This window comes from Pogona vitticeps, chromosome 1 (genome assembly GCF_051106095.1).
Source record: "Pogona vitticeps strain Pit_001003342236 chromosome 1, PviZW2.1, whole genome shotgun sequence".
NCBI lineage: Eukaryota > Metazoa > Chordata > Lepidosauria > Squamata > Agamidae > Pogona > Pogona vitticeps.
The window spans coordinates 43520319-43664497 of NC_135783.1; the positions used below are offsets into that span (position 1 = coordinate 43520319).

The window sequence follows — 144179 nt, forward strand, 5'->3', positions numbered from 1 at the left end:
TATTCTATATCTCCAGGAAGCCCATTAATCAGAGAGCACAGCTTGCAACTCAAGTCAGGATGTCTTAACAAAAGAATAGATTTATTTGCGATAGCACAAAGTCTTACCTGAGTCTTCAGTGATAGATCTATAAGTTATATGGCCAGTGTCAAGCAGGTAGAAAGGGTCAGAAGTAGGAAACAGTATTTCTTTCCACTAAAACTCCCAGAATCCCCTCAAAACCATGTCCAGCTGGTGAACTGGGGGTTCTGGGGATTGCAGTCCTCAAGGTAACTTTCAAGCTCTGAAAACAATCATAAGTGGAGAGGACTAGTGTGAAAAAACAATTCCCGGATTTGAAATGTTACACAACTGCACAATGGAACAGAATGAACAAATGGGTCTAAATCCAATAGTTGTTTCCAACTAGATGAAATCCACTAAACCAGACAAACATGTAAATGCTGGCTCTCCATTCAGCAATTAGCCTAGGAGGGCACTGCAATTCGGATTAGCTATTAGATTGAGGCTACCATATCTAAAGTGGCCTCTTTTCTGATGAATATTGACTATATCGAGGCTCCAGCAAATTCTTCTCATAGTATGGCAAGCATGATATGCATTTAAAATTTGGAAACAGCACATAGAACCATAGAAACGCAGAACTGTAACTGTGGAGTTACAAAGGATGCTAAGGATCATCTAGTTCAACCCATCCCAAGGTGGGAATCCATGGATAAAGCATTTCTGACAGATGGTTGCCAAGCCTATGTTTAAAACTCTTGTACCATCAAAGATAGTTTGAATTATTTGCTTCAGATCCTACTCTCTGGCAGCAGGAGACATGCTTACTCCATCTTCTGTTCAAATATTTGAAGATGGTTATCATGTTGCCTCTCAATCTTCTGTTCTCCAGGTTGCATCATTTGTTCAAAAGCTGAGGATCCCATTGGAGAACTCTCTAGCTCAGAAGCAGTGTATAGTTTGTGGACCACATGTGGTCTCTTGCTCATTTTCATGTGCCCTGCTAACCTGGTGTAGCTGCAGCTGAATTTTAATGGCATTATGGCACCAAAAGAGATCACATATTTCCTTTTTTTAAAAAGACACCAATCCAAGTCACATTCTTGGGTGTCATATATCCTCTATGCACCCCTTTTAAGCTTCATCCAGGCAGATGGAACATTTCAGTATCCCAGAGTCATAATTTATTACTGAGTTCATATAGAACTATATCTGCAGGGTAGGTACGTATTTCATTATTTTGTCAACTAAAGAGAGGTAAACAGTATTTCCACAATTTAGCCACTTATTATGTACAGGGTTTTTATTAAAGCAGGTTAAACAAATTGAATTGACACATATATTGCATTTTGCCATTGAGATAGCTCTTTGTTCATACAGCGTAATATATTGGAATCAAAAGTGTCCATGCCATGGATCATGCTAAGAAGCAGAAGCATCAGCCTTTTCTGATGGTTGACCCCATTGAAAGGTGAGTGTTGGAATCTTTAGTGGGTTCAGGAAACGACGACCCACTAATTCTAGCTCCTCCCTAACTCTGACCCAAACCTGAACACTTCTGCAATCATCAGTACACTGGAATTCCTATGACGTTAGAAAATACTGCATAAGTCACTCAATGTGAGATTTTTTTTAAAAAAAAAGAAAAATCTGCATAGATGAGCAGGAAAACAAATTTTACCACTGTAGATGAACAATATGGCACTTTGGCAGCAGAATTGATTTGGGGCAGTTGGTCACATCTCCAGCCAAAGTATGTCAAGGAAAATTACAGGCCTGAGCAGAATGGAGTATATTAATGAGAAGCCATAATGAATAGATGTGTTAAAACTGAGTCATGATGACTCAGCAGTGCTGATGCAACTCAATAATGATGCAACTCAGGGATGACGCAACATGTAATCTGATTGGTTCTGTATATGTATATATGTGTGAGTTGTACAGACAATGTATTCCTTCCTGCTTGAGATGACTGCTACACGTTATGCTGCCAGACTGCTGTAAATACTCTGTAAATATACATTGGTGGAGGAAATGCTGTTGGAGTGTGCGTAAGTTATTTCTGGACTGCGAATTCCTCTGCTAAATCGCGATTTGCACTAAAATAACACTAACAAAGTACCCCCTCCAAAGTTGCTTATGTAACAGAATGCTTATTATGAAGATAATAAAATGAGAGCAATGTATTCATATTAAGAGTTTGTATACTGAAATTAAATATAAGATTATTGGGGCAAGTAAGGAGGTGGAATAGATGAATTATTCATTAGTAGCTTGGCACAACTTTATACTTTGTTTAAAAATATCAGAGAAATCTATGGAATTATGTGTATATTCTGTCAAGACGAATGCCACTTTAGAATTAATAATAATAAATACGTTTTTTGAAAAGCCATCATTTAGTCTAACAATGACTTGTTCAGTCATGATGCTTCTGGCTAATGAGTTGACTTGTATTAAACAGTAAGCTTTACATCTTCATTCCAAGTTTCAAGCGTACTAAGCTTTATTCTTCATTCCCTCCCTCTTTTTAAATGCAGAAACAACCAGCAGTCTAGAAACAATTTAGCTTCAGGGAAAGTCTTTTTTTTAAAAAAAAGTTGTTTAAATTAAAACGTACTCTTTAGGAAAGAAGAGCTGACTTTCCAAATAAGGCTCATGCCATACTCAAGGGAAGCAATTAGATGCAAAACAGGACACCTGGTATGACATTAATGAGTGTCAAGTTTTGTTGTTATTAAACGTCAAGGACTGAACGAGGAAATTAGCCCAGAACTTTAATTAAATCTGTAGGAACATCTAACATCTAAGTTTCACATATTTTTTCTTAATATTATCTTTTAAGAATGCATTTTAATAACGAGCTGAAAGAAACAGTAACTTTACCCTGATTGTTTCAGTCTGATCCATAAATGGTGAGGAAGATGTGGTGCCATATAGTGTCGTGATCAGAGTGATAGACTGGGGTGACCATGTAGTTAACCCAATGACTTGTGTCCAATGACTGCCAACTAGCCCATCTCACAAGATTATCGTGAAAGTAGAATTGAATTGAGGAGTACCTTCTTAAGCTCATAAGAGGGAGGCGAACTATAAATGGAAGAATTAATAACAAGCAAGCAAGCAAGCATTTTCCCACACTTTGGTCTGGGTTGGGGATGGCTGATTTGTTACTTTTCCTGGTGACCGCATGATGTATCAGGCATTGCAAGCCAGCCTATCTCTGATTAATGCCTACCTACACCTTTTTAGGTCCCTGTCAGGTCCCTGGTTTTGTTTTTAATATTTTTATGTGGGTGAGATTTCTGTCTTTTGCCTCAGTTTCAGTGTATGTGACCACTGGTATTGAACCAAAGCAGATGACTTCAATTGTTCCTTTGCTTAAACCACTTAATGACCTTGAGAAATGAAAAGCGTCCTTCACATTTGCCTGTAGGAGGGGAAGAAAAGAAAGTTTTCCATTTCTTTTTAATTGTTGCTAACACATCAGTGATGCTTTTAAAGGGTGGGTTTTTTTTAAAAGCCCTTTCAATTCATTGCTCATTTGGTGTGTCAGTAATCAATAATTAAAAAGAAATGGAAAACTTCCTTTCTCTCCACAGGTAAGTTAGAGGGAAACTTTCCATTTCTCAAAGTCATTAAGCAGCCTAAGCAAAGCACAGTGGAGGAGATGGGAGGGGAATTCCTTTTGTTGTTGTTTGTCTTCTTTCCATTTAAAAATTGAAAGAAGATCAGGCTACATCGTGCTAACAAGAGTCACTTCAGGTGCAGTGTGGTCGATTCTTACATGTGGATGCAATTATAGCCCCAAATGATATACAAGGCCAGGATAATTGGGCATTCCGTTCCCTGATATGTCAAGGCAAAGACCTGAATGCAGGAGGGAGGCCCTTTGTGGTGTCACCAAGGTGAGGCAGGCAAGAATTGGGAGGCAAAACTATTGCTGGACTAGCTGGCTGTAGAAATGGACATGAAGGTAATGCAGGTAAGTGGGAACCAAATCAGATAAGAGCCAGCTAACTACCGGTAAGTAATATGTCAGTCCAGAGTTAACCGAGACATTTGGGTGAGTACAGAGGAAAATGAAGCAACAGAAAATTTTAAAAATCAATCAAGCTATAGGATCTGAAAAATTAAGGGTGTGGCGATCCCCCTTTGTGCCCCTTATTTCTTTGGGACTCACAAAGGAACACATGCCCTTTTCGCTGCCACCAGGTATTCTCTGATACCACTTCAAGTCCCACACAGGAGCTGCCACCCCAAATAGGTCATATACTTTAGGAAGCAGGGTTTATGATTAAGCATTCTTTTATTTTTAACTAAAACAACAGGAAAATCATATATAAGTTCATTCAGGTGTTAATACTTTTTAGATCATGCAGTCAATCACTTTACTATCAATTTTATATATCTCTTGTTCTGCTTATGCATTCATTCCTGCTTGTTACATGTGTTTTATTTTCAATTTTCTCTTCTAAACCTCTTTAACCTGTTCCTAAACCCTACCACTCTCTGTACATCTTCTGGTCCCCGACTATTTTTTCCTCTCCCTAACTCCAACTGTCTCTAACTATCATTCTAACTCCGCCCCTCCTGCTCTGTCCTTAGCTCCTCCCCCTTAGCTGCTGCGGTGGACAGGCAGGAATGACATCGCCTTTTTGGATTCCGCTACAAAGGGTAAATTTAGCCTCCATCTTTTCTGATAGAGGTATTTCCACGTTTGTTTTACAAGTCAGCCTGGGAGCTCCCACTATATTCCTTTTCCTACAGAAATGGGCAAGGGGGAAAGAAAAATGACTGTACATCCCATGAGGTAAAACCTGACATCCAGAATACTTCTTCAGATTGGCTATCTACATTCTGGAAGATTAGGTTAACTACAGCTTTAATATCAAGTAAAGAAGATTGTTTTCTAGGAAAAGAATACATAGAAGTGGCTTACCATTCCCTTCTTCTGGTGGGAGCTCTGGGACTGTGCAGCTTGCCCAAGGCCCCACAGGCTGGCTCTTTTCCCAGGAAGGGCAGTGGAGAATTGAACTCCCAACCTCTGGCTCCACAGCTAGATACCTAAACTACTGAGCTATTAAGCTGTACCAGAAATGAGTTTGTCAAAAATGCATGCAACTATTTCCTTCTCTCCGACACTCAAAATAGAAATTATGGAAAGGAAATTAAAATAATGGATGGGATGTTGCAGCTTCTTTCTAGTGAGGCTTTTAGCGTAGTAACATAATGTAAATTTAAATGTCAATTTAAAATTAACGTTTAAAAGTCTCCCTTTCGATCTAAACATAATCCAATTAGACCATTCTATCTTATTAAAAATTGACTTAATGTGTGACCTTTTCTCGTGACATAGCAGTAAATGTCACTTACTGTTGAAAAGATGAACTGCTCAAGGTAAGGCAGTTTTATTGTCTAATGTGTTTTTACATTATGTTGGTCTTTACATTATTGAATAAAGATACTGAGAAAAGAATATACCTTGAAATGTAAGCAATTTCTTCAAAGGTTTTTCCAAATACTATACTCCTACACTTTCTTCTGAATATTACTTTTAAAGGTATTTCAGATGTTCAAGTCCATAGAACTATAAGGTTCTCTAAGTGCCATGGGATGTAATTTTATGTTTCCTCAATTTTTGCTCCCCCTTTTTTGTCATTTCACCTTGCACACAGTTGGAAACAAAAATAGGCAGTTATTCTCTCAACATTGCAAACTGTGCTGTCCCATTTCTCAGCTTTTTTCAAGATGTTTAATTTTATGCTTACTGCTAGTTCATGTCTGAAAATGGTGTGAAAAGCACACATATTGAATTCATTAGCAGTATTCAGACTAGACATTACTGGTTGAAATCCTCTTCAATAGTTACACCTGTGGTAATAATGTCACCAGCAAGGGTTGGTTTAGAGTAATTAAAAACCTCCCTCTCCTCTTCTGTGGCTTGCCTATTTGGAAGCTGTGGCAGACCTACAGTTTTGAGGTTTTGAAACTTGAATTGTTATGGTGGCCCATTCACAACCAGCAATGAGGTCTGGGTAACCACTGTTATCTTCTTCAATGAGGTTGTTCCACAACAGATCATTACTTTTTTTTAAGTGGACTAAAGTTGCTTCTGGGGCCCTTCCAGGATGAGGGGCCTTGATGCTTTTTTTTTATTAGTTTCATAGTAGATCTGCCCCTCTTTCAAGTGATATATGGGAGCCATCAGAGCTGTGGGATGGAAAGAGAAAGTGTTCGATTTCCAATAATTGTTGCTGCCAGATGACATTACTAGCAAAGGAAGATTTCTTGTAAATACTTCCTCCTTCCATTATTCAACCCCCATGACTTCCAGATGATGAGACCGATAACTTGCAAGTTGGACAATCTTTGCCCCCACTGGTGACATCCAAATGTAACTTACATAAGAGATCTGCCTTGCTGAAGTTGTACATTACTATAGTTGTAACATAAGAGTGGTTAGAGATGTCATCATGATCTTAGAGTAGAGTGAGCAAAGGATGGCCTTGGGTTGCATATACCCCTTAAAGACATTTTTCACGACCCTAAGCCTTCCTTTTTTTCTAGAAAAATGATAAATAGTAAGTTTTAGAAGCCTCACGGATTATTGATTATATTTTGAAATAGGTCACAAGCTCCCCTGCACCATTTAACACCCCAGAATTACTATTTTAAAAAAAAATGTGGATCATATTTTATCCACTTACAAGGTTTTTTGGGTGGGAGGGGTTTTGGAGGTCTGTGAATCTCCCAGGAAGTCCTGAGGGCAGAAAATTGAGCCCCAGGCCTCTCAATGATACCCCTGCCTAAGGCTATCATGAAATACCACCGTCATGATATCCTATCAGGATTGTCGGCTACCATTTTATTTGCTATCCCATATCCATATATAGAGATCCAGAAAAAATCTACTTCTGCTTCATTGACTATGCAAAAGCCTTTGACTGTGTGGACCACAGCAAACTATGGCAAGTCCTCAAAGAAATGGGAGTGCCTGATCACTTTATCCATCTCCTGAGAAATCTATATGTGGGACAGGAAGCAACAGTTAGGAATGGATATGGAACAACTGATTGGTTCAAAATTGGGAAAGGAGTACGGCAAGGCTGTATATTGTCCCCTGCTTATTTAACTTATATGCAGAATACATCATGCGGAAGGCTGGACTGGAGGAATCTCAAACCGGAATTAAGATTGCCAGAAGAAATATCAACAACCTCCGATATGCAGATGATACCATTCTGATGGCAGAAATTGAGGAGGAATTAAAGAACTTTGTAATGAGGATGAAAGAGGAGAGTGCAAAAAACAGCCTGAAACTCAACATCAAAAAAACTAAGATCATGGCCACTGGTCCCATCACCTCCTGGGAAATTGAAGGGGAAGATATGGAGGCAGTGACAGATTTTACTTTCTTGGGCTCCATGATCACTGCAGATGGTGACAGCAGCCATGAAATTAAAAGACTCCTGCTTCTTGGGAGGAAAGCGATGACAAACCTCAACAGCATCTTAAAAAGCAGACACATCACCTTGCCGACAAAAGTCCGAATAGTCAAAGCTATGGTTTTTCCTGTAGCAATGTATGGAAGTTAGAGCTGGACCATAAAGAAGGCTGACCCCCGAAGAATTGATGCTTTTGAATTGTGATGCTGGAGGAGACTCTTGAGAGTCCCTTGGATAGCAAGGAGAAGAAACCTATCCATTCTGAAGGAAATCAACCCTGAGTGCTCACTGGAAGAACAGATCCTGAAGCTGAGGCTCCAATACTTTGGCTCTGTGATGAGAAGAGAAGACTTTCTGGGAAGGACCCTGATGTTGGGAAAGTGTGAAGGCAAGAGGAGAAGGGGATGACAGAGGACGAGATGGTTGGACAGTGTCATGAAAGATACCAACATGAATTTGACCAAAGGAAGGCCTGGTGTGCTTTGGTCCATGGGTTCATGAAGAGTCGGACACAACAACTAAAGAACAACCACAATCCATATGTAATTCAACATGTTGGTAGAAGCTGGCACTGCATTTTTCAGTTTAAGATATTTAAAGTATTTATATTGTCAACATTCTCAGTCATTCTCATGACAGGTGTGGTTATCTGGAAGTTGAGTCATGGCAACCTGACTTCTTTCTTTGGTTGAAACATTTTACTACTGATCCAAGACTGAAGAAGCTACTTGGATGAATAGCAAAACATTTCAACCTAACAGGAAAAAAGTCCAGTTACCATGACTCAACTTCCAGTTAAAGTAGTTATGAATTACCATTAATTGTAAAAGTATGAATATACAGAATCTTAAAGCAACAGCTAGGAAGAAAAAAAGCATTCCTATAATCCAAAGTAGGAATCTATCAAAGGCTAGTCAGAGTCATTAAGACCAGTTAAAAAAGTGTTTAGAAGACTTAGGAGAAAATTATTGTAGAGTCTGCAAAAAAAAAAAAAATCAGCTTTACTGACAAGCATATTTCCATATCCTATTGAGGTATGCAAAGAAAGGTGAGCCTGAAACTGTGAGCAGTCCACCCCCTGCCTGTTGCTGGCTCCATACAAGAAGAAGGACAAAGTGAAGCAGAAATAGTCAGCTGTACGTGGAGCTTCTCCACAGGACCTTGCTTCTCCGTGGTCATCAATGCTGTGGAGAGACTTCATAAGCAGGAAATCCTTTTCAGACACTTCCAGTGGTAACAGTGACAGGCATGAGGTGGAGCCAGAACTTTTTTACTGCTCAGGCTTTCAAATGAAACTCCACCCCCTTTTTTAAAATGCTTGAACAGGGCTCAGGACATTATAGGTATTGGACACCATGCCTGAGAAGTAGGACTGTGGAAGATCTCTCAGTTCTGAGTAGAGATGGGCATAAACTAGAAAAAATACTGTTTTGTGGTGGTTTATGGTTTGTGGCTAAACATGAACCACTAACCATCACAAACCACCTGGAAAATGAAGTGGTTTTTGGTTTGTGGTGGTTTGAGCCTATCTCTGCCCCACTCCCACTGCCGTTGCCTGGCCTACCTGCCACCATTGCCACTGCTGCTGCCATTGCTGCTGTTGTCATCACCCCAACCTCCCCAGGGAAAAGCCAACCAGAAGAGCGGGGTGGTTGCTTCTGTGTGTGCACCCACAAACCAGCTGGTTGCCAGGCACATGTGCAGAAGCAGCAGTCCCAGCTTCCCTTCAAGGTTGTTGAGGCTTGTAGTTGTCCCAGGGATGGAAAAGTGGCCCTCAAGCCCTGTGAAGATTGCCCACCCTGACCGGCAACAGCCAGGAGTTCAGGTAGGAGGTTTCTTCCTCTTATTGAATCCATTTGTGTTCCATTCTGCCCCCTGAATTAATTGTATTAGAAGCTAGAGCCTTTCCAAGAATTATTACCTCTCAGCGAAGTGCACCCTTATAAATCTTTTGCTAAACTGGGAGATGGGAATCAGGACATAGCTCCTTTGAGCCATACTTACTATGGTCTTTTCATTTCTTCTTCTCATCTGCTGTGTTAAACACCCAGGATTGGTCATAGAGAAGATTCACACAGCAAGTGAAGGTGGGGCAGTGATAGATTATATAGGACCACTGAGAAAATGTGAATTATGGTTTTGTTGGAGATGTCAAGGACAATGGCCACTATCTGGAATGCTAGGTGGCAACTGCAAGATATTGTGCTGCAGCTTGGTAACAAATGTTTGGCCACACAATATGTTCCAGATTCAGTCCCCACCAACTTTTGTAGGGCTAAGGAAAAGTGCTTACTTAAAAACCTGGAACATTGCCAATAACTGTATCGAGCCAGATAAGCTAGAGGTCTGATCCAACAGAAGGCAACTTGCTGAGTGTCTAGGGGTGCAAACAAATTCACAGCAAAAGAAAGCAGCATAAACATCTTGTCAGCTATAATGCCATCTCTTTTAAGGACAAAATTCATCCTCTGTTATTTATTGTCATTGCATAAAGATGAATCAAACAGGAAAGATCCAAATTGCCCATTCCATTGGCCTCCTAGTCAAAAGAAGTGCTAGATTTATTATTAGTGAGTGATGTACGAGTATAACCTAAAATCAAATTCATGTTTGTCATTTGACTGTTTTAATTTATCGTGAGCATTTTGACACTCTTTTAAGACTGTCAGTCTCTTTTGACCAATAATACCATACATTTCCTGACAATGGCATTTCTGTTCTCCTGACAGTTCATTGGCTGTAATTGATTAGCTCACATTTTTCTGCCATGCTGTAATTTTTCTTTAAGACTATGGAATCCAGGATGAACTTGAGTCCTTGAATGTGTACACTTTCTCCCTCCTTGTACCTATTTGCTGACTGTGCAGCCCATTCCACATTGTTTGAACAAAGAAGGCAGCATGAGGGCAGCACTCCATCCAGCAAGGAGAAGATATTTTCAGGAGATGATACAGGTCACGCAAGTGTCTAGATGAGCAGAAGAATGTTAATTATATTTACCCATCCTGACTGAAGCTGTAAATCACTAAGAAAGAACAGTGCAATATCTCCAAGAGCAAGATTGACTGATTGTTGGAATAAGTTGTGTACTTATTCACGCTTGATGGAGAAGCTGAACTCCAGCTTTGGGATTTTTCATGGTAGGTAAATGCTCGATGGTGGGACTGAGATTTGGAGTTGAATGGGGGAAAGGAAGAGAGATACACTGGGAAATAGAGACAAACACATCTGGATTCAGTGAATGAATGAATGAACGACCTCAAAAAGTTGGGACAAAAATTGTCCCCCAAGTCTAATGCTTTTTATTGGTTGTGTCTACTATTTTGCCTGAGCCTGTACAATAAACTAGATTTTAAAAAAATAGCCTGTATCATTTTAGGGAAAACCATGATGCCACAAAGCACAAACAATGAAAACTCTGGTCAGGTATTACTGAATCTAGAAATCTGAACACACTCAGAGGGAGCACTTAGCTGCAGTCCTGCTGCTGTTACTTTATTCATGCAATCATTGCTGAGTCTGAAAAGAAAAGGTTCCTGCACATGTGTAGGTTCTCCATGTGAGCAAGAACCATACAAAATCTTGGTTATTTCTCAAATAGAGAGCCTACATACCAGTAGGAACATCACCTCTTCAGTTCTGCAATCATAGTATGGGTTTTGGTTTTTCTGCTCCACAAAGATTTAATTGTGCATGTGGATTAAATTGTTTTTTTCCCCATATCACTGGCCCTTTGTCATGGGATGGGATAAATATAATGACTGGTCATTCTTTAAGAACTCCAGAACAAGCTGCTGAGTCCTTTTAGCAAAACACCCAAGCAGTGCTAACAAATTTTTTTTATTTAACAAGAGCTCAAGGCTCCCAGAAGTGACCTAGAGTGAGTGTCTCTCTAATCCATTAACAGCCTCATAAGTAACATGGGCCTTGCTTCCAGACCTTTTTGATGCCAGTGAAAGCTTTATTGACTAATATTTCACTGTTTTATCAACAAACAAGGTGAGGAAACTCAAATGTCAACCTGCAGAGTAAGCACAGCAACTAAAGTGCAACCTTGAGAGCTAATTTATAGGCAGGGAACCACTGTCTGTTTGAAGTTACCTATTCATCACAACTTTTTTTTTTTTTAAAAAAATCTCCCCCTTAAATATTATATCCAGTAACTTTTCCAATCACAACAACAATACTGTTCTCTTTATGACAGCTTTGATGATGCAATCAAGAATGTTAATCTGATACTGAAGTTAACATCATCATCTCTTGCTTCCCACATTCCAGAGTCTCTCTCCAGGCTCCCGCCTTACTCCCAACAGAAGGACAGCTTTGGCTTTCTTTTCACAGAAAGTGAAAATGCTAAGATGAAAGCCCACCAAATATAGCAATCTTATTTTATGGGGAATATTACTGACTTTATCCCTGATTCCTATATTATAGATCAAAGTAGGTACCCCCTTCCTTCCTTCCTTCCTTCCTTCCCTCCCTCCTTCCTTCCTTCCCTCCTTCCCCCCTCCCTCCCTCCCTCCCTCTCTTCCTTGGAAGAATATGGGACAAAGTGAAAAGCCAGATGCAAACTTTCAGCAGGCACATGTGGGAGTTAAAAGTGTGGTGAAAATGAGGTCAACTATTGAAGCCATCCCTCCAACATCCCCTCAGGCCCAGCAAACAATTTTTGTGTAAGAGCACAAAAGCCCACTAGGGGGGTGTCATCCCAACCCCCTCAAGTTTATTGTAAAAATTTATGAAGGACTTTTAGAATGGCCACACATTTTGAGATTCTGAAGCTGGGATTTACATGTGCATCTGCCTGCAGGCCACCACCACCCTCTAGCCAGCATCCTCAGTGGTCATGCTATCTGGAGCAACCCTGGGATTTCTAGTCCTTCATAAGTTTTTCTAGTCCAAAAAAAGTAACTTTCACAGCTGTGCTCATAGGTAGAGGCTTAAACCCCTGCATATGTACTATATTACTGGAACATATGAAAAGGGAGAAGCCATGAATGTTTCTTTTAGGGCCAAGTTGACACTATATACTTCCTTATTTTTAATTTATTGGTTAATTAGTATCCCCACTTTTCCCCTTGCGGAACTCAAGAAGTAATCACATTAAAACACAGAATTAATGCAAAACCCTTTAAAAACAACTGCAACAGCAGAAGGAAATACAAAGGAGCAAAGGAGATAGAAGGAATGGCAAAATGGCACCAAGAGGAAATATCATCTGAGGCCCTGATTTTGAACTGCATTGACTCCATACTGCATTAGCTTTCAGCAAGGTCTTTCCTATATAATATGTTTGTCTCAATGAGATTTACTACACCCAAAGTAACTATCAAAATTAGAAAATATTCAACACAACTCTAGTATCAAACCAAATTGACTCCACATCTCTATAGAAAAAAAGAAAAAATCCCAGCATATTGCAGCAGAGATTAAAGTCAGGTGTTTTATTTATAAGTCAGGCCTATAATTATCTGTAAGCTTTTTTTATTTCTTGTCCAAGTGAACTTTTCCCCTTTGTTGTTAAATAACAGAATGAAAAATCAAGTGCAACTTGCTCAGCCTAACTATATTAGTCTAAAATGTCTTTGGAGTGTATTAAAGTGTTTTCAATTACCTTCAGATACACCTCCAGGGAGCCTGAGAGAATAGAAGGATTAGAAGAATAATGAGTTTAAATTATTTAGTTCCCCCCCTCCCTTTTTATTGTGTAGTGCTATTGACTTGAACATGCAGCTAAGGCGTATTTGACAACAGAAGCCAGGTTACCACAAATGAGTTATTGTCCTTGCACATCAAAAGGCAGGAAATGCTTCATATTAATATGCAGCACTTCTACGCATAGAGCAGACAAGGTGGCCACTCAGCTTCTTGTTAAACTCAGTGGTAATAGTATATTGTCTGTCCAAAGAAATAGTTAGGAATTAAGAGGAAGGAAAGGAAGGTAGCTGAGACTTTGTTTTTGCTCCATTCAATTTGATGACGATAAAAACAGCGCCAAGTGTAATCTAATTTGGAATCTGGCAAAATGAAAAGGGATTTTTTTTAAATGAGAGCCATGAAACAAAGCATTGACTGCTTTAAATTGGCTGAGATGTCAGAGTTGCCATCTGTCTCAATTTGTGTCTATATCCCCTCAATATGCATTTGACTGTATTGCGATGTGTATAAGCCCTCTCGTATTTTTCAAGCAGCACCAATGAGACATTTCCACGGACATTAACCAAATCAGATGGTTGAAAGAACTGCAGTGAACCAGTGCATGATCATCTGAAAGAGAATACATAGTGAAAGGTGTGTGAAATGTAAACCAGAGCAAGCACCAATTGGTGGATACTACCAATACTGTACATTGCCAGGTTATGTTGAGTTCACATTGAAAAAACCACAGTGAATATATGCAAACATAACACAGACAAAATGGCATGAGATATTTATTAATATGACTGTCAACAAGCTCAAAGAAATGAAATACTGTAGTACATCGAAAGAAAATGCTACATATATGAATAGTGAAATTCAAGAATACAACTATGATGGGCACATCATATGTGTTTTAGCAACTAATACCAATAACTCATACAGTAACCATCTGACCACATAAATTGACCAGGAAAGTCTGCTTCTTCCTCCACTGATTTTTGTTTTGTTTCTGTTGTGTTTGTTCCAGATAGCGAGCCATTCAAAATGCAAAGAATATTCCTGAAAACAACTACTATCTGGAAATGTGAGTCTAAAGAAAATTTGTGAATTGTTAGAGCAGCAGCTGGGTGATATTGGCACCCCGAGGAGCTCTTTAAATTTGGGGGGGGGCATCAGGGGTCATCAGGGCCCAGTGGTGACCCTGGAGAGACCACATGCAGCCCACAGATCATACTTAACCCATTCAAATCTAAAACAGAACAAGAAGACATGTAAGTGTGTGCTGTTGTACCAACATCTCTTTGTACTCAAGACACAAATGAACGTACTTTTGTAGTCCAAGCTATATAGCTTTAACAGAGCTTTGTATTCTTTCTTTCTAAAGAAGTGGCTCCAGCCCTTGAATATTTTAGTGAGCAACAGACTCTGCATGACTTTCTGACTGGTTTCCTGCTCCTCAGTTGACCCATGCAGGCTGCACTTTGCCTCCCTTTTGTCCCTGCCATCCATAATGCTGCGCAGACTTTCATTGGAGAACAGCTGAGGGGACAGGAAAGGGGGCTAAGGAGACCTGCTGCTCAGCTGCGTGGCATGACTTCAAACGTCCATTTCTAACCCATGCCACAACTGACTCCCATCAATTAGCTGAGCAGCACTGGAGAATAAGATCACAAGGAGCAGAGGTTAAATCAAGTGAGCAGCAGGAATGGGATGAATGGGAAGATTGCAAGGATGAAAAATTGAAGTCTAGAAGGCTTGATATTAGCTAACAGGTACTCGGTCCCAGAACTCCTTAAAAGAACCTAATTGACCTCTAATAACACCAGATAGTGTGAGCAGCATGGAACACATTCAGATTTGTAGAGCTGGAAAGATTCCTATGGTCATCTAGTTTGGCCCATCACTGATGCAAGAAACCCACAGCTTTGGCAGATGGCCAGTCCACTTCTGTCTACAAGAGTCCAGCAAAAGAGATTTGACCACCCAGTGAGGGAATTTGTTCCATTGTTAAACAGCTCTCATCATTTAAAAGTTCTTCTTAACATATAGCTGACTGTTCTGCCCTTCTAATTCAAATCTGGTGGCCAAAGGACAGACAGAGTGGCAAAGACAGAGTGGCAAAAGGTGAGAGTCCACCACCTTCTACATGGCAGATCATTAAATATTTGGTGATGGCTGTCAAATCACCTCTCAGTCTTCTCATCTCTGGGCTAAACAGAGCCCAACAACTGAATGGACGGAGCTGTACACACGAGTCATAAATGTGTAGAACAAAAGTGCAAGTGGCCATAGAAAATTATTTACCAATACTGTTTTAAAACACGTACTTAACTTTTTTCCCCTCTTGATTTAAACATGAGGGAAAAATGATTATCATGATGGAACTGTTTGTTTTAAAGGAAGAGCTGATTGATTTCTCACCTTATGGTAATGAGGCTGCATCTTGTTTGAATAACCCCAACAAAAGAGCTTTCTTTGATCATTCAAGCTTTGTTTTAGTTTCTTTAATCCACCAGGCCTTTCCAGATGCCTGGGTTAGCACATCATTGTGTCAACTGCTACTTTGTAAAAAAAAAAAAAAAAAAAAAAAAAAAAAATCAAATATCTCAAGCAAGATAACCCGGGCTATGCTAATGATCACCATGTTCTTGAAGTCTGTTCTTGAATTCAACTCAGTGCTTTATGTGACTTTCTGCTAATCAGATATGGGGACGATGTGCTTGATTCAAAATGTCTACCTCAGCTGAATGTCTTCAAATTCATCACTGGAAAGGCGGAAACCCGCCTGCCCCCAGAAAAGAAGTATTTATGATTTTAAATTATAAATATCCTGAGGTAGCCTGGGATATTTGGAAAACCTTTGAAAGTAAAGCTGTGGCATCACAGAACATCTGACAATGTTGTTGTTTTGACTTGCATAATGCTAAAGCACTCTAATTATGCAAACAACAGTGGGGCTACCAGGCATATTAAAAACAGGTCTATTAGGAAATGATAGTGTATGATGACATACCATTGCTAGAGCAGGTGTCTTATGGGAAATGGCTGCCCATTTGTTCTCCATGCAAAGCTCACTGAAGCCATGCTACATCTTCACTTAGTACCTCTTTTCAGGGAGATTAAACATATTTTCTGTTAGAGTTTTATTTACAATCTCATGTGCTATTTATGGTTTAAGTGACTGGGCTGTGATGATTGTTTGTCTATCCAGCACTAACAATCATTCCTTCCAGCCTCTGAGTTCAAAGAGAGTCCCATCTCTTTAGAATGGTGGTGGCAGTTGTTTGTTTAACCATAGAAGTTTGCCCTGAATTTCATTGACCCAGTCCTCTCACATAGTTACGCTGATGTGGAACAAATGGCATAATTATTGGAGGCAAATTGCTTTAAGAATTCACTGCAGCCGTCTGTTGCATATTGAGTTGTGTGACTCAGCATGCAATTGAACAATCTCTATGGTGATTTCTTAACTTAATGCAATTTGCACCCAAAACATACTGTATGCCATTGGCACAGCTATGCAGAAGGGTTTGGCCATTGCATAAGGGCAAATATGCTTCCAAAGTCAACATGTTGCCCTATGCTAACAAAGGTTCTTGAACTTCTTCCTTGTTGTCATTGGAAAGCAAGACCTCATGAGAGAGGAGGGATCCTCACTAGCCCTGGGCAAAACTAGGCTTAGCCAGACATTTACCAATACATACTGTGACAAGCCCAGACCTACTGGGATCTGCCACACGTTAACTAAGCTGCCACCAACCATTCCCTATAAGAAGTCACACAGACCAGGGATGGATTTTTAACAATTAAAAGAATAAGGTTTATTTAAACACAACACACAGGGAAAATAAAATTGATCAGGTGAATAAGATAAAGTAACGTGGCTTATTCTCATTCATACATGCATACAGTTTGGTTCACACAGAACCCTTAACTTGAAGCACAGACCCTGAACCTATCAGTTCTGGCTGACCAACAGACACCTGAACCTATCAGGTTGGTACTCTGACACACAGTAGTACCCTGTCTGACACACAGACTCCCACACCAGCTTCTTCTTCCCAGCTGCTGCTTCTTCACATCCCAGCGTCTCACTTCACCACACAGGCTTCACATATATATATACAGTACAGCCCCTCCTCCTGATGTCCCGCCTTCCACTCCCCATAGGATGGAACTTTCCCTCCAAACCCATGACAGACAGGTAACATCAGTGCTGTATGTAACACATACATTATGCCCAAATTCAGGGGAGGTTCAAGCAAGGGATCCCAAACTCTCTTTTAAAATTTTGGTGTGCATATGTAACTTTGGTAGGAAGCTTACTAAACTTTTGCAGCTCCCATTGCTTAATGGTCACCATTTTGATGACTTTCTTCCCAGCATACTTTTGCATTATTGACTGATTCCTGTCTGCCTGCCTGATTGATTGCATTGTATGCTGTCTTTTCCCCATTGAGGAGTGACATTGTTTTGATGACATTTCCACGTGGGCAATTTTGTGTCCCTGAAAAGTCTCTAAAAGAAATTCTAACACTATAGGTGGATTATGCCATTAATTAAAATGGTGGCAGGAGAGCAAAAAGAATGAAACTATAGGAAACCTCAAACAATTTTGCAGGGTGGGGTGCAAGAGGCAGATAATACAATTCAGTGCAATTGAGTTTACCCACATTTGGAGAAATTGCAGAGGACAACACACCTGGAATGCAATGTAGATTAAAAGTCTTTATGGGAGAGTATAAAAACCCTTCTAACACTTGAAAGACTGGGAACACCTGGGAAAACAAGAAGAGCATGAACTGAGTTCCTACTCCAGTCCTCTGAAGATGCCGGCCACTGAAACTGGCAAAACCTCAGGAAGAACAACCTTCAGAACATGGCCAAAGAGCCCAAAAAACCCACAACAACCAAAACAAGAATTCTTTCAATATTTTTTTGGAAACAGAAGACTTTTGCGACATACTGAAGTTTTGTCTAGATGACCAAATTATCCTAACCTTGGCCAGTCCAAAAGTAGATCATGCTAAAGAGGGTGGCTTTCAGCTGCAGCAAGGCATTTGGAGTGACCCTTGCATCCACATGCAAGGATCGACCACATCACACCTCAAGCTACCCTATTTAGTATGATCAAGACTTATTTTCCTGTAAAGGGAAAGCTTCCTGCTTTTCTAGAAGGCTAGGTGGCTCAGGCAAAGCATGATGAAAGTACCCACTTAATAGACTTGAGAAACAGAAATCTACCTTGTCGCTCTCTTTTGGAGGAGAAAGGAGAAGTTTTGCGATTTTTTTTCATTGTTGGAAACCAACACAGTACATCAGCAATACTCTGAAAGGATGGTTGTTGTGGGTTTTTCGGGCTCTTTGGCCGTGTTCTGAAGGTTGTTTTTCCTAACGTTTCACCAGTCTCTAATGGCCGGCATCTTCAGAGGACAGCACTCTGTGCTCTGGTGTAGTTTGTTTGGGAGTGAAGTATTTATGGCTGTGAGATAGGCTTTTGTCCTCTTCTGGAGATGGGTGATTAGTGTGTCTTGTTGTGGGTGTATTGTTGTGATAAGGAGCAGAGATTATCTGTCACTGTGATTGAGGGGTGTCATTAGCTGGTCTTTTGTGTGTAGTGATCCCTGGTCCTTGTGGCTGGGTAGAGGTTGTTGACCTTTTGCACGCTGTATTTTTGAGAGCTGGGAGCCAGGTTTTATTGAGTTTCAAACTTTCCTTTTTTGTTGAAGTTCTGGTGGTGCTTGTGGATTTCAACGGCTTCCCTGTGCAGTTTGATGTTGTCCAGTATTTCAGTATTTTGAAATAGAATTTCATGTCCAGCTTGTTTTATGGCACTCTGAAAGGAATTTAAAAAGCCTCTTCAGAGCATTGCTGATGCATTGAAAACAATTAAAAATAAATTCAAAGACAAGCAAGGAAGCTTCCCATTTCTGAAGACCCTTAAGTGTCCACTTTGGTTTGATCCCAGTTATCACACATGCTGTAACTGAACGAAAATGGAGCACTCCTACTCACCCTTGTAAAAGAGTAGCCTCTAAGAGGGACCCAACAAGTAAGATAGGCACTCTCTGGGGACAGACTGGTTTGCTCTGGCACTTCAGTCATGTGGTTGACAGGAACTGGAGTGAACTAGTCCATTGGCAGACTCCACCAAACTGCAGATAAATCCTCTGTAGCTGTGCCCTTACTTTCCCTACCTCCTGGAAACTCAGGAGTTTACTAAAAAGCTTTATTAGTTCCTGCTCCTTGTCTAGTTGGTAAGAAACCTCTGAAACCGCATCTAGCAACAGAATAACAGCAAGTATCTAGAGATAAAAATCCACCATCTTGTCATTAAACATAGTACTGTATCTATATTTTGAAAGGGGTTCCAAGCCAGCAACACCAGTGCTGCGGATGCTGATTCTCCAAGGATCCTTGCTTCTGTTTCCTTCAGAAAATCTCATGAGAAATGGGTGCAGTACCAGTTAAAACAATTAAGTGTAGATGAAGATGATTAAGCAGAATGTTCTACAATTTAGTTTCAATTTTATAGTCAGTGGGCTTGCAGCCACCTTGTTCTTGGTTTCCCTGAATGCTGGTCCTGGTCAATGTCTCTGGTAGTTATGTACTGTACTTGACTTGATTATTTCAACAGACAGATGGATTTAAATTGGGGAAAACTGGCCCTTTAGATGCTTTGATGGATTTACATTGACCATGACATGGGAAACCATCATGCCATGTTATCAGCCCTGAAAGATAGCATAGTCTGCTTGGATGTACAGCTGTTTCAAATAACGGATGTGATTTCTTTCCATTTCTCTATTCCTCCACCCCATTTCTCTTTTTCATTATATATTTTTTAATCTGGGGTCTCTATTAAAGTTCAAACCCTGCCAACACCAACAAGGGCAAGATATCATTATAAAAATGTGCTGTGAATCTTGGCTGAGATGGGGTACCATTTGTTTGACAAATGAGAGAGAGAGAGAGGGAGAGAGAGCTAACCACAAGGCCCTCATTATTAATCAAAGCCTGAATGGAAACTTGGCTGGGGAAGAGAGGGACAGGGGCTGCTGAGCAAAAAAGGATGATGTATCAATAGTTGGCTGCAGCTGTTCTATAGACTCTGGAAAGAGCGAGAAGCTAAAGATTAAAAAGTTAGCTTATAGCAGACACCTCTGATAAGAGGGGGAAAGGCACTGCATTGGCTGCTTGCCTAATGGACTGAGCTTCAAAAGAAGAAAGAGGCGGTGAAGCCATACAGAATAGGCCTGATAGACAAGCTTCCTTCTTCTCTAAGGCACATGGTGCATGGATTCAGAGCTCTCAATTGAAATCCAACCAGCCTCTCTTCCTTCACATATTGGCTGCATTTGGATGTATCAGTAAGCTGCGACTTAGCATTATGAGCTAGGTGCTCATTTAGAACATATAGCAATTACAGAGATCCTTGATGTGAGAGATTCAGATTAGATTGGAAATAAATAATACATTTTCTGATAGACAATAGTTCTGTGAAAAGCAAACGACTGGACATGAAATGGATTGGCTAAGTAAAGGAAGCCACCAGCTTTAGTCTGCAAGATATGAGAAGAGGTCTTAAAGATAGGACTTTCTGGATGTCATTAATTCTTAGGATCACTGTATGCTGGAAACAATTTGATGCTACATAACAAGAACATTTCTCATTAGTTTATATATCTAATTAGTTTACATGGGATGCCTCAAAGATTAACTGCTATGTTTTAATTTGAGCTTTCATGAAAAAGTCCTCTTCCTTGAAATTCACGAAAAGCTCACATTAAACTATAGCAGTTAGTGCTTAAGATGCCACAGTGGTTTTGACTTCTTTCTTTTTCTTTTCTGATTGCTATTTCAGTCCAGAACTTTCATATTCTTCAGACATCCCAACAAGTAATATATTTAGAAATAGCTCAAAATTGAATCAAAATACAAAATAAAGACCTTAATTGTTCCCGTTATATATAGACACCACTGGAGAGTATGGAGCTTTGAAGTAAGCATGAACATGTGGCAGTCAATTTTTCCACAGTGTGATACAAACACCTTCACACTTAGCCACTGAGCTAAGTGTGCCTCCTAGGAATGGGTCGATATGAACTACTAGAATCTAAAACCACTAACATAAAAATAAAGTTTCCTTCTCCTCCAGTGATGCTCACCCTGAAATGGTCTCCTTGCCTGGAAATCCTGAGACTTCAGCTGGTGCCCTGAGACCTGGCAATTTTACCAATTGTGCTCCCCAAAGTAAATACTGTATTTATTTGTACTGTGTGGAGAAAGCTCCAAACCAGTGAAAGCTTCTGAAGTTTGCAAAGGGTCTTGTGGCACTGAGGAAAAAGGCTAACACAAAGCAACTGTTGATCTCCTGCTTTCAATTGCCCTCCCTACCCCGGAATAAAGATGCAAGACCAGAAGTATGGATTAAACATGTTGCCAATCCGTTGGCAAAGGGGGGTCCTGCTGTTATGCGGACTCAGGTTTGAACCCATGGGTCTAAATGGACCCTTTAACAAACAAACAACTGGGCAAGTCCCTGGCCCGAGTTTTTGCAGCCATGAAGACAGTGAAAAACCCAGCAGGCCAAAATGGGACTACCCCCGGACCTCAAGCCACCCTTAGGCCTATCCATGCGGATCCTCTGGTGACCAATCGCTGATCCTAGGCTGCTGCAATCAGCTCTGCAGACTTTCCTGTTAACACTCCATCAGGCAGTGTTTATGGGCAAAAAACTCCTCACATCCCTCCATGTCAGCTGAGGGATGGTTGTCGCTCATACAGTGTTCATAGCATGATTACGGTGCCTTCACCTATCAGAAAACTCAGGCCTATCCATGAATCCTCTCGGGACCAATCACCGATCCAGACCACTGCAAGTAGCCCTGCAGACCACCCTGCTAACACTCTTTCATGCAGAGTTAGCAGGCCAAAAATTGCCTCACATCCCTCCATGTCGGCCGCGGGATGATCATTGACCATATGAAGTTCGTAGCAGGGTACGTAACCCTCAACCGTATGATGTCATGAATTGCCCCAAAGATCAGGCCTTTCTGCAGATCCTGGTCAGGTCGTTGCCGCCCAAGCGTATAACCCACACATATGGGGGATGTGGACCAAAGGCAGCCACACGGCAAAGTTTTCCTCACAGCATCCCATGGCGTCCTTATCATTCGGTGAGAGTTCTAGCTCCAAATCTAAGACAGCTCCCCATGAGGATGTGGCAGCACATTGAGCTGCCCAAAAAATATAGCTGTGGCCCATGATCATGATATGCTTCCTTCTCATCATCACCATGGTATCTGCAAGATAAAACAAACTGGGCCCCTACCTAGACGTCAGGTGGTGCCTCGCTAATTGGCCTTGGATTGATGGATGTGAATCTACACCGTCTCGAAAAATACTCAAATATCCTGCCATTGTAGGCCCACTCCAGTTATGTCTCTCTTTCCAGTGGCTGCCTCTTCACCAATCCTGATGGCGCTGAAAAGTTATTAGGGATGCAGCCCAGAATAAAACAACTTCATAATCATCTATACATATAACCCACCACTGTTTACAAATGCTTTCTACTAGTCCCGATGATATAGGAACTCTTGAATCTTTAAATCTGCCTCTTTCCTTAGAGCAACCTTCAATCATTTTGCTAAGGCAGTAGTCTGAACAATAATTCTAATACCATAAGCTGTAGGGTAGAAAGCTTACACCAAGAACCTACTTTGTAAAGCTCCTGGCCTTGTAGATTCTAAAACTCACTGCCAAGTACACCTGTCCTGTCCCCAGTGCAAGGGCCAACCCTATAGTCCTTTCACATCACCACGCCAAATTGCCAAGCCCCCAGGGGAAGAGCCTCCATGCATTCATTGGCTCCTGGGTCTAACTCCCTGAACTGCTAGATCTGTTGGCATGATAATGTCTCAGCTAATCTATTACAGTGGTGCCTCGCTTAACAGGCACCCCGTTTAATGATGAATCCTCATAGCGATGTGGATTTTGCGATCACAAAAGCGATCGCATTGCGATTTTTCCCCATAGGCTCCATTTTCCCCCAGCTGACCGGGCGGGCGCTTCGGAAGGACCGCGGCCATGGTCCTTCTGAAGCACCCACCAGTCAGCTGGGGGAAAATGCCGTCGGGTACTTCAGAAGGACTGCAGGGGAGCCCTCCCCCGCGGTCCTTGCAAAGCCTCAGCCGGCATTTTCGCCCAGGTGACCGGCGGGCGCTTCGGAAGTACTGCGGGGGAGCACTCCCCCGCGGTCCTCCCAAAGGCCCCATTTTTGCACAGCTGATGGGCGGTTCCAAAATGGCCGCTGGATGAAGAAAATGGCCACCGGCAGCATTTTCACGCTGATTCCTCGCTTACCGAGGCAGCGAAAATGGCGGCCCTATGGAGGATTCCCGCTTAGCGGTGAGTTTACCCCCCATAGGAACGCATTAAACTGAGTTTAATGCGTTCCTATGAATTTTTCTATTCCGTATAGCAATGTTTCTGGATAGCGACGTATTTCCTGGAATGGATTAATGTCGCTATGCGGGGCACCACTGTATCTACACTTGGTATGCCTCTAGAATTGACCAGTGTCATTACTCAGTCTGAACACATGTGGGGTTATTTATTGACCACCATCAGGTTGTCACACCAGTAATGCACCACAGAGTTGGCCCATTCGCTTGTTCAAAGCCACAATGCTCCAACTATGAGAAAAAGTTTCCAAAAATGTCAGGTCTCTGATGACCCCGCCGTGGCACCATTTCTCCTCATGGAGTTTGTGAGACTGCTTACAGGTTGCTGAGACATAAATGGAGTGGCCCTACAATGGCAGGATATTTGAGTATTTATTGAAGACAGCAACCTTTAATAACCCAAGTCTCTTCTGCAAAATTGTGCCTATTTAATACATTCTTTAACATTTGGGATTGTCCCAGGTGGTAGTCCTTTATCTCACAGCTAAACGTACCAAGCAATTTTTATTTATTTCTTTTATTCATAATCTGCCGCCTTCTCAGAATTAGTACCCAAGGCAATTCACCACAATTAAAACCGATAAAACAACAAATAGATAGAACAGCTATAAATAAAAGCAAAATCAACAAGCTACTCTTACGCTACTTTACTTTTTTAGTTGGTCTAAAGGGCTAAGATGTTTTATATACCACTTATAAGCTTAGAAAAGGTTATCATGTTGAAACACAATTAACCATATCATTAAAATGATAATGATACTGAAGAGCAAGTTTAAAATGCATCCAAAAGGCACAGCATGAATCTATGAAAAATTCTTTCCTCAGCACTTGGTTGCCGAAAGGCTCCCAGAATAAAAGTCACTTGCCTGAAAGCAGAAAGCCAAAAACAATGGGGGTCCAGACCAAGCTTTCACAGCTTGGAGAGCCACCAAGAAGGTGCTCTCAGGCATCCTCACCACATATTTGTAAAATTGGTGAGACTAACAGAGGGGCATTTTTGGAAGATCTCCATTACTTTGACCGGTGCCCAGAAACAGACTGCTACCAAAGACACAGTTGTAGGATGAGGGTGGTGTCTACCCTGGCGCTGGTCCCAGCCAGCACTCTGACCATAACCCTCTTGAAAAAGATGAAGTTTCAGAACCCTTTTAAAGGCATCCCACCTATATACTGCATTAGAGTAATACAAACAGTATGTAACTAATGCCTGTGTCACTATGGTCAGACTAGGCATCTGTAGAAATGTGTGCAGCTGGTGCCACAACTTTGTACAAATGGACTCAACCACCATCAAAACCCGGATGTCCACTGCTGAAATTGTAAAGTACTAGTGGCAGCATACCTTGAACCTTGAAATATAATGGTAAGAAGCGGGGTTGAACCATCTGCCCCACACTTACACTGGGAGGTAAATTCAAAGCAGTCTTCCTAATTGAGTGCCCTCCGTCAGTCCTATCCCCTAAATGGGACCTGGCTAGAGTCATAATCTGAAGCCAGCAACCCAGTAACGACTCATCCCAATGTAAATTTGGGTGAATCACGGTCCACATATGGAATGATTTGTCATAGTAAAACCATTGCCCTGCAGAGACCAAATATGGCCTATAGATGAGATCTAAATATTGAATTAAGGGTTGAGCCTGCCAAGGCTGGGCCCTCATTATCACCCCAGCGTATGTTAGGAAACGGGGTAGTCAGTTTGCCCAATTCCTGTCAGGTGTCATCTTCCTATGTCTCTCTTATCCGTCTTGTCCTCCTTATCCCGACCCTTCTCTTTTACATCTCTAACCACCAACTCCAACAAATCTACATTATTATTATTATTATTATTATTATTATTATTATTATTATTATTATTATTATTATTATTATTATTATTATTATTATTATTATTATTATTATTATTATTATTATTATTATTATTGATTGATTGATTGATTGATTGATTGATTGATTTGATTTGATTTGATTTGATTTGATTTGATTTGATTTGTACCCCGCCTATCTGGACCAATGGACCACTCTAGGCGGCTACCTTTCAAACATATCTACCTTTCAAGCTTTCTCTTTTGATGTTTGTGCTTGAGCGTAGCTGGCACGGGCCATGCTGCCCCACTCGCACTTCACAATCCTCCCAAAACATGATTTAGTTATTCTAAAACATTTTAACAAACAATATATAAATAAATAAAACCCTGGGAGGGAGCCAATGCTACCCTCCCTTGAGCCTCAGCAATGACGCTGTTCAATAAGTGGAGCTCCTTCTTTCCCAATGCCTTCAAAGGAAGAGGAAGAGGAGGGGGGGGGAATGGCCCTTAAATCACCTACCATTCCCACCCTCACCCTCAAGTTATTCACGCGACTGTGAGTTCTCGTCTCATCTGTGGAGGAAGGCAAAGGCAAGCTGCACTGCTGAAGTGTGGCACTGCAGTGGCTTCATCATTTGGAGAAATATACTTACTTGCCTGCTGTTCTTTCAACACAATGTTGGAATCAATACCCGTTCTGTCATCTCCCTCTGTGTACATGGGGGGGGGAGACTCAGGGGCCTCATTAAGATGTTTGCTCACCGGTCAACTCCTCCCTCTCCAGTATTCCTTCAAATTGAACATGTGGAGATTCAAAACGATAACACAATCTTGATCATTGATTTTCACGAGTGTTGATAAGACCCTGGGGGTATTTGAAGAGCTTCAATGGCCTATGTGTATTGAATGACAAAAACAAGTCTTGGTTGTCCAACAACCTCGCTTGCTGTAGTTTGTAGTGATAATGCTGATTATCCTTAATAATGTTCTGCTGCTGTGTGCACAAATTGGGCATGAAGAGCAATCAGAGGGGGGATTTAGATTTTGAAAGGAGCAATCCTTATTCCCACTGCATGGCTACCAGAATGTAGTGATAGGATGGCCTTTATTACTCAACTGCTTTGATGACAGATGAGAAGGGAAGCCAAACTGATTAATAATAAATAAATCCATTCCTCCCCACCTAGCATAGTTCACAGATGGTGGCAGATGCCTCCTACATGCACAAAGTGAATGGGAAAGGAGGGACCTGAGTGGCGGGTGCACATGGAATGACCTGAATAGAAAATAATGATGCACTGCATAGACCAGCAGGTCTGCAAGCTACATGCTGAGTGACTTATGAGCTGGGTTCTAACATGTCCCCCACTAAATGAATTGGGGCTGCACTTCCATGAATAATGCTTAAGTACTATCAAACTCTGTGGGACTTAGCTCTGAGTAAATCGGTGCAGGATTTGCTGGGTGATAAATGTAAGGAAGGGTGACCCAAAACAGAATTTTTTGTAGTCTAAAATATCAAATGCAAGGATGACCAGCAGACCAACAAGACTAGGAGCCAGAGGTGCTCTGGATTCTTGTATTTGCTGTGCATCCACAAATTTTGACTTTATGCACTTAAAAAGAAAATTTTTAAGTGGTCTCCATTGGCACACTTATCATGAAATTATGCAAAAGACAAAGTTACATCATAATCAGTGCCCTATCATGAAAATGACTGCAGAAAGAGATTGCGCAAGTTATTTCAAAGGCTATTTTCCCAGAGAGTCTAAACCAGCCATCTCAGCATCCTATCTGCTTGTCAATAGTTTCTCATGTCCCTCTGGATAAAAATAAATAAATAAATAAACTAAGAAAATAGGCAGGTGTCAGGAATAAGCATCAATACATATACATCAAAAAATAGCAAGGACGGTGCTCCCTTACCTTGAGGTGTGCATGGAAGTTTTCATCCCACTGAAAATAATCAAGGCAGAAAAAGGACACTTCAATTTGGATATGCATTCAGATGCAGATGTTCTTCTGCACAGCAGGAACATCCAAAGGATTTGTATGCAGATGCATATCTCCGTGTGTGATCACCTGAGGAAACCGATCGCAATCTGGAGTACTTGTGGAGCAGCCTGGTGCAGGCTATTTCCCAGCAATCACATAAAGCAAGGGAAATGTGCTCCAGCTTAACCCCAATCCATGCTGTAGGGCTGCTGTTCTGGAAGACTGGACTGGAGTGATTCCTCGGCAAATAGAAGGGCCATTTCAATGGAGAGTGCTCCTGTTAAGGCAAGCTTTTCCACCACAATCAGGTCACATCTGTCTGATCACATCCTTGGAGCAAGGATCAGCCCAGATGCTTCGTTCTAACCATTTACCCCTGCCATACCTCTGCAAACATCACCAGCCTAGGGGAAGAGCTGTGAACTAGCATTAAAAATAAGCAAAAAATGGGAAGCAAGAGTTTTCTTTATGAACATATCCATGCCTCCTACAGTTAGGTGTATTGAACTTCTAATCAAATCTTGTGAAACTCTCATTCAGCCACTGGCTGAAATCCTATTACCTAGCATAGTAATTTGCACCAGAGCAGGCCCCTTGAATCAGTGGGGTGAGTCAACTCCTCCAGAATTCCACTGCTTTAAACGGACATATTTGCAACATATTTTTATGTAGTAAGTAACTAAAACAGACCCATTTGGATCAATGGAACTTATTGAAGAGCTGATGCACCAAATCGCAGCTGATTCAAGTGGCTTACTCTAGTATGAATTTGTATGCTAAGCAAGGAGATTTCAATAATCTTGTCCCATTACATATGAATGAGAAAGAAACAGTGGAAATAGAAATAGTAGTGATACCTTTAAAATAGACAGAGTGTGTACCAAGGGTGGTGATTTTGGTCATAATAAATAGTAGGGAACAGAGACAGGTAAGAATATTGGCAGCAAGGAATATGCAGAAACATTTTGCTTCTCCTGTGAGAGTTCTAATAGTTAGAATTCCCGGCAGACCTCTGATAAAGAGATCAGAATCTCTTCAGCAAATAAAGACAATGCCTTGCCTGTTTGTTTTTGAGACAGAGTAAGGAAGGACCAACACAAGGCAATGAAGAAGGGAAAAAAGCTTTGTTGCTCATATTTGCCTCTTTCAGTTATGCAATATAATGCCTGCCATTGGCAAGAGCTCTATGGAATGCCTAGGCAGGGATTGATTTGATGTTTGGGAGGGTTGCTTATGCTTTTTTTTTTTAAATCCCTTTGTATCTTTCTTGCTAATGGGGATTTTCTTAGAAATTGTCTAATACCCTCACCACCATCACCAGAACCACAAAAAGATTCCTCGAGAAACTGCTGCTTGTTTGACCCTTCTCACAGGCATCAGTTCAATAGTACAGCTTTCTGTGTATTTTCAAATTTAATCCCCATCATCTCCAGTTAAAATTATATTGGAAAACAAGACTACGGAAGATGTCTGCATAAGCCACTGCCAGTTCAGGAGGTGAGTTGAGCAGTGTTGCATGAGCCCTGCTCGCCAAGAGGTCAATCTTCCACAAGCTTCACCACCAGCAACATAACGCCTGAAATGTGAGCCTGAGTGGCAATAGCAACAAGCAGTGCTCTGAACAATATATAGGAAACGACTATTTATCTGATGAACAGCACACTAAAATTAGGTACATGTTAGTGTTAGGATTATTAACCTATACAGTAGGACCCCTTTATCTGTGGATCAATATCTGTGGTTTCACTTATACACAGTCTGAAAATATTAGTAACATGAAATGAAAATAACCAGAAATAAGTATTTCCATGTTGTAATTAGTTGTTTAGTCGTTAAATCATGTCTGACTCTTCGTGACCCCATGGACCAGAGCATGCCAGGCCCTCCTGTCTTCCACTCTTCGATGACACTGTCCAACCATCTCATCGTCTGTTATCCCCTTCGCCTCTTGCCTTCACATTATCCCTACATCAGGGTCTTTTCCAGGGAGTCTTCTATCAGATGGCAAAAGTATTGGAGCCTCAGCTTCAGGATCTGTCCTTCTAGTGAGAACTCAGGGTTGATTTCCTTCAGAATGGATGGGTTTGCTCTCCTTGCAGTCCAGGGGACTCTCAAGAGTCTCCTCCAGCACCACAATTCAAAAGCATCAATTCTTCGGCGGTTAGCTTTCTTTATGGTCCAGCTCTCACTTCCATACATCACTACTGGAAAAACTATAGCTTTGACTATGCAGACCTTTGTCGGCAAGGTGAGGCCTCTGCTTTTTAAGATGCTGTCTAGGTTTGTCATCGCTTTCCTCCCAAGAAGCAGTCATCTTTTAATTTTGTGGCTGCTGTCACCATTTGCAGTGATCATGGAGCCCTAGAAAGTAAAATCTGTCACTGCCTCCATATCTTCCCCTTCTATTTGCCACGAGGTGATGGGACCAGTGGCCATGATCTTAGTTTTTTGATGTTGAGCTTCAGACCATTTTTAGTGCTCTCTTCTTTCACCCTCATTAAGAGGTTCCTTAATTCCTCCTCACTTTCTGCCATCAGAGTGCTATCATCTGCATATCTGAGGTTGTTGATATTTCTTCCAGCAATCTTAATTCTGGTTTGGGATTCATCCAGTCCTGTCTTTCACATGATCTATTCTGCATACAGCAGGGGGATTCTGAGTTTCTTTTTGTGTCCAGTTTGGATATCCCTATTTTTTCTTATGAAATACTTAACCATAAGGTATGCTTAATTACCATTGAAAGAACTCAGAAAACATCTTTGTGTCAGTCCTCGTTCAGTATGCAACAAAACAAGTAGAAACCCAGTCCTTACTGTGGCAAGAAAATGGTGTCTAACCTGCAGTACCCAGACACCAAACTTCCACACTGCTACCTCAGTTCCCTAAACATTGAAACCTAGCATTGCAAAAAGGAAAGCTAGAGCCTTTCTCCTTAACATTTGGTTTTCTAGGCACCGGAAGTGTTCTGTTGTGTTGTGTTTTCATAGAAGAGAGATATCACTTGCCCCCCCACCCCACGCCTTCATGAATGGAGGAACATTAAGCTGTATTCAGGTATTACTTTGAAAGTGTGCATTCAAAGATTGATGAGAACTGGGGAGGGGCATTCATGTAAGGTCTATCTTCCATGTCCCCATTCCAACTTAGATATCCTGCAGAATCAGAAAAAACTTTTGCATAGGCTAATCTTATTTGACTCAATGTACTTACAGTGTCTCTGTGATCAGCAGCTCCTCTGGAGCAAGATAATGTTGTAATTTACAACTCCCGCACAGGCCTTTATGGTGAAGGGGGGGGCACAGAACTTCTGAATGAGATGGGAAAAAAGTCATACTGTGCCCCCATATCAAAACCATCTTTTGAGCCCTATATGCGGTCAGGCTCAATGACTCAATATGGCATCTGACTTTCAGGTACTCATCTAATCCCCGAAGCAGTATGGCCCAGGTGCCAGCTTGCCATGGTCATCATCATCATGATTGTTGTCATGCCTGGCCACTAGATAAATAAATAAGCTTAAAACTACAGAGCGGGAAGGAACTCTATGGATCATCAAGTCCAGCCTCTGTCAAGGAGTGGGGAATTGAACTCTCAACCTCTGGATCTGTAGCCAGATGCCTCAACCACTGAGCTATCCAAGCAGTTCTGATAAGCACAAGGCCAGAAAACAGATGTTGCTATAGCTATAAATCTATTTCACTTGTACAAGAACAAAGTAGCTCTTACTAAAGATAAAGGCTGTAATCAATATGCAGTACTAACAACAGGTAGACAAACAATAAAAAGTCGGGGAAATAATTAACATATGTTACCTATATCCATATGTTCCATTAGTACTATGTCCCGTACTGAACTTGCTTTCCTCACTTCTCATTTGGCTCTACTCCATAGGAGGAACAAAACATTTCACCCGTTTTCCTCTTCCTTTGTAGCAATAGGCCTAGGAACTGGAACTGGATGACAGGAGCAAGGTTTTATATCCACATTCCCAAAGCAGAGAACAAATGATTTAGGACAGCTTTCAAAGAAATGAGTTGCGAGACCAAAGGATTGAGTGTTTTGTTGAGCCATCCTCCCTCCTTTTTCTTTCTTTCTCCACCACCTTGTGCCATTGTCATTTGTTCTCAGATAAAGTATGCTGTTGATGTGACTCCCTCCATGTATGAACCTTCAGGCAATTACCCCCTCCCCCATTACACCAACAGAGGAAAGAATTTGACTAAATGACAGAGTAGGTACTACACACTTAACCAGATCAATCTCCATGGCAACTTGTGAGCAAAGTCCCCTGGAATAATGGCTCTCCTTGTCCCTTGTAACCTCATGCCCATGAGTGAACAAAAACACATGACTTCCACATCTATAATGTAGTCCTTGACCATATTATAGGATGAGAAGTCAGGCATTCTTCAGGGACTAAAGAATATACTACAGAAATAAATCATATTGTGAAAAGGCTTTCTCACCCACAGCCACTTAATGCTTGTACAAATTATGTCTTATATCACTCCCAGAAGATACTCAAGCCTGGATTTTCCCAGATGTCTCAAGGCAGCTGACAAGCTTAGCCACCATCAGTATCAACTTTCCAAATGTTACCTCTGTCCAACTGATATGGAGGATAATATCAAAAGGACCTTTTTGTCTAGAAGTGCCAAACGTAGCGGCATGAAAACAATGTATGTAGGGTCCATACTGTTTAAACTGGCAGATTCCTCTACAAATCATGTTACGTTCTCTAAATTTGACATAAAAGGAATATATCTTTCTTACAATTATCCCTTTTCACTTTCCACAACAGGATTTCCATAGAGGTATGTGCCTCAGCATCTAGTTGACTCTTAATATCCTCACCTAGGTCTACATTCTTTTTCCTTGTTACGTCTACAGTGGATCTTTCAAGCAATTGTTGAATAGACACACCCCTATGTCTTCTCTGTAGTGAATATTTTACAAGGAATCAAGGATAATATATGAGAGAGCCCCTCATCATTCCTTTGGCAAGCAATCAGTGTGGAGCGAGGTGTAATTCACATTCAGTATAATACTTTCAGGACAGCAGCTTTCCATTCCCTGAGATTGCAGGGGCAAAACCCAAGTTGGAGGCAAGAGATTTGTGTTAGGCCCAAAGGTAGGACCCTTGCATAATAATTGCACAATCAAATGCACATATTTGTGCACAAGAAGATGAGACAGATACAGTGGTGCCTCTACTTATGAACAGCCCTACATACGAACATTTAAAGTTACGAACAGCTCCAATCGCAAAATTTTGCTTCTACTTGCGAACAGAGCTTTCACTTACAAACACAAAAAGGCAGGGGGAAAGGGCAGGAAATTCAAATTCCTAACTCTAGGTGGCGGCGAGGCTGCTTCTTTGTAGCTCTTTCACCCCGGCAGTTAGAGAATGTGCAATCCAAGGAGGCTGCCTGCTAAGATAAGGTGCTGCTTTATACTTAGGTTTTCGGCTGGGGGGTATGTTTCTGTGCTGTGATGGGGCTTGGGAGGTTTGTTTTTTGGTTTTCCCCCATTTATGATGGAGGGGTTGGTTGCTTTTTTGGGTTTTTTCCCCATTTTCGATGTGTCTTGGATGCTTTTTGCTTTGTTCTCTTTGCATTTCTGATCTCCTCCGTTTGTTTTTGCAATGGTTCCTGCATGCTTCCCTTGCTTTTTCCTTTGATTTCTGTACATTTCCAACCTTGTTCCTTTCTTCTCTGTGCATTTCTGACCTGCTCCGTTTGTTTTCTGTGCATTTGCAATGGTTCCTGCATGCTTTCCTTGCAGCTTGGGTTTGGGCTAAGTGACGGGGGTTATGTTTCTGTGCTCTGATGGGTCTTGCAGACCCTTTCTGCAAGGGTCTGTGCTGGCTGGTTTGCTCTAAAATGGAGTTTACACTCAAGTCTCCTCCCCCCCACATTGTCTTTTCTCTCTCTCTCTTGCTGCTCCCCAGGTGCTTGGTTTGGTTTAAAATGTGTTTTGTTTAAAAGGTGCTTGGTTTGGTTTAAAAGGTGTTTGATTTAAAAGGTGATTGGTTTGCTTTAAAATGTGTTGGTGTAAAATTGTTCCCCATTGTTCCCTCCCTCCCTCCTTTCCTGCTCTTTTTTAAACCTAAGTCATCTTAGGTTTTAAAAAAAAATCTCCCCCTAGTGGTACAGGATGGATTAACTGGTTTTCTGTGCATTCTTATGGGAAATGCTGATTCGACTTACGAACGTTTTGACTTAAGAACATCTTCTGGGACGGATGAAGTTCGTCAGTAGAGGCACCACTGTACTGTGAATGTCCTGCCTTGTCTCCTAAATGTATATTGGCAGAAATCCTGTTTGCACAACTTTTCTGCCTAACTTTGACAATGTCATCAGTCATGGCAATTTTCCAGAAATAAAAACGTTTGGATTTTGAACTCCCAGGATTCTAAATCTCCTGTGGAATCTCTTTCATTATCAGGAAGCCATGGAGAGGCAGAGGGGCAGAGTCTTAATTTCCCTAAATCACCACTACTAGTAAAGTCACCCTGGTGGTGGCGACTTTTGGCAATTAACGACTTCCCCCATCATTAACTTGTGCCATTAGAATATCTGGCAATCCTAATCTTGAAGGGGCTCAGAATGAAGAAACAGAGTTCCCTGAATTGCCAAGAAATGGACAATCCTTTAGGGTGGTGAATGGAAATAAAAGCTTCTCAAAGTGAGGAAAGTGTTCCAGAAGAGGTCAGAGTCACTTTGTACACCTTGGGGGACAAAATGGTGGCATCTGTAAGCTTATCTGAAAACTTGCTGTCAAACGAATGACATGGAATTGAGACAATTGCAGGGCTGTGTACAAGTCCTTTGTGGCTCATTTGCTAGTTTTGCTGATTCTGGGGTTGGAAATTCAGCTGCTGTAATATGCAAGTGGCGTACTCAGAAACTCCATCTGCTGGACTGAGAGCTGGGGGGTCTTTACTAATCGGTAAAAGCAGCTCTGGGGTCTGACTGCTAGCTGGCAGTCACCACGGAAGCCTCATTACATGCCAGTGCTTATGCCAATGCTTTTTTCTAAACCCATAGAAGTGCAGCTGCTTTCCTTCACTTGACCTGAATCGCATTTCTCTCCTTAAAGAGATAATCTCCATCAGGCTCATTTTGGATGATACCATAGAAGGGTAAGGAGGAGCATTCTAAACCTTGCATTCCCACAACAGAGGAGGGGGAGTAGGTAGTTATTTTAATTCCATTCCCCCTCTTTAATTCACATACTAAACGACGGAGAAATCACTGCACTTGGCTAAAGAGGCACTAGACTGTATCAGTGAGGATTCTGATGGGTAGCTGGGAGCCAAACAATATTAATTTAAGAATTATTACAAATTCAAATGGCTGCTTTCCTCCTTGAGCGAGCATGGCATTTTAAAGTTTAAATGAAAGGCCCAATTATTAATATTGTTTTCCCATATTTAAAAGGCGTAAACTATACAGAACCTGAGCTTTTTCCCTCGGGAGAAGACAGGAAAGAATAAGGAATTGATTCAGATTAGCGAAAAAGCTCCATGCACTTAGTACACTCTGAGTTTGGGATGCTTTAGAGAATACTTAAATGGAATCCAATGCTATGCTGTTTGTCTGTATCTAATGAGAATTTCCATTGTTGAGACTAATGAAGATTTTCATTGCTACTACTACTACTACTACTACTACTACTACTACTACTACTACAATAATAATAATAATAATAATAATAATAATAATAATAATAATAATAATAATAATAATAATAATAATAATAATAATACGAATACGAATACGAATAATATGAATACGAATACGAATACGAATACGAATAATACTAATACTAATACTAATACTTGTGACAAACCCAGACCTACTGGGATATGCCACGGTTTCACTAAGCTGCCACCAACCATTCCCTATAAGAAGTCACACAGACCAGGGATGGATTTTTAAACAAATAAAAGAACAAGGTTTATTTACATAACACACAGGGAAAAATAAAAGGATCAAGCGAATAAGATACAGTAACGTGGCTTAGTCTCAATCATACATACACACAGTTTGGTTCACACAGAACACTTAACCTGAAGCACAGACCCTGAACCTATCAGTTCTGGCTAACCATACAGACACCTGAACCTATCAGGTTGGTACTGACTGACACACAGTAGTACCCTGTCTGACACACAGACTCCCACTCAAGCTTCTTCTCTCAGCTCTTCTCCAGCTTCTCCTTCAGCTCTAAACTTCTCCACACAGGATCCACATATATATACAGTACAGCCCCTCCTCCTGATGTCCCGCCTTCCACTCCCCATAGGATGGAACTTTCCCTCCAAACCCATGACAGACAGGTAACATCAGTGCTGTATGTAACACCTCCCCTCTTTATAAGTTGTTTTGTAGGGGGAAAGCTAAGGTGCTTTTCACCAAAAAACAACCTGGACCCAAAACAAACAAAAACAGTCATATAATAACATACAATACCATACTTACTTATACTTACACTCTATTAGGCATTTAAACATTTACCATTAACAATACATCAAGTTACCTTTATTCATACAAACCAACATGTTTAATAAACAAACACATTTGACTTTTTGTCATCAAAATATATACATAGTCCATGTTTCTTCCGCCGTCTTCATTCTTCGGGTCTTCTTGACAAGGCGTCAGCAACACAGTTCACTGACCCTCTGACCACCTTCACTTCAAAGTCATAGTCTTGCAGGTTTAAAGCCCACCTCATAAGTTTACTATTGTGGGTTTTCATTGTCTTTAACCATTGCAGTGGTGAATGGTCAGTGCACAGAATAAAATGTCTTCCCCAGATGTAAGGCTTGGCCTTCTGGATCGCGTAGACTATGGCCAGGCACTCCTTTTCCACGGTTGCCAAATGTCTCTCACCTTTCTGGAGTTTCCTACTCAGGTAGGACACTGGATGCTGGTCACCATTTTCATCCTCCTGGCAAAGAACTGCTCCTACCCCGCTGTTAGATGCATCGGTGTAAATGATGAACTCCCGGTCGAAGTCTGGAGCACGCAGCACTGGATAGTTGATGAGCGCCTCCTTCAACCTCCGGAACGCCTCCTCACAGTCGCTGGTCCACGGGATGCGGTCATCAGCCTTCTTCCTCGTCAGATCGGTCAGCGGAGCCGCAATCTCGCCAAACCTCGGGATGAACTTTCTGTAGTAGCCCACCAACCCAAGAAATGATTTGACTTTTTTCTTGGCGTTGGGTCTAGGCCAATCACAAACTGCTTCTATCTTGGCCTCTAGGGGTTTTATCACTCCTCCCCCTACTATGTGACCCAAGTATTTTATTTCTGGGCTACCCAGCTGCAGTTTGTTCTCTTTGCAGAGCCTAGGCCAAAGCACTTCCTCCCCTGGGTCAAAGTGCCTCTCCCTGCCTTCCTGGTCATCCCAAGTTTTCTTTCTGACCTTTTGAGCTTGCAGAGTCTCTGCTGCTAGCTCTAGGTTTCTCTTTAAGTCATTCCTTAAAGTGCCTATATATGTCACAACGTCTTGTGGGTCATCCTGGGTGATCTGCTCCCAATTTTGTTTGATCAGATCAAGGGGCCCTTTCACCCTTCTCCCAAATAAAAGTTCAAACGGACTGAACCCGGTACTGGCTTGTGGCACTGATCGATAAGCAAACAAAAGGGATTGCAGCTTCTGGTCCCAATTGTTTGGATTTTCTGCCAAGTAAGCCCTAATCATGCGCATTAGAGTCCCATTGAACTTCTCAGTTAACCCATTACTTTCAGGGTGATAGGCAGTGGTTTCCTTGTGTTTAATTCCACAGATTTGCCATAAGCGTTTCATGAGCTTCGATGTGAACGATGCGCCCAAATCTGTGATTATTTCTGAGGCAAATCCCATCCTGGACATATACCCCACCAAGGCATCTGCCACTGTGTTAGTTTCAATGTTAGTCAAGGGTATGGCTTCAGGGTACCCCGTAGCATGGTCCACAATGGTGAGAATGAACCTGTTCCCCCTCTTTGTGGCCTTGGGCAAAGGTCCCACAATATCCACCCCTATGCATTTGAACGGAGTGTCAATCACAGGCAAAGGGCACAACTTTGCTTTGGTCCTGTCGCGGCTATTCCCCTGCCTTTGACACACATCACATTGTTTACAGAACTCTTTGATCTGCTTCCCTATTTCAGGCCAGTAAAAATTCTGTGTGATTCTCTGCTGTGTTTTGTTCACCCCTAAGTGCGCAGCAAACATGTCAGAGTGCCCCCTTTGTAAGATCATGGGGCGATACTTTTCAGGTACCACTAGCTGACTTCTGATCCCATCTCCCCCTTTTGAGATATTCCTCAGGGTCTCTCTATACAAAATTCCCTTTTTCTCATGAAATCTCACTGGGGTTTCAGGTGTTACCTGGGCGTCTGTCACCTGTTCAAAACACTTTTGGAGAGTGGCGTCTGCCTTTTGCTCTTTGCCAAATTTGCTGTTTGTGGTCAAGGTTTCCACCACAGCTTCTGAACTCCCTTCACCTGCTTCCGTCTCGGGCTCATCAGTACCCCCCTGAACTGTCCCCGTGGTGGCTTGTGAACGTGTAATCACTAGCACCCATTTCACATGTTCAGCCAGGTCATTTCCCACGAGCACGGCTGCTGGCAGAGTCGATGAAATCGCTAGCCGCCAAACTCCCCTCCAGCCTTGAAAGTTCACAGGTACCTCCGCTACTGGCAGTGAGATCACCTGTCCCTCAATCCCTGCCACCTTCATGCTCTCATTTGGGATTATATATTCCCTAGGAATAATATCTGGATGGCACAGGGTCACCTGGGAACAAGTGTCCCTCAGCCCTCGATACTGATGGTCAAGTATTCCTACGTCCACCCCTGCTGTTTCAAACAACTGAGAATCTGTTCTCACGAGCAAGCAGCGCTTGACCTCCACAAGAGGACCATTTTCCTCAGCCTGATCAGCAGATGTAACTGTTCCAGATTGAGTAGCCATGGCAACAGGCTCCCTCAGTGACAAGGAGCTTTGCTCTTTCTGGACACAGAACACAGCTTTTGGCTTGGTTCCACTCGAATCCTGAGGCACAATTCCTTTTAGCTGCTTTAATTTCTCACACTCTGAGATTAGATGGCCTTTTCCCTGACAGAAATAACATTTTCTGCTATATTTTGAGTCTTTCTCATCTTGTTTTGGTTTTCCCTCCAAAATCTGAGGTCTTGGTTTCATGTCTGAGGGCTTCCCTTCACCATGGGCCCCTCCCCCTTGCTGGCTTTTCCCTGGTCCCTGAGAGTACTTGCTGTAGGTTTCTTTAGGTTTCCCCATCGATTTTCCCTCACCCAAGGGCTTTCTTATTTGGGAAATAAAATCTGCGATCTCGGCTGCCTCTGCCACAGATTTCGGTTTCCTTTCCCTCACCTGGAATTTCAGTTCCCCATGCAGGACTGAATAGAACTGTTCCAGCGCTATCAAGTCTTTGAGCTGCTGAAAGGTCTCTGTCCCCTCCTGAGATAGCCATTTCTCTAGCAGCCTCACCAATTGGGCCCCCACTTGGGTAAAAGTCTGCTCTGGTTTCTTGGTGATTGACCTGAATCTTTGCCTCAGCTGTTCCGCATTTATCCCATGTCTGGCAAACACCAGTTTTTTAAACTCTGCAAAATCTTTCATCAGTTCCTCTGGCATCTCTGCATAGACTTCTGCAAGGCTGCCACTGATTAAAGATCGCATGATGGTCATCTTCTCAGTTTCCCTTACTGAGAAGTCCACAAACGCTCTTTCCACTAGGGAAAAGAACACCTCAGGACAATCTCCCTTGTGGTACACAGGGAATTTCTTCAGGTCAGCTTTAGACAATTGGCCTCCCTCAGAATCCCTATTGTTATTATTGTTCTGATTCATCAGTTCCAATTTTCTTAACTCAAACGCCATTTTCTCTCTCTCCAACGCCAATTCAAATTGTCTTTGTTTCTCTCTTTCCCTTTCCTCCATTTCAAATTGCCTCATCCTCAGTTCATGCTGTTGGACTATGAGCATTTTTCTGAGTTCTGGGTTCTGTTCTCCCGTGCTGTCACCTTGCACTGAGCCAAATTCATCCTCAGAACCTTGGTCAACCTGGGGGTCTTTCACTTCACCCATTTCTGCCATTTGGCTTCGAGTCAAGGGCATAATCCCCCCCCCCCAGAACAGGCTGCTTTCAAAAGTCAAGCCTCAAAATAAAGCGACCACTTTTTTTTCTTTTTTTCTTTTGCCTCAGAACCAGCTTTCTATAGATTACTGCTGTTCTTCAGCCCTAACTTGCAACAGTTGCGAGCCAGAGTCTACCCCCCTCTGCTAGGCCTCTCAGCAGGCAGGCTAGATCACTGCTACTACACAGTTTTGCCTTAGCTTTTTTTCCCGCCAAAACAAGTTGCCTCAGAGCTCCCTAATCTAGTCTCCCCAGTTGGCACGTTCTTCCACTAGCGCACCTCCCCGTGAGGTACACCTAGAAGATTACCTACGCGCCCTCAGATTGTCCCTGACTAGACCCCCCTTGCTCTGGGCACACTTGCCAAGGCTTTGCTGTACCACTGGACAACTGGACCAGTCGTATCCCACACGCTGGACACCAATCAATGTGACAAACCCAGACCTACTGGGATATGCCACAGTTTCACTAAGCTGCCACCAACCATTCCCTATAAGAAGTCACACAGACCAGGGATGGATTTTTAAACAAATAAAAGAACAAGGTTTATTTACATAACACACAGGGAAAAATAAAAGGATCAAGCGAATAAGATACAGTAACGTGGCTTAGTCTCAATCATACATACACACAGTTTGGTTCACACAGAACACTTAACCTGAAGCACAGACCCTGAACCTATCAGTTCTGGCTAACCATACAGACACCTGAACCTATCAGGTTGGTACTGACTGACACACAGTAGTACCCTGTCTGACACACAGACTCCCACTCAAGCTTCTTCTCTCAGCTCTTCTCCAGCTTCTCCTTCAGCTCTAAACTTCTCCACACAGGATCCACATATATATACAGTACAGCCCCTCCTCCTGATGTCCCGCCTTCCACTCCCCATAGGATGGAACTTTCCCTCCAAACCCATGACAGACAGGTAACATCAGTGCTGTATGTAACACCTCCCCTCTTTATAAGTTGTTTTGTAGGGGGAAAGCTAAGGTGCTTTTCACCAAAAAACAACCTGGACCCAAAACAAACAAAAACAGTCATATAATAACATACAATACCATACTTACTTATACTTACACTCTATTAGGCATTTAAACATTTACCATTAACAATACATCAAGTTACCTTTATTCATACAAACCAACATGTTTAATAAACAAACACATTTGACTTTTTGTCATCAAAATATATACATAGTCCATGTTTCTTCCACCGTCTTCATTCTTCGGGTCTTCTTGACAAGGCGTCAGCAACACAGTTCACTGACCCTCTGACCACCTTCACTTCAAAGTCATAATCTTGCAGGTTTAAAGCCCACCTCATAAGTTTACTATTGTGGGTTTTCATTGTCTTTAACCATTGCAGTGGTGAATGGTCAGTGCACAGAATAAAATGTCTTCCCCAGATGTAAGGCTTGGCCTTCTGGATCACGTAGACTATGGCCAGGCACTCCTTTTCCACGGTTGCCAAATGTCTCTCACCTTTCTGGAGTTTCCTACTCAGGTAGGACACTGGATGCTGGTCACCATTTTCATCCTCCTGGCAAAGAACTGCTCCTACCCCGCTGTTAGATGCATCGGTGTAGATGATGAACTCCCGGTCGAAGTCTGGAGCACGCAGCACTGGATAGTTGATGAGCGCCTCCTTCAACCTCCGGAACGCCTCCTCACAGTCGCTGGTCCACGGGATGCGGTCATCAGCCTTCTTCCTCGTCAGATCGGTCAGCGGAGCCGCAATCTCGCCAAACCTCGGGATGAACTTTCTGTAGTAGCCCACCAACCCAAGAAATGATTTGACTTTTTTCTTGGTGTTGGGTCTAGGCCAATCACAAACTGCTTCTATCTTGGCCTCTAGGGGTTTTATCACTCCTCCCCCTACTATGTGACCCAAGTATTTTATTTCTGGGCTACCCAGCTGCAGTTTGTTCTCTTTGCAGAGCCTAGGCCAAAGCACTTCCTCCCCTGGGTCAAAGTGCCTCTCCCTGCCTTCCTGGTCATCCCAAGTTTTCTTTCTGACCTTTTGAGCTTGCAGAGTCTCTGCTGCTAGCTCTAGGTTTCTCTTTAAGTCATTCCTTAAAGTGCCTATATATGTCACAACGTCTTGTGGGTCATCCTGGGTGATCTGCTCCCAATTTTGTTTGATCAGATCAAGGGGCCCTTTCACCCTTCTCCCAAATAAAAGTTCAAACGGACTGAACCCGGTACTGGCTTGTGGCACTGATCGATAAGCAAACAAAAGGGATTGCAGCTTCTGGTCCCAATTGTTTGGATTTTCTGCCAAGTAAGCCCTAATCATGCGCATTAGAGTCCCATTGAACTTCTCAGTTAACCCATTACTTTCAGGGTGATAGGCAGTGGTTTCCTTGTGTTTAATTCCACAGATTTGCCATAAGCGTTTCATGAGCTTCGATGTGAACGATGCGCCCAAATCTGTGATTATTTCTGAGGCAAATCCCATCCTGGACATATACCCCACCAAGGCATCTGCCACTGTGTTAGTTTCAATGTTAGTCAAGGGTATGGCTTCAGGGTACCCCGTAGCATGGTCCACAATGGTGAGAATGAACCTGTTCCCCCTCTTTCTGGCCTTGGGCAAAGGTCCCACAATATCCACCCCTATGCATTTGAACGGAGTGTCAATCACAGGCAAAGGGCACAACTTTGCTTTGGTCCTGTCGCGGCTATTCCCCTGCCTTTGACACACATCACATTGTTTACAGAACTCTTTGATCTGCTTCCCTATTTCAGGCCAGTAAAAATTCTGTGTGATTCTCTGCTGTGTTTTGTTCACCCCTAAGTGCGCAGCAAACATGTCAGAGTGCCCCCTTTGTAAGATCATGGGGCGATACTTTTCAGGTACCACTAGCTGACTTCTGATCCCATCTCCCCCTTTTGAGATATTCCTCAGGGTCTCTCTATACAAAATTCCCTTTTTCTCATGAAATCTCACTGGGGTTTCAGGTGTTACCTGGGCATCTGTCACCTGTTCAAAACACTTTTGGAGAGTGGCGTCTGCCTTTTGCTCTTTGCCAAATTTGCTGTTTGTGGTCAAGGTTTCCACCACAGCTTCTGAACTCCCTTCACCTGCTTCCGTCTCGGGCTCATCAGTACCCCCCTGAACTGTCCCCGTGGTGGCTTGTGAACGTGTAATCACTAGCACCCGTTTCACATGTTCAGCCAGGTCATTTCCCACGAGCACGGCTGCTGGCAGAGTCGATGAAATCGCTAGCCGCCAAACTCCCCTCCAGCCTTGAAAGTTCACAGGTACCTCCGCTACTGGCAGTGAGATCACCTGTCCCTCAATCCCTGCCACCTTCATGCTCTCATTTGGGATTATATATTCCCTAGGAATAATATCTGGATGGCACAGGGTCACCTGGGAACAAGTGTCCCTCAGCCCTCGATACTGATGGTCAAGTATTCCTACGTCCACCCCTGCTGTTTCAAACAACTGAGAATCTGTTCTCACGAGCAAGCAGCGCTTGACCTCCACAAGAGGACCATTTTCCTCAGCCTGATCAGCAGATGTAACTGTTCCAGATTGAGTAGCCATGGCAACAGGCTCCCTCAGTGACAAGGAGCTTTGCTCTTTCTGGACACAGAACACAGCTTTTGGCTTGGTTCCACTCGAATCCTGAGGCACAATTCCTTTTAGCTGCTTTAATTTCTCACACTCTGAGATTAGATGGCCTTTTCCCTGACAGAAATAACATTTTCTGCTATATTTTGAGTCTTTCTCATCTTGTTTTGGTTTTCCCTCCAAAATCTGAGGTCTTGGTTTCATGTCTGAGGGCTTCCCTTCACCATGGGCCCCTCCCCCTTGCTGGCTTTTCCCTGGTCCCTGAGAGTACTTGCTGTAGGTTTCTTTAGGTTTCCCCATCGATTTTCCCTCACCCAAGGGCTTTCTTATTTGGGAAATAAAATCTGCGATCTCGGCTGCCTCTGCCACAGATTTCGGTTTCCTTTCCCTCACCTGGAATTTCAGTTCCCCATGCAGGACTGAATAGAACTGTTCCAGCGCTATCAAGTCTTTGAGCTGCTGAAAGGTCTCTGTCCCCTCCTGAGATAGCCATTTCTCTAGCAGCCTCACCAATTGGGCCCCCACTTGGGTAAAAGTCTGCTCTGGTTTCTTGGTGATTGACCTGAATCTTTGCCTCAGCTGTTCTGCATTTATCCCATGTCTGGCAAACACCAGTTTTTTAAACTCTGCAAAATCTTTCATCAGTTCCTCTGGCATCTCTGCATAGACTTCTGCAAGGCTGCCACTGATTAAAGATCGCATGATGGTCATCTTCTCAGTTTCCCTTACTGAGAAGTCCACAAACGCTCTTTCCACTAGGGAAAAGAACACCTCAGGACAATCTCCCTTGTGGTACACAGGGAATTTCTTCAGGTCAGCTTTAGACAATTGGCCTCCCTCAGAATCCCTATTGTTATTATTGTTCTGATTCATCAGTTCCAATTTTCTTAACTCAAACGCCATTTTCTCTCTCTCCAACGCCAATTCAAATTGTCTTTGTTTCTCTCTTTCCCTTTCCTCCATTTCAAATTGCCTCATCCTCAGTTCATGCTGTTGGACTATGAGCATTTTTCTGAGTTCTGGGTTCTGTTCTCCCGTGCTGTCACCTTGCACTGAGCCAAATTCATCCTCAGAACCTTGGTCAACCTGGGGGTCTTTCACTTCACCCATTTCTGCCATTTGGCTTCGAGTCAAGGGCATAATCCCCCCCCCCAGAACAGGCTGCTTTCAAAAGTCAAGCCTCAAAATAAAGCGACCACTTTTTTTTCTTTTTTTCTTTTGCCTCAGAACCAGCTTTCTATAGATTACTGCTGTTCTTCAGCCCTAACTTGCAACAGTTGCGAGCCAGAGTCTACCCCCCTCTGCTAGGCCTCTCAGCAGGCAGGCTAGATCACTGCTACTACACAGTTTTGCCTCAGCTTTTTTTCCCGCCAAAACAAGTTGCCTCAGAGCTCCCTAATCTAGTCTCCCCAGTTGGCACGTTCTTCCACTAGCGCACCTCCCCGTGAGGTACACCTAGAAGATTACCTACGCGCCCTCAGATTGTCCCTGACTAGACCCCCCTTGCTCTGGGCACACTTGCCAAGGCTTTGCTGTACCACTGGACAACTGGACCAGTCGTATCCCACACGCTGGACACCAATCAATGTGACAAACCCAGACCTACTGGGATATGCCACAGTTTCACTAAGCTGCCACCAACCATTCCCTATAAGAAGTCACACAGACCAGGGATGGATTTTTAAACAAATAAAAGAACAAGGTTTATTTACATAACACACAGGGAAAAATAAAAGGATCAAGCGAATAAGATACAGTAACGTGGCTTAGTCTCAATCATACATACACACAGTTTGGTTCACACAGAACACTTAACCTGAAGCACAGACCCTGAACCTATCAGTTCTGGCTAACCATACAGACACCTGAACCTATCAGGTTGGTACTGACTGACACACAGTAGTACCCTGTCTGACACACAGACTCCCACTCAAGCTTCTTCTCTCAGCTCTTCTCCAGCTTCTCCTTCAGCTCTAAACTTCTCCACACAGGATCCACATATATATACAGTACAGCCCCTCCTCCTGATGTCCCGCCTTCCACTCCCCATAGGATGGAACTTTCCCTCCAAACCCATGACAGACAGGTAACATCAGTGCTGTATGTAACAATACTAATACTAATACTAATACTACTAGTAATAGTAATAGTAATAGTAATAGTTATAGTTATAGTAATAGTAATGACAATAGTCTTAGAACTCCAGAGCTGAAAGGGACCCCATGGACCATTGAGCCCAGCCCCAGTCAAGGAGACACAGTGGGGAACTTAACTCCAAATCTTTGGCACCCCAGCCAGGCATCTACCTAAACCACTGTGCTGTCCAGCAGTAAGAATCTCCATTCACATGGCAATGATGGAAAACTACATGCAATTCCCATCCTCCCTATATAAAGGCCTTCCTTTTTGCTAGTTGCTGAAGGACAGTAACGGCTACTAAACTTAGACATTTTAGTAATCCTATATGTATATCCCACCCACCCCCTGAAGGGTTGGAGACATTGGTATCAATGCAGAAGGAAAGACAAAAACACAGAAAAAAGGAAACAAAGAAAATATGAGATAGCTTTGACTAAGAATGTCATTTGTTTGGTAAGAATTTTCCAAAGTTTGCAAATGTCTTCATAAAATTTATTTATTTATTTATTTAATTTATATGCCGCCCACATTACCCAAAGGTCTCTCGGCAGCTTGCAACATTTAAAATACAATAAAAAGACAAAACAATTAAAATGCAATTAAAATATATACTCTAAAAATTGCCATCAGGACCCACAGCTGATATTATTTCAATTAAAAGCCTTCTGGAACAGGAAGGTTTTAACTTGGTGCCAAAATGTCATCAGTGTCGGCGCCAGACGAATCTCAGTCGGGAGAGCATTCCATAGTCTGGGGGCAGCTGCTGAAAAGGCCCTTTGTCTACAAGCCATCCCTCTTACCTCCTTGAGGGATGGCTCTTTCAAAAGGGCCCCCTAGATAGATCTTAACTGCCGGATAGGTTCATATGTAAGGAGGTGGTCCTTCAGGTATCCAGGGCCCAAGCCATTTATAACTATATGTACAGGGCTTGGCTTTTGAAGGTATGACTTTGAATCCCTGTACAGGGCAGCTACTGGACAGCAGCAATAACTGAAGGCGATGCTAGTGTAGGATGTTTCACAGATAAAAGCAGTGACACTCAAGTTAACTTTTCTTAGTACTGAAGAGAAAGCAGCAATGGCAAACCACTGTTGATCCTTTCTTACCTTGAAAAATAGTGCTGTTGCTAATGCAACAAGATTAAAGCCAAAGGGGTGTCTGGTGTCTAATGTGCACAGAGGCAAAAGAAAAATCTGATGTTGCACAACACATACAATAGGAACATGAAAAATGAGAAGTTGGAATCAAGATAAACTGGAAACTGTAAAGCAAGTAATGGAATATTTAAACATCGTTGTGCTTGGCATCAGTGAATTGGAAGAAGACATTTTCAATCAGACAATACAAAGTGTTCTATCCTGGAAATAACAAACTCAGAAGAAATGATATGGCTGTATGGATACAGTACATAGTACAGGCAGTTGAAGGCTATAATGCAAAGTCTGACTGAGTAATATCAATCAGGCTTTTAGGAAGAACCATAAATATCACCATCATTCAAGTCTATGCTCCAACTACAGATGCTGAAGAAGATCAAATTGAAAGCTTTTATGCAAGCATCCAGGAGAAAATTGATCACACACCAAAACAAGATGTGCTTATAATCATAGGTGACTGGAATGCAAAAGTAGATAACAAAGCAGAACCCAATGCTCTTGGAGAATTTGGCCTAGCATCAGAAGCAAGGTAGAATAATGACTTATAGAGTTCTGCAAAGCCAGCAATCTGTTTATTGCAAATACATGCTTCAAGCAACCAAACAGACTGCTGTATGTGTGGACATCACCAGATGGTCAATATAGAAATCAAATAGACTAAGTAATGGAGAAAAAGTATTTTTCGAATATTCTGCCCTAAAAAGACCTGGAGCAGATTTTGGTACTGATCATGAACTGTTAATATCCAACATTGGAGTAAAGCTGAAAAAGAATCATTGTGCCAACTATAATTTTAAAAAATTTCTGATGTATTTAAAGTCTGCATTCACTATAGATTTATATTACTAAACTCAATTTTAAGTGTTTTTTCTATCATCCATCTAGAAGTTTTTTCTTTTCTTTTTTACTACAGAAATTGTCTTTTTTGCATTCTCCTCTAATAATATATCTGGTTTCAATTCATAGATATCCATACCAGTCATGGTATGGATGTGGAAGCTGGACAGTGAAGAAGACTGACAGGAAAAAAAAAATTGAAACGTTTGAAATATGTTGCTGGAGTAGAGCTTTGCAGATACTCTGAATCACTAGAAAGACAAACAGGTAGGTCATAGAGCAAATCAAGCCTGAACTATTTGTGGAGGCAAAAATGATAAAACTTTGGGCATATCTTGAGAAAGAAAGAGTCTCTGGGAAAGACCATAATGCTAGGAAAAGTGGAAGACAGCAGGAAAAGACTAAATATGAGATGGATTGACTCCTTTAAAAAAAACAGCCTTGGATTTACAAGAGCTGAGCAGGGCTGTTGAGAACATTAGGGGAGAATTTATTCCTAGGGTCATTATAATTCAGAGGTCACGTGACAATGACAATAAGCACCAAAGCACCAAAGCCAGCACAACCACTGTGTGGGCAGTCTGGTTTTCCGTACAATTCCTTCTACCTAGTGCTATTCTAGAGTATTATAGTCATGGTGTCAATGTTTTATTCTGCAAAAACATGATGGAGAAATTCTGGAAATAATTATTCAAATCACACTTTCATTATAAAAGAGAAAGAAAAATTTCAGAGCGCAGCTCAGAAAAGTGTTTCCTAAAATATTTCAGCTCTGTACTGTATGTGTCGTTCCTCACCATGCAGCACTTTTCTCAGACCTTCTGAATGATATGTTTGGAAGGACCACTGGAGATGCATTTTCTTTCCTCTAATATATTATTTTCCCTGTAAGCTCTGTAGCAAGTATTTCTTCCCTATGAAAGAAATAAAAATATTTCCAACAACCCCCCCAAAGCAAAACCAAATAATACTTACCCTGTCTCTTAAGACTGATAAATGTCATAAAACTTGAAAAATTCTGCTCAAAATGTCCCTAAAAATACCTTAAAAGTCCTTTAAATCAACTTTTGAAAGTAATTGGGAACAGTTACTTGCGACACCTAAAAAGCTAAAACACTATTTGTTACACTGACTTGTACCCTGAGCATTTTTGCCTTTTCCTGTCTTCTCATTATGTTAAAACACAATTAAGCAGACATTCTTATATTAAACCAGCCAGCTTCTTTGAAAACCCTTCAAAAGTAGATCTCTCCCCCTTAGAAACCTCTTCACCAGGAGCCAAATGGTTATTAAAACACCCGCTGAATGAAAAGGCCTTCACTTGGCAGGGCAAGGATAGCAAGAAGGGGCCAGCTTGGTCTCCCTTTGAAGGAACAATCCGAGAACAAAGTCCAGCCCATAAAAATACAAAACTTGGAAGTTTTGTTGTTGTTTTAAAGCACCTGCTTTTATTTCAAAAATAGGACTTGAGATAAAAGAAAAGTCTGCTTCTGCTTCTTCTGCTACTGCCACTTGGGAGCAAGGGAGGATCAGTTTTTTCTTCAGCATAGACCAAAAGACAGCGAGGTTGCAAGACTGAAATATTAGCAGAGTTAGAATGTCTCCGTTTACTCTTTCCAAGGAGACAGAGTTTTACAATTAGTCACTATGTACATGTATATGAAAAATAATTGACAGATATGTTTCAGGTTGCACGGTCACCTCAGCCATTAAGAATGAGCAATACGAGGTACAGCTTGTACTGTACTTGCAATTCTAAGATGTCATCATTACTTCTCTTTTGCTGGTATCAGTTCAAATGACACAGGAGTCTTTACAAGTATCCTGGCAATCCCAACCAGGTTGTGACTTGGGTAACGGGTGCCCGAACATAAATTTTTGCAGTGAGTTACCTCCTGCCCTTCTTGAACTGTAGTCCTTCCTGAAATCTCACTTTAAATTCCAAAGCACCCATCAAATGAGCAAACAGACCAGAAACTCATGCCAATTTAGCAATCTCTTTATCAGAGAGATTTATCTCTTTTTGTTCATCTAGTCCAGTGCGCTACAATAACATGAAGTCTGAACTTTTCTTTAGAGGTTCACATGACTAAACTGAGGCTAACATACTTAGCCTGTATCACGAGAAGGCAAGACCCACGAGAAAAGACGTTATCCAAGAATAAGTGGAAGGCAGCACTGAAACAGGAAGTTCAAATGTGAGATGAGTTAACTCAATAAGGGAAGCCATGGCTTTGAGTTTGCAAGACATGAGCAAGGTTGTTAATGTCAGGATCTTTTGGTGGCCATTAATTCATAGGGTTACCATAAATTGAAAGCAAAATGATAGCAAATGAGAGCATCCACCCAGGATCTCCAGCAGGTAAGTTGAACTCATAGCCAGCTAGCTGATCATTTTAAACTGAGATACTTGTCTGCCACTGTTGTATGCAAAGCATATGTTCAGCCACTAGCATCTGAATGGGACTAAATCCCTTTCTTTAAAAGCAGAGGCTAAGATGTTCAAGCATTTAAGGCTCGTACAGTCCCTTATAATCTGCACCTTGTCTGTTTATACAGTGCCTCATTCTCACTCAGTCCACAGACTCATTGTGTGGGAAGGAAATTCACTTTTTCCTCTCTGGAATTTCTCACAGTATTTACTCATTTATTTATGGCTTACATTCCCGCCCACTCCCTTGTTCAATCCCAGTGAAACTCTGAGAGGCTTTCAAGCTCATTAAAATATTTAACACTTGAAATGTCAGTTGCCACATTTCAAAACAAAACAAAACACCCAAATTATTTGAAAGCTTCCAATGTATGTGTGAATTTGAAAATCAAAATATAGAAATCTGGGAATTTGTATTCAGGCAAATGTCTGCTATAAAGGCATTCCTTAACTCTGCTGAAACTACCATCAATAGGCGAAGTGCTGATGCTGAACATATAATGTCTCAATAAATGCAATAAGCTGTAGTGCTTGCGGTAACTCATGGTGAAATAATTACAACTTCATGCTCAGTATTCTGTATAAGTTACAGTGCATATAACTTCAAACACAGAAGTGGTTGTCCTGATGTTGTCCAGCTTCCGGGCCTCTGCAGTCCTGCTTCTTGCTTCCCCAAGTACCGAAATGAAGACGCAGACAACATACATTTGGAATTAAACATGGGCCACACTTTATTAGCCAAATTAGATTTCCTTAAATCAAATAAAACCAAATCCATATTGAGGGGACCTGCGGTAGTGCGGGGAAATAACACCAAATAAATCCTTATATGCCAATGGGCGAGTCCCAGCCCCCAGGTTCCAGCTGTACTACCGACCGGTGGAACCTGGAAGGCTTAATTAAAACACCCCAGACCTCCAGCCATCTCCTTTAATGACTTTTCGGTCCGAAAGTGTTTCAGCGCCTCAGTTGCCTTCAGCCCTGTAATCGCATGATCCGCAGGAACTGTCAGCATTGACGCACTGTTGCTTAAATATTACCAAAAGGGAAACACCGTGACGACCAGTTATTCCCGCACTACCCGCCACCACATGAGGACTAGCATCGGCTATGTCCCATGAGCCTACCAAGAAAACCAAATTCCTCCAGCAGGCCCCCTCTCAAATCATCCAGGAAAATGTCCAAACCTGCCTCGGACAGGTGGACCCCATCTTCACGGAAATACTCCAATTTGGATGTTAAGATTCTGTGATGGCCAATCACCGAACCCAATCCGCGCTTGCATACACTTCTGCAAACTTCCTTATTAACCAAACGACGGGCATTATTTACCCTGTCCACATTAATAGCACCACGCCACTTTAAGCGTGGAATGATCGTTGACCAAACGATCCTCATTCTGGGATATAAGGCATGTAGCCTATCCAAATCCCGCAATATGTCCAATATCAGTGCTTTACCAGGCACCTGAGGCAAATCATTGCCCCCCAAATGGACCACCAAGATGTCTGGAGGCGAACATCCAAAGGCCGTAAGCCGTCCAAATTGAATCCATCGCATGCCGCGCACGCCCCTCCATGTAATGGAGGCCTGGGCTCCCAGCCCCAGATCGCTTCCCCAATGAGAAGCAGCAGCGTAACGGGCCGCCCAATAGATGAAACTATGTCCCACCATCATCACGTTCCATCGAGCCTCTGGCATCTCTCCACCTGAAAGACAAAAACAACCCCTACCTACACGTTAGGTAATTGTCTGATATATTTATTAAAACAGCCCGACGACCAACGACCCAACTGCTTAATCGTTTCAGCATTGTAACCCAGAGCTGCCGCAGTGGAGGCAGCCCCTATTCTAAATGAATGCGTACCAAACCGCATGCCCTGCACCCCCACTCTTTCCAGCGCCATATCAGTTAGTTTCCAAAATTGATATTTTGTCAATGGTGTGCCATCTGCATGTTGGAAGAAATAACCTCCATTGTTCCCCCGGACTTCCAGAAACTGACTGACAGCTCGCACTGGGCACAATTTGACTATACTACAACGTCCCAACCTAACCTGTCCACCCTTCCCGTGCTGATCAGTTTTAGATCTCCTGATCCTAAGTATGACCTGATCATTATGAATCTTTACGTCTGCCCTCTGCAAAGCCAAACGGGAACCATCCATTCTACTTAATGCTACCAATTCACTAATCCGAGGCGCCCCAAAAAATGCCACTAACGACGCCGTACGAAAAAGCACTGTTTCGTATCCGTCCTTACATATCGTACCCCATAGATCCACTAAACTCACTAATATCCCTGGCGATATAGGAGTCCTGTCATCCCTTGACCGACCCCTCTCCCGAGACCAACCCTCAATCATCTTCTTAATTCTAAATTCCCCTGACGTATCCTTCCAACCATTTGCTTTCACATAAAATCTTAAAGCTGCTAACTTACCCTGGATAGTACCCGGGGCCAAACCCTTCCTATGCAATTCCACAATAAATTGCTGTATGTGTTCAACCGGTGCCGGCCACCTCAGTTCCAGACGTGCCCTGCACCTAAATTCTGAAAACTCTTTCACTACCCTTCTATATTTTGTTCCCGTCTTTGGGGCCAAAGCCATACCTATCGCACGCGACGCTTCCTCACGCCAATCTGCCAGACCTCTGCCGGAAGCACTTCTGGCAGATCCCTGGCCTCCGGTGCCAATTCCCTGAAACGCCGGATCTGTTGGCGTGAAAGAGCGTCAGCTATCTGATTATCTACGCCAGGCATGTGACGCGCATGCACCACGACATTAAACCGGAGCGCCTTCAAAGTAAATGCCCGAACCAACTCCATGACCCTCTCTGAGCGTGACGTCAAATTATTGATGATGTGCACCACCGCCTGATTATCACACCAGAATTGCACCACCGTATTGGCCCATTCGTCTGCCCACAACCATAGTGCTCCAACTATTGGAAAAAATTCCAAAAAGGTTACGTCCCTGGTAATACCTAAGTGATGCCATTCTTCCGGCCACATCCCTGCACACCATCTTCCTTGAAAATATATACCAAAACCTAAACCCCCGGCCGCATCGGAATTGACCTGGACATCCGCCCTAAGGTTAACATCTGACCTCCAAAAAGAAACCCCATTAAACTGCTCCAAAAACTGTTCCCAAACCCGCAGATCCTCTCTCATTCCCTGCGTTATCCGTGTTTTATGAAAAGGCTTCCTCAACCCTGACATGGCGCTGGAAAAACGCCTTACAAAAGCCCTTCCTGGCACTACCACCTTACAGGCAAAATTCAAGTGCCCAACCAATTGCTGCAGCTCCCTTAAGGTTACCTTCTTCCTATCCCGAAAACTACGGACCAGCTTCCTGATATTCAACAATTTGTCCAGCGGCAATCTTGAAGCCTGCTGAGTCGTGTCCAATTCAATACCCAAAAACGTAAGGGTCGTAGACGGCCCCTCCGTCTTCTCCTCAGCTAATGGCAACCCCAACTCCGCCGCTAACTCCCGGAAAGCCTCCAGAAACCTAAAACATCTACCCGTGTTTGCCTGTCCAGAAAACAAATAATCATCCAGGTAATGAGCTGTTAATGCACAGCCAATCCTCTGACGAAGCAGCCATTCCACGAATGTACTAAACTTTTCAAAGGCCGCGCACGAAATCGAACACCCCATAGGAAGGGCCCTATCGACATAATATTGGCCTTGAAACTGAAAACCCAGTAAGTTATAATCTTCCGGATGAACCGGTAAAATCCGGAAAGCCGATTTTACATCAGCCTTGGCCAACTCCGCATTGATGCCACAAGATCTAACCATTCTCACCGCCTCATCAAATGATGTATATCTAACAGAACACAGCTCTTCCGGTATGGCATCATTCACAGAATCACCCTCCGGATAAGACAAATGGTGTATCAACCTAAATTCCCCCGGGTGTTTCTTGGGAACAATTCCCAAAGGTGAAACCCTTAGGTCCACCAGTGGCGGCCTGGTAAATGGCCCCAGTACCCTACCTTCACTCACTTCCTTGTTAATTTTCTTCAAAACCACCTCCTCCATACCTTTAACCGATTTCAAATTCCTGGCAAAAAATGCTCTCCGAATACCCAATGCTGGTATCCGAAATCCGTGTCTAAACCCATCTCGCAAAGACACTGCATCTTCTGGCCTGGGATAATGCCATAAGCCCTCTTCTAATCTATCAATTTTGATTGGCGTTGGCCCCCTTTCCAGAAGAGCTGCCACCCCCTTCAGGCTTCCTACTGGAACCACCTTGCTTGCCCTGTCGCTGTCCTCCAGCCCGGAAACAATTGGATCTCGGGTGTTTTCCCCCACAGGTAATGCATTCATGCTTAAACCTGCAAGGGGACTTGCTGCATGACCCCTTATTGTTAAATTCGTAGCAGGGCAGCCGGGGTTGAACCGTCTGCCCCGCCCCCTGGCGGGTACCAACATTCCCAGTAAACTTAATGTTCAGGTGTCCACAATCGAATCTGTCGCCCAGGTTTGTTTTAGCTGGCGACATGTGCTGTAGCCAAAGCCCAGGGTGTACCTCATCCCAACGCAGTTCCGGCCTGATAGCACTTCTCATCCTGAAAGCTTCATCATACCTTAACCACGCCTGACCTTCAAATTCAGCCTTCGCTCTACGCATTATATCGTAATACTGGAAAAGGGCTGAGGCCTTCCAGGGTTGCATCTTTACCAACACCCCAGCATATATGGTGAAACCCGTAACCCAGTTATTCCAATTTCTATCTGGTCTCTTCCTTCTGTGTTTTTCCTTAATTTTTTCATCATCCTTGTCCAGCTCCTTCACCTCATATTCCCTATTCAATAGATCATAGAAGTCAAGATAATCGCCTCTCCAAATCCGTTCTTTAATTGCTGGCGTCAGATGATCGCCTAGAGGCGTACTGTAGTCTGTGTACGGCGTATAAAGAAACGGAGCTGAATTGTAGCCCGTATTAGGCACTGACGGGTGCAGTGTCAAATTTGCCTCTCTACCCTCTATTGTAGGCCCTGCCTTACCTGATGTTGCACCAGGCGTACCCCATCCAAACCACTGCGGGGCAATCTGTGGCCAACAATGCCCAGGCCCCGGCATGGGGGACAACACCCCCATGTTGTGAGATCCTGTAGGTTGTTGACGCCCATCATACCACGGCCAGTACACCCCTTGCCCTGATGTGTTGTGTAATCCACCATACTCACCCCGTCTCTCACCCCTTGCAGCCTCAGCAGCCTCAGGTGTGTACGTAGCTGGGTCCTCATATGGGTCATACCCATAGGACGTTCCCTCCCCAGCTTCCATGTTGCGTGTTGTCTCCGTCCTATTACGCTTGCGTCCCTTTTTCTCCAAATGCTCCGATGGTATGCCCTCGCTTCCATCGTGGTCTCCAATCTCATGACCCTGCTCAGACTCAAGTACAGCAAAACGCCTTGTTAGTTCACTAGTAAGAGCCTTTAATTCAGCTTTCCGTTTTCCCTTTGACTCCCTAGCAGACCGCCGTGGTGTAACCTCATCGCCACTAGGGGCTCACTTCTCAAATCTCTGTGCTTCCATGTGTGTAACCTTAGAATGCAGTTCCCTCAGCATAGCCCAAGATTCATCCTCAGAAGATGATTGCAGGGGTGACTGCTGCCTCACCACCTGACGCCGCACTGGCTCCTTCCCTTTCTTCCTACCACCTCCTTTCTTGGGTGGCATCCTGAATGTGCTTCCCTGTTGTAGTACCTATTCGTTAGCTTTATGATTTATTTATATATGCTTGAGAAGTCTGCTTATCGTATATATAATTAGATGTCCCACAGACAAGCACTAAAAACCAATGACCAAACAACCCCTCCCTGTTGGAGGCCTCTGCTTCTTTGACTCGCCCCCTGCTTTTCTTGATTTTTTTTATTTATTTCTCATTTATTTATGTATTTATGTATTTATTTATTTTTCTTCTCCCTTCTCTCTCTTTTTTTTTTTTATAAACCCCACTTCAAAATGGCCACCGCCAATAGACCATGCGGCCGGGCAGGGCCTTACAAAATGGCCGCCACCCACACCAACTTGCCCAGTCTGTTTCACTTTCCCCAGGGCAATCTACCACCACCCTGTGCTAGTGCCTTACACCAAAGAAGGCTCCCAACCCTATACCATTAAGGGAGCGCGGCCTCCCCTGTACCGCTAATTCCCCCCCTTTTATTATTATTATTGCTATTCTTTTTTATATATGTATGTATATATATATATATATATATATATATATATATATATATATATATATATATATATATATATATATATATATATATATATATATATATAATTTTATTTCCCTTTTTTTTTAAAATAATAATAAACCAAGGCTTCACAAGTGGGGGGGGGGTGCCAACCCACCTAGCAGCTATTTTCCAGGGCAACCTAAAGCCCCACCAGGTAGACCAACCCCCCTGCACCGGCGGCGCTGGCGCGTTCGCGCCCCACTCACTCAACGAACCCACCCCCACCCCACCAATCCCCAAACCAAGCCCCGCGGAGCCGCGCCCGCGCTCCACTCGAGCCTCGCGGCCGCTTGCTATGAAGAAGGGGAGAAAGTGGGATAGAGCCCAAATACGACCTCCGTTAAAGATGTGGGGGCGGGAGTCTAAAAAGGGGGAGAACCGACCGGACGCTCCAGCTGACGAGCGGAGCCGCGGGTGGGGCCCGACCGCCTCGCCGCCGCCCGCTCCCTCCCGGTCTCCTCAACCTCCTCCTCCCCCACAGATCTCTCAATCGGGCTAGTACAGCCCAAACAAACCGCTTGACACTCGAGCCTCGAGAATCCAAGAACTGGTCCAAGCAAGAGAGAGCCTCGCTCCGCACTCCCTCTTCCTCCAGTGCCAGAAGCGAAAGCCCTTTGCAACAGGCCGGCGCTCTCTTAAATAGCGCCGGCCTGCGTCAGCAAAGTGACGTGGCCCCTGTTGCCTGCGCTTCCGGCACCGGAGGAAGCAAAAGCGCTGCGCTTACGAGGGCGTTGCCTCGCCCCTCCAGCGCGCGAACCCTTCTTCCATGTTTGCAGTTACATGCTGTTTGTAAACTGAGCAGAATACTGATACATCAGTTTATAATGCCCTCAAAATGCAGCCGTTGGCATTTCACCAGGAAAGTTCCTCCTCACAGGCTAAGACTTTGTTTCACCTCATGTCTCTTGCTATCTCACAGGGAGGTCTTGCCTCAACTAAAGGCTACTAGCAGATCTCTAGTGGGGGCTAGCCAGTCTTTCGTCTTTCAAGGACTGGAAAATGATACTTTTGTCACTTCTCCCTCATGTGGAATCTAGTCGAACCCTGTTTTTTTGATTTTTTTGTTTCCAATCTGGTTTCACAAGCCAAGGGCTTCACATCTGGCCCAGTTTATGAACTGTTCACCTTCACCCTAAATTTTATACCAGGAGAATTTGAAAATTCATTTTATTAGTAACAAATCCCTGAGTATTGTGTGGGGATGTATGGGGTGGTGGTGTACATAATTAAAATAAATTGTTTTTATGTTGCTCTCTTCCACCACAACGCCTCATGACATATGAGTCGCATATTGTGCTACAGAATGAGAGGGGGCACATAGGCATAAAACATAATACAAAGCACAAGGAATCTCAAAATGCCAAATGCCAATATCCACAGAAAACAACAGAGCCAAGGCACTCCTGCCCATCTCTCTGTGCTTTGCCCTGAATGAAGTCCAGAGTACACACCATTTTTGTCTCAATGCAAACTATCACATCTGGTCAGTTCTGCTTGAAACCTGGCAGAGGCTATCACAGCTCCCAGGGCTGTCAAACTGCATCTGTCTTTTTGTCATCAATCTGCATTACATCTGCTTTGTAGACAACGCTCCTGACGTCTTTGGTTGTGTAGCTTTGCAACACATAAAATCCACCTCTCTGTTTTTATAAAACTCTACACAGGACAGATGTGTTTTGTTGAAAGGTTAAATGGCATTAAAACCATCACTACTCCTTTTATGATGCTTTGTTTTTCCCATCAAATGCATAATCTCTAGAGTTATTCCAGCTTCTTCTCTTTCTTTTAGGTCTTACATTAATCATGTATTGTAGTACTACAAAGGCAGTTTAAAATGCTGGATAGTTTGCAATGCTAACAGCACAGCCTCTTATCTTAAAACTGAACCCCCTCCCGACCTGGTTAGAGCAGCTATTTGCTCCTAGAATGCTGAGACCTGAGCAGGTCAGGTGTTTACAAACTTTTCTATACCCCTTGGAAAGCAGCCCTTCCCCCAAGACCACATACACTTTTGCTAATCACTTGAAACTCTGAAAAACTGCAGATGTTTTTGTGGGAGAAGAAGGAAACTAATTGTCCATTGCCAAGCCGAGCAGACAAATGTTTCTTGGTTTTAGAAACATAGGCAGCTGCCTGTTGTGTCAGATTGTCAGCCCATTTGGCTCACTGGTTCTCAGTCTTTGGGACCTCAGATGTCCTTGTACTACAACTCCCAGAAATCCTGGCCACCACAGCTAGTGGTGAAGGCTTCTGGGAGTTTTAATCCTAGAATATCTGGAGACCCAAGACTGAGAAACACTGATCTACTGAATCTTTTCCATGCTGACCAGCAGCAGGTCTTCCAGGCTTTGGAAGAGAATCAGCCCCATCTCAAGAAACCAGAAATTGAATCTGGAGATCTTTGCACCTTAGCATCTGTACTGCCACTGAGTTAAGGCTGCACTGGGATCCTCTGGTGAGTGATGAAATTCCTTTGATGTACTAACAAGAACACATTTGACGTTCCCTTGGAGGAACTGGGCATTGCCTCCTCTTTCACCCTCAATGCCAGAAGTCTGTGTGAGGATGTCATTTCCCCATAATTTTATCCTAACATGGCCAGTTCTGATTAACTCAGACCCTGTGACATCAATATATTCAAGGCTTCCTGATTGATTAGATTCATGTAATAAAAGAGGAGGAGGAAACCAATGCCCTTTATCCATTTCTGTCTGGGTTCAAGCTGTGTCAAGGCATGGAGGCACATTGGTCGCCCTGCAAAATGACCTCTTGAGGGAGGTCAACAAGAGCACAATGTCCTTGTTGGTCCTTCTCTGCCTATCAGCGGCCTTTGGTACCATTGACAATGGTATCTTCCTGGGGAATCTCTCAAGGTTGAGGATCAGTGGTCAGGTCTTGGCCTGGCTTTGGTCTTACTAGGAGGACCACCCTCATAGAGTTCAGCATGGGGAGATGCTGTCCACTCTGTGGACTCTCAATTGTGGAGACCCGCAGGGGTCAATCATCTCCCCAATGCTATTTAATATATGAGGCCGCTGGGAGAGGTCATCAGGAGTTTTGGAGCTTCGTGCCACCAATATGTGGATGACACCCAGTGCTATCTCTCCTTCCACTCTTCTGTAGTGGATGCTGTCCTGTCCCTTGAGTGCTGCCTGGATGCAGTGCTGGGATGGATGTGGGAAAACAGACTAAGGCTAAATCCGGACAAGATGGAAATCCTTTGGGTAGGCCCCCAGTGTCTGTGGTCTAGGTGCCTCCCTATCTATTGGGGTCCCCACTCTTTCCATGAAGGATGAGATGCGCAGCTTGTGCGTACTTCTGGACCGAGCACTATCAATAGCACCACAGGTAACGTCTGTGGTCTCATCTGCTTATATCCATCTAAAGTGGATCGCCAAGCTGCATCCCTACCTTGACACCAGGTCCCTTACCATGCTGCTTCATGCTCTGGTAGTCTCGAGATTAGACTACTGTAATGCCCTCTAAGTGGGGCTGCCCTTGGGACTGCTACGGAGACTCCAAGGGGTCCAGAATGTGGCGGCCAGACTTCTGAGTGGGGTTAGAAAATACCAACATATCTCCCCCACCCTGGCCACCTTACACTGGTTACCTGTTCACTTCTGTCCCAGTTTCAGTGTGATGGTATTAACCTGTAAGGCCCTAAATGGTTTGGGACCTCGTTATCTGGCTGAACAGCTCCTTCAAGTTAGGTCTGCCCATCCCATAAGATCACCACAGGCAAGGCGGCTGAGAGTTCTGACCCCAAGAGAGGCCAGGAAATCAGCCACCAGAAATCAGGCCTTCTCCACAACTGTGGAATACCCTCCTGCCCGAAGTTTGCCCCCTCACTAGGCAGTTTTTTAAAAAACATTTAAAACCTGGCTATTTAGGCAGGACTTTCCTGAACAAATAATAGCCTGATGCAACAGTGCCCCCAATAATGTGACATTTAACATACCACCATGTTTTTATGCTATTAAATGCAATTTATTATACTGTATTTCACTGTGTCTTCCACTGTATTTTATGGTATTTTGTTTTGCACTGTTTAATTTGTTGATGTCGTCTTATTTTGCTATTCTATTGTTTTCTGTTTAGTTGTTGTAAACTGTCGCAGAATGCCCTTGGTGGCCAGATGGGTGTACTGTATATAAATCAAATAAATGAATGAATGAATGAATGAATGAATGAATGAATGAATGAATGAATGAATGAATAAATAAATAAATAAATAAATAAATAAATAAATAAATAAATAAATAAATAAATAAATAAATAATAGGAAGAGAAAAGAATACTAATCACCAAAGGAGGAAAACCCAAGATAAAAATCTGTGGTTGTGAACCAAACCACCACAGAGAGAGAGAGAGAGGTCAGTACTGCTTTCTATTGAGCCAGTCAGGTACCGATACAATCCTTCCTCCATGCCAGGCATTGCAGATGAAGTGCTTTGGGAGGTCACCTCCATTACTGGCCAAAGCAGACTCCCTGGGCACCTCCCCTACAGTGCCCGGATCTGAGGAGTCTCAGAGTACTCAGCCTTTAAGCCCTTGTCAGTTTTGGAAAACCAGGTTCTCCAGAGCAACAGCAATGGGAAGGGGGGTATTCTCAAAGAATGTGGGGGGAGGGAATAGTACAACTCACTGTTCAGGATGCTCTGCTGGCTGAGAAAGGTGGTCCTAATGAAAGGACCAGCCCTGATCATCTTACTTCTGAGTAGGCAGCATATCTATTATCACCTCATGAGACGAACTTGTGTTCTCATGGTTGGCACATTTAATCCAAGCAATGCCAACCACAACATTTTCAACAATGGTCACTTCCAAGAAACATTTCATGTAAATTTCACTTCCAAGCCTACATTTACAGAGAGAAAAAACTCTGCAAATGAAGATCTCAGCATTCGAAAACTGAGTCTGGTTTTGGATAGAATATCACTGGAGCATTCTCACTTTAGGTGAAATACATTAGCCCTTGAGATTTCTGCTAGATAGATTTAGGCTGACCTCAGATAGCTATCTCTCTCTGCCTCAGGCAGAGTGTAAGCCCTGGGCAGCAGGCCTTACTCTTAAATGTCAAAGCTTATCTGAAAAGCAATGGGCTGGTGACATACTGTGATGCCAACTGAGGTTTGTAGCGAACTGTCACCTGCAGTCCTGCAGCTTCACACACCGAAGAGCTTCCTCCTTGGTGTTTTGTAGTCAATTTCTGGTTTTGGATCTTTCTAACTTTACATCCTGAAGAAAGTTTGCTCTTGTGTATGTGCTAAGAGTCAGTAAGCATGAGGCTCTTGCCTGAGATAGAGCTGTACAGTGTCAAGCCATCAGGTGCGTCTTTTTTTAATCTTAACTTGTCTAGGAGCCTATGTAGGATCTAGGGATTTCCACTCAACAGTTGTTGCTCTTCTGGCAGAGGAGGGAACAGAAACCAAGGTGGGAACTTTTCCCAGTAGAGATGGATGGATGATCACTTCTATTCTGTTCCATCTCAGCTGATAATCATACTACAGTTATTAAGGCAGGTTAGTGCACTGGGAATATGAACACCCAATTATTAATATTTCAAAGTCAAGCATCCTACACTGAATTGGTCCCCAGCGAAGAGCAGCTCCATCCATTTGTTCAGTGCTTGGATACCTTATTTTCTATTGGGTTCATAGCTCATGGCTTTGATGTATCATTGGGGTATGTAACTTAACTCCTTGTGTGATAAATTTGCACACACGGATCTGAGCACAGCCATTCATGTGCACCCAATTTGCTGCATAATCTCTGATGTTACTATAACTAATAATAAATAATGCTAATAAAAATGTTGATGCAATACTGGCCACACAGTTGTTAGCTTAACAACTGTAGATGAATTGTTTGTATTATATTTGCTTCAAGCTGTTGAACAGGGATAAACCAGCTCTCCAAGGACTATCCTTAAACCAACACAGTAATTATCCAATTTTACTAGAGAAACTGGATAATGTTTCTGAGACAATGAAGGGAGCATAAAAATTATTTGTTCTGAAGCCTCAAAACCTTCTCATTCCTCTCCTCAAATGCTCCCTACTCCTCTTTCCTTTGACTATTTGTCAGAATGGATATGTACTGGCAGAGGCAGCTTGTGTACTGAGATGGTGGACACCTCCCCTCAGAATTCTGAGAGAGGCACCCCCCCCCCTGCCCTGATCTTGAGGCACCTCTTGTACTAATATCCCACAACTTAGGTTCATGTGTGGAGGTTTTATTATGGCTCCCACGGATGGGCAGTCTTCTTCTATTACTGTAAGATATATTATTTTTCCTTTCTCCATTTTTCTGCTGGCTGAATAGGAGGTGATCTTCATCAGTTTTCTGGCTCCCCTGCAGCCTCTCATGTCTCAGGAAGATCCACTCCAACTGCTTGCAGAACCCTCTGGAGTCCTGGGGATGGAGATGCCAGAGCCTGGAGGGGAAGTTAACAAAGGTCATCTCCCCGTATAGATGATCTTCAGTTGAATTCTGCCTAGGAATGTTCCTTTCCATAGGAGGACTGGAAACTTTGGATTCAACCTCACATATTTATGTTCCAGTTCCAGTATATAGGGATGTAAGTCGAAATATACTGTGTAAATTGGAAAGTCCAACATTGTGATCTACAGAAAGCCCACAAGCAGAATATGAAGGTGATAGTATCTTCTGAGTAGTGCTCTTCAGCAACTGGTGCTGAGAAACATACTGCCTTTGATGATAGATGTAATATACAGTCATGAAGCCAAGATCACAATGCATGAACATTGCCCTATTCAGTTGCTCCACTGGCTCCACTTTAATTACTCTGTTGTATTTAAACTGTTTTATTTCCTTCTCCAACCCTATGGTTTGGACTATGCTTTTATTTTCTTTTTTAATAATCTGCTATTCACTCAAAAAGTGCTGCTGCTGTGGAAACATGTACAGTGGTGCTTCACTTAGCGATGTTAATCCGTTCTGGAAAAAACATCGCTAAGTGATTTAATCGCTAAGCGATATTAAAAAGCCCACGGGCTATGGGCTAAAAACTTACCTTAAAGCGAAATTCCTCCATAGCGGTGGCCATTTTGGGTGCCTCTAAAGCGAGGCAAAACAGCGGCGGCCATTTTGGTTTTGTGGTAGCCATTTTGGAACCGTGATCAGCTTCCCCGCGATCATCGCAAAGTGAATTTTAGCCATAGGGGACATCGCTAAGCGATCGCTCCAGCGATGGCCAAAAGTCCATCACAAAGCGATTTCACTGCCCAACGGAGCAATCGCTAAGCGGGGCACCATTGTACTTAGAGAAATTTTCAGGCAGGTAGCATTGTTAGTTTGTTGCAGAGAAACACAATAGTCTCATGGCACCCTAAAGATTAACAAGTTTTATTTGAGACAAACTTTTGTGGACAGTAGCCCAATGTGACAGACGGCACTAGTGTTCATCTTCTCTTTGTTTCTGACTGTCATAGCCTTCCAAATGTTGTGATGGGGGTTTATGGACGATAGAGTTAGTTTGAGTCCGATAGACTGCAGTGATTCTTAACCTTTGTTACTCAGGTGTTTTTGAACTGCAACTCCCAAAAACCTCAGCCAGCAGAGCTGATGGTGAAGGCTTCTGGGAGTTGCAGTCCAAAAACATCTGAGTAACAAAGGTTAAGAACCAGTGCGATAGAGTATAGTTACATTATGAAAATAAAACTGTATTTGAAGCAGGTTTCAGCCCCTTCCAACTCAATTATTCCATATATTTTGGGGTATGGCTGAAAAGGGCCATAATATTTTCAGGAACTATGCACTGGCTTCTTTCTCCTTCCAGTCCCTAGCAGCTCTCTCTTTCTCTTTGTGCCTTTTTCCCCAAATGCTGCTACTGTTGGCCTCCCAGATAACAGCTAGACCATTCTTAAAGGGGCAGAAGCAGTTAAGCATCCTGAAGGGATAAGCAAGTGTGCCAGCAGCCCCTCCCTCTCCTTGACCACAGCAGCAAGAGCAAGTGGCCAGTGCAAGGGGGGGGCGACAAAGGCTGAAAAAGCCATGTAGCCCCCTCAACCAAATACAACACAGCTTAAAAATGGATTAAAAGTTTTCCCAAGAGGACAGGTGTACCATGTGACTATCATGTGACTTTAACCCGATGTCAAAAAATCCTGATCCAGCTACTGATTCATTTTCCTAGTGTAACCATGTTCTTTGTTACAATTTGGAGACAAGTGTGAAGACTCTGGGGAGAGCGGAAAGAGGAAAGAATCTGTAGTTAGGGAGATGATGTTTATTTTTGCAAGGGAGAGTATGATATGAGTAATATAGAGGGAGCATGCTATAAAGAGTTCAAGGAAAAGTCAAAGAGAAGAGTGTGAGAGAAGAACAGAGCACTGTAAGTCAGTGTGCTTTATTATTGTGGTCGAGCCTTGTAAAGAAAGTGTTCTGTTTCCGGTTTAACCTCTGCCTGAGTTAAGGAAGCTGATTGAATCCAGCATGAGAACAACCCCCCCCCAATCTTTTGCTGGAGTCCCTTTATATTTTCTTCAGAAGTCCATAGCAGTTCAAAAAGAAGACCCAGCCAGGGCCCCTGGAGCCCAGGGGAATAAAAGGTGGCTGCCCAAGGTGTGTTTGGTTGCATCAGAAGAGGTGGCTACTGTCCATGAAAGCTTAAGTCAATTAAATTTCTTAGCCTTTATGATGTCTCACAATGCTGTGACTTTGTCTAATTCTCTTTAAAGCTTATAACTTTGGTGTCTATAATCACAACCTGCAGTGCTTTTCTTAATTTAAGTACATATTGTAATGGGGATGTTTTCCCTTTTGTTTCTTCTGAATTATCTATCACTCACAGCTTTAGTGGAGGACTCTGCTTTCCCGTGTTATGAGACAGGAAGAAAAACATCTCTGTGTCAATTTTCTCTACACCATACATCATTTCAGACATTTCTATCATGTTCCTCCATCCGTAGTGATCTTTTCCTTTGGTAAACAGCACCCAGCGTTGTATCCTTGTAAGGGAGTTGCGTGATGATGCGCATTGCCCTTTTCAGAATACAAATTTTGTTTTTCAAGTGTGATGTTAAGGGATAATATTTAAAATTTTCACTCCGGCTGCTGAGTTTTCAGAGAGGAGAAAAAGCTAGCATGGGTTGGTTGAAGCAACATGCCACCTTGGGTCCCCTCACTGGAAGAAAGCCAGGCTGCAAAGGATTTTTTGGCACTAAGCCGCGAGGAACCCTTTACCGGGGGAGAGGAGAGCAATCAATATAAACTAATAATATATAACAAGTAAGTAAGCCGAAGCCTCTGATTTATGAAACAGCCTCATTAAGCTGAAATAAGAATGAAAATATTTGGCTGAAAGAATAAATGCAGCGGCAGGTTTATCTTATCAGTCTGACTCAAAAGCGAAACTAAGCTTCTCCAAGTGAACTCTTAAATACCAGGCTGATTCTAAAGCCGAGAGTCTGAGATGGAAAAATAAATCTTATGTTTCTGGAGAAGAATCCCAGACAGCAACACCGTCTGACTGGATTTAAGAGACTTCGGTGGATGCAGTGTGGCTGGGATACGTTACTCTTTGCCTTCTCTGGACTTTGTGAACTATAAATAATAGAATCTGGTGGTTTTTGGGAGAAGGAGCTGACGTGGCCGACTGGACTAAGGAGCATTAAGGGGTTAATGAAGATCACAAGACGAGTTTCAAGGACAATCTACTGGACAGTTTGAGACTCTGTGACTGTTGTTTTGTTTGTCGGACGGCAGACCGCGTGTGAGTCTAATAATAGAAGCTTGCTGAACTCAGGAGAAGAAGAAATAACTGTGTCACGGTTCTAATTGATATTGTATTTGCTGGGCTAAAAGTTGATTTTTATACTACAATATTTGGACAAAGATTGGAGGGAGATCTAAGGGGAGGTTTATGATGAGGGGTTTGAATTGTTGACAAAATTGTGGAAACTGTGGAAGAATTTCTAGGGGGTGATTATTGTGGTATTTATACAAACCCCAAAGCCTGAGATGGACCCCAAAAATTCAAAAGAACAAATGGAGACTTGGTCTGTTCAATCCCAAAGTTCTGGAATAGTGGTGCAAGAAATAGAAAAGGAATGGCAGATTAATATACAAAGGCTAATATTAACAGGGTTCCAGCAAGTGAATGCAGGTCTTAGCAAATTAGAAGATTTGATGAAAGGGACGAAAGAGGGGACAGTAGATGCCAAACAAAATTGAAATGAAGTTGTACAAACTTTAGAATCGTCTGTATTAGACATGACACCAGGTAACATGAATGCAGTAGAGAGTTATCCAGTGACCCATGCAGCTTCCAAAATTAAAAAGCATTATGACAAAAATCTTAAGGAGGCAGAGATACTGAAACCACAGCTACTGCTTTGGATAGGGAGGGCAGCATCAGCTCCCTCCCCCAGTTTGATCATTTTGAATTTTCTTGCGCTAGTTCTGTTGTCGGTTAATTTTAATCACAAGTTTGTTTCATCGGGAAAGGGATTTGTTTAATTGATTTATTGCATTGGTGGTTGCTTAATAATAACTGTTTTTGTTTTGTTGAGGTTAAGTTACTGTTGGGGTTGCTCCAAGGAACTGCGGTTTTATATATATATATATATATATATATATATATATATATATATATATATATATATATATATATATATATATATATATATATATATATATATATATATATATATATATATATATATATATATATATATATATATATATATATATATATATATATATATATATATATATATATATATATATATATATATATATATATATATATATATATATATATATATATATATATATATATATATATATATATATATATATATATATATACAGTGGTGCCTCGCTTAGCGATCGCTCCATTGAGCGATGAAATCACTTTGCGATGGAATTTTGGCCATCGCTGGAGCAATCGCTTATGTCCCCTATGGCTAAAATTCGCTTTGCAATGATTGCGGGGAAGCGATCATGGCAAAGCGAACTTTTTAAAACAGCTGATTGGTGGTTCGAAAATGGCTGCTGCAAAAACAAAATGGCCACCACTGTTTTGCCTCACTTTAGAGGCACCCAAAATGGCCACCGCTGTGGAAGAATTTCCCTTTAAGGTAAGTTTTTAGCCCATAGGAACGTATTAAACGCGTTTTAATAAGTTCCTATGGGCTTTTTAATATCACTTAGCAATTAAATCACTTAGCGATGTTTTTTCCGGAATGGATTAACATAGCTAAGTGAGGCACCACTGTATATAAAACAGGAGTGTAAAGAAAAGCAAAATAAAACAATAACTTTAACAATTACCTGATTGCACTGGTAACACTGGGGGAGGGAAGTCGAGTTTAGTCCCTGTTCTCCCTTGAGTCCGTCTGCTTGGCCAGCAGAGGAGCAGTTTACTTTGGAAGGCTTGGTGCCAATTACCCTCCTCATCACCCTCCCCCCTCCAAAAAAAGCCCCAGATTGTGGATATATGTATTTCTTACCCACAAAGGTTTATGGTGTAAATATAACTGGGCTGGCTGTATTTTCATCAGGTAAAATTTCAGAGTGGGATGGGAATTTTCAGAAAGCACACAGTGTTAGGGTTGTGCATGGGTCCCTTCTTTTGCAAACTCTAAAGAGGAAGGAAACAAGTAGTTTTCGGGATATGCATACTAGGCACCTTTAAAATATGCTTTTTTAAAAAATCTAATACACTGAAGTATTTTCTGCTACATCTGATTTAGTTTATGCTCTAGATCAAAAACAATCCATACATTCATTTTGTTTGGCCTGCAACCAAAACTGGCATTCAGCTTCAATCTAGAACTCATACAAATCAGTCAGGCCAATAATGGTTCGTAACTCAAGCTTCAGCCAAAGCCAGTGAACACTCTTCTAAAGTTTCTCAGAGCACGGCTGCCAAAATAATGATCTGACATGATCCTTTCCCTTCTGAATACGTATATATTATTTCAGCTCTGCCTGTGTTGCTTAAAGCAGTGGTCCTCAACCTTGGGCCTCCAGATGTTCTTGGACTTCAACTCCCAGAAATCCTGGCCAGTAGAGGTGATGGTGAAGGCTTCTGGGAGTTGAAAAACCTCTGGAGTCCCAAGGTTGGGACCACTGGCTTAAAGAACACACACTTGAGGGGTTGCTGTTGTTAATAAACAGTGTATCCTGTCTGTTTAGCTGATTACTATGCTATAATATCATATATATTTTCATTTTTTTCATAACAAAGAAACAAAATGAGCAGCCTGTCTCTACACTATTCTCAAAGAGATATAGATAAGTAAAATTCCATTCCACTTAATCTCAGTGTAATATTGGAGCAATTACACCTGGGCTTCGGAGACCCTTCCAGCTATAGGCCCTCTTGATGTTCAGAGTCTACAAAGCATTCCCCAAGGAGTTGTAAAATTTAGGTGCCACCATTTTGTAGGCCAGGAAGAGAGGCTAATGAAAGTAATGGCAGGATTTAGGCATATTCCCAGAGAGTGTGTATGGCAGAATGGGGGGACTGAACTTGTGTTACCTGAATCCCAGTGGGACAAAGCACCCTGCTAAATCTTCTTTGCCTAATAACCATCTGTGCAGATGAGAAGAAGGCAGTAACATTTGAAGTGAAAGTAGAAGAGAAACCAGTAAAGCATTTCAGAAGAAGAGAGTGCAAGGAGAAGGCTAGTAAGACAAAAGCCCAAGGGAAACAGAACATAGTGTAATATCTTCAAGGTAACAGTATAAATGAAGGAAAGAATTAATGCACTCTCTTGAAGGTGGCAGGTTAGGAAGAAATTGCCTGAAGGGGAAGAAGGGGAAGTTTAGCTAAGATATTAGAGAAAGATTCTTATAGTCAGAGCAAAGGTACAGCACATTATATTCACAAAGAGATACTGTATTGCTGAACACATTTAGGAGTAGATTAGGTAAGGTGGAATGAAGTACAGTCAAAAACAGCTCAGAGCAGGTGACCCAAGAAAGCTTTCTTGCTCCTCTTATGATATCTATACAGTAATACAGCAGCAGAAAAAAGCATTCCATGATTTCGAGTGCCACATGTGAAGACTGTGGACTGTACAGAGGGACCGTACTGCCAGGAGCATTTGAGATACCTCATGAATCTTTTCTGCCTTTTACCTTCCTGCCAAAGAGTGAACTCTGATCTTTCACCAGTTGTTTCCATCTTTCAGAATATAGATGTTTTTAGCCAAGAATTCATATCTTTTAGTTTGTGCCCAAGGATTAGATATTATGTTTAATGAGCAGAATCCTATGACTTATACCTGCCAGTGTAAGTCAAGCAGCATAAACTGCTAGGATGAATCATTGTCAGTTAAAACATTTGCACTTGCATTACTCATTATGCACCAATGAGAAATGTAGTGTGCACTACCATTCATGAAATGACATCAAGCAAGGGAAAATCCCAGAAGCTGAGTCCTTTTTTTCATCCGTTAACCACTTCTCATCCAAACACAAAGCAGGGCTGTTTTTCAAGAAGTGTGAATATTAGTGAGCACAAGAGTGTATCCTGTAGAGCAGTGGTTCCCAACCTTGGGCCTCCAGATGTTCTTAGACTTCAACTCCCAGAAATCCCGGCCAGAAGAGGTGATGGTGAAGGCTTCTGGGAGTTGTAGTCAAGGAACATCTGGAGGCCCAAGGTTGGAGACTACTGCTGTAGAGTACATATGGCAAACTCAAGGCCTGCAGGCCAAATCCAGCCCACTTGTTTCATGTGGCCCTCATAGTGTTGCAGGGACAGGGGGCCCAGAGGGTCACCCTCTGCTCCTGTGCAGTATGCCAGGGATCCCCAACTCCTGGGTCACTGGGGCAGATGAGTGGCGAGCAGGTGGTGAGCTGTGAGTGTGTGTGTGTGTGTGTGCGCGAGAGAGAGAGAGAGGGAGAGAGGCGAGCAGGTGGTGAGCTGTGAGTGAAGCTCTGCCTCCTGTCAGTGCGCTCCTATGGGGGGGGGACGGAGCCCTCACCAACTCGGGGAGAGAGAGAGTGCACAGGTCTTGAGGCATCCTGTCATTAACTGAACCCCTTGCTGGATAAGACAAATGGTGAATCAATCAATATTCACCCTTCGTCTTTTTACGAAGGAACAATCCCGAGAGGTGACACCTGAAGGTGCACAAATGGCAGGGTTTGGAAAGGGCCCAATATACATCCCTCTGCTACTTCCTTGGCAATTTTTGGCTGTACTATGTCCTCTTGTCTTCTTACAGACTTCAAATATTTTGCCCAAGTGGCTATACAAGCAGTCACAGCCAGAATATGAAACCCGTTCCTAAATCCATCACTCAGAATTCTAGCCACTACTGTATTAGGACAATCCTGTAGCCACGGTTCCAGAATCACTCTTTTAATTGGACTGGGGCCCTTTGAATACTTGGGGCCCTGGGGTGGTGGTGGCTTGCGACCACTCCCTGGCTCATGTCTTCCTGCTGCCCCTTGCTTTCCTCTGGGACAAGTTGCAGATGGATGGGCACCACGGCAGCTGGAAGAGTAATATTTAAATGTACTCTGCTTTCTGCTACAGGACCCCCTGGCATTATAATCCCAGCAGCCGAGCGGGGTTGAACTACCTGTCCTGCTACTAAGTGGGATATATAAAATTGTGCTCTTTGGACTAAAGGCCCACTGTCAAATCTATCACCTAATATTGGCCGTGCAGGTGTCATAGTCTGCAGCCATAATGTGTCGTGGGGTATGTCCCAACACATGCTGGGGCGCAGCGCCACACATATGGAACCGAAGTCAACATATGCCCTATCAACATGTCCATATACTGGATCAATGAAAGGGCTCTTTCTGGTTGGGCGCAGATTATTGTTCCAGTGTATATGAAAAAGCTGGGCATGTATATAAGTATGCCTTAAAAATACTTTAAAAAAATCAAAATAAAAAGCCGGGCAACCAGTTTGCCCAACAATGGTCCAGTTTACACCTCTTCAGCTTCTCCCTCTCTATCTCCTCCTCTTTGTCTTTCTTCTTGTCCTCTATCTACCTATCCAAGAGCTCAAACATGTCTACATATTTTCCTCACAAATTGTTTCTACTGTAGCAGGCAGAAGTGGTAGAGACTGATCACCCTCTGGTAAAGCTCGCCATGCCGCTGAGTTGTAACCCGATCGGTAACAGCTACATTGCACTACTGCTTGGGCTGTTCCTCTTGCCCCAGCCTGACTAGCTGAAGCGGCACTTGGAGCAGCATTTCCACCATTCTCTAACGCTGCCTGCACCCCTAACTGTGAAGCCAGCAAAGGCGAGGCCGAAAGGACTGCCACCGTCTGGCTCCCGGTACCCCATGGCCAAGCGCTCACAGGCTGTGTCATGCATCGATATCCTCACCAGTTGTATTCCTGCTGACGCCACCGATGACACACTGGCAGGGCCTTCATCACTCCATGCTGGCTGGCAGGCGCTGCTTCCCCCTTTGGCCTCATCCACCAGGGTCTGCGTGCATGTTGACTCAATCCGTGGCTGTCCTCGCTGATGCCTTGCTTGTAAGATTCCGCTTCTCGGCTTTGCTGAGGTGACTGTTGTCGACGGGGCCCCCGCAGGGCTGGACCGTTCTCCTTCCAGAACAGCAATACAAGACAACATAATGTCTCCCATCCTTTTAAGCTCTGCCATCTTTTGACTCCCTGCATGAACTCCTTACCACAGAAGACCCATCAGCCCCTCTACTTTGAGCCCTTTCTCTTTCAAGGATGCTAAGCTTTCCCTATAAGGACCTATAGTCTGGCCAGTCCCCCTCATCTGAAGGAAATTGCTGGTGGGGAACAGGGGGGAGGGAGCTTTACACTTAACAGGCTGCTTACCTTTTTACCACCACCACCCATGTCCTTCTTTTTTACACACCATACGACAATATCTGGCTGGCGTGGCAACCTGGTACTTTAAAGACCTAAACACCTGCTTCCCTTATTGATAATAACAAAACACCTTTCCCAACTTTCCTTCTGATCCATGCCCCTCTCACCCTTGTGTTTAAACGTATGGTAAACTAATATAACTAGCACTGGCAACACAATCTACTAACACATGCAGGTGGCTACCCTTATTAAGTATTTATTCTATTGTTGTTGTTGTTGTTGTTGTTGTTGTTGTTGTTACAGGGCAAAAATACAAATAGGTGGGGCATGGGCTGAGGGGTAATAGAAAGCCACAATAATTTATTTTAATTTATATATATATAAAGCCAGTGCCCTATAAATAAATATATTTATAAATATATTTATATATACCAGCCCCTTCCCCCCAACTACTGCCTTTAGCCCCTTTCATCCTCTTAGAGTACAAATTATTTGTTCCTTTTTGTTTGTTTGTTTGTTTGTTTTTGAACCAAATCACTTTCACCACTTCCCCACTGTCGTCTCTTCTTTCTTTCTTTCTTTTTTCTTTCTTTCTTTCTTTCTTTCTTTCTTTCTTTCTTTCTTTCTTTCTTTCTTTCTTTCTTTCTTTCTTTCTTTCTTTCTTTCTTTCTTTCTTTCTTTCTTTCTTTCTTTCTTTCTTTCTTTCTTTCCTTCTTTTTTAATGCAAATCCACCGATCCTCCAAAGGCTCCAAAAAAACAAAACCCCTTCCCACAAACTTCTCCAAACCAGAGGAGACTTGCTGCAGGTGCACGCAGTTAAAACCGAAATTGCTGTGAACACTGCAGCATGGATGTTGCTTTTCCTCAACTTGATCCAGCAAAGGAAGGGTGAGGCAAGGTGAGGCACCCTTCTTAAAGGCTTTGATCCTGCCCAGGCCCTCGCCCGATGTGATGCAGCACTTTTGGTTACGTCCATCTCCTCTGCCCAGGCAGCTTTGCGCCTCACGGAGGGGCACTTGTTGTCATTCACGTCTTGTAGACTGTATTTAGCATAATGGCCCACAAACATTGAAAGCTTGACAATGATGCCAATAAGTGATGTGCACATGAAATAGCCATTCATGCAGAGGTGGGGGATCTTTGCCCCCCCAGATGTTTTCAACTATAGCTTCCACCATCCTTTATCATTGGTCGTTCTCAGGGGAGTTGTATGCTAAAACATCTGGAGAGCCCTAGATTTCCTATCCCTTCACAAATGCATACTAAATCATAAGCATAAAGAAATCAATTGTAAGAAACTGAGAATGGACAGATGGAGTCATGGTGGCTTAGCAGGTCTCCTCTAGCTCCATGTTTGCAATCTGCCTCAGCTGGTCCAGCAGTCAGGGGTCCTGGCAATATAAGCACATCTCTTGGTTTGGATGCTAATGTTTCATGGCAGGAATGTCAAGCCACATAATTAGAATTCAAGCTATGGAAACGGCCAGCAGACTAATTAATTGTGGCAGGAAGCACATGGTTCTCTATTTCATGTAATTAAGTGAAGCATAGCCAATCCCTCCCGCCAATTCTAAAATTGTCTAGTTTTTATTGGTCTTGTTTGGTTTGTTTGTTTTTTTCCTAGTAAAAGATGGATTTGGAAAGATTCCATCTCTAAGACAAGATTCAAGAGAAGGAATACTTTACAGAGAGGACCTTCTAGGGAACTCGTGTGTGTGTGTGCGCGCGCGTGCATGTGTGTGTGTGTGGTGTGTGTGTGTGTGAATGCAAAGTGTGCAATGCAACCTGCTGGCCTCCTGGCTCCTTCACAAATGGAGAGAGGAAACAGCAGGCAATTGGGATATGCAAGAGAAGCTTCAGTGTGTTTCAGGGAAATTGGGTTTTGAGCATGCTAATGGATTAATGAAATGTTGCACTAAATGTACTTAAATAAGGATTAAAGCTAATGATGAAATTAATACATGCTAGAAGTTATTAAACAGATGTCTTTTGAACAAATTAGACTTGATGGCTTTTTATGTGGAAAGAAGAAAACGTTGACCCTATAGTCACAGAGATAAACTGGCATTTTGGACACCTGTATCGAATTTCTTATTTTCAACACTCTGCTTGCTTGACCCATGTAATTGAACACTACATTAGAAGGCCAGACAAAGAAAGAACAACTTAGGGATCTAATCACTCTGATTTTTATTGAAAGTTAAAGCAGGAATGCTTCACGAAGCAGCACTGCAAGTCTTACTGTGTTATGAATTTGCACAGTATGGAATTATCAATAGATTGGACTAACTTTTCTTGCAGGTCTGCATGCCTCTTCAAGTCCTCAGGTACAGTTTCCCAATGGGCAGAGTCCAAACATACATGCATATAATAGTGTAATAAAATTAAATGCAGTAATTCAAAAGAATATCTGCATGTGTTTCAGAACGTATTTTGTGTAACTACATACATATAATAACAAACTGAGAGGGTCTCGGCCCCGTGGAGCCTCAACTGTGGGGTCCCACAGGGGTCGATCATCTCTCCAATGCTGTTTAACATCTATATGAGGCCACTGGGTGGATGCCGTTCCGTCCCTTCAGTGCTGCAATGGATGCAGTCGAATGGGTTGAGGCTGAACCCGGACAAGACGGAGGTCTTGAGGGTGGATGGCCCTTCCATTAGCGGCATAGGTGATTCCCTCTCTTTTGGGGGGACGATCCTTGCTGCAAAGAGTGAGGTCCACAGCTTGGGGATACATCTGGACCCGGCGCTTACCATGGAAACCCAGGTGGTGTCCGTGGTCTGTTCTGCCTATTTCCATCTATGGCGGATTGCCCAGCTGCGACCATATCTTGATGAGGGGCCCTCACTACTCTAGTCCATGCGCTCATAATCTCGAGATTAGACCACTATAATGCACTCTATGTGGGGCTGCTTTTGAGGTTGATGCAGAAACTTCAAGGGGTCCAGAATGCGGCAGCCAAGCTTCTAAGTGGGGTGAGAAAATATCAGCATATCTCCCCCACTCTCGCTGCCTTGCACTAGTTGTCTGTCCGTTTCCGTGTTGATTTTAAAGTGCTTATGATTACTTATACAGCCCTAAATGGTTTGGGACCTCAATATTTGGCAGATCGCCTTCTCCCACCCTGATCTACCCGAATCACCCGTCATAGCCAGCAGGGACGGCTGAGGGGCCTGATGCCGAGGGAGGCCCGGAAGGAAAAAATAAGGAACCGGGCCTTCTCGGTGGTGGCCCCTTGGTTGTGGAACACCCTCCCAACTGAAATTCAGCTGGCACCCTCACTGGATGTTTTCACAAGCCAGCTAAAAACTTGGCTATTTAAACAGGCTTCCTGTGACAAACCCAGACCTACTGGGACCTGCCACACGTTAACTAAGCTGCCACCAACCATTCCCTATAAGAAGTCACACAGACCAGGGATGGATTTTTAAACAAATAAAGAACAAGGTTTATTTAAAACAACACACAGGGAAAATAAAATAATCAGGTGAATAAGATATAGTAACGTGGCTTAGTCTCATTCATACATGCATACAGTTTGGTTCACACAGAACCCTTAACTTGAAGCACAGACCCTGAACCTATCAGTTCTGGCTAACCAACAGACACCTGAACCTATCAGGTTGGTACTGACACACAGTAGTACCCTGTCTGACACACAGACTCCCACACCAGCTTCTTCTTCCCAGCTGCTGCTTCTTCACATCCCAGCGTCTCCTAAACTCTTCACACACGCTCCACATATATATACAGTACAGCCCCTCCTCCTGATGTCCCGCCTTCCACTCCCCATAGGATGGAACTTTCCCTCCAAACCCATGACAGACAGGTAACATCAGTGCTGTATGTAACACCTCCCCTCTTTATAAGTTGTTTTGTAGGGGGAAAGCTAAGGTGCTTTTTCCCAAAAAAACAACCTGGATAAAACACACAACAACAGTTATACATACCATATCATACTTACTTATACTTACATTCTAAGTTAACCATAGCAATTAGGCATTTAAACATTTATCATATACATTACATCAATTTACCTTTATTCATACAAACCAAATTCAAGAAAAACCAGGTACATTTAACTTTTTGTTCACCAAAATATATACATAGTCCATGTCTCTTTCGCCGTCTTCATCCTTCAGGTCTTCTTGACAAGGCGTCAGCAACACAGTTCACTGACCCTCTGACCACCTTCACTTCAAAGTCATAGTCCTGTAGGTTTAAAGCCCACCTCATAAGTTTGTTATTGTGGGTTTTCATTGTCTTTAACCATTGCAGTGGTGAATGGTCAGTGCACAGAACAAAATGTCTTCCCCAGATGTAAGGCTTGGCCTTCTGGATCGCGTAGACTATGGCCAAACACTCCTTCTCCACGGTTGCCAAATGTCTCTCACCTTTTTGAAGTTTCCTACTCAGGTAGGACACTGGATGCTGGTCACCATTCTCATCCTCCTGGCACAGAACTGCTCCTACCCCGCTGTTAGACGCATCGGTGTAGATGATGAACTCCCGGTCGAAGTCTGGAGCACGCAGCACTGGATACTGGACGAGCGCCTCCTTCAACCTCTGGAACGCCGCCTCACAGTCGCTGGTCCACGGGATGCTGTCATCAGTCTTCTTCCTCGTCAGATCGGTCAGCGGAGCCGCAATCTCGCTAAACCTCGGGATGAACTTTCTGTAGTAGCCCACCAACCCAAGAAATGATTTGACTTTTTTCTTGGTGTTGGGTCTAGGCCAATCACGAACAGCTTCTATTTTGGCCTCCAGGGGTTTTATCACTCCTCCCCCTACCATGTGACCCAAGTATTTTATTTCTGGGCTACCCAGCTGCAGTTTGTTCTCTTTGCAGAGCCTAGGCCAAAGCACTTCCTCCCCTGGATTAAAGTGCCTCTCCCTGCCTTCCTGGTCATCCCAAGCTTTCTTTCTGACCTTTTGAGCTTGCAGGGTCTCTGTTGCTAGCTCTAGGTTTCTCTTTAGGTCTTTCCTTAAAGAGTCTATATATGTCACAACGTCTTGTGGGTCATCCTGGGTGATCTGCTCCCAATTTTGTTTGATCAAATCAAGGGGCCCTTTCACCCTTCTCCCAAATAAAAGTTCAAATGGACTGAACCCGGTACTGGCTTATGGCACTGATCGATAAGCAAACAAAAGGGATTGCAGCTTCTGGTCCCAATTGTTTGGATTCTCTGCCAAGTAAGCCCTAATCATGCGCATTAGAGTCCCATTGAACCTCTCAGTCAACCCACCACTTTCAGGATGATAGGCAGTGGTTTCCTTGTGCTTAATTCCACAGATTTGCCATAAGCGTTTCATGAGCTTTGATGTGAACGATGCTCCCAAATCTGTGATTATTTCTGAGGCAAATCCCATCCTGGACATATACCCCACCAAGGCATCTGCCACTGTGTTAGTTTCAATGTTAGTCAAGGGTATGGCTTCAGGGTACCTCGTGGCATGGTCCACAATGGTGAGAATGAACCTGTTCCCCCTCTTTGTGGCCTTGGGCAAAGGTCCCACAATATCCACCCCTATGCATTTGAACGGAGTGTCAATCACAGGCAAAGGGCACAACTTTGCTTTGGTCCTGTCGCGGCTATTCCCCTGCCTTTGACACACATCACATTGTTTACAGAACTCCCTGATCTGCTTCCCTATGTCAGGCCAGTAAAAATTCTGTGTGATTCTCTGCTGTGTTTTGTTCACCCCTAAGTGTGCAGCAAACATGTCAGAGTGCCCCCTTTGTAAGATCATGGGGCGATACTTTTCAGGTACCACCAGCTGACTTCTGATCCCATCTCCCCCTTTTGAGATATTCCTCAGGGTCTCTCTATATAAAATCCCCTTTTTCTCCAGAAATCTCACTGGGGTTTCAGGTGTTAGCTGGGCGTCAGTCACCTGTTCAAAACACTTTTGGAGAGTGGCGTCTGCCTTTTGCTCTTGTCCAAATCTGCTGTCTGTGGTTAAGGTTTCCACCACAGCTTCTGAACTCCCCTCTGCTTCCGTCTCTGGCTCCTCATTACCCCCCTGAACTGTCTCCGTGGTGGCTTGTGAGCGTGTAATCACTAGCACCCGTTTCACATGTTCAGCCAGGTCATTTCCCACGAGCACGGCTGCTGGCAGAGTCGATGAAATTGCTAGCCGCCAAACTCCCCTCCAGCCTTGAAAGTTGACAGGTACCTCCGCTACTGGCAGAGAGATCACCTGCCCCTCAATCCCTGCTACCTTCATGCTCTCATTTGGGATTACATACTCCCTAGGAATAATATCTGGATGGCACAGGGTCACCTGAGAACAAGTGTCCCGCAGCCCCCGATACTGACGGTCAAGTATTCCTACGTCCACCCCTGCTGTCTCAAACAACTGAGAATCTGTTCTCACCAGTAGGCAGCGCCTGACCTCTACAAGAGGACCATTTTCCTCAGCCTGATCAGCAGATGTAGCTGTTCCAGATTGAGTAGCCATGGCAACAGGCTCCCTCAGTGACAAGGAGCCTTGCTCTTTCTGGACACAGAACACAGCTTTTGGCTTGGTCCCACTCGAATCCTGAGGCACAATTCCTTTTAGCTGCTTTAATTTCTCACACTCTGAGATTAGATGGCCCTTTCCCTGACAGAAATAGCATTTTCTGGTGTATTTTGATTCTCTCTCATCTTGTTTTGGTTTTCCCTCCAAAATCTGAGGTCTTGGTTTCATGTCTGAGGGCTTCCCTTCACCATGGGCCCCTCCCCCTTGCTGGCTTTTCCCTGGTCCCTGAGAGTACTTGCTGTAGGTTTCTTTAGGTTTTCCCATCGCTTTCCCCTCACCCAAGGGCTTTCTTATTTGGGAAATAAAATCTGCGATCTCGGCTGCTTCTGCCACAGATTTTGGTTTCCTTTCCCTCACCTGGAATTTCAGTTCCCCATGCAGGACTGAATAGAACTATTCCAGCGCTATCAAATCTTTAAGCTGCTGAAAGGTCTCTGTCCCCTCCTGAGATAGCCATTTCTCTAGCAGCCTCACCAATTGGGCCCCCACTTGGGTAAAAGTCTGCTCTGGTTTCTTTGTGAGGGACCTGAATCTTTGCCTCAGCTGTTCCGCATTTATCCCATGTCTTGCAAACACCAGTTTTTTAAACTCTGCAAAATCTCTCATCAGTTCCTGTGGCATCTCTGAATAAACCTCAGCCAGGCTACCACTGATTAAAGATCACATGATGGGCATCTTCTCAGTTTCCCTCACTGAGAAGTCCACAAACGCTCTTTCCACTAAGGAAAAGAACACCTCAGGACAATCTCCCTTGTGGTACACAGGGAATTTCTTCAGGTCAGCTTTAGACAATTGGCCTCCCTCAGAATCCCTATTGTTATTATTGTTCTGGTTCATCAGTTCCAGTTTTCTTAACTCAAACGCCATTTTCTCTCTCTCCAATGCCAATTCAAATTGTCTCTGTTTCTCCCTTTCCTCCCTTCTTTCTCTCTCTAATCTTTCCTCCATTTCCCTCACCCTCAGTTCATGCTGTTGGGCTAGGAGTATTTTTCTGAGTTCTGGGTTCTGCTCTCCTGTGCTGTCACCCTGCACTGAGCCAAATTCATCCTCAGAACCTTGGTCTATCTGGGGGTCTTTCACTTCACCCATTTCTGCCACTTGGCTTCGAGTCAAGGGCATAATCCCCCCCTCAGAACAGGCTGCTTCAAAAAGTCAAGCCTCAAAATAAAACGACCACTTTTTTTTTCTTTTGCCTCAGAAGCAGCTTTCTCTATAGATTGCTGCTGTCCTTCAGCACTACTTGCAACAGTTGCGAGCTAGAGTCTACCCCCCTCTGCTGGGCCTCTCAGCAGACAAGCTAGCTCACTTCTATTTCACAGTTTTGCCTCAGCTTTTTTCCCGCCAAAAACAGGCTGCCTCAGAGCACCCTAATCTAGTCTCCCCAGTTGGCACGTTCTTCTACTAGCGCACCTCCCCGTGAGGCACACCTAGAAGATTACCTACGTGCTCTCAGATTGTCCCTGACTAGACCCCCCTTGCTCTGGGCACACTTGCCAAGGCTTTGCTGGACCACTGGACAACTGGACCAGTCGTATCCCACACGCTGGACACCAATCAATGCGACAAACCCAGACCTACTGGGACCTGCCACACGTTAACTAAGCTGCCACCAACCATTCCCTATAAGAAGTCACACAGACCAGGGATGGATTTTTAAACAAATAAAGAACAAGGTTTATTTAAAACAACACACAGGGAAAATAAAATAATCAGGTGAATAAGATATAGTAACGTGGCTTAGTCTCATTCATACATGCATACAGTTTGGTTCACACAGAACCCTTAACTTGAAGCACAGACCCTGAACCTATCAGTTCTGGCTAACCAACAGACACCTGAACCTATCAGGTTGGTACTGACACACAGTAGTACCCTGTCTGACACACAGACTCCCACACCAGCTTCTTCTTCCCAGCTGCTGCTTCTTCACATCCCAGCGTCTCCTAAACTCTTCACACACGCTCCACATATATATACAGTACAGCCCCTCCTCCTGATGTCCCGCCTTCCACTCCCCATAGGATGGAACTTTCCCTCCAAACCCATGACAGACAGGTAACATCAGTGCTGTATGTAACACTTCCCTCCAGTCAATTAAGTGATTTCTATCCCTAGCTCTTTCTTCTTATGGGATGCCATCTTGGCAATGTCTTGGTTGGTAATCAGTTACTCAAACTGTAATTACAATTGTAAATAACTGAACATTTTTATGATTTTACACATATATATATGTATTGCTGTGTTTTATTTGTAAGCCACCCCAAGTAGAGGGGTGGGGTAAAAATCCAATAAATAAATAAAAATAAATAAATAAACTATTATATCCAATTTAGCATACAAGTATAATAATTTACATAATGGAGCAGAGTTTATTATTACTGGGCATACAGAACTGCCCATTCTAGCTGGAGTCAGAGGAACAGAGGGGGCAATACCATGGAATTTCTCCAAGAAAAAGAGAAATTCTCCAACCATTTCTCAAAGGTTGGGTTTGCTATTAGCAACATTTACAGCAAAACTTCTGTCTCCCCCCCCCCAAAGTTTTTGGTTGGGGAGGTTGTTTTCTCTTTTTGTTTGTTTGTTGCCCCTTTACTGCAAATGGCAAACCCAACAATGCTGTGTTGGCAGTGTATCCACCCTTCCTATTTGCTAGGGGTACCACTTTAATGTTGTTTAAACTCATATTTCTGTTGTGCCTCAAATACATTCTTTTCCCTTCAAGCCTCGGAGAGCTACAAAGAAAATGAAGCTAGTAGCCCCCAGCCCTAAACTATCATAGATAAATGAATCTTTACAATAATTTTTTTAAAATATTGAAAACAACCACCAGGTGTTTAAATCAGTTAACATGTCCATTTCTATGACATTAGTAGGCTCCACTTGGATGGGCTAAATTTTGCCTTAGGAATGAGCATGCTCAGAAAGCACAGTTCTGTTTTGCATCCCAAAATGCTGTGCTGGGATTGTTGGTGAAGGACAGGAAGCAGAATTCCCTTGTTTTTCTTATTGTTTAGTCATTAAGTCGTGTCCGACTCTTTGTGGTCCCATGGACCAGAGCACTCCAGGCCCTACTGTCCTTCACTGCCTCCCGGAGTTTAGTCAGATTCATGTTTGTCAATGACAGTGTCCAGCCATCTCATCCTCTGTCATCCCCTTCTCCTCTTGCCTTCACACTTTCCTAACAACAGGGTCTTTTCTAGGGAAAAACTTCCCTTGGCACAGCCCATTGTGTGCTTTCGTGCTTACTTTCTTTCACAAGCGGTTGTAAGAATGAAAAACACAGAAGCCTACCATGATCCTGTTTTTGACTGGAGGCTTTTCCCCTCTAGATTGAACCAGCATAAGCTTCAGATGTCCAAGAACACGAGGAATGTCAGAGCATGTGAAGGTTACACTATTGAGTTAAAGCTTCCAGAATCTATCATCTGAGAGTTGCAATCCTGAAAAGTCACTTTCCCAAGTGCTGAAGGTAAACACAGCATTCTGGATATCCAACTAGGCAGAGGTTGACTATTAGATATGGTTCCCAGTGTCTCGTCATGTCACATGATCATGGAGAGATGATCATGTACAAAGCTTTCCCTCTATGGCAGCAAGCTCCCCTTTGCATGCTTTGTCTCACACTGTTTGTGAAATTGGTTGCACAACCAACTGAATGATTGGCTGCACAGCAGGGAGGCTGCTACAGCAAGACAATGAGTACGTATATGATTTCTCTTTACACTTCCAATAGGACACTGGCTTCTATATTATACACTTTTCTCAAAGCTGCTATGATACAACCATACCCACTAACAGAACTTTTAGGCAGAACGTATAATATGAACATGTGCTTTTTTGAATTGTTTAAAAAGCAGATGTTGCTATCTCAAGGTCTGCCTAAAGGTACTGAACCAGGTGCAGAGGAACTGCTGCTTTTGTATCACAGGATTTTAAAGACAAGGGCATAATAACTAAATCTTTTTTAGGATTTTTCCTGCTGTTTGATAATTTGCCTTCATCTAGTGATATTTCTACCTGTAACTGCAAAACACTCTGATGTAGAGAAAATAGTTCAAATGGAACTAAATAAACATTACTGCTTGATAGTTTAAATGTCTTTGGGACCAGAGATACATAATTTTTGAGATGCCTAAAAAGACAGTGTTCCATTCCATTGACATTATCTGCATTTTTTGTTATTAAGATGGAAGAAGTTCCTGCTTGTGACTTCCTCGACCGAACAGCAGTTTCTCTCCTTATTAGTTGAAATCATTTTTAAAAAGGCAGGAATCTGTGACCCCAATCTCCTTGGCCAGAATCCTACTCACCACTGATTCAAATCTGTATTTAGGATGTAGGATTTATAAAGACTTTTGCCGAATTCCACAGTCTTGATGATATTTTGAATGTACTTCTGTTTGCAATTTTGTAAAAATTGTGGATGACTTTTGCATGATTTAATCATTTGTACCTATAGCTTTTTTCATAGTTGTAAGATGAAGAGTGTTACATGTAAGTTACATGTTTTCAATAATTTTTCAATTTATAGATTAACAGAAGCCCCTGAATAAATAAAGATTGTAAAGTAGTCAAACTGATGTTGTCTGGAGCCATTTTATTCTGCTATGGAAAAATTAAATGAATAAAATGTGAATGTCTACAGAACGACTTACTTCACCATGAGCGAAACAATGGTTTATTATCATCCCTTGGAGAGTGATGAAGCATTTAGAGAATGATACCTAGATTAAAATGTATATGGCTGAAATGTTTATCAAATCTCACACTGAAATTAACCCTTTCAGGGATAAATGTCAGCTATGATAGACCCCTTCCCCATAGATTCAAACTACCAAAATGCATTCTAAGTCTTGCTGTGTTCTGAGGACTTTGAGTATCAACACATCTGACCTTGACAGATGGATCCTAGTAATTTTTACTGCTGACTAGAACACTCTAGCCGCCTAGAGTGGTCTTTTAGACCAGATGGGCGGGGTTTAAATGAAATAAATAAATAAACAGTTATCCTGAGTCTCAGGCTGACACACCACAGTGATATTATTGAAGACTTTGCTAGCATATCAGGCAAAAACAAAATAAAATATAAAATAAAGAAGACAAAATATTGTGGTACCTAAAAGACTAAGCGCTATATTTTAATGTGAGCTTTCATGAACAAGTCCACTTCCTCAGACATAACAGTAGGAGTACATGGCAAATACTTAGCTCATATTAAAGTACAGAAGTTAGTCTTTAAGGTGCCACAACAATTTTGTCCTCTTCATTTTTTTACTTTTATTTTGTTTTTGCCTGATATACTAGCACAGAGTAACATCTCTTCTAAAAACTACTACCATTGAAGGCAAAGAAATTCAAGTGAGCTTATGGGTAGCGCTTCCTGAAGAGATTAATGCTTTCAGATCCATTTTGATTACAGAAAGGTTACCAAACAGGAAAGCACTTTTCAGTACAATAAAAAAAATGCCTGCAAAAATTACCCCTTCCATTTTGGCTAAGACCTGCTCAAGATAGTGCATCTTTATCTCTTTCAGCAATAAAAAAAATCTAACTTTTGGCCTGACCTTCCCACCCACTTAGGTCAGGGCTAAATAATTATTTGTGTTTACATTCATTCTGCCTGGATTGACCATTAAGTAGAGTGTGTCAGATCCCAGCATCAGATTGTGAAGATAGGAAAAGACAAATTGCCAGACCTTAAAGCAAGGTCAGGGTATGTAGCGAATTTTACAGAGGCAGTGTTTTGATCTTTTTGACAAAGTACTGCAGAACAAAGGCATCCATTATAAACTGGAGGCCTCTGCACTGAAAACTGTTCCTTCAAAGTAATATTGACTATCATACTGGCAGAGAGGATGGCACATTTGCTCAGCAGTCCCTTTGGAAAACACACCACTGACATAGAAGAAATGGTTTATTTGAGAGCCTGTGTCTCTTAGTGCTTCAAGTATTGGACTGGGAAGAGCCAAGTTCTAAACACGACTCAGCCACAAAATCCTCTGCATATCTTTGGGTAAGTTGTTTTTTTCCAGCCTGACCTCTTATCTCATAGGAGTACTGAGAAGATGAGGTGAGAAAGAGCAAAGCCATATGTAGCGAAATGCCAAAAGTTGACATCATTCCTGCCTGTCCATCACAGAAGATCAGGGGGGAGGAGCCAAGGATAGGGCAGGCGGGACAGAGTTAGAAGACATTTGGACAGTTAGAGAGATAGTTGGAGAGGTGGAATGGCAGTTAGGGTTTAGCAGTGAGAAGAAGAGAGTTAGGGATTTGAGCTGAGAGTGTTAGGAGAGGGAATTGAGATAAAAGATATTGAACAAGCAAGAATAAAGTTACTAGTACTACCAGAAAGATATTGATTGAAAGTACAGTGGTGCCTCGCTTAACGAGCGCACTGTTTAAGGATGAATCCGCATGTTAGGCATCCTTCAGTCTCGAAAGACTATGGTAGCGTGCTCTGTATGGAGGACTTGGAACAGCGTCTAGTGTGGCTGAAAAGGCCAATTCGAGAGTGACAATCCCTTCCACACTGAAGACAAATCCAATCTGTCCCCTGTCCAGCTCCCTGGTTTTGCTGCTTTTGTGATTTCCTCTTTGCCTCGGCCTGCTGGGCAAGGGTCGCTTCAAATTGGGAGAGGCCACGATGCAGTGCCTGCCTCCAGGCTGAACGCTCAGATGTCAGGGTTTCCCATCTGTTGAGGTCTATTCCTAAGGCCTTCAGATCTCGCTTGCAGACATCCTTGTATCGCAGCTGTGGTCTCCCTCTGGGGCGATTTCCCTGCACTAATTCTCCATATAGGAGATCCTTTGGAATCCGACCATCAGCCATTCTCACGACGTGCCCAAGCCAACGTAGACGTCGCTGTTTCAGCAATGTATTCATGCTGAAAATTCCAGCTCGTTCTAGGACTACTCTGTTTGGGACTTTGTCCTGCCAGGTGATGCCAAAAATCCGTCGGAGGCAACGCATATGGAACGTGTTCAGCTTCCTCTCCTGCCGTGCACAAAGGGTCCAGGACTCGCTGCAGTACAGGAGTGTGCTTAGGACACAGGCTCTATAGACTTGGATCTTTGTATGTGTCGTCAGCTTCTTATTGAGCCATACTCTCTTTGTGAGTCGGATTTCGCGATTGCTAATGTGATTGCATACCGATGATTGCAATGGACAAAAATCGCTTTGCGACGATCGGTAAGCGTTTTGCTTACCGATTTTCACATACCATTTTTTTAAAGCAGCTGTTCGGCAGTTCCAAAATGGCCGCTGGATGCCCAAAATGGCCACGCACAGCGTTTTCGCGCCCTGCCCTCGCTTACTGAGGGCGTGAAAATGGCGGCGCTATGGGGAAACTTCGCAGAACAGTGAGTTTAGGAGCCATAGGAACGCATTAAACTAAGTTTAATGCGTTTCTATGGTGTTTTCCATTCCGTATAGCGATGTTTCCCCAAAGCGACGGTTAATCCGGAATGGATTAACCTCGCTATGCAGGGCACCACTGTACATATTAATTGGAATAAAAGTGATTGCATACATAATCCAATCCATGTTAAAACCTGATACAGTTCTCAAGTGATATAACTTTATGATTTGTTTGACAATAAAAGAATACTTAATTAAACTTCTGATTCCTAAGTTTTATAACCCTTAGTTTTGGCAGCACACAGGTATAACATAAGTGGTATTAGGAGAATACCTGGTGTCAGCGTGAAGGAAGAAGGGAGTGATCCCTTGTGATAGCCAAATAAATAGGGGCAACAAGGGAAGATCGCCACACCATAAATACCTGCTTGAGCTCATAGGAGAGGAAACAGTAAAAATGTAACCAGCACATGTACTTCAAACAAATATGGGGGTGGAATGCGATGCCTGCTTAAAAAGTAACATATACTAATGCTACTGCATTTTAAGGACCTGGTATTCATGTATTATATGCCCTTAGCACCCCGAGTTTCATATTCAGGGTGGGTGATTTAATGTACTAAAGCATCTCACATCAAAGATCCCAATTTGCATAGATATTTCTGCTGAATAGGGAAGATAGATGGGTTAGCTACCTCAAAGGCCATCTTCTTTTATGAGCCTGCTCAGTTGTTAAAATTATTGGGGAAAGCCTTTCAGTCCCACCACATTCATGAGTCCCTTCTGTGGTGGGGACACAGGAGGGGACCTTCTCTATCACAGGTTCTGGACTCTCTTAGACTGACCAGGAGAGGCTTTAAAATGAGATGGGTTGCATTTTGTTGCTTCTAAATCTGTTTTAATAATGCTTTGCCTAACATGTTTAATATAATGTTATTAATTCATTTAATATTTGAATAAATCACAGTCTTTTAGCTTTGATGTTGTTTTTATTTTCTTTTTCATTTTTAATTTGTTTTCACCTCAACCATCTAGTGGCTAAGCCACTTCTGTGGATAGCTTACAAGCAACATATTGGCATAGACAAGAAATAAAATGCAATTATAAGTGTAAGTTAAAACAGAAAAAAGGCCCTCCCTAACACTTAACTATATATAAAAATCTAAGCAAACACAAAAGATAATAGGACAGAGACAATTAATCCATAAATAGCATGCTTTAATGATGTGAACCACCTTGGGTCCTTTCTTAGGAGAAAGACGGGATAAAATATTTTAAATAAATAAAGTAATAAAAAACCATCCCGAAAGAAATAGCACAAACTCTCATCTCTTTTTGAGGAAACTGGTCAAAATCCTATTGTCATTTTACACCAGTTTATACAAATGGCATAATCTTGGGCATGAAATTCCTGCAAGTTATGAAGTCAGTGTAAACGTCATTTGTTGCATGCTGACTTGGTCCACTCACAAGGAGGAGGGAGCTTCAGCATCAAGTGAGATCAGTGACAGCGGCTGGAATTCTTTGCATTTTAGCAGCAAACAGAGTACTGGGCATAGGTTTTTGCCAGCTTTGAAAAATGATTCACAAAATTTGCAGCCATCTTTTGCTTTGAAGATATCGATCCCTGTGGAAGGTTATTTGGCAGAATCTTCACTTGATGGCTTTTGTTCGATTTGGCATTCTAGACCATTTTTCTCCCAAAAGTACAATTGAAGTTGATTGTTGTGGGTTTTTCGGGCTTCTTGGCCGTGTTCTGAAGGTGGTTTTTCCTAACGTTTCGCCAGTCTCTGTGGCCGGCATCTTCACAACAACCCGGCCGTGAAAGCCTTCGCGAATACAATTGAAGTTGTTGAGAATTTTATCCAAACTCTACCTTTTCTGTATTTTCAAAGGCATTCACAGACGGGATCCAATGGTTGTTGTGGGTAGCCCAAAAAACCCTATAACAGCCATCTACCATTTCTGTTTCCTGTCCTTGACTATTCTCTTTTATATCCTTATCCTTCAATCTTTTTTCTAGGTATGATAAAAATGTGGGAGAGACAGATGGATGTAGACTAGAGATGGGCAGCCAGGGCTGCTAAATGGTAGAAGAGATGATGACTAATCCATAGGGTCACCATGGTCTGAAAGCATCTTGACAGCTCATAAAAAGATAAGAACCTAAGCTGTCACCTAAGCTCTGTTATTCAGGATGGCTCATGTTACACTTGGCCCCCAAGTTGCATAGACAGTGTTGTGTTAATGCTAGCTTTTTTCTGAATAAGAAAAAAAATATGTGGGAGAAATTAATGGTCCATATCCTCTTGCGTAGCTGTACAAATGGCCTAGTTTTGGGAGGCAAAATACCCTAAGAAGAAATCACTGTAAATGTTATCAGTTGGACGCTGGGCCAAATAACCCAGTGTACAACAGTTAATGTCTATGGTCATTTCTTAACTTAAGGCTGTTGCACCATTTGTGTTATGCCAGCAAAACTAGGTAAGAAGATGACAAATTATGTCTATTTATGTATTTATTTATTTCATTCATATGCTGATTACCTCTCTGCACTGAGAGTCCATAAACTTCACAACATGAAGAACAGGTTGTAGAAATGAAAACAGACCAAAGCATATCATGCCGTTTTGAAAGTGAGGGTGATGGGAACAGCCTTTGTACCTCAAACCAAAATTTATTTATTATTTATTTCATTAATTTATATACTGCCCCATTAGTGCAGGACATTAATCTGGGCAGTTCACAGCAAAATAAAATATAACCCTGCAACAACAGGGTTATAAGGAAAACCAAGAAACTATAAAATATAACGCAAGAGGCTTCATATCAGTTATCAGATAAGGTGGAACATAACGCACAAAATCAGATATAAAATCAGTCAGGGCTTCTCTTAACAACAGTGTTTTTAGATGCCTCTTAAAAGTTGGGAGGGAGGAGGCCAGGTGTAGTTCCATTGAAGCTGCTTCCAGAATATTGGTGCAACTGTAAAGAAGGCCCTATTTTTTGTAGAGGTTTTCTTGGCCTCCCTTGTAGTGGCAACCTAGAAAAGCATTGCCCGAGAGTCTGGTGGGAGTGGGTAGATGACCTTGGGCAAAGTCACTCTGACAAATAGCATGGTCCCAAATGGTAAACTGAGGGCTTTATAAGTAAGCATCAAGACCTTGAACCCGACCCAGGATGCAACAGGCAACCAGTGCAAGTGGGCCAGAACTGGAGATAAGTGTTCAAACTAGCCACCAGTCTGGCTGCTGCATTTTGGACCCGTTGAATTCTACAGGTCAGCCTCAAGGGAAGCCCCATGTAGAGAGCATTACAGTAGTCAATCTGAGAGATGACCAGGGCCTGCACCAATGTGCACCAAAAATAAATCTTTTGCCCTCACCAGTCCTGACGACAAAATGTATTTGATTCAACATGTCACAGTGGAGTGGGATGAACCGCCATGCAGCCAAATTGCACCCATATGTATGCTGAGGAAGAAGGACTCAGGCCAGAAAAGAAACTGACAATGGAAATGTGAAGGCTGGTGTCTTGATATATGTGCAGCTCTGAGCCTTTGAACATCTTGCTTTTCCACTTAGTCTTTTGAACTGTAAGAAATGCTAAAGGTTTTGGTATGAAGGACAATATAATTATCTGTGTTACGGTGGCTTCCCTTTCAGCCTTCAGTGGTTTTTCCATCATAAAAATAAATTGATATATTTACATTTAAAAGCCCCATGTTATCATTCCCAGGCTTAGTGTGGATTGAACACTTGCACATTCTGGATAAACAAAGAATGTAAAATCAAATAAATCCATCCTTCAATGCCAGGCAGAGGTTTCCTCTGTTCTTTCTGTTTTCTCGAAATCTGCTCCTTTGCTTCACAATGAAGTGACTTTAGCAGTCAGTGATTAAATAGCGGAAGAACTACATCTTAACCTGTTTTTGTAACCATGACCCATAGCTGTGTGCAGTTCCACCTCCACCCACCCCTTGAGGTCTCCAACATCAACAGGCTTTTTTTCCATGAATGCTTTCCCTCTAAGTATCACACTCCACAGAAAACAAGCTCAGGGACAGATTAATAGGGTCTCTCTCTTTTTTTTTACAGTTGTGTAGTGGTATGTTTTGAAGTGCATTTGTTTTTCGTGATAGTCTTCACACTATGGCCCCAAGGACAGTTCAGAAATGCACATGGTTTCATTAAATTGTTCATTCACATTAATCAAGCAATTTGGATAATTTCCTGTTTTTCTTTACCAAGAGTGATTAGGAAAACTAATTGGTCTTAACCATATATTCAAAACCAAGCTGTGAAATACTTTGAATTGTGTCAAAAATAGCTAATGGTAGTAGTGGTGGTGGTGGTGGTAGTAGTAGTAGTAGTAATAGTAGTGTGCCATCAAGTAAATTCTAACTCATGGTGATGCTTCTCAGAGTTTCTTGGGTATAGACTAGAGTACACAGAATTGGTTTACCATGTCCTTCTTCTGTGAGGACCATGTAGCTTGCCCAAAGTCATACTAGCTGGCTCTTCTACAAGTCACAGTGCAGCTTCATTTCATAGAATCATAGAATAGTGAATTTGGAAGAGGCCTATAAGGCCATGAAGTCCAACCCCCTTCTCGATGGAGGAATACAAATCAAAAGGATTATCTGCCAGATGGTTGTCTAAGTTTCTCTTGAATGCCTCCAGTGTTGGAGCACTCACCATTTCTCGAGGTAATTGGTTCCACTGTCTTACTAATTTTGACATAAAGCTTTGTAGATCATAGCCCACGTCATCAGCTCGATGTTTCAAACTTCATCCATTTGTTTTTTTAATTCTCTGATTTTTGAGCTCAGACATTGGCATATCAACAGGAATGATGTGCAACCTCGTGGTAAATCATGCCTAAATACCATTCAGAATTCATGAAGCACATTTGAAATTGTGGAGTAAAAAGCTGCTTTATGGATACATGCAATAAAAATTATTTGAGACCCAAAGAATTAGTTTTATAAACACAGCAGATTGCCAATGCAAATAGATAACCCCAATCATGGTTCTGTCTTTTGTTATTCGAACATATTCTTCATTAAAATATGTTTTGTATTGCTCCTAATTTCCCACAATCAACCTGCATTAGTTGAATCAAGCTGTGTAGCCTTCACAGTGAGCTCAATCCTGCACATGTTTTATTCTCCTTGACAGGCAACTGTGGAGAACAATGTATGCAATAACATTTAAAGTGGAACTTTCTGTTGTGCATGCTTTGTTTTATATTTGTTCTGCCACAAGTACTTAAGACTCTTAACCCAGTCATGGTAATGGAGTTATATAGTGAATACAGCACAAGCTGTTTCCCCTCATCAGTGAACTAACACTTCTGACCATTTTTACAAATGAATGTCCATATTGAGAGATACCTTCTCTTGAGCTAATGCAGGGAATGTGGTTTTCAGAGAGTGGTCTGTGTTTTAACTCAGACCAACAATATGAAAGAAATGAAGTGTATCAGGTTGTATCTGAATAATGAGCTATTTCCTTCGCTCCATGTAGAGCAGTGTCTCTGTTGTCATGCTGGTGGCATGGGAACTTTTGGATGCTCCAAGCAATCTAATATTTGGGCCATGAAAATAGCAACATACTTATGAGTTTTTCCCAAGGAGGTAGCCAGCCATGGTGATTTGCTGCAATCTGAGGGATCAATATCTTAAACCCTTAACAACCAGGATCAATAACAACTTCCCTTTATGCACAGTTTTATTTCTGCTAGCTAGCACAAACTGCTATACTCTAGATCCTATAAGACTACTAAATTCATGAAATGTGCCATGGAAAGACTCATTGCCTGCTTCACAATCTCTACAAGTTAATACAACTTGAAATTTATCTGAGAGTGTGTATTTTATTATTTTATGCTTTTCTGATATTTATATTAGATGCCAAATACCAAGATCAAGCTGCCCCACACTCTTGTGTTTCTGATCACCACGTTTGGGTGTGAAAGCTGGTCAGTTAAGAAAACGGACAGGAGAAAGACCTGATTCAGTTGAAATATGATGCTGCAGGAGAGTTTTGCAAATACCCAGGATTGCCAGAAAGAAAAAGAAGTAGGTCCTTGATCAAATCAAGCCTCAACTATCTCTGGAGGCAAAAATGTTGAGGCTGAGGCTGTCCAATTTTGGGCATGTCGTGAGAAGGCAGAATTTCCTGGAAAAGACAATAATGCTGGGAAAGAAGGAAGGCATGAGGAAAAGAGGAATTATAAATATGAGATGGATTGACTCCCTTAAAAAAGATCATGGGCTTGACTTTGCAAGAACAGGGTGGCTGAGGACAGGACATTTTGGAGAACATTCATTCACAGGGCCACCATAAGTCAAAGGCAACTTGACGACACATAACAACAATAACAACAAACTTTTAAGAGTGGTTTAATTTCTATTTATACATAGAGCCTGTTTCGAAAGCATGCAAAAATGCAAGTAGATCAATAGGGACCACTTCGGTGGGAAGGTAACAGCATTCCGTGTCTAAGTCGCACTGGCCATGTGACCACGGAAGATTGTCTTCGGACAAAACGCTGGCTCTATGGCTTGGAAACGGGGATGAACACTGCCCCCTAGAGTTGAACACGACTGGACAAAAATTGTCAAGGGGAACCTTTACCTTTACCTTTATTTGTTAATCTGCTTCATCAAAAACAACTGGGCCTTGCTGCAAATTTCAGGCTACCACACTTTATTTGGAATGAACTTTCATGGACATAGGCACGTCCATAAGTTGCTCCCTTCACATTTGATAAAATAACTTATGCTCTATTAAACTATCTGACTATAATAACAGCAGCAGCAACGGTAACAGTATGTTCTCAAATTGATGCCAATTTATGTCAATCCTTCTAGGTTTTCTAGGAATACAGTATTCAGAATAGATTAACTAGTCCCTCTTTCTGGTGCAGCTTGCCCAAGGCTACGCAGGTGGCAGGGCACATGACCTACTCCATCAGCAACACAGACACGGAGTGATCTTCACTGTCCCTCTCATGGGAGGCACAATACAGAAAGCTTGGAACTAGCAGGTGATTCATCTAATTGAAGCACCACTATGATGGGTGGATGTCTGATATATGGAGATGTCAGACACATTATCCGGCCCCACTCTGTGCCACCAGTACAAGAAATGATGCTTTCTCCCACATCAGCATGCTGGTATGGAGTTCAATTCTTTTTCGATCATGCCACAATCTTGGTCTGGTTTCAAGAGTGCAGTGACTTGTGCCTAACGCTAATCTGATTATGACAAATGGTTCCAAATATCTTTCTGGATTATAGCACATGTCAACAAGATTAGTATTTTCAGCATGTGGATATGCATGTATGACTGCATTGCTAATGATTAAAATTTAATTATGTCTTCATTATTATCATTTCTGTAGCCCAAGGCTCAATTTGAGTCCAGAGAGCAGCCAAGACTAGATGTTCACCACTGAAGAGATGAAGTAAAAATACCCATGTCTGAGTGGCAATCAATTAGAAGATTTTTACTTTCGTGTGAAAAAAAAAGGTTGGATTTTAAGTAAAGAAATCTCACTAAATTAGACATTCTGGGCAAGAGAACGTACTGAGACTTTATTCAACTCCTGTGAGACTTCCAGCATATGAATCAGTGATTTTTTCCTCAAGATTTATGTGCAACACGTCTGTCCAAATTTGATGTCTCTTCTCTTTGAGAAGCAACGCACATGCAGTTACAGTCAGACAGCATGCAGAGGACTGGCTGATTGATTAAAATGTTGCAAGCGTGCTTTATTTTAAAAGACCCCAGAACAGGGAAGCAGTTGTCAGAGTTTTAGCTAATTTTTTTTTTTCAAATTATATACATTTTGCAAAATACGATCATTTGTGAAACTGTACAGTTTTTCTTAAATTATGCACAATAATAATATACAACTGCAACCCTGTGATCGATTAATATAAGATTAATGCTAATCTAGTGTGAGATTAATGCTAACAATATAGACAACAAAAGGTGTATGTTTGGGGAGGTAGATTTTTGAAGGAATTATTTGCATAAAAGAATACAGTTTTGGTTTTCCATAAGTAGACTGAGTTCTGAAGTTAAATATGTTTAGCTACAGTTCTCAATATGTAAAAGAGTCTTTGCCAATTAAGCAAGAACTCAGCATCTTTTTCCTCAGACCAGATTTTCTTTATCTTTTTATCAGCCAGTCACTCACAATGTGAAACTTAACACTGTGAGGCACTCTTCCTTTGCTTCTAGTTTCTTCTGTTGCTCCTGACTTCCAGGATTATATAAGTATGTCATGCATTACTTGCTGAAGTTGCTTGTGGTCAAGACTCTGCTTCAAGCTTTCTGCTGTTGTGCTCTGCTGTCTGTCAAACTGCACCACAACTTTACAACATCAGCTTCTTGCTTCCCTTAGTTATCAACTTCATTGTCCAGGACTTCTCTCATCAAGCTTCAACCATCAACTCTGATCTTCAAGTCTTCTTTAAGTCAACTACAAAGTCTTATCTATCCATCCGTCCGTCTATCCATCTGTCCGTCCGTCTGTCTGTCTGTTTAAATCTCCTGTCCAATCATGTTCTTGTTTTTGTTTTGTGCAGTCAAGTCAAAATTGATTTATAGCAACCCTAATAGAGCTTTCAAGTTAAGTGGGATTTTTAAAAAGTGGTTTTACCAGTTCCATTCTCCCAGTCAGTTTCCAAGGTGGAGCAGGCATTCAAATCCTGTTCTCCAGAATTCTAGTACTAGGGGTCTACAAACTATGGCCCGTGGGCCACATCCCACCTGCCTTGCCTTTTTATCCACCCTGGCACACATGCATGCACAGGCCTCTCGGGGGTCCCCCACCGCTGCCGATTGCCACCTTCGGAGGCCTCCTGTGGCCTCCCCCGCCGCATTTCTCTGCCGCCAAAAGAGCCCTCCAGCCTTTCTCAGCTAGCACGCTGCTTCTCCACCACCATCAGAGGCCCTCCCGACTTCCCCCACCGCCTTAAAGAAGTGGTATGCTGGCTGAGAAAGGCCGGAGGGCCTTTCAGCGGTGGAGAGAGGCGGTGAGGGAAGTCGGGGGGGGGCTCTGGCAGTGGTAGGGAAACCCCGGGAGGCCTCCGAAGGTGGCAATCAGCGGTGGTGGGGGACCTCTGAGGCTTTGACCCCTGGGAGGCTTTGGAGTAATAAGGTGCTGCTTTTTTTCTTTTAAAAAAGGCTGAGCCTCCTTTTCCCTAACTGTTGGGAAAGAAGCAGCCTCTTTGCCACCAATGGTTAGTTTTTTTGAATTTCCCACCCCTTTCGCCTTCCTTTTTTTTTTTTTTTTTTTTGGTTCTTTTTGTTTGTAGGTCAAAGCTCCAGCAATAAGTCAAAGCAAAATTTTGTGGCCAGAGCTATTCATAAGTCACATTGTTTGTAGGTCAGGGCCTTCATAAGTCAAGGCACAACTGTACTGATGCCTGAACAGATACGCCGTATGATAAGGAGTGATGTCATACAATGGCACACACTGTGTTTGCATACAATGTACCATTCCATATAGCCACACTTAATCTTGGTCTTCCAGGCCCAAATACAGATGGGAAGAATGGAGGCCCTGCAGCGAGAAAAGGTTTGCCATCTTGCCATGGTCCAGTATCGCCTAATGAAGCAGCTGCAAAGCCCATATCCCATCACTTCAGAGGGGAAGCAAATTGCCACCCTTGCCACTCATGACAGCATACTCCTTCCCTTGCTAGATAAAGAAGTCACAGTCATGCCTCACAGGCATAAGGAGGCTCCTATCTACTTCCCGCTGGCAAGGAAGATGAGGCAGGAGAAGCACAACCTGCCTACCCCTCACTCACATGCTTCAAGAAAACATGGTGATGGCAATGTCACCCTCATGGACGAAAACCTGGCCAAAACAGAAGAGGGGGAATAAACAACAATGGAGAAGCTCTCTTCCTGCCTGAGGAAGATGATAAAGAGAAGGATGTGATAGGCACAGCAATCACAGCCCTACCATCTCCAAAGACTGGATCTTTTTGTCAAGGTTTTGATATTGTCATACAGTTAGAATTTATTAACACAAATAGATATGTGGGAAAGGTCAAGCACAGTAGATGCAATTAATGAAGAAAAAGTGAAGAGTCATGATGAGTAGGCGGATGATGCAAGAAGCTGATGTAATGTCATTTGCCATTGGCTATTGTGAGTATACATGTTCAATTTGGTTCAGTTTGAGAGCCCATACTGTCCTGAACTCAACTGCTCCAAGAGCTCATTTACTCAGACACAGAGATACTGCCGGTTTGTCTATTTGTAGTTGTATATGTGTAAATAGACTTTGATGACTGGAACTATGTTGTCTGAATCTTTGTTCCAGTAGAACTGGAGAACTTGGGGAGCCTAGAGAAACTATACACTTTGCAAATTCCTGGACACTTTCTTCTCTGTCCAGTTGAGTGCCAGGCTCTGAGGGGGTCTTGGTGTTGTTATTTCCCATCAAGTTGCCTCCAATGTATGGCAATCCTATGAATGAGTGATCTCCAAATGTCTATCCTCAACAGCCCTGTTCAGCTCTTGAAAGCTCAGGTCTGTGGCTTCTTTTAGAGAGTAACCCCATCACATATTTGGTCTTCCTCTTTTTCTGCTGCCTTCTGTCTTTTCCAGCATTATTGTTTTCCAGAGAATCCCGTCTTCTCGTGATGTGTCCAAAGTAAGGAGCCCCAAAACTCTTCTGCCATGTACATTCCAAAGTAAGGAGCCCCAAAACTCATCTGCCATGTACACCCTTATTCTGGGTGGTGGTATTCACAACTGGACAGAACATGGAATAGCATGAGCAGGTATCCAGATCAGTGAGTGCCTTACCTGGGCAGAGAGATAAATGGAATGCCCTACTACCTGTCTTTCTCAGCCTAATAGGGGTACAATGGACTACAACTACCTGCAGAATTCTGGGAGTTGAAGTCCAAAAACATGAATGTGCATACAGTACTTGTAAGGCCTAATGATAAGGCATGTCTTGGAATCAGCTCTGAGCCTTACAGTATTGTTTGGTAAATCCACCTGTGTGTTGATCCATGCCAGTTGGTTCATGGTGAACAAGTGGGAAAATGCCCAAATTGGTTCCTCTGTGATTTGGTGCAATACACCATTGATGTTAATGAACAAAATTAGCTACTATTTGCCCAGTGCTTTGCCTGACCTCATTGCAATGAAGATTATGTCATTGTGAAATCTGTGTTTGAACAAATCTACGTGATTGACTTGAAAACACTCTCCTCCCCTTCTCCCCACTCCTATGAAAACTTGAGTCAAGTTAAAACTTGACAGTGTGCTCTGATGTGGGTGTTGTTCAAGGAGCATTCTCTGAGTTCAGCCTCATGTGTGCTTACCCAGTCTGCCTCTCAAATGCATTACAATGCCAAACAAATCAGATGGCTAATTAGGCACAGTGGGGAACCAGGCCCTTAAATGCCAACTTTTACTCAGTGACACACAGATTCAAGCCACTCTGGGGATTCAGAGCAATTGGAAACACAATGACTACTGCAACTCCTCCAGGAGAATTTCAGTATTTGGCAACCATCGACAAGAACCAAGGTTTTTATGTCAGGAAAATGTGGAACTAATGAATCAAACAACACTATGATGGCTCAGTGGAAGCTGAGAGTGCCAATTGTCAGGCTGAATGGCATTGCCTTGCCATCAAATCAAATCAACCCATTGGTCTCCTGGGGGAAAGCACAAAACACATCACTTGCAGGAAGGATTCAATGCAGAGACAAGTATATTGCCCTCCAAACCCCGGAATAAAAGATGTGAAATGGTGATATGGGTTATACACAGGCCACACTTTATTAATACAAATTCAGTTCCAAAGTTTTGCCATCCTTTGGCAAAAAGGAGGGGGCCTGCTGTAGTGTGGAAATAGGTAACTGGTCGGATTATCCAAATAACCCTTGATCAAGAAATGGGCGAGTCCCCAGCCCCAGGTTCCAGCAGTCTTAAAGACAGCAGGAACCCAGCTGGCCACTAATAAACACCCCCAGACCTCAAGCCATCTTTACTCAATGATTGTTTGTCCGAAAGTGGCCCAGCACATCTTCCCACCACAGGCACTGTAATCGCATGATCTGCAGTGCCAGGAGGTCGGATGTGCTGTTGGCTTACCTGAAATTACAGTGGGAGACAACGGAAAAATACGCACTGTTTTTTCCCCACCATGCAGCAGTGTGACCAAAAAAAAAATTCAATTGAAATGCCAACAAACCCTCTTCCAGTATAGGATATGCCAAAAAAATCCCTCCATCCAAAGGCCAATCAAGATGAACGTCAAAAATTCCTATCCGGCTGTCACGTTCCCGGGGGTTTCAACAGCAGAGTCCAATAAGCCAGTCCAATGTCAGAAGTTCAGAGAATGCAGAGCCGATATAAACATGCCAAAGCCAAATCACAAACCGTAATCTGAGGTCAGGATCCAAAGCCAAATCACACAATGTAGTCCAGGGTCAGAGTCCGAAGCCAAGGGTCCAGAGAACAAAGTTCAAAGTAGTCAGGAGCGTGGATGCAAGCCAGAGATTTGACTTGTTGCTTCCACAAGCTTGCCAGCGGCTGGATGCACATTTTATAGCAACAGCGGCCAGTTGTCCTGGGTGCAAAATTCTTAGGGTGCAAAATTTCAGCCCTGCTATGGACCCATACAGAGCACACAGCGAGGAAGAACATGGGCAACTCTCTCTTACCCTCTTCTTGCAGTGGCTGCCTTACTTTCTCTGTTTCCCCTGCTGGACAGGCAGCAGCAGTGGGGTTTGGCTATTGTAAAGTGGATCCACCTCCTTGGAGAGGGTGGCCTTGAGCAGCCTAGCCTCCTTCCTCAAGTGTAAAGAAAGTGGGCAGATGGGCTGCATAGAGGGGGAGCTGCAGGGAGGGGGCTCCACTGGCACCAAGGCAACCTTGAAGAGGTACAATACTTGCCTTACCTCAGGTGCAGGCAACCTGTGCTACTTCACTGGGGTTATGTGACCTGCCACTGCTCAGCCTCGGGCAAACTGCACAGTTCCAGCAAAAGAAAGGACCTTCAAACTGTGTCTGAGTATTTTCACCTAAAAACCCATCATCATCATCATATATTGGAATTGCCTTGATGGCACATAATTATTATGAAGTTCAATTGATCATGACAAGACTTATGAGTACACATATATGAGACCACACTGATAATTGACTACAGCAGATTCTTCCAACCTAGTCTTCTCAAACATGTTGACTACAGCTTCCATGATGCCAGCAAAAATTGCCAGTTTCGGAAGACTGGCCAGAAACCACATGATTTTGTTATCTCTAGGGAGGTTTACCATTTGCTCACAATAAAATTATTTACATCTTAGGTTCCCTCTGTTTGTAAAAGTATGTTTCATCATCATAATGAAACAAATACCTTTCTCAGCCATTGGTACCAGTAATATTCAACAGGTATAGTTATTCTTTGCATGGAGAAGGCCATATTGTACCTGTTTGCCAGGTGGCAGGTCAAGATAAGGAGCTTGTCAGGAAAGAGGATTCATGATCCTAATTTAAGCAGCAGAACATGGTTGAATTCATATGGGCTCAGATTGAAGATCTAGAATTTTGAGAGCTAAGCATTAACTTCCTTTTGCCTGTTTGAGCAAATATATCAATTTTACTTTCTCTTACATGGAGCATTTTTAAATTTAAATTTCTTCCTGCTGTATATATGCAGAAATTGGCAAAAACTGATCAGTTCTTATCACTAAAATGAAATTTCATATCCCTGGTTATCCCTTCCAAATTGCTTCTTAACAGCTCAAAGAAGGATATCATATTGTATCATATAGAATTGTTGTAGGGTTGGAAGGGACCTTGGAGATCTTCTAGTCCAACCCCATGCCCAAGGCAGGAGACCTCATACCACTCCAGACAGATGGCTGTCCAATCTTTGCCTCCTCCAGGAGGCAAGCTATTCTGCTTAATGGTTCTCACCATCAGGAAATTCCTCATTATTTCCAGGTTGGATCTCCCTCTGATGAGTTTCCACCCGTTGGTTCTTGTCCTAATCTCAGGCACAATGGAGAATATATCAATACCTTCTTCCATGTGGCAACCCTTCAGGTATTAGAAGACTGCTATCATGTCTCCTCTCAGTCTTTGTTAAGCTAAATATACCTAGTTCTTTTAGTTGTTCTTCATAGGATATATCCAAAGACAACCTCCTGATACTATTAGCTAATCTTACTTCACTCCAGGACAGACTGAAAGGTGATTAAAAGATGGAAGAGCTATGAATTCTGAACTATTTTTACAGCAACTCTCAGAATTCACCAGGAATTCTCCCAGCCAGAATTCTGGGACCTGCAGCCCAAAGTCCACAGAACTGTTTTCATTGCTCCCATTTGGGCTTCCTGGGCCTCCAGACATGTCATTGCCTCCGAAGAAGAAGAAATGGCTGGTTGTGTCAAAGCTTCATGGGAGTTACAGGAGATTATAGGATAGGTAGGCTTTCTGCCCAATAGACTTTATAAAAGATATATCTCACAAAACTACCCATCACATAATCCCTTGCAGCTCCCATGGAGCTTTGCCATGCCCAGGCTTCTTCAGATCTAGTAGTGACTCCGGCTAGGAAAGGACTGAAAGTTACAGTTTTTTAATGCTAAGCAATCAGATTCCAGCCATTATACCCCTATCTGATTGCTTAGCATTAAAAAACTGTAACTTTCAGTCCTTTCCTAGCCAGCAAATAAAGAGTCTACACTAAAATTACTGCCCATGTTTGTTCACGGTGAAGACTTATTAGGAATGGACTGAAAGGTATACATTTTCTTATGTTAAGCAGCAGGATTTCAGCCAATGTTGTACTAGTGGATGCATTCCTACATTCCTGGCTACCACTAAAAACTGCTATGTCCCACAATTTAAGGACATATTCATATGCCATAGTAATAGCTATTTGATATCACATTACCTGGATTTGTAGCTTACGGAGGGACATAGCATTCTCTGCCATGTTTCAGAGGAGTGTGCCATTATTCTCCAGCAGAGAATTTAATGTAAATCACCCAACTTCAGAGTTGTAACTAGCCATTTTGGCATTTGGGGCAAGTAGCACTATCTGCTACCCACTCTGCTATGAGACATGTCTGCAAGCCCCCAAGGAAAAAAAGGCAAGAATGTGGCCTTCCCAAAAGAAAAAGTGTATGCTTTCATAAAAAGCAAAATGAATTGGGCTGGGAGATCTTGCCTGAGAATTTTTATTTCCTAACACTCACTGGTAGATTCCCTTCTAGATTTTGATGCAGGTCTGCAGTTCCATTCTCTATTGTTCATATTGTCATGGAATATTTGCAGATTATCTGCGTCCATTTGTGTCATGGTAGACATTACTGAGCAGATGAGACATAGGTGCCAAGCATCTCTAGTAACAAACTATCCATCATTATAGCCATGTCTGGGGGTTTTACTTCTAGATCTGTCCAATTTTGTTCCAACAACTTGCAAATATTTCTGTGTTCATGTCCTGTATAAAATTTTATCACAAATCTGGATTTAGTTTGGGGATTTGAACAATAAGATAGAGTCTAACCTATTTTGAAGAATTATTTCACAATACCTTTATTTTATTACAGCTTTGGAAGGAAGGAAGGAAGGAAGGAAGGAAGGAAGGAAGGAAGGAAGGAAGGAAGGAAGGAAGGAAGGAAGGAAGGAAGGAAGGAAGGAAGGAAGGAAGGAAGGAAGGAAGGAAGGAAGGAAGGCATCAAGGCTGACTCTTCAGATTATTATTAATCATTAAAACTATGGTATTTTATTCCATTCTCTTTCAAGTTCATGTTCCTGTTTAATTATCTCTTCATCTTTTGTGGTTTTGTTAAATATTTAATTTTGTGTAGTTACTGTTAAGTTCTCAGATTTCACTGGTTTGTTCTTGCATGTGTATGTTCACTTCTGACAGATTGTGTGTTGTGGAGCTCCATATTTATTATTAAAAAATTTCCCATTCCAAGGACTCACTATTATTAAAATCTAAATAATGCCACCACCCACAGCATGAGACATAGATTTTCATTCTTGCTTTGTTGCAGAGACCAAAGCATGTTCAAGAAAACAGAAAACCAACCAAAAATGTCTTTAAAGAAATTAACTAGCTGGACAATTAAAAGATTAAAGTACTACACATTAATCTTCTTAACCTGAATAAACATTGATAAAAACAATTCCTATGTTTGGAGAGAAATAAGTGAGTCACACACACACACACACACACACACACACACACACACACGGACACAAACACACACACACACACACACACTTGAAGCATGAATCATGGTGACAGACAGACAGAAAGACAGACAGACAGACAAAAATATAGACAGACAGACAGACAGACAGACAGACAGACAGACAGACAGATAGATAGATAGATAGATAGATAGATAGATAGATAGATAGATAGATAGATAGATAGATAGATAGATAGATAGATAGATAGATAGATAGATAGATAGATAGATAGATAGATGAGGGAGGGAGAGGACAAACACACAAGATTGAATTTTACAATTACCAGATTTAAGCAATGAAAAAAGGGTGACCATCCACAGAGTTCCCCAACCTTTTTACTAGTCCGGAGCGGCGGAGTCCCTGATGGAGGTGGGGCGGCCCTTTGCGCTTGCCCTCTCCGACGCATGCACACAGTGGTTGGGGAGCGTGCGCGCCTATGGTGCGTGCGTGCATTCCCTCACCACTTCGCGCATGCACAGGAGCAGCTCCCTACCCGTGGCAGCAGCGGCGGAAGTCTGGGAGTGTTTTTAATTTTATCTGGCTCTTGCCCACCCCCCTAGCCACCACTGCCAGGAGGAGAGCCGCCGGAACATCCAGGCCTTGCCCTGCCTTCCGGCTCTCCCCCAGTCACCCCCTCAGCCCCGTCGCCACCAACGCTGCTGCTGGGAGGAGGGCCGCCAGAACACCTGGGCCTCCCCAGCCACCCCCTCACCCCCATCGCCGCCGCTGCCGCTGGGAGAATGGCCACCAGAACACCCAGGCCTTGCCCTGCCTTCCGGCTCTCCTCCAGCCCTGCCACCACCGCCGGGCCACAAAGGCAGCATACGTAAGCCTGCATGAAGGGGTGAGGGAGTGCTCACGGCGCTGACACGCGTGCGTGCAAAGCAGCTGTGGGGAAGGGAGTGCGTGCAGGGGGGCGGGAAGTCTGTCTTCGTGGCCCGGTCGGGCTCAAGCCATGGACCGGCAACGGGCCACAGACCGGGGGTTGACGACCTCTGCTTTAACACATTCCTCAACTTCACAATGTGCAAAGTAATGTGCAGCTAAACTATTGAAATAAATCAGGCTCTGGATCAAGGGGATTTAAATTAATTGAAAGTCACATGCTTCTTGGGTCAATTGTGCATCCCCTTGGAATAACTTTTGATCCAGGTGCAAGATTGTCGGAATGTGTGTGAAATATATCACTCTTAGTAATTAGCACAGTCCAGGAATGAAAAAAAAAATGCTTTCTCTTCTCTGGACAGCAGTGAAAAATAAGACATACTGAGAATTCTGTTGTCACAGATTCAAACAATATAACGCACAGACAAATTGTTGTCTTTCTCCAATGAAGGTTTTTATGTCGTAGTTTCAGGAAAATATTTAGAGTAGCTATATACAGCATTCCAGACAGTAAATGGACAGGATAATATTCAAAACTTCAAACTCTACCCACAGAAGAATGTACTGACTTGGTTACTTTTATATCCACAAAACTGATGCAATCTTGCTACCAGGATTGCCACTTTGCTTTCTTGCATTTCCTTTTCTTTGGGATGGTTTTTGTTGCTACGTTAAGGGCCTCCATCCATAGTTCTTCAAGCACTCTGTCCACCAAATCTAGTTCTTTAAATCTGTTCTTCACTTCCACTGTGTATTTATAAGGGATTTGATTTAGATTATACCTGACTAGCCCAGTGATTTTTCCTACTTTCTTCAGTTTAAGCTTGAGTTTTGCTATAAGAAGCTGATGATCAGAGCCACAGTCAGCTCCAGACACAGGTGAACACATATGCAAAAACAAATCAAAATAAATCACATTCATAATCAAGTTAAAACAAACAAGTCCCTAGTAGATGTTTAAAAAGCTTATCAAACAAAAACGCATACTTCTCAGCCCCCCCCCCCCCAATATTTTAAAGCAATTCCACGTGTGCTAGACCTGACACAAATACGGAAGTATTTCAACATATAATCACACTCTTATTTTGCTCTTGCTTAGAGATATGATGAGTTCTGAAAATGTCAAATTCTTAGCCAATTCCATACTCTTGCCATGCTGAAATTCCCCACTGGGATTTTCACCTAAAACATTGAGATATTCTAGCTTCTGGTGAAAATGTTTTGTCCCCCCCCCCAAATGTTGTCACTTTTAATTGCTGTGTGGCCATGATTCTTCATGGCCAATTCATTTCAGCTTAGTGTCTTTTCTAGTGAATCCTCTACAAGAAAGACACAGTTTTGTGCAGAAAACATAATACACTGCATAGCTTAGCATTTTTCCAGGGGGAAAAATGACCATGAGATTTCTCAAGGGGTAGAAAAATCTTGTGCAGAGAAATCTCACTGAGATGAGAAAACAGTCCCTCCCACCCACGGACCCAACTAATTTACAAGATCAAAAAGCTGTGAAATTCAAGTCCTTGCAAAGTTTATTTAGTGTTTGTTCATTGTAAAGAAACAATGGTCCCTGTTTATATGTTGATTCTGCAAGCACTCAAAGATTCATCTCTGAGGGAATAATCTGTTATTCCTTGCTGATTCTGAAGCTGACTGTCTGTTTTGTATCTTAGATAAAATGTGGGAGTAAAAAATTCACTTTCATTTGTAAGGTGTCATTTATCATTAAAAAATCTCCATTTTATATCTTGTGATAATGACCTCCTTTTCTAAGCTGTCTCTGTCAGTTTGGTCTCTTTCTATATTTCAGTTGATGCTCTTCTTTCAAAAAGGCCAAAGAATTACTCAGCAATTACTTGAAAATACAGGAACTGCTATCTTATCAGAATAATGAGGACAAAGAGTTTAGGCCCTATTAAAACCAGGAAGTTGGTTGCTGCACTACTAAAAGACTGCCTAAGGACCCTAATTTTGGAGTCCTGCTATCCTCCATTGATTTTCCCTATTGTCTCTTTTTTGTATGGCATATTGACTATATGTTGAGTCTGAAGTATGAAAGCAGGGAGTAGCAGAAAGACTGGTGAAATGTTCGATAGCAAAGCACTGAAGCCAGAAAAGAGAAAGTGCTTTTCAAACCCAACGAGCTCCCTAAGGGAGTGCAACTCACCAAAGTTGTTAAAATGAGCCTTCATATGTAAACGCTTCATACATGTCCTAGTGATAAAGCTAGAGAGGCACCTAGAGAAACTGAGATAGACACATTTCCTTTAGTTGGCTCTGGGAACAGCAAGGTATTTTGCAAACTTGCATCATTTGGGACTAGATAGGTTTCCTGATTCCAGTATAGGTAAAGGTAAAGGTTCCCCTTGACAATTTTTGTCCAGTCGTGTTCGACTCTAGGGGGCGGTGCTCATCCCCGTTTCCAAGCCATAGAGCCAGCGTTTGTCCGAAGACAATCTTCCGTGGTCACATGGCCAGTGCGACTTAGACACGGAACGCTGTTACCTTCCCACCGAAGTGGTCCCTATTTATCTACTTGCATTTGCATGCTTTCGAACCGCTAGGTTGGCGGGAGCTGGGACAAGCGACAGGAGCTCACTCCGTCGCGTGGATTTGATCTTACGACTGCTTGGTCTTCTGACCCTGCAGCACAGGCTTCTGCGGTTTAGCCCGCAGCGCCACCACGTCCCAGTATACCCTGGACCTAACTAGAGACAAGATGGAATTTGATGGACACAGCACAATTTGTTGGATTCATTTTTTCTAGCCACTGGTGCTTCTGGTTAAGGAAGTAACAAATACACACAATTTTTTTTCTTCTTGATGTGAAAGGGTACCTCAACATATCAAGATACCCCCTTGAAAATATCATCAACCACCAGAAGATTTTGCCTCCTAACCGGGACTAAAGAGGTGAGAAACAGGTAATATTTTAATAGGGGCACAAATTTTAATAAGCATTTAGACTTTAACTTTCATCCTCTCATATTTGCTGCTATGTGATGTCATGTTACCTTCAACTTATGGTGACCCTATGAATGAGTGGTCTCCAAATGTCTATCCTCAACAGCTCTACTCAGCTCTTGAAAACTCAGGCCCGTGGCTTCCTTTAAGGAGTCAGCCCTTCTCGTATTTGCTCTTCCTTTTTTTCTGCTGCCTTCCACCTTCCCCACCATTATTATCTTTTCTAGAGAATTCTGCCTTCTCATGATGTGCCCAAAGTAGATTAGCCTCAGTTTCAACATTTTTGCCTGTAGAGATAGTTCAGGCTTGATTTTTTTTTTCTAGAACCCAATTGTTCTTCTTTCTGTTTAGTTCAGGATCTCAACAAAGTTCTCATTGAGCACCATATTTCAAATGAATCCTTTTTTTCCTATCAGGTTTCTTAAGTGTCCAGCTATCACACTCATGCAAGGTGCTTTTCTAATTATTGTTGTGGGTTTTTCAGGCTCTTTGGCCATGTTCTGAAGGTTGTTCTTCCTAATGTTTCACCAGTCTCTGTGGCCGGCATCTTCAGAGGACAGCACTCTGTTCTCTGGTGTAGTTTGCTTGGGAGTTGAGTATTTATGGCTGTGAGATCAGCTTTTGTCCTTTTTAGGAGATGGGTGATTAGTGTGTCTTGTTGTGGTGTATTGTTGTGATAAGGAGGAGAGATTATCTGTCACTGTGATTGATGAGTGTCTTTAGCTGGTCTTTTGTGTATATCCATTTCAGTCGGGCTTCAAGCCGTGCCACGGTACAGAGATGGCATTGGTCGCCCTGTACAATGACATGTTGAGGGAGGCCGACAGGGGCAAAATGTCTCTGCTGGTCCTCCTCGACATCTCAGTGGCCTTTGATACCGTCAACCACGGTATCCTCCTGGGGAGGCTCTCCGAGTTGGGAATTGGTGGCTTAGTGTTAGCCTGGCTCCGTTCCTTCTTGGGGGACCGTCCCCAGAGAGTACAGCTTGGGGAGAGTGTCTCGGCCCCATGGAGTCTCAATTGTGGGGTCCCACAGGGGTCGATCATCTCCCCAATGCCGTTTAACAACTATATGAGGCCGCTGGGTGGGGTCATCAGGGGATGTGGGGCTTCATGTCATCAATATGCCGATGACACCCAGCTCTACATCTCCTTTTCACCAACTGCAGGTGATGCTGTCCTTTCCCTTCAGCGCTGCCTGGAGACTGTACTGCAATGGATGCAGGAGAACGGGCTGAGGCTGAACCCGGACAAGATGGAAGTTCTGAGGGTGGGTGGCCCTGTGGATGGTGGCTTGGGAAACGCCCTCATGTTTGGGGGGTGGCCCTGGCCACGAAGAGTGGGGTCCGTAGCCTGGGCATATATTTGGATCCAACGGTCACCATGGAAACACAGGTGGCATTGGTAGTCCGCACCACCTTTTTCCATCTTTGGCGGATTGCCCGGCTGCGACCCTACCTCGACACAGGGGCACTCACTACCTTGGTGCATGTGCTCGTAATCTCAAGATTAGACAACTGTAGCGCGCTCTACGTGGGGCTGCCTTTGAGGCTGATGCGGAAACTTCAGGTGCTGCAGAATGCGGTGGCCAGACTCCTCACCGGAGTGAGAAAATGCCAACATTTTTCTCCAGTGCTGGCCGCATTGCATTGGCTGCCTGTTCGTTTCCACGTCGACTTCAGAGTTTTAATGCTTTCTTACAAGGCCCTAAATGGTTTAGGACCTCGATATTTGGCGGAACGCCTGCTTCCACCAAGGTCTACCCGGATCACCCACACAAGTCAGGAGGTGAGGCTGAGGAGCCTGACGCCGGGAGAGGCACGGAACGAGAAGACACGAAACCGGGCCTTCTCGGCGGTGGCTCCTCACCTCTGGAACAATCTCCCTCTGGAGATTCGTGCGGCGCCTACGCTGGGCATCTTTAAAACCCAATTAAAAACATGGTTGTTCGTTCAGGCCTTCCCTCCAGCCAGCTCTTAATTTTTTTCCTTTTCTTTCTCTTATTTTCCCTATTTTTTTAATTGTAGTTGTTACTGAATCAACATGTACTTGTCTGTGTTTTTATTGTTTGATTTTGTATGGAAGCCACCTAGAGTGGACACGTAGTCCAGATAGGCGGGGTATAAATAAATAAATAAATAAATAAATAAATAAATAAATAAATAAATAAATAAATAAATAAATAGTGATCCCCGGTTCTGGGTAGAGTTCATTGATCTTTTGCACACTGTCTTCTTCAGAGCTGGGAGCCAAGTTTTGTTGAGTTTCAAACTTTCCACTTTTTTGTTGAAGTTCTGCTTTTCTAATTCATTCATTTATTCATTCATTCATTCATTCCATTTACACCACACCCATCTGGACTGAAGTCTACATGGGGCGGCTAACAGCAAGATATAAAAGATAAGCAGTATAACATTTGAGTGCAATTTTCTCACATTCACTAGCAAGTGATAGAAGAGATGCATGGAAGTGCTAGATATACCTGTACTCCTGATGAATAGCGACTAATAACTCTAAACTCCTTGTATTTACCTAAGCCCCTGCCAAAACCATTCTGTTAGAAGGCATCACTGTTTTCTGCTGTAGATTTAGAAAAGTCATATATGCTACAATGGAATCCTTAATACTGTCTTGATGCCTTACCAGGAGTAAAGAAGTGTTCTGAGTATCAGCCAGGTAGCCCACACTTTGCTCTTTTTCCTCAACTGGTAATACCTTTTTCACCTTGAAGTACAGGTCTGGCCACCTGAAGAAAAAGCAAATAATTCCCACATTGCTGCTGTTCTGAGTCTTAGTCTTCTGATTCTTGACTGCAGTCTTGCTTTGGCAGTTTTTTCCTTCACTTTCACTAAAAGTCGTTTCATGTCATTACTACTTTCTATCAGGAATTTGGTGTCAGCTGCATATCTTAAATTACTGATGTTTCTTCTACCAGTTTCCACTCCTGCTACATCTGAATCGAGTCTGACTTTCAGTATAATACAGACTGAATAGATAAAGAGATAACATGCACCTTTGTCCAACACCTTTCCTTACAGGAAACCATTCTGTCTCTCCATAGTCTGTTCTAACTGAAGCTTCTTGTCCACAATACAAGTCACATATCAGGACAATCAAGTGCTGAGGCACAATCATTTCTTTCAGAACAACCTATAGCTTTTCATGATTCATGCATTCAAAGGCTTTGCTTTAGTCTACAAAGCACAGTCTGATCTTCTTCTGAAACTCTCTGCTGTGTTCCAGTAGCCAATGGATATTTGCAATATGATCTCATGTTTTTCTTTTTGGAATCCAGTTTAAATATCAGGTATTTCTCACTCCATAAAAAGTAAAAGCCTTGGTTGCAACACCATGAGCATCACTTCATTTGCCTATGAAACTGAAGCAATAGCCCTATAGTTACTGTACTCCTTGGCATCTCCTTTCTTGGGTATTGAAATATATATTTGAACTGTGCCAATCTGTGGGCCATTCTTCTCTCCATATTTATGACATATTCTTGTTAGGATTTTAACAGATTCCATTTCTGTGCCTTGAAATAGTTCTAATTGTATTCCATCGAGCTGCCCAGAATAGTAGCATAGGGCAGGATATAAAAGTAAGGAAGCAAGCAAATCTACGCCTCATGATTTATTTCTTCCTAGTACTTTCAGAGCAGCTTTTGCTTTACTTTTGAGAACTGTAAGTTCTTTGTCATAGAATTTCTCTTCAAAGAGCCTGTCATCCTTTTATTTCTTCTGTATCTGTTTTCATTATAATGCTTCCATCTTCTCTTTATTTTATCCTGGTCAGATAGTGCATTTACCTGTTGGTCATTCAGCAATTCCTAATCTAGGCTTAAATTTCTCTTTGACTTTGAATCTTCTGGAAGAGATCTCTCTTCCTCCCCCCCCCCCGTTTTTGTTTTCCTCTATTTCTTTGCACTGGTTAAAAGCTTTCTTTGTCTCTATGTGACAGTTACAGAAAAACTGCATTCAGGTTTCTGACCCTATTTCTATCACCTTTCACTTTTATTGCTCATCTGTTCTTTCCAATGTTAAGTATTTCTTCCATCATCCATCTAGAGTTTTTCTTTAAATATAGGAATTGTGCTTTTGCATACTTCCCTAATGATATCCCTAGCTTCAAACCACAGTTCTTCTGCTTCATGGTCAGTTGAGTTTAGTAATGAAATTCTTTTCTTTATGTGGACATTAAATTCATCAGGAATGTTGTTCAAATTATAATTTAGCACAATTGTTTTAGTGTTCTTTTTCATCTTTACTGTAATGTTGGATATTAACCGTTCGTGATCAGTACCACAATCCACTCCTGGTTTTGCTTTAGCAGAGAAAATACAGTTTTTCCACCCACTGTTTCCAATTTTGCAGTCTATTTGATGTAGGATAGTTGACAAATTCTGGACAGTCTTTTGTTCAATACACTGATTGGATAAGACAGCCCAAAGGTTACTATCTGGCTACAGAGCAACCAGCTAAGCCTGCACTGGACCCACAGAGTAGAGAGACAAGCATATTTTTGTTTTGTTTTTTGTTTTGTTTTCTCACCTCTGAGAACAAAACGTGAAGATTTTACTTTACCACTGTTGGCCACCCTGACAATGAGATGGTGAATCGCTCTCAGCTGTGAACAAGCTGACTTCCCCTCTCATCTCCTGCCTCAACTTCCTTTTTATACAAAACAATGGAGGAAAGTCTCAAAGTGTAGAAAAGAGTACATCATTTTAAATATAGGGGTGCCAGATGAGAAAAAGCAAAATCTGGCCCAGCATCCTGTTCCCATGGAGACCAATGTTTTGCCTATGGGAGGCTCACAAGCAAAACATAAACATGAAAACACCCTCTTGCTTGTATTTATGAACATTTTAAATGCTTTCCTAGATTTTTCTTTAAAATGCCTTATGGCAGATAGAAACTTGTACCACACAAGCAGGCTGGATTAGAACCCTTCTCTTCTTATGTTTTGGTTTTAGTTTTTTTAAAGAGAAAATAATGTTGGCACCTTGCTCTGAAGACTGAGATAGTACACTCTGCAGTTTGTACTTCCACTTCAGAATTTTATTTCTTCCTTTTACTACTAGAGAAGTCAATATGGTTCTGACGTTGTTTGACTTCAGTTCCCATCATGTATCATTGTTGGCTATACTGTCTAAAGCTGATGGGAATTACACACCACCAGTATCTGAAGGGCCATGAGGTGCCCACCCCCATTTTATTCCATGCATCTATTAAATATTATTGATCAATCTGCTGAAAAGCATTTCCTATGTAATTATTTATGGGCTCTCTTTCAGCTTCTCCATCAACTGCTTAAATCCTTGTTGTAACCCTTTCCAGATATCTCTATTACTGTTTTCTGTTTAACCATGTGTCTGTGTAATGATTTTTAGGAACTGCAGCTGCAAACAACTACTTTTCTGCATAATGTTTGTGCAATTGAATGTCTGCACAGCAGGTTGCAATCATCTGCATACCCATTCTTAGCCAATATCCTCACTCTATTAGCCACTTACATCCCTCTTTCTAAAGATCAGAAGGCGAATATTGACATATAGATCCAACACTTCTTTAATCTGTATAGTTATCTTATTAGATTTGTTTTTCCCCTGGAGTAAATGACACAGGTTTAAGCAACTGTCAAAGTGAGGAATTAATTTCTGTTTGTCAAAGACATGGTTCAACCTGTTAAAAAGGGGGGGGGGAAGAAAGAAAGCAAAGGGGGATAAAACCAACTACAAAGTTATTTCACAGTGAAATCTTGGTCAGAATTTATTTATTTTTTTGCTTCACACAGCACAATGGGACAAACAGTCCTCCATCTGTTGTTCTCCTGTAGCTCCCATCATTATTCACTATTGGTCATGCTGGTTTCAGCTGACTGGAGCTGGAAGATGACATATTTCTTTCACCTGTAGCAGGAGCAATATGGGTTTCCTGTAGGTCTGAAGGGAAGCAATGAATGCAAATTACAAGAAAGGAGATTTTGTATTTCTGACCATTTGACACCTCTTGAAATGGACAACAGAACAGAGAACATTTTGCCTCAGAAATCCAGATAGTCCCAATTCTGTTTGCAGGAATGGTGGAGAAAGCCATGTGTAGATTTCAATGACAAACTGTGGGATAGCTCAGTGGTTTAGATATCTAGTTGTGGAGCCAGAGGTTATGAATTCAGTTCCCCACTATGCCTTCTTGACAGGAGCTGGGCACAATGATCCCTAAGGTCTCTTTCAGCTCTGCAGTTCTAAGATGATTCTAAGAACAACAACAAAAAGCATATATTTGAAAATGTGGACAAAGATGATTTAGTCACTTTTTTGCAAATGCATATAGAAATATGCATCTTTTAAATGTGTGCAAAAATGTGTACATTTTGAAGAAATGTCCCTCCCAATAGGCACAAATTTTCAAAAAAGAAGTAAATGTAGATCCTTGCAAACTAATATGAAACTGAGTAGAAGATGCCTACAGAATTCTCAAAAAATGGTCTCAGCTTTTGAAAAATAAGTATAGAGAATTTTCCGCTACTGTATGAATATGTTTCTTTGTTTCACAGGCTTGTTGCATATGGATTTTATTGTGGCTGATTGCTTTCTCCTTCGTGCCAAGCTTCTTTGAGGTGGGAAAAAGAATATGAATATTTTAGACAAATGAATTACCAGCTGTGATTCCAACTAATTAATGCACCCTTTCTTCTTTAAGTTATTCACTACACTTGCAAGCCCTATTCAGTCAGTAACGAAGCACATCAAACTACATTTGTTATGGGGAGAGTCCTCGCTATGTCCCCCTCTGTTGTTATGATGAACATTGAAACACAACTAAGAGGGGGCTGCTGTAGTCTTTCCATTTGAGCCAAATCGCCACTTCTGGGGAGTGGGGTGGAGGGTTTTTTTCTGATTCACAGGGAGATGCACCAGGCTACAACACTGTCCCCTCTTCAGGCAGTTGCTTTTCTGCATTCGGCTTGAGGCAGCGGTGACAGGCCTGACATATCCTCTTCAATTTGTATAAGCTCCATAAGTTTCCATGTGGACTGAGAAGAGCTATAGATATGATTGCATCACAGTCAATTTACTCATTTACATTCATGCTTAGGTCACAAGTTTCAGGACCATGGAGAGCAGAGATCAGCTTTGGAATCTTATAGAAGCATCTTACTAGATTTGCTTTGTTGGTTTCTCTCTTCAAACATTATCATTATTTCAGTTAAAGAGATGTACATACTCTTGGGGCCTGAAAAGAGCAGGACTGTTTTCCTTTCTTGATGCTCCTGGTATTTGGGGAAGAAGCAGGAGAAGTGGTGAAGCCAGCATCACAGCAGATACACAAAGCATTGCATTCAAATATGACATCAAAAAGTTGTTTCAGCATCTTCCAAAATGATTTTCACGGCTTCCCTGTTCCTCCCCTGCTCATGTTTCCTCTCATGTATTAGGCACTAAAGCTAGTCAGCCCACATTTGCTAGTACAGTGGTGTATGTTGCTTCCACAGCCGCTTTGATGTCCTCCAAGAGCCACAGTTTCATTTTCCTTTGGCTTGGCTAATATATCTGTAAGTCACAGTCTGACCTGTATGTTCACATCCCTGTAAACAGAAGCTCATCCAGATCTCAGCAAACAACAAACACATTTTTTAAAAAAACACCTCCCTACCGCTTTAATAATTTTCTTTTAAAAAATCTTTTTTAGTTTGCTGGTGTGTTTTGTTATCATGAGATCTTGAAAAAAATGTTATTAAGCATGGCAGCCCTTCTGTAAAAGAGCATATGAGAGAAATAAGTGAACTAATAAACAATAAGCTATGTGAATGTACATTTTCTTTTTGCATTAGTTTAAATCTTAAGTGACACCATTTGAGTATATATTCCTGAAGGTTGTTATTGTTGTTGTTGCTGCTGCTGCTGTTGTTGCGTGCCTTCCGGTCAGAACTGACTTATAGTGTTGACGACCAAATCTCCCTAAGGAGCATATGGCGTTCAGGCAGGGAGTTCCGCAGGCCACAAATTTATCACTTTACGCTGAGGCAAGTCCTCAACCACCAGCAGTGCATAGCATCTGTGCCTTGAACAAGCCTGACCTTTAATGAACACTTTAATTTACTCAGTACTTTGCAAGTACTGCAACATGGGCTTTGTGATTCCTTAGAACAGCTCATTTAAAAAGGACTTCTCTATGGTAGCTAGTCAATGGCCTTTACCATTCCTCTGAATTTAGCCAAACCCTGCTGATCCAAGAAACTAGTCCTAAGTAAGGATTTTTATAATTATTTTTATTAAGAAAATATAGTTTCATAGAAACAGTTGGTTGTTTGTTTAAGCAGTAGCATAAAGACACATTCAAAGGATTACCATAGTTAAAATGAGCCTCGTGGTGCAGTGGTTAAACTGCTGTGCTGCAGCCAAAACTGTGTTCACGACCTGGGGTTCAATCCCAGGTAGCTGGCTCAAGGTAGACTCAGCCTTCTATCCTTCCGAGGTCGGTAAAATGAGTACCCAGCTTACTGGGGGGGGGGCAATGTGTAGCCTGCATAATTAACTTGTAAACCACCCAGAGAGTGTTTGAAGCACTATGGGGTGGTATATAAACAGCAAGCTTTGCTTTGCTTTTGCTTTAAAAACAACAACTACTCCCCATTAAAATAACAAACACTAAAAGCTGAGCTAAAGTGGGCTAGCCCCACCTCCTTCTTTTCTTCCCTGCTACATTCTTTTCCTTTCGGCTACATAATACAAACCATCTGGAATTTCTCCCTGGAAAATGTTCTCTTCCACCAAAATGGCCTCCTTCTACATAACCCATCTTCCATTTTTCTACATTCCTTGGACCATGACTGTAAACCAATTAACTCAAAGAGACATAACTGTCCGATCCACATCAAATTATCATGGAGATGCAGGTGGGTTATCTCCATTCCAATTAGAAAAGAATTTGTTGGGTCTTCGCACTGGGGCCTCTTTGTCCTTGCATTCTTATCAGGTTTCACTCTGTGCCAACCTGGCTGTAAATTAGGAAAGACAGCCTCTCAGCCTTTTCTACACTCCTATGTCTTCAACTCTTTTCACTTTGAGAACCTAACAGACTCCATTTTCTTTCATTCTCATTGACTACAAGTCCCATTCTCCTTCAATATCATGACAATAGTGACTCCTAATGGGGATTTTGAGGTATATGAAATCTTTAAGGGTGGCTTTAACAGTTCCACATCCTTTGTGCATTTCCATCACTGAGCAAGGATTTGAACCCAGACCTACTGAGTCCCAGTCTGTTACTCTTTCCACTAAACCACACTGGATATCCCTGAATTATTATCCCTGAATACAGCAGTTCAATTCTGAGAATCAAACACTGAAGAAGAAGAAAATAGTTGTAAGTGGGAGGCCTTATCCTCTACCTGTAGCATACTGGGTATGTTCTCTCAATCAAATATGCTACAAGTTCTTACGTATGAACTTAAGAAGTCCCTATGCCTCTGCCAAGTGTGTCTCAAGGGGCCTCTTCCTTTTCCCACCTTCAAGTATATTCGAACTGTCAGTATCCTCCAGGTATTTTTATGGGAAGGGCAATCTCCATCTGTTTTCATTTACTTTCATTTACTTGTCAATGGAAGTATTAAACCCACACACACACCTTGGCTGAAATCAGTTTGTGCACTTTTTAGAATGGTGCACACTGGGTTTTGCTCATTTTTCAAATATGTGCATGTTGACTAACACATAGTTTTCGGCCAGAGAATGTATCACAAGCTCAGAAATTTATGAATGTTTGACCACTGTTGATTTCCATGTTCAGCCTGGAACTATGTAGATCCATCAAATAAAAAAGACTGTTGACATATGGACTGATAACTGGGAGGCTTTTAGCATGGAGTGGGTCTTATAGTAACATTGCTGATGTGTGTGTTTTTTTTTTCCAACTACAACCCCTTCCAGTTTGTTGCTGGTCAAAGCTCAAAGTGATGGTGCAATTCATGGTTTGGGATCACAACACCTGAAAGTTTATTCATTCATTTATGTGACAGGAAAATATTTTGGAAAATCAGAGCGACCATACCAAGATTTCTAACAGCACTGTTTTGTATCTGCCTTCATCATTTGACATATTGTTGAAGAAAGGGCCTGCTCAGTGGTGCCCTCCCACTGCTCTTACCACAGAAAATCACTTGGTGCCTTCCATGATATAATTCCAATGCCAAGCATTCTATTTTACAGGCTTTTTAATCCTCTCTATATTATTCTTATGCTAGTTGGCATTGGTTTTAATTCCACTGATTGCTTTTATACTGTCATCTCTTGATGTTTTTATTCTAATGTGTTGTGTAGTCCTTTTAGCTGTTTTGTAACCAGCACTGCAGTATTTGGAGGGAAAACAAATAACATGGACAGGCAGGCAAGGAGATAGACAACTTTGTATAGCAGATATTAAAAGAAAAGAGGGAGGGAGGGAGGGAGGAAAGAAGGAAGGAAGGTAGGAATAATAGAGAGAAGGGGAAGCCCACCTACATGTGGTTCTAGCCCTGCTAGTAGATCTAAACACATGGAATCCTTCTTTTTAAACCAACTAACAGAGGAGATGGGAGACATTATATTTACCTCTATTGCTAAAACAAGCACATTGACATTCTGCTATGGTTACATGTACAAACCCCCTGGAAACAAACAGCGAGCAGGTTTGGAAAGTTACTTTTAAGATGAATGGAATATAAATGAAACCAAGCTTAACCAAGTACCGACTGGACACTGTTCTGGTGCCCTGAGCATCATCACTGTTCCATTACAGGTGGCTTTAGCGTGTCATTCATTCCCCTTAGAGTTACAATCCAAGCTACATTAAGTTGTGTACTGGGTGCCTCCTCTTCCTCTGTAGTAGTCATAGTGAGAGTAGCATTAGCCACCACCGCAGGAGCAGCAGGAAAAGGAGTGGTAGCAGTGCCAGAGTGAATATAACTAATAGATGTGGAACACATTTCTTGTTGAAAGAGCTATTTCTTGCTGATGGACTTCATTTCCTGCAAAAAAAAAAAATTGCTGGCAACTGGCCAGCCGTTTCTTGTCATGAACTACAGTTGCCTTTGCTGTTGCAGGCATTATCAAAAAAGAGCCACCTTCCCCCTCGTAATCCTTCCCACTGGAAGCAAATACGCTGGGCTTAAGAGATATGTGAGATGATTAACATTACCATTATTGGGGAAACATGGCCTTGTTTCACTTTGCATTGAGGCAGAAACAGCCTTTTGAGCAAGCCGTCTTTTTGAACTTCCTTTGCTTCTGAATGTATTTCATGCGAAGTTGTTCCCAATTCAAGCCTGTCCCCTTTGAAAATCTCCTTGTCAAGGTTAAAAATGCCAGCAAAATTATTCATGGCGATTCCTTCAGAGCTGGCACTAAACTAATACCCCATCATGGGGTTATCTTTGTAAGGAAGCTTTAAAGCAAAACTCCCTGTGTTTGCATAAAAAAACATGTCTCGTAACAAGCAGGCCATATTTCAGGAGCAAAACATGTGATACTCCACTGTAAAATGTGTGCCCCTTTGCCTACTGCATTTTGTGTATGAATCAGCCATAAACTCCCCTGACTCAGATATATCACAAGTTGCAAAACTGTGAATTTCAGAAGTCTATATCAAGATATTAAGATGGGGTGGGAGCGGCATCAAGATCCTAAAGCACTATTTTCCTGCTTCTCAGTGCTGGCCTAAGACATTTTGTTATTGTTTGAGGTTAAAGACAAGAAGGAAGCCCACCCCCTTTCCATGTATAAAAGACAGTGAACTGACAATGGACTCAATCACAGTGACAGATCATCTCCCCCCTTATCACAACAATACACCCATAACAAAAACACCTTGATCACCATAATCACCTGAAAAGGACAAAAAGCTGATCCCACAGCTACAAATACTCAACTATCCCACACACTACACCAGAACACAGACAGAGTTCTAACTCCTGTCCTCTGAAGATGCTGGTCACAGAAACTGGTGAAACATTAGGAAACAGCCTGAAAAGCCTACAAAAACCATCGGATCCTGGCTATGAAAGCATTCAAGAATAATTTGACTCTTAATTCAACACTGATGATGGAGTAATCTTCAGCCATGTCTGAGGACAGAGGGCTAGTATGGTGGGGGCATAATAATCCATGTGGCACATACTTCCCTTTCCCGTGAAAGCAGTGGGAATGACCAGGATTGCTCAGGAGGAATTGTTGTCACTTCTCACCCACCCCACCTTGACCCAGCATCTTATGCATGAGCCAGTGGAATCTGATAACACTGATTTTATGGGGGCAATAAAACCACTCTGGTTTTTAGTCTGTGAATTATGCCCACAAAATATGTTCAACTCTTTCAGTAGCTCCTTTAAAATCTGGGATAAAACCTGGCACAGAGCCACCTCTACTACAGGACATGAAGCACTAGCATGAGGCAGTTACTTCCTTTTTCTCTCTCTCATGGTACAGGTGGGCCTGCGGAACTTCCCATGGAACAAATCAGTGTACTGTGTTGCTGCAGCTGTAAAGGCTCATTACGTTAGATAATGAATAGGAAGCAAAGACATGGTGTATAACTGGGTTGCTATTATAAGCTGTCAAGTCACTTCCAATTTACGGCAACTATAATAGTGTTTGGAGGGCCATGTAAAACATTCAAGAAGCCATTTATCAATGCCACTTTGTTTTGTTTAGTCGTTTAGTCATGTCTGACTCTTCGTGACCCCATGGACCAGACCACACTAGGCCCTCCTCTCTTCCAATGCCTCCCTGAGTTGGGTTAAATTCATGTTGGTAGCTCCGGTGACACTGTCCAAACATCTCATCCTCTGTTGTCCCCTTCTCCTCTTTCCTTCATACTTTCCCAAATTCAGGATCTTTTCCAGGGAGTCTTCTCTTCTCATGAGATGGCCAAAGTATTGGAGCCTCAGCTTCAGGATTTGTCCTTCCAGTGAGCACTCAGGGTTCATTTCCTTTAGAATGGATAGGTTTGTTCTCCTTGCAGTCCAGGGGACTCCCAAGAGCTTCCTCCAGCACCACAATTCAAAAGCATCAATTCTTTGGCAGTCGGCTTTCTTTATGGTCCAGCTCTCATTTCCATACATCACTACAGGAAAAGCCATAGCTTTGACTATGCATACTTTTGTTGGCATGGTGATGCCTCTGCTTTTTAAGATGCTGTCTAGATTTGTCATTTCTTTCCTCCCAAGATGCAGGCGTCTTTTAATTTCATGGCTGCTGTCACCATCTGCAGCGATCATGGAGCCCAAGAAAGTAGAATCTGTCACTGCCTCCATATCTTCCCCTTCTATTTGCCAGGAGGTGATGGGACCAGTGGCTATGATTTTAGGGTGTGTTTTTTTTTATGTTGAGCTTCAGACCATTTTTTGCACTCTCCTCTTTCACCATCATTAATATTTATTTATTTATTTATTTATTTGATTTTTACCCCGCCCCTCTAGACCATGTCTACTCGGGGTGGCTTACAAAATAAAACAAAACAGTATAAAAATATATAAAATCATAAAATTACAATTTTCAATTTAAAACAATTAATTTAAAGAGAGGATTACCAAGATGGAATAGCAAAAAAACAAAAAAAAAGAAAAAAGAAAAAAGAAAAAAAGAAAAAGAGAGAGAGAGAGAGAGAGAGAGACTTAACTGACTGGAGGGAAGGCCTTCTTGAATAACCAAGTTTTTAACTGGCTTTTAAAAACACCCAGTGAGGGTGCCAGCCGAATTTTTGTTGGGAGGGCATTCCACAGCCGAGGAGCCACCGCCGAGAAGGCCCGGTTTCTTGTTTTTTCCTTTTGGGCCTCTCTTGGCGTCAGACCCCTCAGCTGCCCCTGCTGGCTATATCGGGTGATCCGGGTAGATCTGGGTGCGAGAAGACGATCTGCCAAATATTGAGGTCCCAAACCGTTTAGGGCTTTATAAGTGATCATTAGCACTTTGAAGTCAACGTGGAAACGGATGGGCAACCAGTGCAAAGCAGCCAGGGTGGGGGAGATATGCTGGTGTTTTCTCACCCCACTAAGGAGCCTGGCTGCTACATTCTGGACCATCTGAAGTTTCCGTGTCAGCCTCAAAGGCAGCCCCACGTAGAGTGCATTACAATGGTCTAATCTCGAGATTACGAGCGCATGGACTAGAGTAGTGAGGGTCCCCCGATCAAGATATGGTTGCAGCTGGGCAATCCGCCATAAATGAAAATAGGCAGAGTGGACCACCTGGGTTTCCATGGTAAGCGCCGGGTCCAGATGTATTCTCAAGCTGCGGACCTCACTCTTTGCGGCAAGGGTCGTCACCTATGCCGCTGATGGAAGGGCCGCCCACCCTCAAGACCTCCGTCTTGTCCGGGTTCAGCCTCAATCCATTTGACTGCATCCATTCCAGTACAGTGTCCAGGCAGCGCTGGAGGGACCGGACGGCATCCACTGAAGTTGGTGTAAAGGAGATGTAGAGCTGTGTGTCATCAGCATACTGATGACACGATGCCCCACACCCCCTGATGACCCTGCCCAGCGGCCTCATATAGATATTAAACAGCATTGGGGAGATGATTGACCCCTGTGGAACCCCACAATTGAGATTCCACGGGGCCGAGACCCTCTCCCCAAGCTGTACTCTCTGGGGGCGGTCCTCCAGGAAGGAATGGAGCCAGACAAGTGCCAGGCCACCGACTCCCAACTCGGAGAGCCTCCCCAGGAGGATACCGTGGTCGACGGTATCAAAGGCAGCTGAGATGTCGAGGAGGACCAACAAGGACATGTTGCCCCCATCGGCCTCTCTCAACAGGTCATCCAACAGTGCGACCAGTGCTGTCTCTGTACCATGGCGCAGCCTGAAGCCCGACTGAAATGGGTCCAGAGCATTGGTTTCGTCCAAGAGCGCCTGAAGCTGATCTGCCACCACCCTCTCAACCACTTTGCTGAGGAAGGAAACATTGGCGACGGGCCTATAATTGCCAATTTTGTCTGCCACCAAATTTGGTTTCTTCCTAATGGGCCTAATGAGTGTCTCCTTGAGGGCGAGGGGGACCTTGCCCTCCTGGAGAGACCCATTAATTATTGCAGTGGCCCATTCAGTTGTTACCGGCCTGGCTGCTTTGATTAGCCAGGCCGGGCAAGGGTTGAGAGAAGAGGTGGTGGCCCGACAGCGATCAAGCGCCTTGCCTACCAAATCTGGTATTACAGGCTGAAAGGAGTCGAGAATAACCGGGCAGGATGGAGCGCTGGACATCTCTGCTCGATCCATTGTATTTAAAAAAGGAGAGAGGTCACGGCGGATGGCCTCCACTTTGGATTTTAAAAATGCTGCAAATTGATCAGGTGAGATGCTAGTGGGAGGCCCTTCACCCTGACCAATTCCGGATAGATCGCGAACTATACAGAAAAGTTCCGCCTGCTGGTTGGATGCTTCGCTTATCCGGTCAGCGACGTAAGCTCTTCTAGCAGCCTTTACCTTATCAAGGTAACGGTTAGTTGCGATCCTGACAGCAATCTTATTGTAAGCCGTCGGTTCCTTCCTCCAAGTGCACTCTAGCCGTCTCCTTATTCGCTTCATCGCTCGTAGATCCTGACTATACCAGGGTCCTGGCCGAGCTCTGCTCCTGAGAGGGCGTTTGGGTGCGATCGTGTCAACAGCCCTAGTAGCGGCAGAGAACCAACCATCGACCAGAGCTTCGACAGGAGCGCCAGACAGTTCTGCTGGAATCCCTCTCATGGTATCCTGAAAACCAATTGGATCCAGTAACCTTTGAGGGCGGACCATCAAAATAGATCCATGCTCCCTCCGAGGGGAGAGCGCCATTGTGAGGTTACATTTTATTAGGTAATGGTCTGACCATGACAAGGGGACTGACACAAGGTCAGTCACCATCAGACCACGCTCATTACACTCGGTGGAAAAAACCAAGTCGAGCATATGACCACCCATGTGCGTGGGGCCGTTGACATGTTGGGATAAGTTCAAGGAAGCCATAGTTTCCAAGAACTCAAGAGCTGGACCGGATACCTCCGCCTCCGCATGGATGTTGAAGTCACCCAGGACCAGAAGTCTCGGGGACTCCAACAGTGCCGCGGAGATGAAGTCCGCCAGCTCCGGTAGGGAGGTGGCTGGATCACGGGGAGCGCAGTAACCCAGCAAGATCCCAATACCATCCCTAGCCCTAATCTGCACATGAAGGGCCTCCAGACCTGGCTTCACGACCGAGGAGCGCCTAGTAACCTCTAATGATTTTCTATAAACAATGGCAATTCCTCCCCCCCGCCCCTCCAGTCTGCCCTGGTGCTGGACTGCATAACCTGGAGGGCAGGAAAGGGTCAGAGGAACCCCTCCTTCCCCACCCATCCAGGTCTCAGTTATGCACGCCAGGTCTGCATCCTCTTCCAGAATAAGGTCTTGAATAAGCTGGGATTTATTGGATACGGACCTGGCATTCAACAGGACCAGGCTCAGAGTAGAGGGCCAGCTAGACTGCCTACCTCGATACTGGCAGATGGTCACAGTGTCAGAACAGTGAACAGCCTTCAAACATCTGTTCACTGTTCTTCTAACACGAGTAGGCACTGTGCCAGCGCCATATTTCCCTCTCCCCGTAATCACACTGATGTTGGAGCCCTCGCTGGGGGGGCAGGCCCTCCTCTCCATGTCAAATAGAAATAAACTAAATACAGTAAGAAAAATAAACAAGTAATAGTTAAGTGAACATTAACATAAAATCAAATAATTAACAATATTTAAAATTAATCAACTATACAACTAAATAATCAGTGAGATAATAAAAAGGAAAAAATATACATATATATACATATATACACACACATACACATATACATACACACACACACACACACACACACACATATACATACATATATACATGCTATAAACAAAATAAGCCCAAGTTTCTCCCACACACAATTGAACCTGTCCCACCACACACTGGCCGCAGATCTACTTTCCCTCAGGGAGGCTGTTGGAGATGGTTTTGAGTTTATGGGGGCGAAGGCCCCAAGCCGAGCAGTCAAAAGCAGAGGCAAAGCAAGCAATAAAATCTGAAGGAGGGGGAGCTGATGGAGAGCTGCTGGAAACATGGCAACGGGGGTACAGTCAGAGAATTCCCCCTTAAGCATTCCAGGGTCCTTTAAGAGGTTCTTTAATTCCTCCTCACTTTCCAGTTCCTTTAATTGGGAGATGTTTCCCCGCCTCCTAGCCAGGCACCAATCTCATAGACTATGGGGAATGAATTAACCCTCTCCTTGCCAATTCCATGACAATTGTACATAAAAAGGAGCAATAAAATCTGATTGATTGGTTAACAAATACATAAACACATTTGGGTTTTAATTACATGTGGATTGGCTTTTCCTATTTATCCCAATTCATTGTAGCCACACAAAGCACAGTCAATATTACTGTATATTTATTTCAGAATGTGGCAACCCAATAGCTTTCCACAAATTCCAGAATCATTAGTTGTGTATATGTATATATTTATTCACTTTTTTGCTTACTTGTCATGTGTTTGTTTGCATTTTATTTGTTTGCTTTCTTCCAGCATCCCTAGGTGGAAATACAAAGTGGATTCTGGCCAGTGTTTACCAAAGGTAGCAGCAAACAGGCTAAGCAAAGACAGAAGCTGGAGAAATATCCAGACTGTTAGCTGAGCAGCATCTGTCGGCAGCACCAGGAGAGTTCACTCAAGATACCCAAAAGAGAAGAGATTCCTCATAAATGAAGTTAATTAACTTAGACAAAGGAGGAGGGGGGAGATTTGTGTTGCTGTTGCTTTTGAGGGAGCTTTTTCTTCCTCTCTCTCTGGCTGAAAGGGTCTGTGGGTAACATTCCACCTGCTATGTCTCCAGAGGAAAGAAAGTGGTGCAGTGTTAAATATTGCTATTAAACTGTTTTCTTGGAGTGGTTTTTGATTTGCATGGAACAGATTAAAAGTCTGTTGCTAATCCCACCAGATTTCCCATGGAGTATAATTATGCATAAAAGAAAATAAGAAATGTGGGCCAACAATTATTTTAATTAGATTGTGGTTACTGAAGCTGTCAGTGGGCCTAACCCTACCCAGACCTCAGAAAACAAAACAGGCAATGGACTCATTGATAAATGTTTGCACTACAAAGGAATTAATTATCTGTGCAAATAATGGACCGAAGGGGCCTCAAACAGCAAATAGGACTAACTACATTGTAACCACTTATAACATATAAATGGCTACCTAAGATCACCCTGTCTGAATCTACTGGTCCTTAAGAAATGCCTTGAACTCCTCTGGAACTTTCCACCTAGGTGGTTTTTGTGTGTGTGTGTGTGCAATTGCTTGCACTGCAAGTATTCTGAAAAATATAACTTTACTTTCCTCTCCTGCGTATAATGTGAGGAAATATTATACGCAAGAATATTTCATTCCTCACATTATACGCAAGAAAAAGGCCCCTGCCCCAGGAAATATATAATCTATTTGTAGGCTGAAAGTGTGTGAAAAGAAGACATGAGGCAGAGGCAAGCGTGACAATCATGCTGGGTAGAGTCACATATCCCTACTGTCCTATGTATGCCAAAACTTCTCAGTGCCTTTTGAATATATTAGACATCCCCATTAGAGATGGGCATGAATCAGAAAAATGGTGATTTGTTTTGATGTGTTGACATCAACCTTGACAAATCACAAATTTTGAATTTATGATTTTTTTACACATTGATTTGTCAATTTGTTTTTCACTTCAAAACCCTATATATCGGAGGCGGGGCTTTGTTGCGGTGCTGCCAGCAACTCCAGAGAAGAGCTCTCTGGAAAAAAAACTGGAACCCTCCGGTCCGGGATCCCCCTTTTGAAATGGGGATTAAAGGAGAGTCTAGAAGAAGTCTCTCTGAAGCAGATGGTGAGCAGCAGAAGGAGAAGAAAGGGAGGCAGACCCAGACTTTTTTCTTCTGAAGAAATCACCGTGCACGGACTGGAGCGGGCGCCATTTTTTGGCACTGAGTCGCGAGGAACCCTTTACCGGGGGAGAGGAGAGCAATCAATATAAACTAATAATATATAACAAGTAAGTAAGCCGAAGCCTCTGATTTATGAAACAGCCTCATTAAGCTGAAATAAGAATGAAAATATTTGGCTGAAAGAATAAATGCAGCGGCGGGTTTATCTTATCAGTCTGACTCAAAAGCGAAACTAAGCTTCTCCAAGTGAATTCTTAAAACACCAGGCTGATTCTAAAGCTGAGAGTCTGAGATGGAAAAATAAATCTTATGTTTCTAGAAAAGAATCCCAGACAGCAACACCGTCTGACTGGATTTAAGAGACTTCGGTGGATGCAGTGTGGCTGGGATACGTTACTCTTTGCCTACTCTGGACTTTGTGAACTATAAATAATAGAATCGGGAGAAGGAGCTGATGTGGCCGACTGGACTAAGGAGCATTAAGGGGTTAATGAAGATCACAAGACGAGCTCCAAGGACAATCTACTGGACAGTTTGAGACTTTGTGATTGTTGTTTTGTTTGTCGGACTGCAGACCGCGTGTGAGTCTAATAATAGAAGCTTGCTGAACTCAGGAGAAGAAGAAATAACTGCGTCACGGTTCTAATTGATATTGTATTTGCTGGGCTAAAAGTTGATTTTTATACTACAATATTTGGACAAAGATTGGAGGGAGATCTAAGGGGAGGTTTATGATGAGGGGTTTGAATTGTTGATAAAATTGTGGAAACTGTGGAAGGATTTCTAGGGGGTGATTATTGTGGTATTTATACAAACCCCAAAGCCTGAGATGGACCCCAAAAATTCAAAAGAACAAATGGAGACTTGGTCTGTTCAATCCCAAAGTTCTGGAATAGTGGTGCAAGAAATAGAAAAGGAATGGCAGATTAATATACAAAGGCTAATATTAACAGGGTTCCAGCAAGTGAATGCAGGTCTTAGCAAAATAGAAGATTTGATGAAAGGGACGAAAGAGGGGACAGTAGATGCCAAACAAAACTTAAATGAAGTTGTACAGACTTTAGAATCGTCTGTATTAGACATGACACCAGGTAATATGAATGCAGTAGAGAGTTATCCAGTGACCCATGCAGCTTCCAAAGTTAAAAAGCATTATGACAAAAATTTTAAGGAGGCAGAGATACTGAAACCAGACAATTTTATGGTGAAAATATGGGAAGTGAAAAAAATGGATATTCTGTCAGATGGGCTGAAAGACTGTTCAATTCAAAAAGAAACTGAACGATGGGATGTATTGTATAAATGGCAGCAGCTACCAGACAATGTTGGAATAACATAGAATAAAATTAAAATTAAATGATAAGATAAAAGCAGGAGGGTAATCAAACTGTGAAAAAGCAAAAAGTTGATATGTATTAGTAATATGAATTGATTGGATGATGTTATACTTTATGCTCTCCTATCCCCCAAAACCATTTTTCCTTTCCTATCCCCTCTTTCTTTTTGTACCCTCTATCCCTGTTCCTAAATAAAAAAAATAAAATTTAAAAAAAACCCTATATATCAGTGCCTCAAGTGCCTATAGACACCAAAATCAAAGGAAAGTTCCCACTGTCTCTCCTCCACGAGCTCTGTACGTTTGGTGAATTTTGGGGTTTGGATATCCAAGTTATACATCAACAAGGAGGGCCCCACAGGAAAGTTTCCCCCTAGGCAACTAGAGACACCAAAATCACAGCAAACCTTCCTCTAACTCTCCTCTACAACCCTGCCAAGTTAGGTAAAGATTGGGTTTCAGACATCCAGGTTATACAACCACAAACTGAGTCCCTGAAGGAAAGTGCCCTTTAGCTGCTGGGGAAACCCAATCTTCACCAAACTTGGAGGGATTGTAGAGGAAAGTTGACCAAAATGTCTCTGTGATTTTGCGGTCTCTAGGTGCCTGTGAGGCTGTTTTACAGCCAAATAAATTGAAAAATCAAAAATCTCTAAAAATTCATTATTCATATTCTTTGGAGGCATTCATTTGTACGAATATGCATTGGCAAATTAGCAGTTTTTGAACAAATTTGGTGATTCAATTTTTAATTCATGCCTATCTCTAATTCCCATCATCCCATTTCAACATGGGCAATAGCCCTGCTGGGTGAAAATGTTGTCCAACACAGTGGCTCTTAACCTTGGGTTACTCAGGTGTTTTTGAACTGCAACTCCCAGAAACCCCAGCCAGCACCTGAGTAACCCAAGGTTAAGAACCACTGGTCTAACACACCTGGAAGCCAGAAGATCAGGGATGGCAAGATTTACCAGTGCTTCATAGGGGGAAAGATGCCTCAAGAAGCACATAGGATGCATACACGCTGCTTTATAGGTAGTCATCACTCACCTGTTAGAAATTTTCCAACCTTGCTAAGTCTAAAGGACAGGCCATCTGTTTCATGGAGGAGAAGGCAGTATTGCAACCTACACATGCAGCCAGCTGATCTGAATGAGGAGTGCTGAATCAGAGTCTCTCTCTTGTTCACAGCGTTTTTGCAATGATGCCAAAGAGGTTCTCTTGTGTCCTTTTCATATCACATTTGAACGTGAAAAGGATTTTCAGCATGAAAAGTCTAGGTGACCTCTTTGCCTCATCAGTTAATATGAAATCTCTGTAAGAAAAGGCAGGATACACTAAGTAGTTTCTCTCTCTCTCTCTCTCTGAAGAACTTTTACTTCAGTTTCTCATCTCTTACTTCTATTTAAAAAAAAAAAAAAAAGTCTTCCATTTGCAGTTTAAGGACTGGAGTGAGTTCCAGGCCAGCCTGGAAGAATAGCTTTTTGCCTTGTTCACTTTAACCTCTGGGAGATTTTACACGTTTGTACCATTAAACGTTTTTGTGTTTGTTCTCCAGCACATAGAGGGGCAAGACAGGATTGGGTATGTGCCCTTCCAGGAAGCATCCAGTCAGACTGGACTGCCAAACAAAGTAACAGGTCAAATGGAATCCCAGGGAGGGGTGAGCCAAGATTTGAGTGTTCCAAGTCCCAGGCCCTCTCTCACAGGCTCAGATTTGGGGACCCCTACATGTACCACCCCATATCCAGCCTTGCAAAACCATGAAGGAGGCCACCAACTTCACCGTCTTATTTCTAGCTATTCCATTGGCCATGCCAATCTTATTCCTCATGGGCTCTGTTCCTTGCTGCCCTTATTATTGATGAACCTCTGACGTCTGTCAAATTCCTAAGTACCCTTCTGGAGCAACATCACTGTAGCGGTCACCCTTTCATGCATATTCAGCAGTGCATTTGCATGAACCAATAGGGAGCTGTTAGGAGGCGGAGCCAGCTACATAGAAAGGGGGCTGAAGCACAGAGTGGGGAAGATAGAGAAAAAATGAGTGGAGAGTTTGAAGAGATAGACAGATAGTTTGAAAGTTTGGTGGCAGAGGGAGATTTTAGTGAGTGAACAGTCAGAGTGTGATCTGTATTAAGTACAGAAGAGGCTAAAGGAATATACCGGACACTTTGTGTAACTTTAAGAATGTGCTTATTCATGAAACAACTTGTAACCAATAAACCTGTTCTTATTTCAGAGTTAAGTACTGAATGGACCTCAGTCTTTCACAGTAAGCATAGTTGGTAAAGAGATCAGCTGGTGGCAGCATAGTAAAGAAAGCTGTGGGTGCCTTGAGATTGGGTACATAATCTAGGTGCACTCAAGAGGCATAGCAGAGATTGATGGTGAGTGACAGGGTACTGAAACAAGTGGTGTTAGTTTGTAGGTCAGTCGTGACAGTCACACATCTGTCTGTTGGCAGAATTCCTTCCACTGCTGATGCTAATACTATAACATTACTCTATGTGTCCTTTCTGTGCAGATAGTTGGAAAACAGAGGTGTCTTCCCCACATTTTGTTCAATCTGCATTCAACCAGGCTCAGCTTGAGACTTTACTAGAGAATGGAGTGAGGGATCCATTGCTGCCAGGGCTCCAGGCTACTGAGCCCCCACCATTCTCTAGCAAATGTGACCCCATGAGATTTCCAGGGACCCCAAGTAGGGATGGGTCCTGCTGCCATAGTGGTTTGAGGCATTCAGTGCTCATGATGGGTATTGAGATCTGCCAGGGAGCATTCAGAAGGGCTGACCTGTTATGCAAAATTATAAGAGGGAGTAGATCTGATTGGTTTCTGGGGAGGCTTGGACCAAGAAAGATAATTGTCCTATGCAGGGATCAAGCTATTCACTTCTGCAGCTGTTTTTCAGCTCAGCTCTCATTTGATCTTACAAAGACACAAGTGCTAGAACACATTCTCCATTTTTGAAGAAAGAGATTAGATCCTGGATAAGGTTTTGAACACAGAATTGCATGCATCTGAGAGCAGGTACTTTCTATGAGGCCCTTCGGCAACCTGTTTGGTCCTGGCACATATATCTGTGTTATTAAAATGGAGCCTGAGGGATGATGGCCCATCATGTCTTTATTCTTTATTTGCTACTGTGGCTAAGTAGAAAGGAAGTTTTTCTGTGATGTCTGCACATCATGTTTGTGTCTTCTTCAGACTGAAAGGTTGCTCTCTCTTTCATCTCTGACATAATTCATCTTCTCTTGGTCTACAAATGGTACGTTGGCCTGTGTTACTCCCATTTCTTCTGGCCAAGCTTGAGCTGAGAATGTGAAAATCTGTCAATTTCATTTTCAGTCCATTTCTCACTGGCATTCTCATCCTGCCCCAGTTAGCGTGTCCCATCCTGGTTATCAGACTCTTCTTGTCCACTTCCATGCTTTGGCACAGAAATTCAGATTTATTTTGAAACTAAGGCTTACTAATGTATTTTAATGCATGTGACAGTCACCTCTCCCTAAAGAGATGATGATCGTGGTTCAGGAAGCCCCTCTGGGCACAAAACTACCACCTTTATTGTCTGAGGTAAGTCCTTTAAGCCTCAGATGTGCATAGTACAAGCCCCATGAACAAGCCTATTCCTAAAAGTATCCTTTGCTTGCTTCCAAAGCAATAAGATAAGATAAGATAAGAAATTTATTTGTCATTGCACTCACAAGTGGGTGCAACGAAATGAGGTGCTCTTTCCCAAGGTAAAACTGGACAACACCACTACAAAAAAAAGTTAAAAATATACACAACACTCACCATACAAATATAGATACCCCGTTTCTCCCAGCAATTAAAATTCCACCAAAAACTTATGACCCCGCATTTAAACTCAATACTGCACTTGGGTAAAAGCTGTTCTTGAATCTGCTTGTCCTTGCTTTCAATACCCTGAATCTCCTTCTCGATGGCAATAGTTCAAAGAGCTGATGTCCCGGATGAGAGGAGTCTTTCAGTATATTAGATACCTTCCTCTTACATCTGTTCTTATACAATTCTTCCAAAGAGGGGAGTGAACAGCCAATGATGTTTTGGGCCGTCTTGATCACCCCTTGAATTGCCTTTTTCTCTGCCACTGTGCAGCTCGTAAACCATACACAGAGACAGTAGGATAATATGCTCTCAATCGAACTCCGATAGAAGGTGATTAACAAACTCTCAGTCAATTGTTGCTTTCTAAGAGTCCTTAGGAAATACAACCGTTGTTGCGCCTTCCTGATTAACGCAGCGGTGTTTGCACTCCAAGTCAGGTCATTTGTTATGATGGTCCCAAGAAACTTACATTCAACCACCTGTTCCACACAAACTCCGTCTATATACAGTGGCTGAATGTCTGCTCTTTTTTTCCTATAGTCCACTATAAATTCCTTGGTTTTTTGGATGTTAAATAGAAGATTTTTTTTTTGCACCAGCGGGATAGCTGTAATGCCTCATCCCGATACGCAGACTCATCATCCCCAGAAATAAGTCCTACTAGTGTAGTGTCGTCTGCAAATTTGATAATTCTATTACTGGGATGGTTATTGGTGCAATCCGATGAATAAATGGAGAACAGTAGTGGACTGAGGACACAACCTTGTGGAGTGCCAGTGCTGAGAATCTTGTCAGTAGAGATGTAATCATTCAATTTAACCCTTTGTGGACGATTTGTTAAAAAATCCAAAATCCATAGACAGATAGAATCTGACTATGTGCTTTCTTAGAATACACAACAGCCTTGTCAGATAGGACCTCTCAATTTCCAGTATCAGCTTAGAGACCTTCTCAAATCCATACACTAGATTTAGATGTGAGTCCTGATATTTCAAGAGACCAGTCCTCTGTTTAAGAATTACATTTGTTTCATTAAGAAAATTAAGTAGTTTCATTAGAATACAGTTTTAGCTTTAAGGCATAAGCAATTGGCATATCCATCTGTTACAATGATTAAATAAATCTACTCTTTCTAAGTAAATAAAATAAACAGCTAAGTCTATGCTAAGTAAGCATCTTTGCTCTGACTACATGTTCTCATCTAGAAGCTGGGCTATTTTTCCCCCATCTTCTTCTTCAAAAAGCAAACTTCTCTTCTCTCACATTCCACACATCCCCCCACAAACGAATCAACCTTCACATACATGAACAACCATTTTTCTACATGTTTTTGGAACATCCTCCTTATGACACTTTCAAAGGTGTAAACCAATTAAGTCCAAGTGGGTGTAACACAATTCACCACCCAGATTTCACATGAGAAGATTCCAAACCAGGTGGCTTGTCTTCTTCCCAATTAAAGCAGTATGTTTTTTCTGGGCCTCTCTGACCTTGCATCCTTATCTCTGTGCCAGGCAAAGCAACTCTGCAAAGCAGTCCCATAACATTCCATTGTTTTTAAATTCATCTTATACAGAACCTAACAAACTCCATCTTTGCATGACTACAATCCCAGTTTCCTTCAATTGCCTCACAATTTCTTCCCATTGACTAAACCATTTGTGTACACTGTTCTTTGTCAAAATGCAGTAAGAACTTCAAACAGATATGGTTTTCCATGGTATAATGTATGTCACTTTCTTGCTATTCTTTGGAGGTGAGAATTTCGGACGTTCATTGTAACAGATGGATATGCCAATTGCTTATGCCTTAAAGCTAAAACTGTATTCTAATGAAACTACTTAATTTTCTTAATGAAACAAATGCAAAAAAAAAAAAAACCACCTTCTTTTTCATCCTTAATTTCAGCCCACACCCTCTGGTTCCCAGGTAGGGATGGAAAAGTATTTGAATGGTTTTGAGATTCTCATCAAAAAATATGCCTTTCACACCTACCCTGAGTTGTTGCAAGATAAAAATGAAACATTGGTGAGCTTTGCAGTACATTTCTCACACACAAAATCATCCACCTCAAAAATTGTGAGCAGCTAAAAATGCATACAGTTGGAAAAAATATGCAGAAGCATGCTTTGGGGAAAAATGTTTACAAAGATGCAGACCTCATTTTCACAATGAAAAATAAATGTATGAACTATGGGAAATTTCAATACAAATTGCCAGATGGGAAGAGAAAGCAAAAGTCTGTCTATAAATCAAATAAACCTGAAATAGACCAAGGGTTGAATTCCCTTGGTCCCTAACATTCCTTCTCTTCTTGAGTGGGTCATGAAAGCTTCTTCCAAGGAAAGCTATACAGTAGGTCATCTCTTCAAGACTTCTTTAGTGCTATGAGGTATTTGGTTACTCATAGCCCATAGAGTAGAGAGTGAGTGAAATGGCATTTTGAGTCTGCTGCATTGAGTGCTTTGGGTGGGATTGAGGGACATAATGGAAGTACTGCTAACAGTGAATTGGTTCTTCCAGTGCGTGGCTGCACCATCTGCGCGATGACTCTTTCTTGCAGCAGCCTCTCCATGCTGGCCTGTGATGAGTGGCCATTGGCAAAGTGATCATAGATGCTAATGATACAGCAGTCACTGTCATTCCATTTTTGGAATGGCATATATTTCCCCTCCTGTTTTGGCCTATGCAAGTGGAGAAGAGGGTGCATGTTGGCCAGTATATCTCAGAGTAATTACAGCTTACAGCATCTACTTTTTAAAAGTTTGCATCTGTCGATATTCTTTTGCCACAATGAAAAACTGGAACATCGCCTTAAACTCAGACAAGCTAAGAGTATCTTTAATCATACTGCTATATATTTGTTAATGTGAGAAATGGGGTGACTTGATAATAATGACTTGAATCAGGAGGTGGCGGGAAGGCGTATCAGATTTGCAGCTGACATAAAATTAGGTGGAATAGCTAATGCCCTAGAAGACAGAAACAAAATTCAAAAAGATCTTGATAGGCTTGTGAACAGGGCTGAAAACAACAAAATGAAATTTATCGTGAATAGTACAAAGTTCTATACCTAGGGAAACTAAGTGCACAGTTACAAGATGAGAGATACTTGGCTCAGTAATACTACAAGCAAGAGGTATCTTGGAATTGTTGTAGATTGCAAACTGAATATGAGCCAACAGTGTGATGTGGCTGCAAAAAGGCAAATGCTATTTTAAGCTGCACTAACAGAATTATAGTCTCCAAATCCTCTGAAGTATTTCCCTTCTAATTGGCACTGTGTCTAGTTCTGACTTTAAGAAGGATGCAAACAAACTGGAAAAGTTCAGAGGAGGGAAACAAGGATGACTGGGAGACTGGAAACCCAACCCAATGGGGAAAGACCGAAAGAAATTGGCATATTTAGCTTTGAGAAAAGAAGATGGAAGGGAGCTTTAATAACACTTTTCAGATACTTGAAAATCATACAAAGGAGGGGCAGGATCTGTTCTTGATCATCCCAGAGTGCAGGGCATGAAATAATGCGTTCAAATTAAGGGAAGTCAGATTTTTGTTGAATATCCAGAAAATCTTCCTAACTGTTAGGGCAGTACAACAGTGGAACAAATGGTTTCAGGAGGTGGAGAGAACTCGAAACGCTGGAGGCATTCAAGAAAAAAAATTAGGCAACTATCTGTCAGATATACTTTGATTTGGATTCCTGCATTAAAGGATGGACTTGATGGCCTTATAGGCCCCTTCCAACTCCATTATTCTATGATTCTGTTATAAAGTACAGCACTTGGTGCAGCTGTGATAGCTGCAGCAGTTTCTTCCTTTTCCCTTAAATTTCATTTCATTTTCCCTTGCTACTGTCAATTTTCAGGACCTGCATTTAAAACTTATGAGTTAATATTACAATGCATTATGAAAGATTGAAGGACAGCCATAACCATAGCATTTTAAATGCCACTCTGAATTGTTTCGCTCTTTATTGCAAAGGAATTTGCTCTGTGGAAGTTTATTTTCATGTCTTCTCTAGACATTCAATATCTTTTTTGCTTCAAGGGATTCCATAGCACATCTCCATGCGCTGTTATTCAAAGATTAAATACACGTTCTTAATCAGAGGCTGGGCATTTTGATGGGTCTGAGAGCCTCAGTTTTGCCTCCAGAATTTTGCACCAGCCCCATGATGAATCATGTCCAAAATAAATTGAGGGAGGAAAATCTGAGATCCACCTCTGTGTTTGATTTTTTTTTTAATTGGGGAGTTGGCCTTGAAGGACCTGTGATCCTCACTACCAACCCCCACACACCCAAGACAGTCCCTGGGTGCCCCCCGAGACAAAATAAAACAAAACATAATTTTTGAAATGGGGAAGGCAGATGGAGGGGAGGTCTTCGACTACAGCATTTGTTGTTGATTACTTGTCAAGACTCTTCGTGACCCCATGGACCAGAGCACGCCAGGCCCTCCTCTCTTCCACTGCCTCCCGGAGTTTCGTCAAATTCATGTTGGTAGTTTCGATGACACTGTCCAACTATCTCATCCTCTGTCATCCGCTTCTCCTCTTGTCCTCACACTTTACCAACATCAGGGTCTTTTTCAGGGAGTCAGTGGCCATGATCCTTTTTATTTTTTTATGTTGAGCTTCAGATCATTTTTTGCGCTCCCCTCCTTCACCCTCATTAAGAGGTTCTTTAATTCCTCCTCACTTTCTGCCATCAGAGTGGCATCGTCTGCATATCTGAGTTATTGATCTTTGTCATAGTTTGTTGTGGTCAACACAGTCAAAGGCTTTTGTGTAGTCAATGAAGCAGAAGTAGATGGGTTTTTTTTTCTGGAATTCTCTGGCTTTCTCCATAATCCAGCACATGTTAGCAATTTGGTCTCTAGTTCTTCTGCCCCTTCAAAATCCAGCTTGTACTTCTGGGAGTTCTCGCTCCACGTACTGCTGAAGCCTACCTTGTAGGATTTTGAGCATAACCTTGCTAGCATGTGAAATGAGTGTACCAGAGTATACCAGATACCTTGCAGTTGTGGACAAGTATATATTGGGACCACCAAAACACAGCATTCACACCAGAATCAAAGAACATGAGAGACACTGCAGATTAAAACAACTGGAAAAATCAGCAGTAGCTGAACATGCCCTAAAACAAACTGGACATGAAATTCTATTTCAAAATACTGAAGTACTGGACAGCACCAGCAATCATTATGTTAGACTACACAGGGAAGCCACTGAAATCCATAAAAATAAACAAAACTTCAACAGGAAAGAAGAAGGCCTGAAACTAAACCCAGCCTGGTGCACCATTCTGGAAAATACAATCTGCAAAAGGTAAATGAACTCTTACCCAGCCACAAGGGCCAGAGATCATTGCACAAAAAAGGCCAGCTAATGACACCCATCAATCACAGTGACCGATAATCTCTCCCCCTCCCTCATCAAAACAAAAACATGCTGATCACCCTATCTCCTGAAAAAAGAAGACAAAAGCCATTCCCACAGCTATAAATACTATCCAACAAACACCAATAGAGATGGAGAGAGTTCCTACTCCAGTCCTCTGAAGATGCCAGCCACAGAGACTGGTGAAACGTCAGGAAGAACAACCTTCAGAATATGGCCAAAAAGCCCGATAACCCCACAACAACCATTAGATCCCAGCCGTGAAAGCCTTTGCGAATACTTCTTTATTTTGTTTACTTGTTTGCTCCAGTTAAATTTACACTACCACTCCTCCAAAGAGTTGAGAGTGGTATACCTGGCCTTTGCTTTTCCCTGTTGTGTCCTAGGTTATTACCTAGGTTAGGCTAAAGTAGAGTGCCTGATTCAAGTGGGCACCATGGGGATTTGTGACTCAGTCTACCTGTTTGTACACCAACAGATGGAAGCCAGCTGTCAGAGTCTGGGGCCAGAGGGAGAATGCTGTAAAGAGACAGCATTCAGAAGCCCTGGACAAGCCAGGAGTTGAGAATGAAGAGTGAGTCAGATGAAAAAGACAAGCAAGAAAGTGGATTGAGAAGCAAGCTAGAGGTCAAGATCAAAGAACATACGAAAGCCTTCAACGTAGTGGCAAAACTTCACTTGTACAGGAAGCATTTTTACAGACCATCTTTTCCAAGAACTAGAGACAGCCTTCTTTGGTTTTTTTTTGCTGCTGCCTGTGGCCTGCCTGCTGCAGTCTGTTGAACTTAAAGAAGAGAACAGAACAATACAATACAGGGAGGGGGAGAGGAAATCTCCCCATATTCTAGTGCGGTTTGAGTGGATGGAGAGGACAAACTCAACAAGTAGGCCAAAAAGACTCATAAGACCCAATGCCATTGGTGGATTGCATGTTAAGGCCATCAGGAGAGGTCCTGCCACCTTCACAAGTGCATTTGGTGGGGACAAGGGAAAGGGCCTCATCTGTTGCTGCTCCCAGACGTTGGAACTCCCTCCCATAGGAGGCCAAGGTGACCCAATCTTTACTGTCCTTCTACAAACAGAGAAAGACCTATCTCTTCAGAGAAGCTTTCCCTGAGTGAAGGGCTGCCTGAGTGGGATTGTTGTACCTTTTTGCTTTGCATATGTTTTATTATTGCTTAAGTTTATAAGTATGGTATTCATTTGATCCTTTTTAGTATCTATATACTCACTGATGTTAATTTTAAAGGCTGTCTTTTAATGATACAAGCCCCCTTGGGTCCTTTTCAAGGAGAAAGGTGGGATAAAGATACTTTTAATTAAAATATATTAAAGTGGAAGAACCTAAAAAATGATGTGTTATCAGAATATCGGGATATGTATGAGTTTATGGAAGCTGCTGTTGGAAATGCACATGGTAGACTATAGAAAAAACACAGTAGAACTTGTGGAAGACGTAAACAATTCTGTGTCATGTTGCCCCTTTGTCCTCATCTGGATGTGCCACCATGCTTCAGTCAGCTAGGCAGAGAGAGAAAATGAATTCAGGCTGTTTATCGGTGCTGAGCTGTCACTGTCCCTTTGTCCTCTCCTTCACTAAGCAAGCTCATTATGAAAAGTCCATTATAAGCAAAGATTAAAATACATAAAATATATGAAAGAAAAGGGAAAGAAAACATATAGACATCACACATTTACCATCTTCCTGCTAACAACATCAAGCTTGCATAAAATAATGTGAGAGCCTATTGCTCAGCTGCATTCCATCATTCCCCAGCACCAATTGTGCTTTTATGAGATGGAGGGAGAGCAGGTGAAGAGGGCAATTTATGATGGTTTCCAAAGAGCTCTTGTTTTTTAATACAGGGTACCTCTGGGAATAAATAGGGATGTGACTGTATCCTGCATCCTTCTTTCAACAAATCCAGGTATTTGATTTTTTTTTTCATAACATTTTTCATTAGAAGCACACACAGCTGTCTACACTTTCCTCATGCATAACATGCCTCCTTGAACTCCATTACAGCTGGCATTGCTCTTTTCTGCCTGATCATTATGCACGTGAAGCCCTTGTCTAAAGTTCAAATAGAATGCTCTTATATTTGCATTGCAAAAGACCAAGTATCACCATCTCTTCAGTTTCCTCTGTTCTCCTTTCTCACACTATTCCAGTCTTCACCAACTCATGTACATGTGTAGAATGACTCCATTTATCCCCAGATAGCTTGGCCACTGACTCAGGAGGATGAGGGTTATAGTCTAATAGACAAGGAGGGACCACTGCTCTGTCTCCAAGTCAGGCTTCCTGTATTTGTATAAAGGAAATATTGCAGGCAAAAAGACTCATCAATAGAGATGGGTATGAACCTAAACAATAGTGGCATTTGGCTTGTGGTTAGTGCATGCACAGAGGCAGTAATCAGCTTCCCTTCAAGGAGCTGAGGAGCTGCCTCTGCACATTCTCCCAACCCCCAGCTGATTGTCCTGATCAGCTGGGAGGTGGGCGTAAGCATAGAGGCAGTGGGTCCAGCTCCTGGAAAGAAAATCGTCCTGCTGTCTCTGATGATAAAGGTAACAGCAGCAGCAGGACCAGATGGGGAAGTGATAGGGCCAGTGGGAAGCAGACAGGTGGGCATCTGTTTTGCCAAAGCAAAATGAAGCCTTATGATAATGTTGCTGCTTTTCCCCTTCAGAAGGCTTTTTTGTGGATTAATATTTTAGCCCCCACATCCTGTATTCTTTCCAAATTAAAAAAAAAAAAAAAACAGGTGAGGCCAACCATTCTCTTTCGAGATAAACAAGGTTGGGTTTTCAATTTATATCTGGGGATCTTTAGGGTTGCCTATTTCTGAGACGGGAGTAAAAACAATTTTACATTTTAAAAATAACTCAAAACCCTTTTGCCCAAACTTCCCTAAATTTGGCACAGATGAAGAGCAGATGGTCACCTCAGCACTGAAAAACTATTGGTATTCTCAAAGTGGGCTGTTTGCTACCTTAATGAGGAGGAGGAAGACAAGTCAATTGTGGGCTCAAAATAAATGTTGGCAGCCCACGTATTTTTGTTTGAAGTTGTTTTTTAAGGCTATAGAGCAAGGCTTCATAATTTGGGTGAAAACATGCAACATTTGCTTTAAATGACCAATTGCTCTGCTTCAAACAGTACAGTGGAAAAACTAAATCTTTCAGTATATATCAGGTTTGAAATAGAATCTCCCTATTCCCAGAGCAATTTTCATGCCCACTGATGCACAATGCCAAATTTCTGGGAACATGAGGAGTTCTGTGGACCTTTGATACATTGCCCTGGCTTGAGTAGTTTCACAGTTCAGTGACAGAGTCACTGTTTTCATTCTCAGCTTTTGGGCAAATTGCTGTAAGTAGCAGGAAACTTGTGAGATGTCTTGCGAGCACTCTATTTTCTGTCTATGGGAGGGGGCAGAACACGCCGTTTGTGTCTTTGTCAGACCTCCTGCTGTGTTTGAAGGAGCACCTCATTTTTTCTGGTAGGGTCTCAAGCACTTAGGGAGCTGCTATACATCCCTGCTTCTCTAGGCAGAGAAACCAATCACTGAATGCGTGACTTTGGGGGACAAAAAAAAAGTTGTATTCTCATGCCTGGGTCCTCATCTCAGCCCCAACAACACTATCTGGCTCAGCGTGGCAGTGTCTATATGTATGTTCTGCAGTATCAACACATCAGAAAGTCAGGACAGAGGTTGGAGATACGAAGAGTGCATGTCCTTGGGCCCAATTTGGAGCATGGGAGGGAGTGGACCATCAATGTTGAGAACCATGAACCTTACTGCAGTGGTCCAGGGCCTGGAAAGTGAAATCTGTAAAGTGTGGCAGGAAGCTAAGCTCTTTCACAGGTTCAAGCAGTCATATAGGGTGTGGGAAATCTGCCCATCTGTCAAGTGTGGCACAAAGCTAAGCTACATGGCATGCAAGCCCTGACAGCAACTACTGCACCATACAATATTAGGAAAGGACTATATATCTGATGAAAAATTCTTTGGCACACTAAAATATTATATATTAATACTAATAGTATTATCCTTTATAGGACTAAGTCCTTTACAGAGCTATTGCATATGTTCAATAGAATACTGTATAGGGAAGTACATTGGCCCTCAACCCAGTCCATGCCTGTGTCTCCTAGACTGCAGTCCTGTGTACAACCCACCCTATGTCGTTCAGAGATAATCCAACATGATTCTTGTCCAGGTCTATACCAGTAGATGTGTGTTTCCAGATCTTGATGAGGGGTACCTACTCCCATAAATCGAGGGAAGCAAACAGCTATCACTTTGGGTGAGGTATTTCACAGAGTCATTAGAAATATTTCTGGTAGATTTATGTGCACATCCCCATTGCAGAGAACAGAAAAAGAACACTTCCAGAGTGACACTACCAGACCAAAAAAGAAAGAAAGAAAGAAAGAAAGAAAGAAAGAAAGAAAGAAAGAAAGAAAGAAAGAAAGGAAAGGAAAGGAAAGGAAAGGAAAGGAAAGGAAAGGAAAGGAAAGGAAAAAGAAAAACCAAAGTGGATGGGGGAAAGAAAGAGAAATACTTGTGCCCTAAATTGAACTACTTAAAATCCATACAGGACTGAAGGCATTCATTTGCATACAGGCATGAACACTTGGTTCTAATAATGTGCTCTCAGGGCTTGACTACACATTGTTTTACTCTTGTTTTTTGTTGGGTTAGGAGTACTTAAAGCAATTTAAAAATCTGCAACTACATGATGTACAGATAAGGATGCTCTTTTTTGGCATGAAGAGGGGTTTTTAAACACCCACGTGAGGGTTGTTTATTTTAAATCGATTCTGGTCATACTTTGCTTTGAGTTGTGTGATTGCCTGTGTTGGAGTAAAGAGTATCTGTGGAGTTTGCCAAAATGGATGCCAAATAAAATAGGTATTTGTATAAAGGAAATGCAGACTTTTCCTCCCCCCCCCCACATCTATTCCTATTTTAGCATTGCATTGATATAGCGCTATGCCAGTTTAAAAATTATATATAAAAATAAAGATTAAAATACATTAGGAGACTGGGGATAGGCTACTGATTCTGTCACCTTTACAGCTGCACTAAAATTCACAATTTCTGCTCTCCTGACCTCCTCTGTGACACTGGCAAAGGGAGCCCTGAAGCTGTCTGCTCTGTCATCAAGCACAGGCGGCTTTGTGTCTTGCTAGGAACCCGCTCTCCTCCCTGAATTGCTGTCACTTCCTGGAAACTCCCTCTCAATAGAACTTGGAACTGTGCCCTCTCTCTTGACTTCACAGAGTTCCTGGCAGTTGGAGAAAGCCAGCTTCCTTGAGGATTCACACACTGAGACAAAATGATGTGAAGTTATATCGATGTCCAAAAACCGCAAACCAGTCCTGATTTAATTCAGCAGTGTCGTCACACCCTATGTTTTTCAAAGGAGGCCCAAGAAAAAGAAAATTTGGGAACTCAAAGCCCAGGCAATGTTTTGCACTGACAGAGATTCCTACTGTCCCTATATTATTACTAATATTAATATTATATAATACTTTTACAGCAGCTAAAACAAAATGCAGAGAATGGCTGCTACAGTCAGGTGAACTCCCTTGCAGATCCTCAGTGGCTGGAGAGTACAAGAGAATGCTGACACCTGGTGAGCACCTTATAATCAGTAGCAATTTGCCACTGCAGTTTACACCATTTCCCTTACACAAGTGTAAATCAGTAACTTGATTCTAAGCACAGCATTCTACTTTCCCACTGGGCAACACAGTTGTATTTCAATTACTGTCTATATTGTTAGTGCGTGAACATGCGGAAAAGTTTCAGCAGAGTAACTTCAAGGTCCTTGTGGCAAAATGTCTCACACAGACTCGATCAGCTTCTTCCACCACCAGGCGAATATTTACGGGATATTTACAAGTATACAGAGCAACAGCATGACACCATGAATTCATCAGAAGAGCAGGAATACATCTTCTCTACACAGCCCACATATATACACCTATGCATCCAGCTGTGTCCAATCAGCATAGATGTTGCATCATCTTTGAGCCAGCCCTCCTGAGTCACTGTGACTCAGCATTTTGACACACCTGAACATCATAGCTGCTCATTAGGACATTTGTTCTGCTCAGGCCTGTAAATTTTATACTCTGACATATATTCACTGCAACAAGGCTACAACACTGCTGGATGAAAAATAGAGTTTGGGTTCTGTGTTGATCGGCTCCCACTTTCCTCACTAATCCTTTCTGCTAGCGTTTTCCTGAGAATAGAAAGATTTGTCTTCAGATTGTGTCAGTTTGGCTTCTGCCTAATCATAAGCCTGACCCACTCAATTTTCTGCAATTTAAAAAAGTATGCAAAAGTTCACCTTCAACCGTATACATTTTCCACAGAAAATATAGATCTTCACACATAATTTGTGCATGTTCTTTCCCCGCAAAAATGTGTATGCAATTTATCTGACACTAATCTTTTTACATGCATTTCCTCTACACTGAATTACACATCCATCTACACATTTGAGAGCCAGGAAATGCGCTACAAAATGTACAATGGGGTGCTGCCAGATGGCATTTTAGCTCTGTAAGTGTGAATTAGGTTGATTCCCTTTAAAATCTGCCCTGAAAAAATTCTCAACATCCCTTCTTCCCAGTCACCACTCCCTATCTTTTCTGCCCACTTCCAGAAAACACCATCACATTTCCAAACAGAGGAGGAGGGGAAGATCTCAGCATTTCTCTCATCCCATGGACCACCCCTATTCCAATGCACTGCCACAGAGCAAGCAAATGAAGGGAAGTCAGAAAGATCTTTGAGTGAGCAGGGAAGCCTGATGAGGATGGCAATCATATGCTTAGATGCTCAGGTTGGCCTTGAAAACTACCCATGTTGTTCATGTCTGGAGCAGTGATTGGCCCAAAGGACACTAAATCAATCAATCAATCAACCAACCAACCAACCAACCAACCAACCAACCAACCAACCAACCAACCAACCAACCAACCAACCAACCAACCAACCAACCAACCAACCAACCAACCAACCAACCAACCAACCAACCAACCAACCAACCAACCAACCAACCAACCAACCAACCAATCAGTGCTTGTGGAGTGTGGGAGATTCATGTCACAAAATTTCATTCACATCAGTGCAAAAACAGACAAGTTAGAGCTATTTGGTTTTACAGTTCAACTAAAAGGGAAGCTTAAAAATCAATTCAGATCTGGGGTACATTCACTCTGTTTGAATTGACCTTAAAATTAGATTGGGGGACCTGAGCACAGCCCTAATTTTTAATAAGCAGAGATTTGAGTTGAATGTCCTGTGGGAAATATGAAAGCACATGGGCTATAAAGCTGCTTTTCTTCTCTTGGTAGGCTTTTGTCTTGGGTGGGTTTCATGTCCTTTTTTTAAAAAAAAAATCTTCCTTTGTGCTATGTGAGTAGTGTTTCTTCACTATCAGCCAAAGAGGGAGAAACCACATAATGGCTGAAATCCAGTAATAAGTTGCTTGTAGAGTAGGCCTGTTGAATCAATGGAACTTACACAGGTGTTGACTCACCAACTCTCAACTGATTCAAGAAGTCTATTCTAGCTGTGACTTGCTGCTGGATTTCAACTATTACTGCTCCACCACTAAGTTGGCCTGCCTTAAGAGAATCCAGGCTGCCCTTTGCAAAGATGGCAGCTGCAGCTTCCCTACCCTAAATGAAGCCACAGCCACCATCTTTGAGAAGGGCAGCCAGTCTCCCTTTTTACATGTGTGACTGGGAGGCCAGAAGGAGACATCAGCAGCAGCGATTAAGGTACGGGGGCCTTGGTAGGGAGTAGGGTGGAGGCTAAGGTAGGGAAAGGAAGGGGGTGTCAGGGTAGGCTGTGAGGGGGTGGCTGCCTATTGGCCTCCAATCAGCTGATTGGCAGCCAGTAGGCAGAATGGGCTTCTGTTCCATGTGGTAAACTTTCCTGGATCTGTCTTCTTTGTGACTATATAATTTGGATGTCCGATATCAAATCTTCACTAAAGTTTGCAGGTGTCTTGGGGAAGGACATAGGAAGCTTTGTTGTGCTTTCGGATTCTCTAACTAACTGGGGGAGCTTTCCTGGGTGTGTCCTCTTTGTGACTATATAACTCAGAGGTCCATTATCCAATGTTCACTAAACTTTCAGGAATTGTAGGAAATCATTTGAGGAAGCTTCCATGCAGATTTGGTGTCTCTAGGTGCTTAGGGGCCAGTTTTATAGCCATTGAAAGCAAAGACAAATTGACAAATCAATTTCATCAATTTTGTCAATCATTTGTATATTCATATTCGTTCAGTTGTTAACCTTGATGAATCACGAATCAAAATGAATTGCCTTTTTTTAAAATTTGTCCCCATCTCTAGTTGTGACTTTTAACTCCTTCTGCTAGAGCAGTGTTCAAATAGGCATGCCTGGGTCTATATTTTTTTTGGACTACAGCCATGCTCGAAAACCACCAACCCCCATAAAAGGCAGGGAGCAAAAACAAAATAACAACAACAAAAAAACCCTTTCCCAAATCCTGTGCACTGCCAGAAATCACGAATCAACTACACACTGTGGCTTATTTGTATTGGCTGAGTACCAGTGAAAAGTCAGTTACCTCATGCCAATTAGAGATGGGCACAAACTGCCAAACCAGTAATTTGTGCTGGTTCGTCCTTTGGCCAAACAGGTTTTCGGCACTCCCCAGCCCTGCCTCCTCCAGTGGGTGTCCACTCACAAGCAGTGCCCCAGCTTCCCAACCCCTAATCCTCCAGGCGGTGCCTCTGAAATGGGTGGGAGGCGGGGCAAGGAAGTGCCGAACACCTGTTCAGCTGAAGCACAAACCACTGGTTGGGCAGTTCGAGCCCATCTCTAATGCCAACATAA

General features: G+C 42.5%; 1 protein-coding gene and 1 long non-coding RNA gene across 2 annotated transcripts; one reads left to right on the forward strand and one right to left on the reverse strand.

Annotated features, from left to right (window-relative positions):
* Positions 1-17844: 17844 nt before the first annotated feature.
* Positions 17845-70879, reverse strand: LOC144586124 (uncharacterized). Its single transcript, XM_078384028.1, has 3 exons — positions 70861-70879; positions 41907-45047; positions 17845-17869 (listed from the first exon to the last, which is right to left on the reverse strand). The coding sequence occupies exons 2-3, from the start codon at positions 44237-44239 to the stop codon at positions 17845-17847; spliced, it is 2358 nt and encodes a 785-aa protein (XP_078240154.1). The 5' UTR covers positions 44240-45047; positions 70861-70879.
* Positions 70880-99582: 28703 nt separating this feature from the next.
* LOC144585829 (uncharacterized) lies at positions 99583-101537 on the forward strand. The gene is made up of 2 exons (XR_013540394.1): positions 99583-99723; positions 101238-101537. It is a non-coding gene; the product is annotated as an uncharacterized LOC144585829 (long non-coding RNA).
* The last annotated feature ends 42642 nt before the right edge of the window (positions 101538-144179 follow it).

Coding starts and splice junctions, on each gene's coding strand:
- LOC144586124 (XM_078384028.1), bottom strand. CDS start 44,239: ATGCCCTTGACTCGAAGCCAAATGGCAGAAATGGGTGAAGTGAAAGAC. Junction 17,870..41,906: donor AAGCTCATGAAACGCTTATG/GCAAATCTGTGG, acceptor TTGTTTTCCCAG/GTGTTCCCAGTCTTTCAAGT.